Source organism: Diplotaxodon limnothrissa, linkage group LG6 (assembly GCF_057381915.1).
Source record: "Diplotaxodon limnothrissa isolate DT_005_m linkage group LG6, D_limnothrissa_male_GT1.1, whole genome shotgun sequence".
In the NCBI taxonomy this organism is placed as follows: Eukaryota; Metazoa; Chordata; class Actinopteri; order Cichliformes; family Cichlidae; genus Diplotaxodon; species Diplotaxodon limnothrissa.
This window is the reverse complement of record NC_140601.1, coordinates 37064196-37208374: the sequence shown is the minus strand read 5'-3', so window position 1 is coordinate 37208374 and position 144179 is coordinate 37064196. Positions and strand designations below refer to the sequence as shown.

The 144179-nt window shown below is 39.8% G+C and overlaps 4 protein-coding genes across 6 annotated transcripts; 1 reads left to right on the top strand and 3 right to left on the bottom strand.

The window, feature by feature from the left end:
* Positions 1-10603: 10603 nt before the first annotated feature.
* lg6h4orf33 (linkage group 6 C4orf33 homolog) lies at positions 10604-16072 on the bottom strand. 3 transcript variants are annotated; one of them, XM_085356380.1, is made up of 6 exons: positions 15990-16072; positions 15268-15461; positions 12882-12942; positions 12731-12782; positions 12452-12651; positions 10604-11074 (listed from the first exon to the last, which is right to left on the bottom strand). In XM_085356380.1, the coding sequence occupies exons 2-6, from the start codon at positions 15446-15448 to the stop codon at positions 10978-10980; spliced, it is 591 nt and encodes a 196-aa protein (XP_085212506.1). In that variant the 5' UTR covers positions 15449-15461; positions 15990-16072; the 3' UTR covers positions 10604-10977. The 3 variants fall into 3 exon arrangements, with proteins under 3 accessions (XP_085212506.1, XP_085212507.1, XP_085212505.1); XM_085356381.1 differs by lacking the exon at positions 15990-16072 and adding an exon at positions 15795-15855; XM_085356379.1 differs by lacking the exon at positions 15990-16072 and adding an exon at positions 15542-15606.
* A 492-nt stretch (positions 16073-16564) lies between these two features.
* On the top strand, positions 16565-32485 carry sclt1 (sodium channel and clathrin linker 1). Its single transcript, XM_085356378.1, has 21 exons — positions 16565-16660; positions 16893-16960; positions 18141-18193; positions 18342-18414; positions 18680-18735; positions 19138-19273; positions 21542-21664; positions 23243-23308; positions 24038-24108; positions 24579-24669; positions 26030-26121; positions 26328-26505; positions 26658-26756; positions 28487-28558; positions 28695-28769; positions 28908-29050; positions 29164-29356; positions 29786-29982; positions 31505-31583; positions 32161-32256; positions 32426-32485. The coding sequence occupies exons 1-21, from the start codon at positions 16627-16629 to the stop codon at positions 32483-32485; spliced, it is 2055 nt and encodes a 684-aa protein (XP_085212504.1). The 5' UTR covers positions 16565-16626.
* Positions 32486-64259: 31774 nt separating this feature from the next.
* Positions 64260-66808, bottom strand: LOC146631149 (E3 SUMO-protein ligase ZBED1-like). The gene is made up of 4 exons (XM_085356649.1): positions 66699-66808; positions 65890-66485; positions 64917-65266; positions 64260-64661 (listed from the first exon to the last, which is right to left on the bottom strand). Exons 1-4 carry the CDS (start codon positions 66806-66808, stop codon positions 64260-64262), a joined length of 1458 nt encoding a protein of 485 aa, XP_085212775.1.
* A 33047-nt stretch (positions 66809-99855) lies between these two features.
* Positions 99856-143608, bottom strand: LOC146631148 (neuronal acetylcholine receptor subunit alpha-7-like). Its single transcript, XM_085356375.1, has 10 exons — positions 143539-143608; positions 135165-135304; positions 127311-127355; positions 120994-121103; positions 109885-109964; positions 108623-108790; positions 103646-103840; positions 103021-103107; positions 101262-101371; positions 99856-100458 (listed from the first exon to the last, which is right to left on the bottom strand). The coding sequence occupies exons 1-10, from the start codon at positions 143606-143608 to the stop codon at positions 99856-99858; spliced, it is 1608 nt and encodes a 535-aa protein (XP_085212501.1).
* Positions 143609-144179: the final 571 nt, after the last annotated feature.

Below are 144179 nucleotides of genomic sequence, written 5' to 3'. Positions count from 1 at the left end.
TAGACAGAAATCACTTTTGGTATAAATGAAAAAGTGTCTTCTCTTCAGTGTTTAAATAGCAGAGAAGACAGGTTTGTGAAAAAATAGCATGCATGAATATCTGAATAGTTCGTGATCATTAGTCTTCATCTTTTAAGGCCAGAAATGTCATGTTTAAAGAAATAAAAGCAATGCAGTATATTCCCAGCTGTCAAGTATCCATGCAGGCTGCAATACCAAAATGTCTTTTCTCTTTTTTTGGCCTTGAGAGAGAGTGTTGAAATTCTTTTAATTTAAATGTAACCTCTTCAAAATACAGTAGTAATATTACATCGGACTTCTCACTAGGGGTAGTTGAAAAACTCTTATAAGAAACCAGAAATACATGTGAAGAAGTAAGAACATTTTGATCATTATGCACACTTTATTCCATAAACTTTTTTTTCTATATATTTCTAGACAGGCTTGCCTGTTTTAAGGTTTTAAAAGAATGAGAAAGATATGAGAAAGATCACAAAGCTTCCATGGCACACAGATGTTTATCCCAATCTGAGTAAGAACATTTCTGTGCCTCAAACGTCTGCTTATGGTATAAAATACGTGCTGAATAACTGTCAAAACGGACCTGCTTCTTGTGCCTTTTACACAAGAAGCCTAGCACACATTCACATGTGTCATATAATTGTAAGCTATAGAATGAAAATATAAATATATGACACCCAGCTCGCCCCTGCGGGCGGTTTATCCTTCAAGTTCGGGTCCTCTACCAGAGGCCTGGGAGCTTGAGGGTCCTGCGCAGTATCTTAGCTGCTCCCAGGACTGTGCTCTTCTGGACAGCGAGTCACCACACCTAGTGCTCTGATTACTGCATACATATATATATATATATATATATATATATATATATATATATATATATATACTACTCTAATTGTTATAAACAATAATAATTGCCCAATAATGTTCCCAAGTAAATTAGTTGCATTAAAGACTTGTTGACCTTAATCAGAGTCATTGGAAATGGGTAACTGAAAAAAGCACAGCTTATAATTATTTTAACTTATAAAAGTAAAACTTCTTGGTGGTTTTTTGTTTTGTTTTGTTTTGTTTTGTTTTTTTTTTTTGGGGGGGGGGGGGTCAGAACTTACATTGTTATACTTTATTATAAAGTAGAGATGGCACGATACCACTTTTTTATGTCCGATACCGATACCGATATCATAAATTTGGATATCTGCCGATACCGATATGAATCCGATATAGTGTGTTTTAATCAATAAAACTGTTTTTTTAAAAATATCTTGCTGCATTTTGTATAAGTTCATACTCAAGTTTAAAACAACAACTACACTAAAGCTATTCTGTTATACCTATATGCAAAAAAAAAAATATTTATAGTTCAGCAATACTGATCAATCTAATAAACTTAAACCTACACCATCCTCCCTATTCTGGTATTTTAAAGAGTACTTAGCGTAAATATTAAGCAACCTAACTAATAGGGTTCCAACTCCCAGCAACAACAAAAATAAATAAATAAAAAATAGGGAACCACCCCTCACGCTCCACCTCATGATGCTTAATCAACGTAATCAACCTTAATTTGATGCAGTGTGAAAAAAAAATGCACAGAAATCAATTATTTTTCAAGAAATATTAAATAGATTCAACATCTTTCTTCAACAAAATTGCAGACTGTACAGATGGTACCTTCCCAAAGGAAAAAGTACTATAGCTTACTAGGGTATATATATTAGACTTAATAGTCACTATATACAGTAATTGACTTCTATTCATTTTACATCAAATTAAAACTTTCGGTGTAAGATTCGGATAATTATTTATGAAAAGCTAGACATTTTAAATGAGAATAAGAAAGAAAAGTATGTCTTTGTGCCCCCTTTTCCCTGTTAATGCCCTATCGGCCCCCCTGGCTAAACTTTGCTAGATCCGCCCCTGCACAGTTACCAGCGTCAGCTACTTAGAAAAAGATCCTGGAGTAGAAAGTAATATTAAATACATTCTAACAACAGCTGATCAAGCTTAAACGTGCTGCTGTTGTTTAGCCACTGGTTTCCTCTTTCTGGTGCAAAGTGGGCCAAAAACAAACCAGAGAGATGGACTCGCGACAGAAAAGCCGATCAGCTGATCATTAAGCAGTTTCATGATTGAAGTAGCAGCAAGAAGAGGCAGTCGCTCCATATATCGCTTGTTAAGCTTAACGCAGGAATGCTTTACAAACATTCAGAGATGGACTTACACACTTACTTTACTTCTCTCGGGGATAACTTTGTCGGAGATGAAATGCCGGGTAGCTAGCGAAGCTCCACATGCTATCCAGACCACCACAGGTCCTGCATGCCACAGCCGCTCTATCACGTGATGCATACTGCTCCGACGTGCTAACGTTCTGAGGTGAGTTACGGCGTGTTGCAAGTTTTGTGAGGTGCTTTCGTGATATTTAATGGATCGGATTACATTTTTTATTTTTCTCCGATATCCGATCCAGTAATTTAGGTCAGTATCGGACCGATACGTAATATCGGATCGGTCCATCTCTATTATAAAGAGGGGATGAATGCAAAGTCATGCAGAAGAATGGAAGATTTCCATCATCATGTGGAGCATAAAAGGGGATATAAAGCTATTGAAACTGCATCATAATTAATTGCTGGCAAGTTGCTTGCCTAGCTTAATTGTTGGGAGGAGCCGGCCTATCACATTCATTTAGCACACTAGTTTTGGATAGGATTTGGTCCACTGAGAGGCCGCTGCTCAACAGTCCAGTCAGTCACCTTCATAGAGTCTGACACCAGACTGCTTTCCTCTAATTCAAACTTCACATGCAATCACTTTTCATTTTCTCATAAATCCTGTTAGATCCCACCTCCCTCTCTGTACTCCTATTAGGTGATTGTGTTTTAATTTGGAGCAACGAATGAACTATTAGCTGTCATTGACACGTTACCCATGTAATGCTGGAAAGGAGCACAGCAGCTGTGACAGTTTATCCTCGTTCACTCACTCACCTAGCCATATGCACACACACACTCACTAGCAAAATTAAATGCACATACTTTTGGAAATTAGATTAGTTAAGCTGCCTAAGTCTGACTTGAGACAGACAGAAACACCTTAGAAACACAACACCGAGCAGATGAGGGAGGCTGGTTGCTCCTGTTTCTTATAGACATGTGCTAACACTCTGATCACTTATTCATGAGGTGCCTGAGAGTGAGGGAAAAGAGAGAAAAGCAGTGAGTTGTTTTTTTTTTTTTTGTGAGAAAAGACAGTTAATTGCAGTTGCAGGAGATGTCAGAGCATTATCAGTGTCTGCTCTGGCATCAGAGTTGCGTGGCAGCCAGATAGAAGCCTTATCAGCAAGATAAAAAGTGAGAACACAGGAAGAAGTGAGAGACCGCAAGTGATGAAAGGGAAGAAGAAGAAAGAGAAGGAGGAGGAGGAGATGGAGGAGGAGGAGGAAGTAAAAAGTCAAGGGGAAAAGATGGAAATAAAAGAGGGGACAGTGAAGATTGGAAAATAAAAGAAATTCTAATTTTGTCTTATCTGTACAACTGGAAAGGTTTTATCTCTGAATTCACTCGTCAACATGCTGCTTCTGATCACCCCAGAAGTTTGACTGGTTGCCATGAAGCAAACATCAGCGATGATTTAAAATTATTATAATTAAAATACAAATAAAACCTCTTTATTTGCCTCTCCCCTATTCATTTATTTCTCCTTTGCTAAGCTCCAGTCTTCTTCACATTCCCCGTAGAACAAAGCTCAGATTTGACTTTTAGCATTTATATCCTATCTTCAACTCTTTCTCTCTAAGTTTGCCCTCTATTTCTCTCTCCAGCACAATTTCTTTGTCTTAGATGAGTTTTGTGTTCCTTTCATCTCTTTCCGATTTTTTCTTTCTGTGCTGTTTATGCTTTTTCCCTTTCAACTCCCTTACTTTAGGTTATTCTGTACCACCTCTTTGTATATCCTCGCTCCCTCTGCTGCACTTCAGCTTGTAGTACTCCAATCAAATTCTGATCACATCTTTATATCAAAGATGCCAACCCTCCAGGAGGAACTGCTTTCATGTGATGAAACTTGCTTATAATCCTTTCAAAGCTGTAAAGCCGAGGCTGAATATTAACATTCCACATTATTGACCTTCTTCTTACACAACACTTCTTTGTCAGTTTTCCTAGTTGGAATGTACTTACTGTTCTTAGTGTATCAACTACAAGCTTCAGAGCAGAAATAACTAAATTTATCATTTCCATATTAGGTCAACAGTTGAATTTCACATAGTGAGAAGTGCACATTATCAGTCTTGTTTATTAAGATTTCAGCATTTTCCAGCTTCCATGATATAATCCATAGATCCATCCTGCTGTGTCTCTAAATACAAGAGTCAACTTTGATAATGTAATTTCAGTATGAAATGATACCAATAGCTTAGGCCACCTGCCTTCTGATATTGTATTTAAAACTGTCAAGGATGCAGCTCCACAAAGTATGCAAGGTATTGAGTGACTGTATTTTGTTTTTATTCAGTGTGCTTTCTGTGATGCTATAAGATTATGTATTTATTTAGACTTTGCTCTTCTTTTCACTAAGTCTCAACAATCCAAGATAAACCTAACATTATCCTTTGTCCAGATTGTGGATGTTACGTCAGCAGCTCCATCAGTTTGCCCAGGACTAAAGGGAAAATTCCCCACATCACCATTTTGTTGCTGACGCATACTACATAACATTTGATAATATGCACAACTGTCACTTTATGCCACATACTCAGATGTGGCATCAGCATTCATGAACTTTTTTAAAGATCGGCATTGTTGTGAACTGACAGTTGATGGCACAAATTGTTTTGGGAAACTGTCACATATTGACTTTTGTCTTGTGAGCATTAGTGATTCTGAGAGTCAGATGCTGTCATCTTTAATATTCAGTATTTTGGGTTTTTTTGTTTTCTACATAAAATATACCATCCTTGAGGGGGAGGAGCTGACCGATCTGCCCAATGTTTGTGCTGCAGCATGACAACAAACCCAAGCATGTAGCCAGAGTCACAAAAGAACATCTTTAGCCACAATAAAAACAAGGAGCCCTGCAACAGATGGTAGGCCACTCACAGATCCCTGATCTCAACATTATAGAGTCAGTATGGGATAACCAGAAGAGACGCAAGACAGCTTGAGGGTAATTTTCTGGGAACACTGATGTGGGCTGAATGTTGCCTGGATTGTCCTTGCGTAATACATATACTGATTTGAAGCGAGCTAGTAGAATTGTCTTAACTTCTGAAATGTTTTGCATGGCAAAGAGTTGTGGATTTAACATCAGGAATAACAGGCAAGAGATTACAATACATTTTGTATTGTACAGAGCATTACCCAGAACAGTTTGTTTTGGACTTTGCTGTTCCCTCTGAATTTAAATTATGTGTTAGTATTCTCTTATGCTGCAGCTAGTCACTGTTCAAAAGCAGGTCAATGTTCAGCAAAATGTATTACATATTAGTATCTTGGGTTGCAATAAAAAGAATTGCTCCACTTCTTATCTACTGATTGTGTATGTGCATCAGTTTATCTGGTGGATCTTGAAATGTCGCCAATTCCAGTGTAGTAAGAGGCAATTAGGGCATCTTAGTAAAGTTGTCACTAAGAAATCTACTTTCTTCTGTTGACTGATCTGCCTAACGATACTGGAAGAATTAATTGAGTCAGTGGAGATAAATGGCTCTGCACTGACCATGAAGTGACTTTCAAACCATTGATTTGTCGCTTATCTTGGCTAATAAGATGCTGTTGCTGGCAATGGTTGTTCAGACCTAAGCCACTTTGTGTTACCTTTTGTCATGAGAAGTTTCTCTTTTATGGAGCAATGTGACTGTACTGGTGTTTATCAAGTTTGAAGTGATAAAAAATTGTTATAGAGTAGGATTTGATGCCTTACTGGGATACTATTTGATTTCCAAGTAGCCAAATGTCTGCTGTACAAAAGGCCTAAATAATGATTTAAACACCTATATGTTAATTGATCTTTCTTTCTTTCGTGGATAATATTGCTTTTATTTGTGTTTTCCAATTTTATAATCTTTCCTAGGAACACTACGTGGTTGACAAAGGTATAAGTACTATATAAAATGACACATTTAGAAAAGGTAGGTATTTCTAAAGAAGGTTTAAGTGCTCATGAAGGTGAAACATTAAATATAGCACAGTGAGGAGCTTTCAGTGGTTGAAAAGCACTGCAAGAAGTGAAAGTGACATTCAAATACAATAAGTGAAGGTTTCCCTTCTGCACTTTGTGTTCGAAGACACTCATTTAAATTATAAACTTCATTACTTTCCTCTATGGTGCATTTCATTTAAGAGGTGAGGTGCAGGTGCTGAATTGATGGAATGCACTGAAAGACATTTCAGCATTTTATCTTTTCATAATGCAGCAGAGGCAGCCATGACACCTAACCCAGATAAATACTATAATTATCAGTTCTGCCTCTCACCGCTCACCCGTCTGCCGATCGTCTGTCATATCCATCATGCCTACACAAACACATGCATGCACACAGGGTTTTGATGTGTCAAATCTGTATCAATCACGGCAAGTCAAAGTGAGATTTAGTGCAGCATCCTGCTGGGGCAACCACACTGTGGGAGAGTCCATATTAAACTGTCAGCTGAAGTGGGCCAGATTGTGTTAGGCCAGTCTATCCATTCATCTGCGCTAATGGTTTTTTATGCCTCCATCCATTTCATGAATGGAAGGGTGGTGAGGAGAGAGGAGGACAGGTCCCTGGAGACGAACAGAGGTGAGGAGAGTAGGGAATGAAGAAAAATTGAAAAGTTGGAAAAAAGAAAGCAACTAAATGATTATATAAATAATAGAGATGTGAACAAAAGCATAGCAGAGGAAAAAAGCAATCACAGACATGGCGTATATAGAAAAAATATGTGGTAAGCTTTGGCACATAATGAAATTAGGTAATTTTGTTCACTATATACAATTAACTACATTCTTATTTCAACATTTGCCACTGTTTTAAATGAGCAAGCTCACAGCTTCTTTTTTAATAGCAATATGGACAAAACAAGGGCTAATGAAATGAAACTGGATGCCACGTACAACAGCTAGCAGAAGCTCTACTAACAAGGCTGTATGGTAATGAGCTTGAGGAGGTGAAAACACACATGCATGAGTGGACACACCCACCCCTCCTCACACACAGATACACATTACCTCAACAAGCTCTCATTTTGCAATGACCACTTTTAAGAGTTTGTTGCTATGGCAACACCGTGATTTATTTCCCAATTAAGAGTTAGTGAACTTGTTCGCTTACAACCGCTAATATCACTGCACATAAATTACCTTCAATGCAGTCTATTTCCTATTAAAAACAAAGCAACATCACTATCTTGCATCCTCTAAACGAGCAAACTTCTGTACAAAGAGTTTGCTTTCTTGTGAGTTTATTGTACAGAAACAAATATTCTGTAATAATTTTGTGCTACTTCTAATTGGCAATTATTGTGTTTGCAAAAAAAAGGATGAAATTCAGCACGTTTCACATCCAGTAACAACTTTTTTTCATCCATCTAGCTAAAAATGAAGATAAACAATATATGGATGGATGAGAGGTTCAGTAGGCAGGTGGGAATGTAATGGAATCAATTAGGCAAACAGTTGTGATTTATATTCTGTGTTGATAACAAAGAAAGCTTAATTTAGTTTATCTTGCCTCCGTCCTGCTATCATTTATTTTTCATGTTTATGATGATAACATATAAATCCTTCTTCCTTTTCATGAAAAAGTGAACACCGGTGCCTGTGTCTCTGTTTCTCCGTGTCAATGGAGAAACTGCAGGAGTAACTGTTCTTACTATTCTTAATACAGACTGCAAAATGTAAATGCACATATCAGTGTGACTATATAAAAACAAAGACAATGACAATGAATTTCTATGTGTCATCATGTTAGCACGAACAATCTATGGATCTGTAATGGAAAAAAGACCCTTGCTTGCTTAAGATTGCAAATAACATTCTTCTGTAATGAAACCCCTCTGTTCCTCGTTCTGTTTTCTATTTCCCTCATTCTCTCCCACTCTTATCCCTCCTCGCTGCAGTGTTCTTGAGAAGTAGAACTTGTCTGGCCCTCATTAATGTCCTTGGCATTTGCTTGGCTTTGCATCTCTCTCCCCAGCCTCTTACAGCTTCATCCCACATTCTAGCCATGCCATCCTTGTAGCCGCAACACTAGCAGGCTTCAACTGCAATTAGTACTTGTGTCATCACACATTCACAAGCACACACACACACACCGTAGAAGCATTTAGGTCGAGATATTTTTTGTGTGCACTTCCACCCTTTCCATTCTTTAACCCTGCAGCCCTCTCAATAATGATGGACTTGTTGGACAATAATTAGACTGAGTTAATAAGCATTCAGCTGGTCCAGGAAAACAAGGGGATGCTGTGTTCCCTTCCATTAATGCTTTATTATAGGCCTATCTACTTTAAACTCAATGGAAGACTGACAATATGTAGCACCAGTGGGGTATTATCTTATTTTGTGACAGGTTTATCATTGGCTGTTGTTGAAAGAATGCGGAAAGGGTTGCTTGCTGTTTAGGCATAATAGTACTGTGGTGATTAGGTAAGATAAAGTTCCTCATGAACACTGATCAAAGTTTGCTTTTCTTTGTGTGATGTGCTGTACTGGAAGCCAGCCATAAAAGGAATGTGTACTGCACAGTGTTGATAAGTTCTATCGCTCTGTACAATCTGATACTGTTTGTGGCATTAGCTTGCAAAGGCTACAAATTGTCACAGTATCTCATTAGCTGCAGTATGGCTCTTTCTTTTGCAGCCCTATCACAGAATTCGGAAAACTAGGCAAAGTCATTACCGTTTACACTTTTTCAATCTCTTCAATCTTTTCATGTTCTGAGATCACTCCTTTATCCCTCACATTCTATTTTTCATCACAACTTTATCCTCATTCATACCCTCAAACACTCTTTAAACTTGAGGAAATGAGACCCACGTCTTTTGGAGACAAAAAAAAAATGAAGTAGGGTCTGGGGTGATCACCAGAAAGTTTTTGACACGAAAAATCACCCTTAAGCTGGTGTTGAATGTTTTAGAGCGAGCTGGTCTCTTATTCTTAGGGGGATAAGACAGCTCCTGTGTCTGCTTGTCTGCCGGGGCTTTGGAGGTAGAGGAACGGCTGCTACCTCTTTTGCTCTCCCCTCTCATCTCTTCACACTAATTAGAGAGAACTGGTTTTAAATCTTAGTGTGGACACACATCCTCGCCCTGCACACAGGTGGGTGCGCGTAGTCATGTGTATTCATCAAAGCTTTTCTGAAAGAGCATGTTTTTGTCAAAATGCATTAAAAAACATATTTTAGGTCAACATTTTATTTGTGAGACATGTTCATGCATAGTGTGACCATTCTGTGTGTATGTGTGTGCTCGTGAATATTGTTCAGTGTGGTGGCAAATCACCGCAGGCGATGATAAGGATGAGGCTTAAGAGGTGGGCTCTCCAAGCCTAATCACTGCACCCATTTCAAAGACGAGGATGCCAATTAAAACTGATAGGGCTCAATATAGGCTTTTGGGCTGCCACAGTGAAGAGCAACACTGCCAACATGAAAATCAATCCCCCCCCCATCTATGGGTTAGGAGATGAGGTTAGCCAGTCAGTGATCTGAAAGGAGTCTCTGATAAATATGCAGGCTCTATAAGGAGCTGCAGTGGGGGCAAGAGGGACTGACTTGGGGGTCATGGAGAGAACACAGAGATCTGTAAGTCCCCAATCACCGTTTGTGTGTGTCAGTGTATGTCGGAGATCTGAAGGTCTGTGATCTCCACTTCAGAAAGTGGGTGGAAAATTGAGTTAGTGGGTCTTTGATATATATACTCACTGACACTTTTTTAAGTACAGGTACAGATGCATATCTAATGCAACCCTATACAAAGTAAATTCCTCTGTACTTAATAAAGAGATAAAATTTCTTAATATTTCACCCTTTCTTGTGTTTTGATATGGTGAAAAAACATCTTTATAATATTAATGCAAACAGTAGTAGAGTTGACAGTGGTTTCACAGGTATACCTAATAATGTGGCTAGTGAGTGTATATATGAGAGTAATAAATTCATCAGCTATTAATTATGAATATTTATCTGCCACTAAGATCCATATCATACAGCCGTTTTATGTAAGAAGGGAACTGGGTATTCATATTGGTAAAGTTACTGGAGCAGTTTAAAGTTTTGGGAAGAAGTCAGAAATTAAACCATCTAGCCACATAAATGGCATCTATACATGAGGACGACACTGATCTTCATATCTAACCCCCAGGCAAAAGGTGAAAAAGATTATACCACAAAATGTCAGATAATTATTTTACAGACATGGGAATGAAACATAATCAAACATCAGACATAAAATTAAAGTGACATCAATCACAGAAAAAGGACAGCAGCAGTATGTAAAAAGATGTCATTATAAAGGACATTAATCATAGTAATGGAATGACAATAAAGACAAACCCAAAAGAACGCACATTTTCTTTTTTTTCTTTTTTTTTAATATCAGTGTCTCAACATTTAGGGTTTAGAATCACGAGGAATTGCAAGGAATTATCCCACTGAAGTCAAACACTTAAGCTGTGCGCTTTCCTCCACTGTACAAGTGTTGTAGGTCACGCTCTGCTCAGGCAATTTGTGGCGACGTCCAATATCTTGCAGTGCATGTTTGTGTTCTTGCACAGATGTGTGTGAAGACTAACGCAATCTGACAAGCTGATAACATATTTCATGTCATATCGTTTGACATCATTAACTAATAAAGATTGATTGCCCTTTGTTCCCTGTCAGAGAGTGTTTATCCTATTGCCCTGCTGCTGTTTTAGAGGATTTTTGTGGATATGTGTCTGCAAGAATGAAACAGGCAAAGAGGAGTGTTTCTGAGAAGCTTAAGGCTTTCCAAGCCATAGATCAGATGGTGGTTGGACCCAACCCTCTCCCATGATGCTCTGCAGGCGAAAATCTTTGAAATACTCTAGCCGGTGACTAGAAGACAGAAAGACAAATTTAATATATTATGCATAAAGTAGTGAAATACAAATTTATATACATGTAATTTGAAATGACAAAGTTGACTAATGTGACTCTAAAAGGTACAGATTGTGGATTGGACATAAGTACCATTTGATCTACACCTGTTTTACAACTTAAAGGCGCAGTATGCAAAATCTCATCACTAGATGTCAGTAGACTGCAGTTTCCTGTTTCCTTAACCCTCCCAATTCAAGTGCATTATTTATGTTTGCTGTAGGACAAACATGTTTTAATTTGTTTTTGCACGCGCAATATTTTAAAATATTTGGATAATATCAACACGTAGCAATAAATCAGAAAAAAAAAAGAAATTTGCCAAATATTTTTTGCAGTATTTTAGGTTTTTAAAACCCAAGATACCTCAAAAATTCTGGCTGCAGACTACCGTTTAACAAGTTTGAGTGTAGGCTGTCAGTCCGCTGTTTACCTCAGTTTTCAATATGCTGAGTGTCCTAGTCTATTTAACCTGGTGGAGGCTGTAAAACTTTGTGAAAGGAGTGTTATATGAGTCAGTGAACTTTCAGTGAACTTTTCTCTTGGTAAGTGGTGCTGTTGTTGCCAGTTAGCTGCTGTAACCGGCATTAGTGAAACTTGCTTTGAAGTGGATCTAACATTGTTGGACAGATAGCAAATGAACTGTCATACAATATGAGAATGTAATCAACTGGGAAAGCATAATTTTTAGAGCCTACATTAGGTTGATTAATATTAGCTTATAAGGAGAATAACCAGAATAAATAAGCATGTTTATGCATGTTTTGTGTGTTAGAGCACTGATTTCAGTTCGTGAAATGAGACTTCAGTTGAGGACGAAAACAATGAGGTGGAAATGAGGGAGGAGAGAACAGTGGTGAAGAAGGCAGATGAAGAGGAGGAGAAAGCGATAATGAAAATATACATTTGCAAATGTTAAATAGTCCTATGGAGTTTGAAAGAGCTATTTATGACATTTGAATTAATAGTAATACCATGAATATGGACAGTCTCTAGCCACGTATATAACATGTTATTAGGTGGAACGGCGATTTCTATCTTGGCTGCTGTTTTCAAGATGTTGCCATGGCTTCCATAAACTGGCGGCCTCTCCTATTTATTTTGTATGTATTTTCTGAATATTTTAATGAATTAGTGTAAAATTCTTTTTTCTTTTAAATTTCTTACAAAATGACTTACTGTACCTTTAAAAGAATATACAAAAAAAGGTGTGATTTTGCACATGAACCTCTTTTTCTGTCTCAGTGCCTCACGACAGCACCACTATAACATAAAATGTCTGTGCACATGACCTATGGCACATCAAACTTCACTTGTAGAAGTCAGCATACTCACAAGTTAGGCATTTGTCCTTCGGCTATCTCCTCCTTGGGGATGGGATAAAGAGCCTCATATATACGATTCTCTCCTGAGCCATGGATCGCGTAGGAGTTCATCTTGTTGACATTGGGAGGGAAGTATGTCCAAGGGATGAGAGCCTCACCTGTCCATCTGTCTCCAGTGATCTTGGTGTTAAATACCATGGGAAGCTGTTGCTGGAGAGAGAAATCAAAAATGTAAGAAATATCCCATAAACCCAAAAAAACCCTACGAATACCTCCATACGCAGCCTACCAGGAATGCTTGGCCGGCTCCTGACAGTAGTAATATCAGGTGTTGTCCATGTCTAAAGTAAAAACACAGGGAAGACGTGTCATTGTTCCACTGTTTATAAACATATGGCTATATATACATGGGCAGAGCAAGAGCTCAGCTTGGTACTCACGGACAAAACTCGACTTCCAGGTAATTTTCTGTAGTACTATCAAGGAAGAAGGTCTCTACAACTGATGAGATATGGAAAAATGAAGATAAGACTTTTAATCTCACATTAATAAACTGCTTTAACTGTCTTATTAACCTTATCAGCACTTATTTAAAAAAAAAAAAAGACAAAAAAGTAATAATTAAATTATTCAGGTCATTCATTTTTGACTCAGACTTTAACAGTAACATGCAAAAATAACAATTACATAAACTTTTAAATACAATTATGTGAGCAGCACACTCACTAACCTAGAATCATGCTCTTTATCTACCTAGATCATAATGGGGTTGGTTTCCAATCTATTAAGTAACATTAATGAGACCAAATATGTGGGGCTCATTAAACGGAAATCGAACTTACTTGAGGTCAATTAGAACCAATTGTTATTACTCAGCCTCATTGTGAGGTTTAATTGCTGTGTCGCCATAATAATGATAATGCAGTTACTGTAATGATCCCATAAACAGACAGTCTCTAGTCTCTTCAGCCACAGTAGACTTTATTCATATTATTTCAGCTTGCCAAAGGGCCTAAAATTGCATCCTAGGGACTAAATTACATAATCATAACTGATGGTTCCGTAACTACGGCTACAACAAGCATGGGGACCATAAAAGTAACACATGTACAATACTACAATCTATTACAATAAGCCATAAATGTGACCTTTTTAAAGATAATGAATTTCCGTTGGAATCAGCCTTATGAAGTCTGGAGCTTGTCGGTTATATAATTGCTGTTTCTCATTTGTTAATTATAAGCGTTTAAAAGAATTGTGCTACAATTAGGGAAAGGTCTCTGAAATATTACGCTTCAGCTAGCGGCTGGTTAGCTTTTGTATATAGCAGTTTAATATGAGATGGGCCAAATGGGAACAGATTAAACAAATAAAACATAACATGTTAATTTGTGAGTTTTAGAGGCGCTGGTGAGCAGGTTTGTTTTCCAAACTGAGGTTAAAGAAAATAAGATAACAGTTTCATGGGACTAGTTTCATGTTGTATAAGTATATATGAAATTCATCAATATTCTAATTTAATATAATATGAATAATCATACTGTGCATATATATAACAGAATGCATTTTCCTGTCAATAACAAACATTTAAAAACAGTTGAAATTATGAAACCCAATTAAGCGATTAAAAGGGGATTCTATTTTACATTAATAATTTGCAAATGGGGCTACCTTTGATACATAAACAAATTAAGGGCGTAAGGCTAAAGGTATTTTATAACATATATATATTTTATAATAGGGCTGGGTATCGTCACTGATTTCTATAACTGTTTCAATTCCGATTCGATTCAATTTTGACTCAGTCAGAAATATTATAATTCTGATCATTTATCAGTACATATCCATATTTTTATATCTATGTAGGCAATAAAAGCAAAGCTGACACTTGTGAGACTTCATCAGAGGTGTAAGAATCACAGTAAATGCCTTTGTGTCAAAGTAACTGAGGATAAAACACAGAAAAACATGAAGGAGATTTTCATGGGGTGGCTTTTTATAGCAGATAACCACCTTAAAAATATTCTGCAGTAGAACAAAAATGGAAGAAAACCACAAATCAGCATATAAACATTACCTGATGCTATTGAGGTGAAGCAGAGCAAAGTTACAGAGGTTTTATTAGAGACAGAGCTAAGCGTTTTGTAATGTATTGACAGCAGGTCTTGTCAGAGGTCTTTTTGGAAGAAAAAAAACAAACAGTGGCCGATAGCACTGTAAACAACGATAGACTGATGTGTAATAAGCAAGCGAATAATTCAGAAAATAGAGATTTGTGATGGTAAACTGTTCTTAATGTACACTGAGAGAGGGAGCTGTGCAGGAAGTGTAATTTTATTGTGGTGGAAACAAAACAACCAAGGTAAGATATTTTTCAAACATGAAGCATAGTTTTGATCTTCTTTTGCTGCTGGTTCTGTGAATTTCGGTTGGAGTGACGAAACCGACAGCTTCAGAATCTGTGAGATGTCGACTTTCAGCACCCGACGACATGTCTGTGTGGACGACCCGATGGTCGCGCTTTGTGTTTACATCTTTATGCAGAATCTTTTTACTGGCTCTTTTAACCGTTTGCTGTTTTACCTGTTTGGCAGTTGTTGAAATAGTTTTGTGAGCTTTAAGCTGACATTCTGGCATTTCTGATAAAAAAATATTTATATTTAAAAATTCAGGATATCATGAATTCATATCACATTATTTGAACTAAAATCGATTTGGTTTTTCTTGTTTGTTTGTTTTTTTGCACGGACTAAACCCCTAAAAGCTTGTGTCTTGTGTTAAAAGAAAGGTTGCATGGCTATGGAAGCAACAGACCAATCTACCCACCTTCATAATTCCACAGTCCAGGGAAGGCCTGGCTTGGGGGCCCTGCAGGAGCAGCCGGGTCATTGAAGAATGGACCAGACACCTCCACCTTCAGGCCTCCTAACCCAGGAGAGAAGGTGATTTTGAGGGGGTCATGATTTACAGGGTTGCTGTCCCAAGTGTGTTCGATGTCAAACTGCATTTGCGTGCGAGGACTGAAAGAAAGAAAATCACTCAGTCTTAAAATCTGCTGTGTGAGCAGCGACACAGGGAACAAAAAAGCTACAAAACTTACAGAGATTCACAGCATAGCAGAATGTGGAAAAGTGTTATAAACTGCAGTCCACGAGTCACCCCCATGTTTGTTTTCACTGGCTACAGGACAAGAGTGCTCCGAGTGCGCGTGTAATTTCTTTAAATACTCTGCGTTTCACCCTTTGATTCACCCGCAGTTTGTTATCAAATTGTGTAAAACAGAATAATGTTATCAGTAACAAGACAGTAAAATCATTTTCCTGGTAAAGCAAACGTCCGAGGATTACACTTACTTGATAAGATCTGAGAGTAAAACGATAAGCAGAGGACGATATTTTCCAACTCTATGCTGTTTACGTTTTCATGCAATATGTGGTTACATCTGTATGGAAATGTCTATCCAGCAATTTTTTAACCACTATTTGTGACACATTCTGACGAACTAGAAACCATAATCTCTTTTCACGTGATGACGTTATATATCATACCTTAACAAACAACTGAATTCAAACTGTTATATATGCAGAGTTGGCATTATTGACTTCCAAATGTATTCTACATCTGCTTCCTGATTTTTATTTTTTTTAAAGGAACATCCTTTCGCGTTTCTTGTACAGACGGAATGACTTTACGGTTGCACAGCTTCTTTTCCATTGGTCCCCGTTTGTTTACTTCAAAACAAGAGGCGGAAACGAGGATTGAAGTAAAAACATCTATTATGAATTAAAAATTTCAATGCGATGCATTTGCGTATTTTTTTAAGCGCATCCTGTCTCGGAAAATGTGTTTGGTGTTTTGTTGAAGAGATCAAAACACTGAGTTGTTTTGATTAGCTTAGCCGAGATTGATTAGCTGCTTTAGCTAACACGAGCTGCACAAATTTACTACAGGTAGCTAGCTAGTTTGTAGTGAACGTTTCTAGCGGCTTTGTGTCATCTTTACCTGAATTAGTACATTCTTAAACGACAGTTTTCTCTCCGTGTTCCGAAACGTTAACTTGAAAAGAACCCCTAGATTAGTGGTGCCAGGTTTGACAGGCTTTAAGTGTTCGTCTTTAGTTTTGGTAGTGGTGGTCGTTTTTGCCAGTGCAAATTCTTTTGCTTCTCTTTAGACGACATCGTAAGCATGGAGGCAGAACTGGAGTTTTTGCGTGATCAAGGTGAGACGAAACTTGGAAACGACATGCATATTTTTCTGTTACGCCGTTTAATCCATCAGTTTTTGACACTGTTCTATGTTAATTTCTTTTTTAAGCCATAGGTGGTCCCTGTATAAAGATCAATCAATTATATGGCGTGCATTTTTTGGATGTTTACAGTCTTCTGCTTGTGATGATCACTAGAACATCTATGCTTTTTTGTGTAAGTGTCCTCGTTTTTGTGTCATTTCAGTCCGCAGGCTAAATTCTGCTCTCAGCCAGTATCAATATGGGCACGGTGCTCTGTCCACATCTTCTCAGGTACGAAGACATAAGATAAAATGGGTTATGATAACTCTTTATTGTCATTGCACAGTCATACTTGGTACTATAGTACAATGAAATTAGAAACCGTCCCATTTCGGCACTAAGCACAACACAACACAGTAGATTTTTAAAAAGTGCAAAAAAAGTATGACTTAATAAATTAAAGAATGAATGTTTATTGCACATTATTGCCCCCCCCCCCCCCCCCCCCCCCCCCAAAAAAAAAAAAAAAAAAAAGTAAAGAGAGATGACCAATCAGGTCAGATGTTAGCATTGACTGGGGCTATTGCCCTGTTGTAAAAGCTGTCCTTGAGTCTGTTTTTTCCGTGGCCTCAGCAACCTGAATCTCCTCCCAGATGGGAGGCAGATTAAACACCCGGTGTCCTGGGTGTGTGCAATTCTGTAGGATGCTGCATACCCTCTTGAGGCAGCAAGTGCTAAACTTCAGGAATGTAAGAGGATGTCCAGTGATTTTTGGGGCCATATTTAATGACCCTTTGAAGTGCCTTTTTGTGTGCCATTGTGCAGCTAGAGAACCATACAGAGATGCAGTAGGTCACCACACTTTGAATGGAGCAACTGTAGAAGATGATCAGCAGCTCCCACTTAAGGTCCATTTTTCTGAGGGTTCTCAGAAAATGGAGATGCTGTTGGGTCTGCTTTATAACCTCCGAGGTGTTTGAGGTCCATTGGAGTACTGTGTCTATGTGGACACCCAGGACCTTGAAGCTGGATACCATTTCCACGCACTCCCCATTGATGCTGATGGGCTGCAGCTCAGACTTCTTTCTTCTAAAGTTGACTATAGCTGTTTTGTTTTGGTGGTATTGAGGCCCATATTGTTGTCCGCACACCTGTCTGACAGCCTCTCAAACTCAGCTCTGTATGCTGTCTCATTGCCCCCAGAGATGTGCCCCACCACAGTGGTATCATCTATGAACTTATTTACTGCATTGTCTGGGTGGGTACTGACATAGTCATGTGTGTACAGTAGAATGATCTTCAACTTAAAAACTTATGCTAGTTTAGCTCATCTAAAATTAATCAAGTATTTGGCATCTTCAATAAAAAAAAATTGTGATTGTTTTTTTTTTTTTTTGAACTGAGAAAAGTAAGTTTTTGATACAATTAACTACTGCTAGCCCTCACCCCTTACATGCCTTATGTTTGTTAGGTTGAGGAGGAAAGACGCACTGAGTCTCCTGTGCCCTGGATCTCAGATAGAGGGTCAGTTCATCAGTTTCATACCACTTTGTAGACACGTTAGAGACACAGCATTCACTAGAGATTCAGCAAGACAGAGTTATGGTGAATACAAAATTTAAAAAAAAATTTTTCCCCCCCAGTACTGAAACATCATTTGTCTGTGTTGCAGTATAATGGCTCCTCTGATAGCTGAGTATGATCGGCACATGGAAGAAATGACTGAACAGCTGCAGAGATATCAGGTAAATCAACAAAACAACATCCTGAAATAATAAAACATCCTTCATCTGAAATGTTTGAATACACAGGCGTGTGGTGGTGGGTGCTTGATGAAGTGATGTGATTTATAGATTTAAGTCCTTGAAATCTATTAAACTGATAATTCAGAAGTCAAAGACTTTGATAGAGGTAGCTGGGAAATAAATATCTTAATCCTGAGATTTCTTGGTCATCTGATGCATTAAATATGTCGGGATGTTATCAATGACTCTCAGTGTTCACGTACAGACACAGATGACAGACGTCAAATTGAAGTTGGAGAGGGTTGTCAAGGAAAATGAAAGGTAAAAAAATATATAAATCCACTCATGTTAATATGTAATAAGTTGGTTGCACAACAGAACATGACAAATGTACTAATATTTTCAATAAGTTAAACCTGTCATAAGATATGGCATTATTCAGTATTGTGTGTGAATTTGTTACTTGAATTATTTTACATTCAGTGGCTGATTGATTTTCTATGACCTACCACAAATCAGGTTGCTGTAATTAGTGCGCTCATTTGTCTAGTAATTAGAGCTTTGATTAGAATTCTGGCATCTTGACCATTTGCATTCCAGCTAAATAATTAACCTTATGAAGGTTGTTCTATTTTATTTAGCACTTAAAACTATGCATGCTGTTAATGTATTTATTTATTTATTTTTGTGACATAACCTCTTAAGTCTGAATACTTTTTCCAGGCTTCATGCAGAGCTAAGAGAGTCTGTTGAGAAGCAGCTTCATGCCCTGCCCACAGCTTCAGGAGTAGAGGGCAGCACGTTGGAAGAAGATGCGGTCATCAAAAATCTCCAAGAACAGGTCCAGCTGTCTGAACAGGTCTGCATAAATGTCCGTTTGATATGTCTAAACATTTGTAGATTAAGACACACTTTTTTTCTTCTTTTTTTTTTTATATAAGAAACACATCGTGTGTGGGGCCTTTCTAGCCTGTGTGTATATCCATCAGCCTGGAGTTTGAAGTCACACATCCATAGGTCTTTTCTGCACTCTTCTGTTCTTAAACACCAGGAATTAGAAGCTGACAAAGTTTTTCAGTACGCTGAAATTTCTACATGTGTTTTCCAAAACTTGAAAGCAAGCACATGGTGTCAAGAAATGCCAATATTTTAAGGAAGGAATTCTTATTTAACGTTAGAAAAGGGAATCATCTTAAACTGTAAAGTGTATTAATCTAAATTTGCAACTCGCTCAACCCTGAACATTTGTAGAATTCTTGCTATAAAAAGGAAAGAATTTAGAAAATTCATCCTAACTGTGTTACAGAAGTTTATTCAGTTGCGTCGTGTTGCTGTTTCTTCTATTTTTCAGTCCATTTCAGCTTGATGTGGCTTAAGTCTGTACAGACCTTGTGTCATTAGAAAGACTCCTTGTAGGTCTTTGCTTCAAAGGTTATCTTGCTATAAACTGAATCTGTGACTATCCAACCTGTCTTCCTTTAATACCTGGCTTTTTCTCTTTATCCTGATAAGATTTGACAGTACTGCTTATCAGAGTAGGGTGTAGTCTTAATCATGTATCCAAGGTTGTAGTAACAGTTTGGTCCAGTAAGGTTAATTGTGATCATTTAAGTTCTTTTCTGCATAAAAGCTGTAAGTTAACAAATTCCTTAATTCCTGAAATTTGTTTGTGACCAGCACGGTGGCACAGTGGTTAGCACTGTTGCTGCACAGCAAGAAGGTCCTGAGTTCAATTCCACCATCAGGCCGGGGTCTTTCTGTGAGGAGTTTGCATGTTCTCCCCGTGTTTGCGTGGGTTCTCTCCGGGTACTCCGGCTTCCTCCCACCGTCCAAAGACATGCACTTAGTGGGGATAGGTTAATTGGTTAATCCAAATTGCCCATAGGTGTGAATGTGAGTGCGAATGGTTGTCTGTCTCTGTGTGTTGGCCCTGCGACAGACTGGCGACCTATCCAGGGTGTACCCCGCCTCTCGCCCTATGACAGCTGGGATAGGCTCCAGCGCCCCCCGCGACCCTGAACAGGATAAGCGGACGCGAATGGATGGATGGATGTTTGTGACCATCCCCCCGGGTCCAAGTGTAGCCTAATTCGCAGTGTGGTTGTAAGCAATCTAAGATCAAAAGAAACTACATTTTTAGAGCTACAGTGTTTAGTTGATTGTTTGATTAAATGCTAAATGGGAAGTTAATCGGCACCAATTTGCAGGTATCCGTAAAAAACTCTTACTTCTTAGCTGATGCTTTTTCAGCGTCAGGGTATGCCAGTTGTTTTTTTTTTTGCCTACTGTATGAGAGCTACAAAGATGTATTAGGGTTTTGTCTGTTCATTCACTGACCAACTAAAAGCCATATTCGCCTCGAATACAGGTTAAACTAAATATTCAGGTGATCGACTTAAAAATGTAATATTATAACAATAATAAAGCTTTCTCTCTTTTTGTTAAGTAGCACTCAGAATAAATGTTTGTGAAGCTGAAATGTATTAATGGGTATGTTTATTTTGTATGGACACTAAAACCGCAACAGGGCCTTGGCTGAGCTGAAGTGCAGCTGGAATTTAGCTGGATGCTGTGAACATTCATCGTGACTGGAAGTTAGATCAGACGATCAATATTATTTTGATCTCTGTGGATTCAGTGGAGAGCACAAGGAAACAGCCACTCTGGCTTTGTCAGAATTGCTTTCTGACAGTTAAACATTTGTACCGTCTGTGTATTCTTTTTTTTTTTTTTTTTTTTACATATGCAACATTGGGAAATGATACATAATTCTTTTTGAGTAGTGAGTTCACACGTTTGCACTAATAACTGAAGACAGCAAAGCCTTTCCCAGCGGCTCCACACACTCTTTTAATGAAGCTGTCATTTTTGCACTTTTTAATAATTCTGAACAAAACCCAGGTCATTTTTTGGATTCAGTGGTGATTTGTTATCCCGCTAACAAGATGCAACACACGTTATTTAGAAACCATTAGTCGTCTTTGAGGGAGAAGAGTTGTTTTTTGTGTCTGGAGTAATGATCTCTTGTGAATGCAGAAAGATGTTTGGTATTCTTCTTCCAACTCCTAGTAAGAAAGTTAACTCTGTGTCAAAATGTGGGTGGATATTGTTTGCTGTACGTGTTCAGGAGCGGATGCAGGCCATGGAACTGTGGCAGACCACAGCCCAGGAGCTGGATCGCCTCCAGCAGGTCTACCAGAAGACAATCTCTGAAGGACAAATCCATGACTCCCAGAGACAGCAGCTCAAGGTTAGAGATGGACCGATCCGATATTACGTATCGGTATCGGTCCGATACTGACCTAAATTACTGGATCGGATATCGGAGAAAAATAAAAAATGTAATCCGATCCATTAAATATCACGAAAGCACCTCACAAAACTTGCAACACGCCGTAACTCACCTCAGAACGTTAGCACTCGGAGCAGTATGCATCACGTGATAGAGCAGCTGTGGCATGCGGGACCTGTCGGTGGTCTGGATAGCATGTGGAGCTTCGCTAGCTACCCGGCATTTCATCTCCGACAAAGTTATCCCCGAGAGAAGTAAAGCAAGTGTGTAAGTCCATCTCTGAATGTTTGTAAAGCATTCCTGCGTTAAGCTTAACAAGCGATATATGGAGCGACTGCCTCTTCTTGCTGCTACTTCAATCATGAAACTGATCAATGATCAGCTGATCGGCTTTTCTGTCGCGAGTCCGTGTCTCTTGTTTGCTTTTGGCCCACTTTGCACCAGAAAGAGGAAACCAGCAGCTGAACAACAGCAGCACATTTAAGCTTGATCAGCTGTTGTTAGAATGTATTTAATATTACTTTCTACTCGAGGATCTTTTTCTACGTAGCTGACACTGGTAGCTGTGCAGGGGCGGATCTAGCAAAGTTTAGCCAGGGGGGCCGATAGGGCATTAACAGGGAAAAGGGGGCACAAAGACATACTTTTCTTTCTTATTCTCATTTAAAATGTCTTGTTTTTAATAATTAATTATCTGACACCCAAAGTTTTAATTTGATGTAAAATGAATAGAAGTCAATTACTGTATATAGTAACTATTAAGTCTAATATACCCTAGTAAGCTATAGTACTTTTTCCTTTGGGAAGGTACCATCTGTGCAGTCTGCAATTTTGTTGAAGAAAGCTGTTGAATCTATTTAATATTTCTTGAAAAATAATTGATTTCTGTGCATTTTTTTTCACACTGCATCAAATTAAGGTTGATTACGTCGATTAAGCATCATGAGGTGGAGCGTGAGGGGTGGTTCCCTATTTTTTATTTATTTATTTTTGTTGTTGCTGGGAGTTGGAACCCTATTAGTTAGGTTGCTTAATATTTATGCTAAGTACTCTTTAAAATACCAGAATAGGGAGGATGGTGTAGGTTTAAGTTTATTAGATTGATCAGTATTGCTGAACTATGAAATATTCTCTTTTGCATACAGGTATAACAGAATAGCTTTAGTGTACTTGTTGTTTTAAACTTGAGTATGAACTTATACAAAATGCAGCAAGATATTTAAAAAACAGTTTTGTTGATTAAAAAACACTATATCGGATTCATATCGGTATCGGCAGATATCCAAATTTATGATATCGGTATCGGTATCGGACATAAAAAAGTGGTATCGTGCCATCTCTACTCAAGGTTCAGTATTCTGAAATGGAAATGCAAAGCCAGAACTTGATTAGAACAATAACCTCTCACCGCTAGATGGCGCTATTATCATTGTAATCAAGTTAATTAGAGCACTTTGGCCTTAGTTAATGTGGGATATAAGGATGAGGTAATTACTGTTAGTTAACTTGACATGAATGCCCCTTTTTTCATCACAGGATCAGCTTGTTCACTTTCAGCAGCACACATACAAACTCCAAGCGGCCAATCAGAAACTGGAATCGGTAAGTGATGGTTAATTAAAAGTGTGTTAAATTGCTGCCTCCCAATTAGCCACGGTATTGAAATGTTATGCACTTCTCTGAAATTGACCTTGCTCTAATAATTAATCTTTTAACTAAGCGAATTGGTTTTCTAAATCACTCCTGTAGTCACCCAGAACTGTCAGGCTGTATAATTGACTGTCAGCTCACCTGGTAATCCTCTAACTAGATTCTTTTTAAGTCGTACTCTCTGCTCTCCCTCTGCCGCTCTCTCTCTATCCTACAGTCACAGATAATTCAGCACTAGAGATTATTTATTTATTTAGAGACACGACTGACCTGTATTTGGGCTTAACCTTGCTCGGAGATTAAGGAGTACAAAATATTGTGGATTTTTTTTATTCACACAAAAACTTGTGAACGCACATACACACACGCCAGGTGCTTGGTCACAATACACTGTATAAAGAGATTGTATAGTAATACTATATCCCTCTAATGCATTTTTAATGGGAAGGCAAGCTTTAGGCTCTCCCCCCTCTGACTGTTCATGCAAGCAGCCTGTTTCTTTCACAGCATGGAGAGTGACTGGCTTTGTAGTAATCACTGACAGAGACACCTCGGGGTTTAATGTAAAAGGACACTGAAAAATGTATTAGAGACAAGGTTGATTTGGATGTTGTTAATGTTGGAGCTGTGTTTGCAATAATGCCACACAAATGGCAGTCGTGTCTCTCTTGCCACACACAGACAAACCAGCAGTTCCTGAAGACAGTGACAGAGCAGAGCACGGAGATGGAGGAGCTACACAGCCAGCTCAGGTAACAGGCTACTGGCTGCCATCAAAGGTCATGTTCTGTTAGTGTGTAACTACTACACAACATGCTACACTGGACTGAAAATCACCTTCTCCCATGTCCTGTAACTTTGTGTAAATTGAAGTTGTTTCATAAATGGAGGTTATATTTGAGGAAGAGCAGTGTGAAGTAAAAGTCTCAAAGTGTCCAATAACACGACATCTCTACCCCTGAGTTCTTTTAAGTCTTAAAGTTTAAATGTATGTTTTAAGCTGTGAGCTTGATATTTGCCAAAAAGACATCTTTTCAACTGACATTTAGCAAAAATGAAGAAAATGAGGTTTTTTTTGTTTTGTTTTCTCTTGTTTTTTTTTTTAATTGTCCAAATATATTTTTCAGTAACCCAGACAGGCTGCTATAAATTCTAGCTGACAGTTAATTTGCTATTTAATTTGTGTGGGTTTTTTTTTTCTCCTTTCTCTGTCCTTATGTAGGCAAGCCAAAGCTGAATTGAGGACAGCCACAGCCAAAGTGGATGAAATGACCAAGCTGTTGCAGAATCTCCAGGAACAGATGCAGAGACGGGTTAGAAAAAAAGAAAATATAAATACATATATTTGCCTAATTCATGAATATTCATGAAAAAAGACCAATACTTTACTTGTTTCAGGAGCATGAAAGGACTCTTGATTTGATCAGTTATAGTTGAGATGCTGAAAATATTGCACTCTGCATAGTTTTTTTTTTTTTTTCTTAATCCCTCAAACTAAAGCTGGAATTCTGCATTTTGTACTTTTTTCCCTTTTTTTTCAACATAAGTTGTGTGTGACAAGTTAAAAAATGTCAGCCTATCTGTTTTAATAATCTGAAATTAGATTCCTGCATACTTACAACTCTATTTTGAAAGACAGATACAGTTATGGCCCTACGTTTAGACAGTGTGTCTTTGCTTTGATTTTAAATTTTAAATCAAACGCTGCAGACTTTCAGCTTTAATTCAAGGCTTTTAAAAAAAGTACTGCAATAACTGTTTGAACTGAATTACTGACAATTTTATATATAGTTGCACAAATGTCTAATGCCTGATTATTACATGAAAAGTTAAGTTAATTCCAACTGTTGAACTTGAAGAATAGCATCTAACCAAGTCAAGAGGATTCTCAAACAGGTACATAGGCATGTCACTGTCAAAGTCTATGATCAAGAGGAAGACGGTAAATACAGAGGGTTTACAATAAGCTGCAGACAACTGGTTACACTAAAGTATAGGAAGCCCACATTAGTCTAAGAAAACATTTAAAAGAGCCTGCTAGGTTCTGAAAATAATGTTTAGACAGATGAAACTAAGATTAACTTGCGCCAGAATGATGAAAGGGTAAAGTATGACGGAGGGAAAAAAAACGCCTCATGAGCAGAAGCATCTCTCAAACACCGTGGAAACTTGATCACAAGTGAGTTAGGGATGTTGTTATTGCTGATACAGTGTTGAATGAACAGAGAAATCCTCTTTCTGGATCGTGCTTCACTGTGCTAATGGATAATGATACAAAGCCCACTGCGAAAGTAACAAAAATTGAGTGTTCTTTAATGGCCTAGTCAGTCACTTGATCTCAACCCAACAAAGTTACTGATGAAAAAACAGAAAATGACATAAACTGAAGGCAGCTGCAGCAAGGGCCTAGCAGAGCATCTCAAGGGAGGAAATGCAGCATTTGATAATGTCCATGAATATTGACTTCAGATGGTCATTAACTCCAAATGATTTTCATTCAAGTACAAAAAAACCCTCCATTTTTTTTAAATTTAAAATTGTTAGTTTATCCAATGACTTTACTAAAGTGTAATTCAGTCACATCTTGATCTTTTTGGATGGAGGCAAAATTTAAAAAAAAAAATGGTGTCCTTGTCCCAAACTCTGGACCTAACTGTATGCATATGTGTTTAGGAAGAGGACATGGGTGAAGCACGGGGCCGTGAACACGCAGCAGACAGACGACTGCAGCAGCTTCAGGCAGCCCTGAGCCAGCTGGAGACCAGGTCAGCCCATGTTAAACTGTTGGCTTTCACTTGCTGGCTGTCAGCTAAGATGGAACAGTGGTTGAGATTAGGAAAGCACTGCCAGCGTATTGATCTAATAGAAAGTCATGGAATTTTACATCAGTGCTTCAGTGTTTATGGGGTCAAGCAATAGTTTTCTGACTTTCTTTCTGCTGCTGGGTATCCTTTCTTTTCTGCAATCCCAGGCTAAAAGCTGCATCACAGGAGGCAGAGGCAGTTCGCAGAGAACAAACTGTGTGGGAGCGAAAGGTGGGGGAACTCCAGGCACGTTGCACCACTCTCGAAGAGGAGAAGTATGAAGCCCTGTCTAAAGTTCGAGAGAGCGTTCAAGTGGCCGAAGAAGCCACATTGCACAAAGACCAGGTAAATGCAGTTACTTTGGACCTTTCAGTGTTTTATCGCGTTTGTTTTAAATGGCAGAGTCGTCTTTTTGACATATTCGACTGCATCTTCTAAATAGTTTTCAGATCTCTCCTCAATTGCCTATTTGTATCTGCCTTTACTTTTCACTTCAGGCCCTGTTAAGAGAGAAGCAGAAAACAGAAGAGCTGGAAAAGACAAAGGAAGCAATCAAGCAGTTGATCTATGATGCTGCAGTCCGCACCAAGAAGGAGGTACACGGTTACTAAATAGCTAGATGAATGCTTCTCCTAAAAATACACTCATGTAATTTGATTCGTGTGTGACTAAAGTCTACTTTGAAGCAAGTCGCATCATTACTTAAAAGCAATAGATGACATCAGGGTATTTGCTGCCAAATCTGTATGCTTTCTTTCGAAAATGGCAATTCTGAAAATGAAAGAAAACCAAAGTTTTTGATTCATAATTAGTTTTACAAGGAGAAGTGCAACCTCCAACTGTACCTTGTGCTTAGCCATACTTTTTTTTTTTGTAACATATGAGGCACTAAGCTGAAAGCAAAGCCCTGCTCTTTACCCTGTGTAACCCTGGAGACATGGTGATTAATGCTCTGTTAATGGATCTTTTTCATCAAGGCCTTCAACTGTTTAATCCTATTAATGTAAAATGGTATGACTGAAGCACTAGCTGTCATCTTAGTCTCTTGCTGGCCCTCAACATGGGATGATATTCTAGAGATTAAATGGTGATGCTTTTAGACTTTTTCCAAATCATGGGGCTTTGCCTTTAACATGCCTTTGCTTACCTAGCTTACAGGTAATTTTGTCATTGAAGACAGTTTAAGTTTAAATATTTTAGTCAAAGTGGGTCAATGTTTTTGTTTTTTTTTTACCTTAATCTACTCTGTCCCTCATTCTCATTTAAGGCAGTTCAGTCTTAAGATAAGGTCATGTAATGAAGAATTACTTACAGTTGAGAGTCAGACCTCAGACTTACCTGAAGGCATGAGAGCCACTCGAACTGATAAGTGTGAGGGAAGAAATTTTCAAAAATGGAGGCCAGAGATTACAATTAAACTGTATTCACAGTCAGCTTGCATGTAATCTGTTTTTTGACAGTTTGCAGTATTGTTTTTATGTGTCTTTAATATGCAAGTGCATTATATACTTGCATCAGGAAGGATGTATATGCAGGTGACACAAAGAAATGTCCATAGTTTAAGGCTATTGTTCTTGATTATGTAGTGAAGAATATCAGTTTAACAAAAGCAAGCAGGTAACACAAATGTAAACAATGGCCTGATGGTCCTTTAAATGTCTGTGAAGAAGAAAATGCTTTTGATAATTTTCACTTTAACTTTCTCACTTGAGATTTTGATGGGGATGGCATTTGTATTCAATACTTTTAGTGACTTGTCAGGAAGTAAGGCTGTGATGACTTAGCAAGATTTAGCATATTCACTGAATTACAAGGAAAGCACATAATATCATAGTAGCGGCAACACTATAAAGTGTAATTAAGAATTTGCAGCGATTGCTTCTTTTTTGGTTGCTATAGTTATTGTTTTTTCTGTTTGTTTTATGACCTTTGTCTCATTATTATCTGTTGTTTCATATATACATAAATCAAGTCAGTAAATACATCACTATGTTGCTGCTTGATGTTTATTTTCATCTTGACTTTTTATGGTTTCAATCTTCAGCAAATCTAGTTTGATTTCAGTGTACTAATGTATATGACTATATTGTTCACGCATTGACACTTCTTCCTTAAGTTACCAAGTGTGCTATTGAAAAGTTAAAATAGGAGTAGTCAAAGCAAAAGTCTAAACACAGACTGCTTTTCCTTATATCTGCACTTAACTCAGATGGTTAAGTTCAGGAGTTAAGCCTTTTTGTGACCATTAAAAGTCAGTCTAAGGGGAAGGAAAAGCAAAGGAGCTAAACTCCCCATATTTGAGCTTTATGACTTTATCTTTTAACAGGTGGGAAATGTTCGCAAACAGTGCAATGTTCAAATCCACCGTATGGCAGAGGAGCTGTCTGCACTGCAGCTGGTAAGAAATTGTCCAACTAAGAGGGCAAACTCATTTCAAAATCACCATAAATCCTTTTATAGCGTCTACCTGTCCACTCATTTCTGTCTCCTACCAACATTTTTTCCTGTCTCCTCTTCTTTCCGACTCTGTCTAGGAGTGTTCAGATAAAGAGTCTCAGATTGAAAGGTCCCTACGAGAGAGAAAAGCTGTAGAGGAGGAGCTGGAGAAGGTATCTGAATTTATCAGGGGAAATGCAGGAAAGACACTGCAAAAAGTTGTTCCAGTGTTTTGATGATGTTTGATGTGGTTTTGTGAATGTGCTGAGGCACTGCTGATCATTTTAATAGTCTGCTGTGTTTCGTGTCAGGTATATAAGGAAGGCAGGGCAGAGCCAGAGTTCAGGAAGATTGATGCCCTTCATCAGAGGTGTCTAGATGCTGAGAGGCAGAGGGAAGACATAAGTCTCACTCTGCAAAGCACGCAGAACAAACTTAAAACGATGGAGATGGAGTAAGTGCACTATAGATTTGCTCTTCGTTATTTGATCCGTAAGTATTCTGCGCATCAGGTTTAGTGCTCTGCTTTTACTTTGCTCATTATTTCTTCCAATCTTTTACCCGTAGGTATAGTGAGGAGCTGTCACGATGCCAGGAAGAAGTGCGACGCCTGCAGAGCTCTCTGGCTTCAGCCCGCAATGACTGCATCGATGTCAGCGAAGAGCGGCTGCAACTGCAGCAGGAGAACTTTCAGCTCCGCAAGGAGATGGATGAGTTGCGCAAAGCCACCCTGCAAGTCCAGAATAAGGCCAAGCAACAGGTAAATGGGAAGGATGGGAATCGATAATGATTAATAATCCAAATTTGGGAAATTTGGGCTTCCTATGTGTCTTGGAGTTCCCATAATGCATTCTAATAATAACGATAACAAATTGCAACCCTGCCTAATAAATTACCGCATTTAAGAAAAAAAAATCAAGGGTTAATTAATTAAAAGTTTTTCTAGCCTCATGACATTGTCTGGGATAATTTCTGAGGTATGTGTAAAATCTGTGAAATGGTCCTTTAAATAAAGTGGAATAATAAAGTGTTATATTTTTGATTAACTGCTGAAAAGCCATTGTCAGTAGTAGGATAGCTAGATATATAGCATAAAACAGGGTTTACACACAAGTGATAATGTACCATTACATAATTTATTTGACCATTTAAAAAGAGTTTGAAACTTTATATAACCTCATCCCTTCAGGTATCTAAGTTGGAGCAAGAGTACAGCTTGAAGGAGCAAGAACTGGATGCACGAGTGAGGGAGCTGGAGGAAAGCAGTCGAAGTTCTAGCGCTGATCTCACTCGACTTCTTACAGCTCAGCAGAAAAGTACACAGCGATGGAAGGAAGAGGCCAAGAACCTGGTCCACGCATTTGAGACTAAAATCACGACCCTTAAGTAAGACTTTTGAAATTGTATTTTTAAGATTACTAATGCAAGGACAGAAGGGCACAAAAAGAGATGTGCTTTTAAACTAAAGGGTTACAACTTCACAACTTAAATGCCAGATGACTTACAAGAAAACATGACTTTGTACAGGACTCTGTCCAGTCCTGTACAAAACAAAGTACACTCTTATTGATTCAATAGGAAATAAAAGGGAAATAGCAGCCACGTGCTGGTTGTCAAGTACACTTGATTAACTGATCAGCAAGTGTGACCACCTATATAAAAGCAGACGTTTGCTCAGGTTGGTGGTCAGGTGTGCCTTAACATAATATAACAGTCTTCCAAGGAGTGGATGCCTTGGCAAGTTCACCTGAGCTCAAACCATCAGAAAAATTGGAATTTAAAAAAAAAAGAAGAAATAAAAAGTAACACAAGAGCTACAACTCAAACTCTGCAGGCCCTAGTTAGCATGGCACATGTTAAAGTTCATGAGAATATAATTAGAAATAGAATGAAAAAGTAGTGCTTGTTTGTTAAGGTTTCCTGAAGAAAGCCTCTTCCGTGGACACTTCTAGGACTGTGTATTCCTGTGAAACCTTTTTTCACATGACTAACTTACAAACTCTTCTACACTGACAACTGTGAGTGTGACTTGACTGGGTAATTACTATGTGCTTGTGCACCTCAGGAGTTGTTGCCTGACACTCTTTCATTCCTCACACAAAACTAAAGCGATTAGTTCCCATAATGCTTTAGGGTGTTGAGGTATATTACCTATATTTGTTTACATTTTAGCATGGTTCAATGAAAATTAGGTATTCTTCCACTTTTATATAGATGTACTGACATCTGTTACAGAATTCCTGTGTCACTAACATTTTAAAAGATATTTGCAAGCAACTATTTGATAAATAGCAATAAATCTGCTTAAAATGTGAGAGAAACAAACACAGGTGTAACATCCTGTGAGGCATAGGTCATGCTGAATTTAAAACTGTGCATTCTTTGTGTTCAGCATTGGCAGAGTTATGACTCAGATGGGAGCTTGAGTACCTTAATTGCTTCCATGAACTGTAGGTCATTGCTGGTGCCGCTATTGACCACGCTGATAAATGGGCCAAATGGGCAGGTCGAAACTCAATAACTGAGCTAAAGTTGGTTTCGAAACATCGGTGTGCAGCTGACCCTTTCACCTTACACAGCATACTTTGCCTGTATCTCTGGCTGCTTTCATTCTTTTTCATTTTTTAAAACAACCCACTGTAGAAAAATTTGAAACAGTGGGTTGTTTTAAAAAATGAAAAAGAATGAAATTGGAAAAAGAAATATTTAATACAGCAGTCTACAAAATGAAATAAAAAGTTTTAATTAAATGTAAAGAAATATTCTCAGTCTGACACTTTACAGTTTTATCTGTAACAGTGAAACAAAGTTTAAGTAACAGATACATTTCAACAGCAGCTGAAACAAAAGTTGACTTGGCCCTCACTGACAGATGGTTGGACTCGTCTTTTTAAAATGTTCATTTCAGGGCTGAGCTGAATCGACAGAAGCAGCGTTCACGTGAGCTGGAGGCGCAGCTTCAAACTGACCATGACACAATTTCTGAGGTTTGAGCGACACACAAACACACACTAGAGATTATTGTAAGAGAAAAGTGAAACTGGTCATTTCTCAAATAATTCTTGTATTATATGTGAATGACTTTGTCTTTTTCTTTAAGCCTGTTAATAGGTGTTAGCCTCTGCAGATGTCAGGCCTTCGCAGCAGCTAAGAAAAATGTCAGCGCTCTTTAACAACTCAGTGATTCTAGAAGTTCTAGGAGTTTATGTTGTAGAATTTGCTTTCATCTTATGAGCTCAAACCTGATGTTTGAGAGCAGTTTTTCTCACATAATGCACAGATGCAGCAAGAATAATTTAAAGAATGTACCATGAACTGAAACAGCTTGGGTTTGTTCAGAAACAAATGAATTGCACTGATGTTGTCAAGATTTTGCATATTTTTAAAATGCAAAGCTTGCATCTGTGAACAGCAGCCTGAAAACAAGTGTGTCTGCGGTAATGGAAAATGATAATTCCACCATATGTTCCTTGGTACTTTAGTACTTAAAAAAAGCAAAAGGTTTAACACTGAGACATTTGTGTTTTACTCCATGTGTAACTAATTGATACATGTTTTGTGCAGTATGAGAAGCAGCTAGCGGAGTATCAAGAGAAGACTAGTCGTCTCCAGAGACGGCTGACGCAAGCGGAACAAAGGGCAACTACTGCTTCACAGCAGGTATGGGTAACTAATCTAGTGTGCTGGTCCCTGTGATGGGCTGCCATCGTGAGAGTCGTGCTAGGAGAAATATGTGTTTTTACTATCCCTTTGTTGTCTGATTGAAAACTGATATTATTTGTGGTTGTGCTCGTTTCATTTTACTTTTTGTTTTGTTTTTTTCTAATAGCTGAATAGGTTGCAATCTCAGCGAAGAAAAACAGCCTCGGTGGATCTAGAGCATGTCTAATGTGGTACAAGAAAGCACTGCTTTCATGTTTTCCATTCTTTTTGTGTACCAATGCTATATGAAAAATGAATTTTTCATTTTGTTATAAAAAATAAAACTAATTTAAAATAATCTTTTTTGTGTGGGTGTGGCGGATTTATTAATACTTACATTTTTGTGTCTTAAAATGGCTGTGGTCATGTGTTAAAGTGTTGATACTTTAATATTGAGGCTTTTTTTTCCCTCAGATTTGACTCGTTTTTTTAATGCATATTGTTTTTATGTTCCACTAACTATTTAAATAAAAAGTGAAGCGCTTTCTTCAAAATAACTTCCTGGATGTGTTTCAAGATGGGTACCGTGAGAAATTAGCTGTGAGAAATTAATATACCGACAAAGATTACTGATTGATTGAATGAAATGTCCAGTCCCAAATTGTCTTCATGGGCTCACAAGTCACTATTATAATTGCATCTGCAGATATTAAATGACAACTCCTTAGGGCAATTTTACAGATGAAATACAAATTCTAATTCCTTCTCAGCAACATATAGATGAGGGGGAAAAGATAACCTAATACATTATCTCAAAAGTGTGTGGACTTCATATCAGTAATTATACAAATATTATATAAACTGTAGTAGAAGTTGCATTTACATTTATCTGTTAAATATTCTGTTTTGCACCCACATATGAATCAAAGCCACTCAAATGTTTCTTGATCTCAGAAACCTTTGGTGTAAAACACAGCAAGGGCACAGTTAACATAACCAATAAAACAAACAAGACGCACTCTGAGAGAGGAAACTTCTGCCAAGTCAGCTCACTCTGGGCAGTATTTACTTTTAAGGGATTAGTATTAAAAATTTTATATATTCATTTTGTTTTCTTTGTTCTTTTTAAAAATACTTTAACATTTTTGTAGTGCATTAAAAATCGGATAAGAGTAGCCTGACAGATAGACATGTACAAGTAGGTCATGGATAATAGTTATTAATTTGTAAGTAACTGGACATAAATAAGTTAAACTTATTATAATATATAAAGTAAATTTCTAAGTAACTAGATATCTCGTTCTCTTGAAAATACTTTTTTTTAAAAGATCTAACACATTTTGGGGTCAACTTGGAAGAAGGGCAGATATGAAATGTTAAAGTGAGATCAGAGGTCTGGATGCAAACTATAATGTGATATTTAGAATCCACATATACCAATCATCATTTTGTAAATGTTGCAATACAAATTTTTAATTTTAAGGATAGTTTTAAGTGGTCATTACATTACAAATCATTTTCTTTATGTTGACAATACACAACACAGAATCGTAGTTTCAGAATCAGAATACTTTATTGATCCCTGGGGGAAATTATTTTTTGTTACAGTGCTCCATTATAAACCAACATTAAGACAAGACAGACAATACACTAACTAAGAATAGTACAATATATACATATATATAAATACATACATAAGTCACTCATAAATAAATAGCTGAAAAAGAAACATGCGTAGCTGTTCTAGGTTATACAGCTTTTTGTCAATTTCCAATGAGTAACTCAATGAATTAACCTTGAAGACCTTGGTGGTTGAATCAGAAACAAAATACTTTATTAATCCCAGATGAAATTTTGTAAGCCAAATTTTAATGGACTGTTAACATGACTACACTATGCCCCTGCAAGGTTTTATCAGAATTCACTAAAATGCTACCAGAAACATAACCTACTTGGCAGATAGGTTCATGGTAATAACTTTAGTGGTGCATACATAGGCAGGTTGGCTATTTCTTCCTGCATTCTACTAAACAGAGCTGTTTTGGCTGCGGAGTCACATTTAGCACTCTATCAGACACGCCAGCTTTCTTTCAGAAAATTAATGTTTATAGGAGAATATACATGGATACAAAAAGGTATTCAAGAAATGCCCTATAGTTACCCCATGTTGATGAAGCACTTCTAATGAGTAACACACGTGTTTACTATGCTGTCTCATGGTACCTCCAAAGATATCCTTATCTTGGGAAGCACAGAGGATGTCCAGGTTGTAATGCGTAGCACTCTTATGCAGGCTATTGTAAAACAGCAGCATTGTTTCAGATTTGTAATTGCGTATCCTTCGTGCCTCTGTGTTTGTTTTTGTGTGAAAGTACTCCTGGATGACAGCATTATCTGTGCGTGTGCAGTAGCATCTTCATGCTTTGTAGTTCGCATCAAGCAGAGGGTGGACAAATTGCTAAGACAGCTGATCCTCTTTAACCAAACATTGGTAAAGGCTATAAAAAAAAGAATAGATTGATCTTTAATTTGGCTCTAAGTGATTCTTGTCTTAGTAGTAAAGGCTTGTATACTTTTTAAATGCAGATGTGCTTTGATTCACATTGACTCTACCCTTAAATGCTAAACAGCAGCTCTCCCTAGTGGCTACAGAAAAAAAACAAAATTGCAAAATATATCCATTTTCAAAGTTCACTGAGTTCAGTAGTTGATGTAATGGAACAGTTCTGTGGTAACAGTGTTCTGTCTTTTTATTAATTTCCAATACATTCTTAATTTTCTGTCTGCTCACATTGTCCCCACTGTCTTCTGTTCCAATCTATTTCTTATCTATTTCTTATTTTCCATCCTTTATTACCTTCTCTCCAGGATGATTGGCTCACATGCCAAAGAAACTGGTTATACCTAGGTATCTTTTTGGCTGAAGACATCAAGAGGCAACTGCCTGCTGAGTCAAATATGTTTCTCAAGGTTGGGAAGTCCTGGAAAGAGATTGTGGCTAAAGTTAATAAGATACCCAATGACCTTAAAGCAGCCACACAGTGTGGTATTTTACCAAACAGAATGCATAGAAATTAGGCATAGGCATGTTAATGCTGAAAGAGAAAGAAACATGAAAACATATGCATTTATGCAAGTGAATATATTGAGACAGCACACATGCCTTGTTGATATCCCAAACAGATCTGTTGGCGACTGTTTAGTGGAAAATGCTCTTTTAATGAGCTACAGAAGTGTCTAGAAGCTTACCTGGAGTCCAAGAGCATCATCTTTCCCAGGATATTCTGCACACATTTGTTTGTTACACACGACAACAGCAGACCTTTACAAAGTACTCTTTTTATATTATTGAAACATTTTCAAACAGCATCTTTTTTGTTTTAACAATCCCATTTCCAAAAGTATCAAAGTGCAAAATGCAAATAAAAACCGATCTTTGTTTATCCTGAGAATTTTTTCTATTTTTATGAGAAAATTAGCACATTTTGAATTTTATTGCAGGAACATGGCTCCAAAAAGTTGAGACCAGGGTAACAGAAAGCTGGGAAAGTAAGTAGTACTAAAATAATATAAAGTATAAAAAATAGCATCTTTAGTTTCTCAGAAGTAAAGAAGTAAATGGAGGAGTCAGCTGAACAGCAAGAACAAGATCCAGGCTATCAACACCTACGCCCTGCCTGTGATCAGGTACCCTGCTGGGATAATAAGCTTGCCAAAGGAGGAGATAAAAGCCACTGACATATTCAATTCAATTTTATTTATATAGCGCCAAATCACAACAAAAGTCGCCTCAAGGAAACACAAGGAAGCTCCTGACCATGCATGGATGGTTTCACCCCAGGTCCAGCACTCTGAGGCTGTATGCTAAGTGGAAGGAAGGAGGCTGGGGACTAGTGAGTTTCAGGACCACAGTCCAGGATGAGGCAACATCCACAAATGCATCAGGAAGATGGCTCCAACCAACTGCGTGCTCAGTGAATATCCCAGGCAGCAGAAATCCAAGAAAGAGGAGGAACCATCATGGAAGGACATGGTATGTATCGCCGGCAGATAGAGGAGGTGGCTGATATCCAGACATCCTTCCGGTAGCTGGATGAAGCTGGACTGAAAGACAGCACAGAGGTACTAATCATGACAGTACATTAGCAAGCTCTGAGCCCAAGATCCATCTACCACACCAGGCAAGACCTCAGGTGCAGCCTGTGTAAAGATGCCCCTGAGACAATCCAGCACATAACAGCAGGGTGCAAGATGATAGCAGGCAAGCCATACATGGAACGCCATATCCAAGTGGCCGGCATAGTATACAGGAACATCTCTGACAAGTATGGACTGGAAGTCCCAAGGTCAAAATGGGAGATGCCTCCAAAGGTGGTGGAGAATGACCAAACTAAGATCCTGTGGGACTTCCAGATACAAATGGACAAAATGGTGGTGGCTAACCAACCAGATATAGTGGTGGTAGACAAGCGGAAGATGAAAGCCGTAGTGACTGATGTAGCGATACTAAATGACAGCAACATCAGGAAGAAGGAACACGAGAAGCTGGAGAAGTACCAAGGGCTCAGAGAAGAGCTTGAGAGGATGTGGAGGGTGAAGGTAATGGTGGTCCAAGTGGTAATTGGAGCACTCGGTGCAGTGACTCCCAACCTAGGCGAGAGCCTCCAGCAGATCCCAGAAACAACATCGGAGATCTCTGTCCAGAAGAGCGCAGTCCTGGGAACAGCTAAGATACCGCCCAGGACCCTCAAACTTCCAGGCCTCTGGTAGAGGACCCAAGCTTGAAGGTAGACTGAACAATCAGCCGAGACTGCAAGACCAGACTGACCAACCTGTGCATTGCCTGGATTTATTACAAGAAGGCCTATGACTCAATGCCCCACATATGGATCCTGGAATGCCTAGAACTATAAAAGATCAACAGGACCCTAAAAGAGCCTTCATCAGGAACTCAATGGGGATGTGGCGCACGACACTAGATGCCAACTTCAAAGCCCATAGCACATGTCACCATCAGGTGTGGGATCTACCAAGGAGATGCTCTGTCCCCATGTATGTATGTATGTATGTATAGATAGATAGATAGATATTAATATACTGAAATTTACAATTTGAAAGCTGCAGCCCTTTTCAAAAAATGGGTCAGTGGTATTTCTTTCACTGCATTGCATCACATCACTTACATTACTCTTCCTTTGAGACCACTAAGGCCAATTGTTGTAGTTTTAAAATCAGTCTTTTGCTGGATTGTAGCTTATCTTTTTCGAAAACCTCCCTGCTTCATTAAGAAATTATGGTGCTTAACAGATATAAACATTACTCTTGCCATGTGTGTGATTGCAACCCCATATCATCATGTTACCTCTTGCACTTATCATGAGCCTCTCCTGTTGTCCGGAGGATATGACGGTCATGATTTCCTGATATAATTTCAAATTTTGAATGGACAATTTTCAACTTCATCTTTCTCCATCTTAAATGATCTCAGGCCCTGAAAACACAGCAGCTTTTTCAAATTTTAGATCTTTTTTTCTATTTATTCCTTTAATGATGTCAACTTTTAAATAGCATTTGTGCTATATGCTGTAATTTTCACTTCGTATTTGTAGTTATGTTTAATCTATTGACACCTGACTACTTGAAGATCATGGCCAATTATCATCATTTTTTTTCTTTAATTCAGTTATGTACTACAGAAATCTGTAATTCTTTACATTTTACATTTTGCGTTTAAAGAAAATAGAAGAAGATTATTATTAAATTCTAACTATTTGCACACTCTGCTTGTATTTATGCTTTTTCTCAGACGTATAGATTTTGCTTCTTATCCAGTTATTAGCTGCTAAAGATTCTGGCTCAGACATATAACCTTCAAGCAGTGCAGGCTCACCTCAGGAAGTGTTTTGATGCCATTACACGACTAGAGTTTGCTTTATTGGCCGAAGAACCTTCTGGTGCTCCAGAAATGGTGGGTGCTGGAGAACAGAGGACCATATATAGCAAAGACATCCTGAATATGGCCTTCCCTGAGGGAGAAAAGGTCAGGTTTGAGTAACCTTCACACTTGTGATCATTATTCTCTGACTGTGTTTTATTCAGCCTGTTATTTTCTTGTTCCAGTCCTTACTAAAAGGGTAGATAGAAATTGAAAAAAAAAACAAAACAAACCCTTATATCTCATAAAATCGCTTATACTCATCTATCTGGCAGATTAGAATCCTTAGATTGGACCACCGATTGTAATTTGAAAGCAAGAAAAAGCCTGCGTGCACATCTTTCAAGTGAACAGTTTTGCATAACAGTATTATTAATTTGAATAATAGTCATTCTAATCATAAAGTTTATGTAATTTTTAATTGCAGTTGCAGAATTTTAAATTTCAGCTCTCTCACTGTGGTGAGAATTATTTTGCATTATGCAAGAACTCCTACAGACAGCATTTAAAGCAAAAAACGGACATTCCCAGTTTTAATTTGTACCCAAAATTAAAACATTTGAAAATGAAAAGCGGTATTGTCACGAAAACTTTGTTGGCAAGAGTGTTATAATTGACAGCTGTATTCAGATGAAGTCCACTCTCTGCTCCTCTGGAAATTACAGTATATCATAACAAGACACAACAGATGTAATCAAATCCTCATCCCCAAGTGATTCTGCTGCTCTGTGCATGAGGGAACGTCGAAGATTGGCTTTGCAGTGTGGAGGATGCTAGATTTTCCTCACAGCAACAGCTTAGCAAGGAGGCCATTACAGCCTACCAGGTGAAGTCTACGGAGGAATAAGTGGTGGCTGGATACCCATCGCAGATACACACATAGAACACACACACACATATACACAAAATTTGTGAGAGTGTGTGTGTACATTAATCTATGTATCTGTGATTAGTGGGATGGGTGTCCAGTGTGTGTGTGTGTGTGTGTGTGTGTGCGTGTGTGCTTGCTTACTCTTTCTTTATACGAGATTTTAATTTCACTTTGTTTTTGCGTCCACCAGGTGGTGCTGACCATATCACAGATGATGTAGGGCAGGGACGTGGAAACACACTTGGAGAGAGACCATGACCGTTTGGCAGTACAAATTCTCACTGTGCCTTCTTTATTGTGTGATTAAATTTTAACCTGACCAAACAAGCCTGCACATTTTAATGACATCACCACTGACACAAATGCCATGTCGTCACCATCGATATCCATGCCAGGGACATTGTCACCTATCTAGTTTGGGAAAAGGTACAATAGACCAGCGTCAGTTGACCATTGATAAACGTCTGTTCTTGGCTTAATATAATACGTATAATACGTACAAGATTTAACTGGAGATTTTTCCTGTGATCAGTGTAACTTAGGTTTAAAACTTGACTTGACTCGAGGCTTTCTTTTGATTGATATCAGGTACAACTTGGACTTGAATGGCAGAGACAACTATCCTTCAAGTGGGACATGAACTTAAACAACTGTGTAGCAACAATTGAGCTGTCCACATGCATTTACGGCTATGAATATCTGGGATACCTTCCTAGAATGGTTATCACACCACTCGCAGTAATAGAGAGCCAGTCGTCCACAAGCCAAAAGGTTGGTGGTTATATCCCAGTTCCTCCCAGTGCATCTATCTGAATGTAGAGTTTTAGGTTAAAGTGGTTAGGCATAGAAAAAAGCACTTGTGTGAATGTGTGAATGAGGCTTGTAGTAAGAAAATGCTTTGAGTGCTCAAATAGAGTAGAAAAGAGTAGAGTTCCAGTTCTAAGTATCTAAACAGTTTTCCATTTTTTTTTTGTTTGGTGCTCTGCTTAAAAATGTGAGAGATTAAACAGAGTCAAATATAACAGAGCACAAAACAACTAACAAAATCATCATATATTATTAGTAATAGTTAATCAACATATTCAATAGAGATATTTATACAGCACATTAAAATGCAGAGTTTACAAATTAGTTTGACAAACAAGCTCAATCAGAATGATGGTGAATTCAATTAGACAGACTCTTTGAAGTCTTTATTGCATCTGATTGTAACAACTTTCAACTCATATTTTAGGATTATTGTTCTGCTGAATGTACCAATGAGAGTTTGTTAATACATATATTTGCTCTGCTTACATTCTGTTGTTTTGCTCAACAGTTAAATCATCTGTACATGTTATTGTACACCTTCCATCGGCAGACACACATACCAAAGCTATAACAGATGCAGTTTTGACAGTTGCGATAGGTTGCTTTGTCAAAATTTAACACATATTAAAAGTGCTGAAATACAGGGCCTGGAGAAATAAAAAGGTGCAACTGTTCAGCTTCTAATAATGTGGACTATATCTATTGATACCTGCCTTACACTGACTGAGCCTTGGTTTAAAATGACACATACACTTGTAAATAAAGTATTATTGATGTAAAACTGGTTGCATAAATTACACTTACATTGTGGCACATTTTTGTAAATGGTGTGTTGTTTCATTTCGACTTCTCTTGAATCCCATACAGGTTAGGGTTTCGAGTAAGTTTTTTTCTGTCTTTTTCAGTTTCATAGAAACATGCATCCATTCTTTTTCTGTTATCTCTTTTTGTCAATACAGGAATATTTTTTGTGTCTTTTTTAAATAACTTTGAATGTACTACATTGCAAACATATGTTTTTAACAGAGTGCTGCCTGTGACAATCTGACTGAATCTACTACCATGTACCATTAGATGGCACTATTGCTTTGTGGCAGTTAAACTATATGGTCGTGTGCAACTATGCAGCATTAATCTTTCTTATTTAATGTAACTGTTCTCTATTGTCTGTTTACCTCTTGATTAGTAGCTGTTTAAGTTACGGAAATCAGTGGTAGGAATTCAACTGTAGCTATAATAGATAACATGTATTATTAAGACGATAAATATTTTGTTTTTTTAAATTTGCATTAATTAGAGTATAAATTTAGTACAGGACCCAAACAATGACTCTGTCTTACAAAATAGAAAATTCAAAACTTAAGATTCAAGCATACTTGATAAATATATTTAAACTGTTTTCTCTTTGTTTGTTTGTTTATTTGTTTCATCATTTTTTTCCCATCAATTACGATCCGTTAACAATAACACAACTTGTTAATATTAATCCATATGTAATAACCTTTTGACTGAATATTTGAATATATCTTTATTCTAAAACCCCACAAACTTCTAAATGCCCCACCGAATTTTAATTTGAAACCTACTGTGCTTTTCATTTAAGGTGCTATTCAATTATTTCTCTTGCAGTTCAGATAGGTTGGAGTCAGTATTGCTGAAAGCCCATACTGACAAGACAGCTGGGAAAGCATTCTCTCTGTCTTCTGTAGTTTGTTATTGTTAAACAACACCTGAAGTAGATTAAAGCTGGACAGGTGTTTGGATTTATCGAGGCTGGAATCCCATTTTTCGTCCAGATCTTCCTGTGTGGCTTACCAACATATAGGGCGATCTGTAATACTTTATTCCACTGTCTGTGAGACAAGTGGAAATTACTGATGCCTCACACACACACACGCACGCACGCACGCACACGCACACACACAAAGCTGTGCAATAGCTTCTTTGAAATATTAAAATTAGCAATTGAATTGCAGGTATTTGTATTCAGCGTGAGTGTCTTGCAGGTTTTCTAGTCTCAGTTTTCCACAGACAGATCTGTTTTTAATCAATCACAATATTGTACAGATAATGGGGCGGTTCTTCGGTGGGCTGGCTCTGTCAGGAGCTTGGTGTTGTTTTGACAAATTTAACCGAATGAATATTGAAGTGTTCTCTGTCATTGCTCAGCAACTCATAAACATGCAAAATGCCAAAGCTGCAAAGGTACACACAAAACAAACGCACACCTGATTCTGACTTATGGCTTATAAATCAGCATTTCAAATGATTAGCAATTATTATTTAATGTTAAGTTTGTGTAAACTACTCAGTAGGTAGAATGGTGGCCCCATGATTGGAAGGTCGGGGGTTCGATTCCCTGAACAGCTACCCCGAGGTACCCCTGAGCAAGGTACCGTCCCTACACACTGCGCCCAATGGCTGCTCACTGCTTCACTGAGTGAATGGGTTAAATGCAGAGAGGAATTTCCCCATGGGGATCAATAAAGTACACTTTCTTTCTTCTTTTCATATTGCAGAAGTAACTGGCAGTTTTAGTGTTATCCTAATTTCTCATATATACTGTGTCTCTATAAAATGATTCATCAATTCTTTTTTCTTTGATCTGTTTTATTGACTTAAGCTCAGCTGCATCTATAATCACTATAACTGTTTTTCTGTTCTCCATCCAGGTGATTTTTTACCCAGAGGGATTTGGGTCCAGTATCCTAGCAAGGAAAATGACCCACATGTACAAGCTGTGCTCAGAGCAACTGTCCCAGCAGGACCACTCTGACTTTGGGATGAGAGCTGTCCAAATCTGTTGTGGTCAAGGCAGGGTCAGAGCATCACAATGACACATGTGCATTCAATTATCTAGGCAGACAGACATCCGCCTTTTCAGCAATTTCCAGTGTGATTGCTGTGATTTTAACACACACACATACACATGGATATGTTGACTATATTTAGCTTTTGTGTACCCTGAAGCTAGATGTACAGAATGTTTACAGTGAAACCTTTTTTATTATAAGTAGATAACTTGTTTTTTTGGGACAACATGCTATAGTCCACAGCAAGAACAGTGAAACTATATTGATGATGACGCAGATGAGCAGCTAAGACCTTAAGATCTTCCAACCCCTTTTACATTAAGCTCTAGTTTCTCAGCGTCATTTTCACTTTGGAAATTCATTTACATAGTTCAATGCATGTCATGGTTGAATAGTGTGACATAAAAGGAGATAAAGAAAATTTTAGAAATGGGAAAAAATGCTGTTATTTATATGTCTGGGTTCTGTATAGGACTGAATGCCTGCTGTGTGGCATAAAATATTTTTTTTTCTCATGAACATCAGCTCCACATAGATTTTACAATGTGCACTTCACATTACCTTACTCCTCAACCATTTTGCGCCAGAGAGAAAAATCAAATAGTTCCTGAAAAATTAATTATTATTAATTATAAATTAATTTTACAGCCAAAATTACAAAATAAGTCCTTTAGGAGTGTATGAATTTTGGTTGTTAAAGAGTTAAGAGCCATTGTCTGTCTTTGATTTGCCATTACCTTTCCGAGTCTGCTTGTCCCACAATCAGTAAACATTCATTATCTCGCACTTCAATTTTTTTACATTTCAGTTAAGCAAACTTTTTGTAAATAGCGGAATTTTATTGATTATCATCTTTATTACATCTATAATGAGGGTTTTTCACTGATTTATTTTAACACTATAACATTAAGTTAAACATATTTAAATGAATTCACCAGCTACTTTGGAAAAGAGGCTCATACAGGCTCTTTTGCAATGATGTTCTTTTTTTTTTTTCAAGCAGATTGGCTTTAAGATTTAATTCCATTTTGGTGATTATGGTTATCAAATTGATGCAGTTATGAAGTAAAAAGCATGTGAACTGAAAATTATGGATTGTAACTCAGTATGACTAATATGAAGCAAAAATATATCAAAACAAAAAAACAGTTTTTTAAAACAATTTCCACTGTATATCAGTTATTTGGAAACTTTTTATTTTTTTAAGGAATAGTAGACATTTAGATATGGTAATGACACAAAGAAATACATATAATTTATAATGTTTGTTCTTAGGACGTGACACGCTGGCAGTCTGTCCAGGCTGTACCCTCCCTCTCGCCCTATGGTAGCTGGGAAGCGGAAGAGAATGGATGGATGAATGATGATAATGTTCACTGAAGGTCACTGAAGAGAGATAACCCTCAACATTAGTAAGAATGTGGTTATTATTAGAGCACAGAGACTCAACCTGACAAAGGTCTTCACTGATTATGCTGTGCTGTTTGTTGTTTAAAAGGAAACATCATGGAAAGACAGGTATGGCAGACAGAAAAAATGGCTGATACTAAAAATCTTCTACCAATAGTTGGATGAAGCTGGACTGAAAGCCAGCACAGATGCACTAATCAGCACTGGAATGAGCTATAAGCACAAGAGCAGTATAGGCTGGGGTCTACCACACCAGGCAAGACCCCAGGTTCAGGCAGTGCAAAGATGTCCCTGAGACAATCCAGCACATAACTGCAGGATGCAAGACGCTATCAGGCAAGGCATACATTAACGCCATAACCTGCCAGAGTATACATAAACAACTGAGTCAAGTATGGCCTGGAAGTCCTGACATCAAAATGGGATAATCTCCTAAGGATGGTTGAGAATCATCTAAAATCCTGTGGAACTTTCAGATACAGACAGAGAAACAGGTGATGGCTAACCAGCCGAACAGAGTAGTGGTGGGCAGGCAGAGGAAGAAGTCCATAGTGATAGAAGTTGCTATACCAGTTGATGGCAACATCAGGAAGAAGAAACTTGAGAAGTTTTAAAAGTACAAGGACAAAAACTAAGAACCGAGAAATACCAAAGGGTAAAACTAAGTACAGCCCCTTTTCCTGGTTTTATGGTCATTTGGCCTTTAAATCTAGATTTAAAAAGCCACTTTGCTCTTGACATTTGGGAGAAACTATGTTTGATGTTTGACGCACTATCTAATATCTTCAATTTTTTTTAATTGTTTTATTCCATAGGTTAGTTTTTACAGTGTAGCCAAATTGTTGTTGGTTGTAGCTGTTTTTCTTTCAGAGCATAGTTCTGCACCCTTGATTATAGTCCAAGCTCAGGGTATTATTTACACATCAAGCACCCTTTTCCCATTTATATCATGGCAGTATTCAGTGTGTGTGGAGCTGTGAATGTGTTGTCCTCTATGTGTATTTACTGGTACATGTCTTCCAAGCATCGCAAGACACAGAAATTCAGCATCAGTATAAAGTTTGATGGCAACCCATTGCATCAAAGTTAATGGCAGCAATAGCCCTGAGCCTTTTGTGACTTAACTAGAATGGGTCATCTCTCATATCAATCTTCAACTCTCTCTGTCTCGCTGTTTCTCTCTCCCTGTTTCTTACTGTTTCTAATTTTTGTTTATCTACTCAACCTCTCTATTTCGGTTTCTTTAAACAGTTTTTGACAAACATATTTTAAGAAGTGACTTTTCTTTTTTTTATTTAAGTGTTGCTTTAGTAATGCTCTCTGTGTGGAGGAACTAATTAAACTTTCATCAGTTGTGTGGAGTAGTTGGAGTTCATTAGAGTTTTAAATTCATTTTCTATTGATTTTCTTGTAGCTATTTTTACTGGGAGACTCTCTCTCATTGTCTTGGGAGATAATGGTGTATTTATTCTAATTCTTTGTGTCTTGTCTAACACACTATACCTGATGAAGGAATAGTTCAGCCTTTTAGGAAATTTAGGGTTTTTTGCTTTATTGGGAGAGGTTAGATGTTACAATGTAAGTCATTTTCAAGTTTAACCGTTATCTTAGTTAAGCATTGAGACAAGAAACAGGGGAAAAAGCAGATACCAGGTAGTCTAAGTATGCCAAAACGAACATGTTTAGTTTACAAAATATGTAGATACTGTAAATATAGGTTTATGAATATATTTAATATGCTGTTACATTTAGAGATGGCACGATACCACTTTTTTATGTCCGATACCGATACCGATATCATAAATTTGGATATCTGCCGATACCGATATGAATCCGATATAGTGTTTTTTAATCAACAAAACTGTTTTTTAAATATCTTGCTGCATTTTGTATAAGTTCATACTCAAGTTTAAAACAACAACTACACTAAAGCTATTCTGTTATACCTGTATGCAAAAGAGAATATTTCATAGTTCAGCAATACTGATCAATCTAATAAACTTAAACCTACACCATCCTCCCTATTCTGGTATTTTAAAGAGTACTTAGCATAAATATTAAGCAACCTAACTAATAGGGTTCCAACTCCCAGCAACAACAAAAATAAATAAATAAAAAATAGGGAACCACCCCTCACGCGCCACCTCATGATGCTTAATCGACGTAATCAACCTTAATTTGATGCAGTGTGAAAAAAAATGCACAGAAATCAATTATTTTTCAAGAAATATTAAATAGATTCAACAGCTTTCTTCAACAAAATTGCAGACTGCACAGATGGTACCTTCCCAAAGGAAAAAGTACTATAGCTTACTAGGGTATATTAGACTTAATAGTTACTATATACAGTAATTGACTTCTATTCATTTTACATCAAATTAAAACTTTGGGTGTCAGATAATTAATTATTAAAAACAAGACATTTTAAATGAGAATAAGAAAGAAAAGTATGTCTTTGTGCCCCCTTTTCCCTGTTAATGCCCTATCGGCCCCCCTGGCTAAACTTTGCTAGATCCGCCCCTGCACAGCTACCAGCGTCAGCTACGTAGAAAAAGATCCTCGAGTAGAAAGTAATATTAAATACATTCTAACAACAGCTTATCAAGCTTAAATGTGCTGCTGTTGTTCAGCTGCTGGTTTCCTCTTTCTGGTGCAAAGTGGGCCAAAAGCAAACAAGAGACACGGACTCGCGACAGAAAAGGCGATCAGCTGATCATTGATCAGTTTCATGATTGAAGTAGCAGCAAGAAGAGGCAGTCGCTCCATATATCGCTTGTTAAGCTTAACGCAGGAATGCTTTACAAACATTCAGAGATGGACTTACACACTTGCTTTACTTCTCTCGGGGATAACTTTGTCGGAGATGAAATGCCGGGTAGCTAGCGAAGCTCCACATGCTATCCAGACCACCGACAGGTCCCGCATGCCACAGCCGCTCTATCACGTGATGCATACTGCTCCGAGTGCTAACGTTCTGAGGCGAGTTACGGCGTGTTGCAAGTTTTGTGAGGTGCTTTCGTGATATTTAATGGATCGGATTACATTTTTTATTTTTCTCCGATATCCGATCCAGTAATTTAGGTCAGTATCGGACCGATACCGATACGTAATATCGGATCGGTCCATCTCTAGTTACATTTAACCTCATTTAATTTCATTTAACTTATTGCTGTGGCCCCAGCTTCGACACCCAGCGTGCATATCTGATGGAGGTGTTTAAACAGTATGTGGAGAAAGGTCTGCAGTCTATGTTGAATCATTGCGCTAAGCAATTTATCAGGTGGGCATCAAAAAAGTAACTACTCTGTCTTCTTTGCTGGAGGCTTTGCTGCTGGGTAACAGAGTGCCAGACCTCAATATGGTATATTTAACACAAAATGTAACTGTCATCTTTTCTATGATGCCTCAAAAAATCAGTCATTTGGTCCAAACAACAATTTTGTAAAACAGATTTGACAATCAAATAAAATAGGTTTTAGGTTTAGGTTTTACTTAATTTTTAACCATGTTGTTACTTACTAATTGAGATACTTTATTTTTTGTACCTATTTTTGTTTGGGTGGCAGAACCCCAGGCACCTCAGTAGTGTACTATATCAAACCTTTATATTTTTGCTGCTTTTCACAGTTATCAGAGATCAGTTTGAGGACAACAGCAATGGTAAGGTATGGACCTGTGCTTACATCCACCAATACGTACAGAAATTGTTGAGCTGAAAGGAACTGCAAACTTTGACAACACAAACTAAATTTGAATATTGTGAAAGGTTACCATTTATATTTTGGGAAAGGTCAGTACATCCAACCACAATAATGGAGAAGATTATTGAGTTATGTGAACTTAGAACTTAGAGTTATGTGGATGGCAGAATCCAGATCTTCGGCAAGAATGGGAACGTCATTACTGAAAAGGCTGGCTGTTTAGCACTGTACCAAAGTATATTAATGGAACATTGACCTGAAGGGAAAGTGCAACAGGAACAGTGCAAATGAAACAGGGATGACCTCGGCCTTGGGAGACTTATCAGTTTAAGAAATTGGGAAGAAATATACAAGGACTGGGCTGAAGCTGTTGTCAGTAGATCAAGAGCTACTTCCCTTCAGGAAAGGAACTACAACTGTTACATTCCTAGGAGTTCAGGCATTTGCGAGAGGCTCAGAATAGAGTTGCCACTTCTCTTCGTTGAAAGGAGCCGCTTGAGGTGGTTCAGGCATCTGATTATGAGAGCTGGAAAATTAAAAAAAAAAAAACAAAACAAACAAATTAAAGCTGCAAGCAGCGTTATGAGGGCCCTCGTACCCTGGCGTGTCGAGCCACGCCCAAAACCTAATACCAGCATGTCCGATCTGATGTGACATTGATGGATTTCATGCATTTAACCACCAGCTAACATTTCATCTTATTCAACCAGGATTATAGTCGTCCCACTAGGTGGCGCTCTAACCATTATGTACAAATGGCATAACAAACATATCCGAGCTCGAGTCTAATCATGCCTACGACCTTTGGGAGAGATTGGACATTGTGTTTTCGAGTGACAGCAGATTACTGCTTTTTGGCGAGTGATTGAAACTCCAAATGCCGCCATGACCACCCCGTTTCCCTGAACGTAAAAAGCTTCGCAATTTAACATCACAAAGGTCTTTAGATTCCACACACAGGAAATCGCATCAATCTGATGAAATCCCTTGGAGGAGTTCGTCAAAGAACGGTGCCTGAAAAGAGGGGAAAATGTCGCCAAAATTACACATTCATTTTAAAATGGCTGACTTCCTGTTGGATTTGGGATTTTGCTCCAAGAGACTTTTTTTGTACATCTTGATCTCTCCTATAACCTTCCCTTTTCAGACTCATACATAAAACACAGAGCAGGGGCTGATGATTTGAAAGTTTGTAGGGGGCGCTGTGGAGCCATTTTGCGCTATTCAAGGAAGGTGATCACATAACAACAAAGCCTTCGTCCCATTGGAGGTGTGGGCCAAATTTCAAGACTTTTTAAACTTTCCAAGCCCCTCAAACGCCACTTCATTGTTCAAGGTGAACCGCGTTGCCACCAGGGTGCGCCGTTCAGTTTAAAGTCACAATTTTCACACTGAAGCATCATGAGCAACTGATGGTGATATTCACTGCTTTTGAGGTGGCCACGATGAACCTGTGAAAATCAGTACGACAAAATGAAAGACATGACATTTCCTGTTGCCACTAGGTGGCGCTCTGCGTATTCCTGACAATGGGCACATCAATCTATTCAGGGCGGGTCTGACATCATGCCTGTAAAGTCTGGTACTGATCAGACTGGATTTCATTGAGTTATACTAATTTGTTTCTTCATGGCGAGACATCAAAGTTCGCCATGCTGCAGGGTTCACACCCTTTCGCGAAAAGTCACAGTTTTCACTGTAACCCAAGACCAACTCCTTAAGGCTTACCTGGAGAAATTTCAGGCTGCAGATGTCACCCATCACAATACTGTACCCCAAAGTGTAAAACATGACATTTCCTGTTCCCACTAGGTAGCGCTGTCCTTGATGTCAAATATGGCAGTTGAAATATGTTCAGGGGTGGAGCCTTATCATATGTGTGCTCTTTGGTCCAGATCGGACAATGTATGAGGGAATGAGAGGCAATAAGATTTTCATGGCGAGTCATCGAAATTCGCCGTGGCGCCACCGCCACACCGTATCACGAAAACTCAAAAGCTCCGCAATTTAACATGGCCCAGGTGTGTAGTTGACACTGACCAAACATGAAGCTTATACGACCAAATTCCAAGGAGGAGTTTGAAAAAGTTCGAGGCATGGAAATGGCAAAATTAGAGCCAAAATGTCACCTTCACTTCTAAATTGCGGACTTCCTGTTGGGTTTGCATCAATGGGCCCACAGACTTTTTTGTTTGTCTTGGCATGATACACATGTGTGCCAAATTTCATACATGTAGCTCAAACGATGTGGTCGTAGGGCTGCATTTAACAAGGCATAGGTGGCGCTCTAGAGCCATTTCCCAGTGCTCATATGTAAAACCATTAAAATACAAAATTTTTCACGAGACCTGGCATGTGTGCAAAATTTCATGAGTTTTTGAGGATGTTTAGGCCCTCAAAAAGGCCCTTGTTTTGCCTGAATAATAATAATAAGAAACGGAGCAGATACAATAGGGTCTTCGCACTCTCGGTGCTCGGGCCCTAATAAACGAATACTAGTTTTCATGGCTGCTGTCAGAAAGGCTTAATGGTGGTTCAAACCAAAGATGATACTTTTGGTGTTGGAATCCAGAGTTAAATTTTGTATGCAATTATTCATGAGGGTGTTCTAGAGAATTTTTGGGTGACTTGAAATTTGTGCTAGCTGAGGCTCTCTTTACAGGATTACTGTCTTCCTGTCTTCGTCGACTTCTCTGCTCAGACTTTCTCTGTCTTCAATTTTCCTGGATTCAATGACCAAAACATGGTTTTCCAGAAGGAGATCCAGGGATATAAGTAAGACGAGCTACACTAAAATAAGACCTTTGAAAATATGTATATATGTGTATATATGAGACTCTTGTTGCTTGTAGTTACCACCAGCTGGTTGGTAGTATCTGGTATAACGTCCCCTCTTTCAGAATTCTGCAAACAGTGTAAAGAGTGTAAAGATGTTTTAGATAGACCACAAAAAGGAGCATTCTGAGATTTTGGGAATTAAACAGGTTATATATATATATAGTTCCCCAAACTACTGCCTACAAGTAGACCAGTTTTAGAACTCATAGAAATCTCTCTAGACAGATCTAGTCTGGATGTCTTCCCTCTTTCCAGTTTTTGAGCAAGGCTAAGCTGTTTAGAAACTGTATTTACCTCACAGAGATAAAATGGAAATCAATGTCCTCATCTAACCGTAGAAAAAATGTCAGAGGGCCTTTTTGGCTGAGCACAGCCTTTGGCCTTTCTGCATCTTTAGATTTGTTTAAAATTTGGGTTTTTTTGTTCAGTTAAAAAGTGTAGATATAGCTCTTTTGTTTTTGCTTTTACTCAGTCAGCATGAACCTTATTTGTTTTGTTTGGTGTTTTTAATGAAGACTGCCAATTTATTTAGGAAACCCATTTATCTTGTGTGCTATGTGTGAGGTTTTTGTTGGTTTGTTTTTTTAAGGACGTTTGCTGCCTTAACCTGTGCTACAAACACACGCACATGCACACATGCACCACAACTGATGCTTCCTTAGATTGCTTTCCTAGATTTTTTGAACATTTCTGGTCTGTCCTTAAGTGCTCCATATCAGTTGTACCTCAAATTGAACATCGTTTCATTTTCATTGGTGACATGTTGTCAAGAAAAAGTAAAACACTGTTAGTGTGATGTTGGTAGAAATGTGTATGGTTAGTAGCCTTTCGGTGGAATGTCAGGCTTTAAAGAAACAGCAGTGCTATTGTTGCTAACTACTGGGGAAGTTTTGTGAATTTTCTCATGGGGGAAAACTATTTGATGCTTTTTGTCAGTTTTTCAATAGTCCCTCCATCCTTTCTGTTTCCTCACAGCAGCATGTGGTTCTCCACGAGGAGGACACAGCCCTGTGATGGCCAAATTCACTTGCCACTTCAGCATGTTGTGCCTGCCAACATCCTTGGGAAATAGCCTCAAACAGAGCTTCAAAGTCAGGAGTCCCCCAAAATACTCACACAAATGCACTCACACATGAATATATGCAATTACTTCCTTTAGTGAGTTCTCACGTTGGATTTTTTGACAGTTACAGTTTCTTAGATTTGTCCATTGCAGTATTAATTATCTTATCTTATCATGCGTGTTACAACATCTTTTCATACCCAACCTCCTTTCAAGCTATCCTGAGCGGTTAGTTTTCTCTGGCAGTGAAGGATTGTGCCGGCAGAATCTGGATGCAGCTGTGGAGATTTACAACCATTTAAGTGTGGATCATTTGCCTACTTCAGCCAAGTCCCACTAAGTTTTGTTCTCTGGGACATCTCCAAATGTGTCTAAGGTGAGACATAAGCATGCGTATTGCTGGGACAGATAATCACTGGATCATTGGACACCCAGGTTTCCAGTTGCAGTCACAACTACTATATAACAATAAAGGAACTGCTAAGACGTTGAAATTTATCTTGTCAAATGTACTAAATTGACAAGATAAGGCAAAAGTGAAAACTTACATAAAATAGAGCAAAATTAATCATCACAGGCTACTTATGCCACAATTTACTCATTTAATTATTATCCCCAACAGCACAAATGTAACTTTTGTTTTACTAAAGAGCTTGACACATAAAGATTGTCTTCATGAACAGCAAATCTGCCTCTCTTGTTTTTCTCTCTGTGTGTTTTTTATTCTGTTTGACAATTTTTCTATTAGCAATAGTACTGTGCAAAAGTTTTGAGTCACCTCTTCTTTATATTTTGCTACCAAAGAGCCAGACTTTCGTATAATTTTTGAGTGGTCTTGTTGGTTTTCCAGGATTTCTGAAGGTCTTTCTAATTTTTTCTTTGGTCACCGGCTGCTTTTTAATTAATTTCTTCCATCCCCTACTCAAGGAATAAACCAGTGTTGTGTCAACACATAACACATAACCTAACATAAAACATGTTCATGTCCAAATCCTGAGAAGCATTGTTTTTTTTAATGGGTTATAATTTTTAAGGTAGGAAACCAGTCCTGTAACTGCAGCCTAACATAGCAAGATACCAGTAGTACCTGTCATTGTACTGGGTCTGCCACCCAGTGTTTGTGTTTCAGGTTGAATTAATATCCTTTGATTTATTGTTATTCATGCTCCTGGTTCTCTTGGTTGTTTTTCTGCTTGTGTTTTGCTTCTGCTTTGATAGTTTCTAGCCATTAGTTTTCTGTTACTATGCCTCTCCTGTATTCCACGTTTCTTTCTAGTCTCACTTGTCTTCATATTCATTTGTCTCCCCCAGTCAGCTATGTTCTCATGTCTGCTTATTTCCCCGGTTACAGCCACATCTGTGTCTTAGTGTGTCTCATGTTTCCTGTTTTATTTGGACAGTTCCAAGTCCTGTGTTCAGTGTTTTCAGTTTTGCTTCCTTCCTGTCTCATTATGTTAGATCTGTTCCAGCTTTATATCTTCTGTTTCTTACGCTGCCTGTTGTTGCTTCATCCCATATTGCTGTGTGTTTCCTCCATACTGCTTGTAACTCCTAGTTCTTTGTTCCAATTTTAGTTCTTTGTTTCTGGTTTCTAGTTTTTGGCTTAGTTTTCTTGTATTTAGTGTTTGGGTTTTTGTACAGCGCAATAAAGCTGCCTCTTTTAGTTCACCTCTTTGTGTTTGTAAGGCCTGCTCTGTCTGCCTGCCACAGCACTCACTGTGACAGTATCAAGATCTACAATAAAATCTAATGTTTTATTATATTACTATCTAATATAATAGAACTAAATATGAAGCCTTTATGAGTTGGTTAAAGAAGATAATAAAAACCTTGTAAAACATCTAAGTTTCTTACAATGGGCAGAAAAGAATCTGGGCTAAAGCATTCAGTTACAATCAGTGCCCCCAAATGAATGGAAAAAACACAGCAGATTTCAAGTTATTTGCCTGCTGAGACTAGACCTCCTGAAATTATGTGATCATCTGTGTGTGCTTAGCTTTTTTAATGTGTCTGTAGTGCTGCCTTCAGGTGTTCCAGTATTTCATCTCCCGTGTACAGGCAAAACTACACATTCTGGTATATATGAGCCCTGTGGGTGACTTTGGCTGTGGCTTTCACAACACTTATTCATATTACTACATTTATTTTGTGCATAATTCAAATACTGGTCCTTACTACAGGTACATAAAGCAGATGAGGGGTTGGCCAGTCGAGGCTGAAGACAACCAGGCCATTGCAGATGACACCTAAAGGGAATGGGGTGTGTTTATCAAACCTCCAGAACTAGTCATGACTGTCCTGGAGTCATGCTGGCACCCTGCTTAAGGCTGATTTCCAGAGACTCAAACAGCCAAAACAATTTTTACTTATTTGTTTTAATTAAATTTATTATTCATTAGGTAATCATTACTCCTGTAACACTGGTGTTGGTTTCCAAAACTATACACTGTGAAATTCAGCATCCATGCTTTTCTATAATGAAGTCAGAACAGGAGAACTAATCTGTATACATGATATATTTCATTTGTTCAGCAGTTTATTTTACTCAACAGCAAAGACAGATAATCATCTGTAGAGTCTATTCTGTGAAAAAAAAAATGAATCAGTGAAAACAAAATAGCAAATATAGGAAACAGTAAAATGTATTTACATAATGTTGTTTGTACCAAAAATAATTCATCAGGCTCCCTAAAATCACAATTATCTTTCATTGTAATCATAATTATCCTTTCTGTCTTCATCAAAGATAATTGTTCATAAAGATTATGATGCTATTTGCATAATTCTTATTATCATAATTTCAGCTACCATTATAGTCACAATAATATATATATATATATATATATATATATATATATATATATATATATATTTTTTTTTTATTTTTTATTTTTTTTTTTTTATTTATTTATTTTTTTTTTTACTTAATAACCTGACCATTTCCACAGGACATTTTTTTAATCCTACCTACTTTGAATCAGCATTCAGCAGGGATTACTCTTACATCCCACGACTTGGCACTCATTAATCTGTCAACACTAAAATTTCATTATTCACTAATCTACTGGGTTGCTGATCTAAATTCAATCTTGAACACATCCTATCCACTTTAAGCTTTTGTGAGACACAATTCAAGTGTAAAACTGTAGTATTTTCAGTGAGGGCCAGTACTTGAATAAATGTGAAGGCATCAAGCACTTGATGAGCCACAGCCTTATAACCACTCACCTATGAAGCAAACAATGCTGATTATAACAATGAGCAAGAGCAGTAAGAGCTAACCTCCAAATTAAATGTGGAAGAAGGGCTGGAGTGGAACAATTGTGGAAAGATTTAAAGATGGCTATGTGAGGACTGTGATACAACTTTCAGTTCATTGCACCTTGTTGCATCGACCTGTATCGAGTGGATGTTCAGAGTTTCAGGACTTTCTTGTTGAGTTGCAGGAGTTTCAGTGATGAATATATTATTTTGGCTCTCAAGCCTAATAAGAGAATTTGCCCGGAATGACATTTTGTGTCTTCTAACCAATACAAAGTTGAAGTGTCAAAGTTGAATCCCTAAATTATGCTCGCAATTCAATGTATATATTTTACATCACCACATGGCTTCGTTATCTCAGAGCTGTCCGTTATTACAATTACATGACAGCGTCAGTTAAATTTGTAACGATACATAGCTTATAATAATTTTAACAGATTCATTAACTAACTATAAATTCCACCACACATGCACACATGTAATAAACAATAACAGTTTTTCCCTCCTCGTTTGTTGACAAGCTAACACTTTTCTCTCTTTGTAGACCAGACTGGCCTAGTGCTAAGCAATTATTAAAAATCTGACATAATATGACAAGGAAATTATCAAACCCGAGCTCCTGCTGAAACTGCACAAATACGTCACCAACCCTGATTTCATACCTGGAAAGATCTGTTTGAATTTCTTGCCCAGAACATTTTTTAGCTGGAGTCAGATTAGAATACAAATGTTGTAGTTAAACATTTTGGCAGTTTCGTACAAACACTGTTATTTTCACAAACCAAGTCAGTGAAAATAACACCTCCTTGTTACAGCATTATGACTAAATGTATGGTCACACTGAAGGTTTTCTGATTGCATAACCAAGCAGAAATTATGAAATGTGAGACATTACAGCTCAGTATGTTCCTACTTGGCTGAATTTCTTATTGTGTTGCTTTTATTAAGTGGAGAAGGTATCTAATGCGCATGGGTCAGACCATGATATTTTTAGTTTAGTTTAGTAATTGTAGTAGACTTTAAAGCAGAGAAAAACACCTGCATTTGTAGGACTGTGACTGCTAACACTTAAATCAAACATAGTATTCTTCATAAATACATTGATACACAAGAGTTACTGTGGTCTTTATTAGCTACTTTACATAAGCACAGAGCACCTCACTGTGTTTAGCAGGCATATTGCCAATGCACCGGATATCAGTGGGATGGAATAATGAGGTCCAAAGAGGGAGATGCTCAATTTGGCCCTGTTCATTAGTTAATCTATGAATCAGCTAACATAATGAAAGATTGTAAACTACCCAGTGTAAGATGGGTCACTGCAAATGCCAGCATTTATTTCAGTTCAGGTCATGATGAACAAATTTGGGGATATTTACACCTGACTGAAAACAGGAGATTGATATGTTCTGCACCAGCTCATAAAGGCATCACTAGGTTACTGCAGGCTGTAACAATGGTGTAGTAACTATAGATTCAACAGAAGAAATGGATATATACATTTTTTAAGAACTATACACTGATTAATCAGTGGCATGAATTGTTAAAAAAAAACACACGTTCCAGTCATGATATTTAGTCACTTTGCACCAGCAATCTCTTGTTTGAGAAAATAATCATTAAGCCAACTACAACATAGCAGCAGATTGAGAAGAAACTTTTACCCAGTGCAACATTGTGCATGTTTTCCGCATTAGGGTTAGGAGAACTGCAAACTGTCTGGGAAACCTCTACCCAAGCCATTTTAAGCTAACTGCACAATACTGTATTTTCATGTTAGCGCAGTTCATTATTATAAATGTAAAGGAATTCAATCTGTCTCTGCAAATGTATTCTAGGTTTACAGTTAATATTATAAATAAATAAATATATTATAATAAGTCTCGGCCTCCTCTGTCTGCTTGGGGAAAGTATTTGTCATAGCCAACCAGCAGAGTTATAACTACATATAAACTAAGCCTCCTCAATAGTTAGCTCTTCTGTGTTTGACTATAGCAGAAGTGCCAATTATCAGTGAGATTTGACCACAGAAGCCTGCAGAACTAGAGATAAGGGACAATTTTTCAACAGTGTTAGTTTTTCTAAATTAAAAAAAAAAAAAGGCATAAAAAATTTCAGATTTTTGGCTCCCAGGTATTCTTCTAATTCTAAGAAACTATAGAAATTAGCAACAGTTTGCTGTCTGGTGAAAGCAGATAAACATGATTCTGTTTTATTTTTCACTTAACCCCTCCCTACACACCCACACACCCACACGCACGTACACACACGCGCGCGCGCACACACACACACACACGCGTGCACACACACACTCACACAGGTTGGTCTGTAGTTAATTTGTCTCCCAAGTTCTCGAGGTTGAGTAGATGTGAAGCAAACAGTCCTCGTCTTTCTCTCAACCACAGACAATGACAGAGAGAGACAAAAGGCTAAAGTATGAGGATTTTTTTTTCTCAGAGCAATATGAAATATCTCTGTTTTTCAGCTGTCCCTTCAGCACGCATGCTGAATGCTAATGGTCCTTCAGCAATTACTGAAAAAGTTTTAATATCACAGTCAAACACAGGACACCTTCAGAGGTGGAAGTTAGCTGACATCAGAATATCCCAACTTGCATGCATTTTAATGATTTTTCTTTTTTAATAATCACCCTTCCACTGTCTTTTCTCCTATCTCACTTTATCTGTTTGTATAATTCTTATCTTCTCCACTCAACACTGTGTAAATGCTGGTTAAGACAATTAACAAGTGAAAAAGCAATAAATGACAAGTTTGCACTTGTTTTGAAGAGTTCAGACAATTTTGATACCACAGATTAGTCAGTGTCAACTATAGGTACGTTTATTGTGCTAACCTATCATTTGGTTCACATTTTTTATGGCACCAGACCAGATGTACTTGTTATTAGTGATTACAATCCTCATGCTAGTCCTGTCCTTCCTCCTTCTGCACCTCTTTCCTGGGGTCAGCTGTCTTTTGTCTTAGGATTTATGTACAGAAGCTGATTTTCATCATCTAGGTTTTCTTGACCATGTCTACAAGCCTAAATGCACTGATCTGCTTAGGAACTACTAATTTTTAAAATTTATGACTTTTAAAACATACTTTTAGTTGCATTGCACTCAGATGAATACAAATGACTAACGTGGCATTTCATGCTTTGGTTTTTCAGAGCATTTGTATTACTGAAAAAGTCCTGCAGGGCATTTTTGCAGATATTCTGTAAGTCCTTTTCTTTTTTTTATGGCTGTGAGTAATGTTCCTTCTGTTTCTTTGCAGACACATCAATCCCTGAGAACTTCCATTTCTTTCTCAGTTCCATGCCTACCAAAGTATTTCCTGTTACAGTGCTCCAGAGCTCTGTCAAGGCAGTCTCACTCTCACTCACTCACTCTTACACACACACACACACACACACACACACACACACACACACACACACACACACACACACACACACACACACACACACACAGATTGTGACACGATAATAAAACTATAGTTGAGTTCATTTGATATGAAGATTGTCTGTCTAAGATTGCTTTACAGGATTAATGTTCCCTGTATGAGTGCTTTATGTTTTTTGCATTTCAAAGTGTGGAAAACTAAAAATTCTAACAAATCTGCGTTCTGTGCAGGCAGCAGTATAAGCTACCTTTGCACATTCATCATACTTTTCATAGTGTATTCACACACCACTTAGACTTCTGTGGGTAACTTATAGCTGAAACGGTTGGCTATTCAGTAGATGACATGCCCAAAAAACTCATTAATTACATAGAACTGCTGGTTGTATTCTGGGGCATTAGATAATAATATTATAGTTGGGTTATTGGGATAAGACAGCCTGACTATGAAATATAAGAATAAGGATAAATGGTAATGCACCTCATTTATTGTAAAGTTTTTATGTGTGACATTTTGTATTTGTTGTGATTAACTTAATACAAGGCAGAATCAGTTTCCTCTACATTTTCTGAAGCCAAGCTGTTTGCAATACAATGATTTTAAAGAATTATATGTGCATGTTCCCCAAAGATTATTCTAAGATTCATTTTTAATTCATTGTAATGTCTTTACCTGTCCATTGGCCCATTCTGCTGAAAACACAATGATTAGAGCATAAGTTACAAACACATCTGCTTTGTAACGCTAAAAGATTTCATTATTCTACTATTATTAGTTACTATAGTATTCTAAGAAAATAAATGTGTATACAATTTGCACCCAAAATGAGCCACAGCAGTTGGACTTGCAAAATAAATGAAAAGTGAAAGCACTTTTTTAGACTTTGCATTGTCTGACACATTTATAATTATATGTGATTTTTAACTGCCTGGATTAGCTGATGTTATAAATGATGTTGTCAACAGCAAGGTCACTCTCACGTTCAGTAATAACATTAGGAATTTCCCTGGTCCTTTTTGTAGTGAAAGTTATTCTGAGCAGCTTCGTAAACAAACTTTGATAAGAATCTCAGATATTCAGTAGTAGAAGTTATCTAACCTCCTTTATGTTTGTAAAATGCATTGTGTATTCAGTCCAAGGTGAGGTTTTAATCAAAGCAGTTTCACTGAGGTGTAATCCATCTTAAAGTTTCCACAATATTAAAATACACACATACTGTGAAACAAATATATAGTACCATATGTAGTCTGTAACTGCTCTTGCTGCTGTGTTCTTCACTGGTCTCTTCTTCACGAGTTAACCATCCATTTAAATAATGTTGTGTCCCACAGATGTAGTTAGACAGTCTACCCTTGGCAACAGTGTGTTAGCTTACCTTCATATATATAGTGCTTAAAATTTAATTAGAGAAGCTGTCATAAAAAAGGAAAAACACTTTTTTTAAAATTAATCTGTAAAAAACTTGTTTAAAACTAAGATTTACTGAAGTCACTGAACTGCACTGTCATTTTTGTACCCGCTCTGCACAGGCTTTTCAGAGAATTCAGAAATTAATCAAGCACCACATCACATCAACCACTAAAACATTTAGACACTAAACATTTTTCTTTTCCAACATGCTACATGCAAGCATGTTAATAGATGTAATTTGGCATTTTGTGTAAAACTGTAGACTTCATAATTAATGGATAACTTCATAATTTATATTTTAGCACTTAAAATATAATTTTAATCCAATAGCGTGTGCATAGTGATGGATTAACCATCCAGAAACAAACAAACAAAATTTAGGGGAGCTTTGGCATAAACCTTATTTTGGGTGGCTGTTTAATCAATACTATGCATTGTCTGTATAAATATGAATTTGCAGCTTTGAGATGCATTAAATGTAATTTAACTACTGTAAAATCCTGCCAGTACCTGATTTATCATCCTCTATATAACAGATCATGGTCATCCATATTTTTATTTATACATACTGCAGCACTATAAATGAACTAATACAACAGAAATTAATGGGTTTGTTAGTGTTAGGATTATTTTATTAGCAATGTTGTTTTCAAATGACATAATAATTTGATGTTTAAGTTACACAGTACACTAGTTTCTTGTGAAAACCACTGCAAGGGATCATACCTGCACTCTAAGACTGCCTAAACAACAAGAAGAAACACTGATCCCAAAAAGTGTCCTGGATTTTTCATAGACTTCTCAGTGGGTATCTATGTTGTCATTGCCAGGTGACTAATGACCCTCCTAAAGGCCTGCAAGCCAACATAAAATGAGGCTTCACTGAGATCACCAGCAGTTGCTTTGAAGGCCTCATTTCACTTCACACATAAAGAACCTGGTCATTAGTGCTTTGTTTTCTTGAGTGTTTTACTTGTATATGTGGTTGAATTGTTGTCTGATTATTGTGTGTCTTGTGTTGGAAAAAGAAACATCTGCTATGAGTTCACTGGCAATGACAGAGAATGTGCTCTGATCAACCTCAACTGTACTGCAAAGAGGACAGCATCCCTTGGAATGCTCTGATCTGTGTCACTGGTAGGTAGCAAATATTCACAGAAAAGTTGGCTTATATAATAATTATATAAGTTTAATGTTCAAGCTAATAAATTAGCAGTTGTGTGCACAGCAGGGTTTCTAAAGTATGCTGTCATGTGTGATCATTCCCAGATGTAATGCATGTCTTATTTGTAGTTTTGTATTTTTTTAAATTTTGAATTATATTATTATTATTTTACATTAATAGAAAACCTTTTTAAATTTTCAACCATGGTTGCATTTTGAGGCTACATCCCAAAAATATGTACAAAGTCCTATGTGGGAAGAATGATATGAAACTTTAGATCGTTCAGCTTTAAACAAAAGGAAACAGGCTCTTTTTGATCACTATATTTGCTCCCATCATTGCTGTGTTGTGTGGAACAGACACTACACTGTTGTTTTGTAAATACCACAGATTATGAGCATCACAATACAAAGTGTTTGCTGATTTCACAAAGCAGAACAGTTCTGTAACACAATTTCACTCTGTTCTGCAGCTGTGGTCCCGTGTTTGTTCAGTTCTCACTCAGTGAACTTTTGCTGCTCTCTTCCTCTTGACTGTGTTTATAAAAATAAAATGAAAAAAACAAACAAAAACAGATGCCCCCATACATGCCAAAGCCTGCTTGAAGCTTTTTGCATGAGGACACTCGAACGGGGCTTTGCTCTAAATTCTATATATATATTTGTTTATTTTCTCTTTATATCATTTGTTCAGTTATGAATTTTCAAACTCATTGAAACTCATTAATTGTAGTTTTAATCTTCTAATATCGTCTGAAAACAGACAGAAATTAAGTTTCAGCTGGATTTAGTCATATCATTTTCATATTGTTTGTCCTTAATGATAACAGACACTTTCAAAGTTATTATAAAAAAGAAGTTGGCATCCCTTTCATTAACAGTTCTAATCATATTTTTGATGTTCATTTGCTTCCCTAATCTGGTTTTCAATTACACCTCCAAATAATTATGTGGTTCAGTCTCAGTAGAGCGCACCACATCAAATTGATGTCTCTCATTGTTATTACACTCCTGTTTTATTGGTTTAATCTTTAATTCTAACAATCATTGCCAGAGCCATGCATCCTTTGAGGGGAAGAATTTAGGCTCAAACAAAGCATGGTGTATTGCCTTTCCTCCTTTTGAAGGAGCAGTGCAAAGGAAAAAAAGACACTGCCAGCTTCAACATGCCTGCAGCTTGCTGCAGAGATTAGTCTGATCATTCATTCCATTTCTCACTGCCTTACATAACTGAGTGTTTTTACAAAAACTGTGGACTTTAAGTGTTTGAATCTTAAATATAATATAAAATTGTTTTCTTTTGATCTTTTTTGTAATATAGCCAATTCTGTTTTGAGTATTCCATCTTCTTTTCTTTGTACACGGAGATTGAGTTGGTTTTTTGTCTCTTTGGTTTGGTTTTTTGTTTCCAGATTTCAATCAGAAGGAATCTTTTTTTCAATTCCGTTAAGTTCAGTTGCAATTAAGTGTACGTAGTGCAATTAAAATGATTTAAAACATTTTAGCATAAATAAAAAATCAGATCATGGTTTGCAAGAGACATGGTAGAAGTAGAAGATTAATTACTTTACTTTTGCTAATAAATGTAATTAGAATTGTGATTGGCACACATGCAGCCACAAAACTCTGAAATTGGTAACATGTCTTAGACACACAAATATAATGGCACACAGTCCTTTTTTATGTATTTTACATTCAATATAGTTACATTCATTTTTTTAATTTCTTTCTTTTACTGGTGCTTGAGGGTCCATGTGGCTGCTGAGGGTTGCTGGTGCTATGAAGAGCAAAAATTGTGTTCTGGAATGCCGTGCAGTTATATACAGGAAGTGTTGATCGCTGATTGCTGACTCATCTTAAATTTTCTTTGACTTGTGAGATGCATTTTTTGCTTAGTCTTGTGTTTAGTTTTACTTATTTGAAGTAACTATGAGACTAACTGTTGTTTTTGTTTCTTCACTGTTAAATAGTTTGTTAGTATTACTCTTATGCATCAACCTGGTCTCATCAGCCAGTATTCAAATCCCCTTAATTTCTTGTGTGTTAGATCAGATTTATTTTGTACAGCAGTTAGCTTCAAGTTATGTGAAGTTTTTATTTTGACTGTAGTTTAGTTCTGTTCATTTGACTTTTTTTAAGTGCCCAGTGTTAATTCATTTTGTATATTTCTTTTTCATTTTTAGGGTAAATAAAACCCATTTTTTTCAACATACCCACCATGTCCTCCTATCTAACACACTTCGTTCTTTACACAAATTCTAAAGTACCTATTTAGGTTTACTTCTCTCCTGATTTCAGACATTCATTTGAATTTTAAGATATTGAAAGGCTTGGCAATATAGAGCATCTTTTAGAGCATCTTGTTGCTCAAAGGGACCAAAGACAGAATATATATGTAGCTTAGTAAAAAAAGAAAGAAAGAAAAAAGAAAGAAAGAGGAAACTGTTATAAATACGCAGTTCATAAAAGATAAATATTGCAAAGTTAAAAAGAGTTAAATGTATGCTTTGTTGTGTGATGCAATCCATGATTAAAATGATAAGAATGTAAAGGTTATATTTATTTTGTTTAAAAAAACGTGTTACTTTGATAATTCAGTTTTGTCCCAGTGGAGGTGAACTAGACACAAGTGCAGACGTGTGGCGTCTCGGAGCAGGCAAAGTGAGACGACTAGAGGAGCTAACGCAGAAGCGAGAGGCATCCTGTGGTGATTTAAAGCTACAGTTTATGACTGCAAACTAGAGCTGGGTGATATAAGATTTTTTCATATCACGATATGTTTTTTTCATTTCAGGCGATAACGATATATATCATGATATAAGCCAAATAACTAAATTTGTAAGATTTAAATGTGCCATTGCTCACAAGTAAAATGTGAAATAATCAGCAGCTTGTTTTGATTTAAATATTTATTTCCCATAATAAGTTAAACAGGGCAGATGTACTTAAGGAAAATGAAACTTCAGTTTCAGATAAATAGAGGCAAATATTGCAAACTACACAAAAGGCAGCCGCTAAAGCGTTTAAGTTTGAAAATAGAACAAACAAAACAGACTACTAAATTGTCAATTCCACTTAGAAACAAAATATTAATTCTAAAAATAAATCTTAGTTTGTTTTACAGAAGAACAGACAAAATTGACTAACTAACTTTTGTCAATATCAAATGAACTGAGAACTAAATGGAAATTCTCACTCTCCTTGTTGTATAGCTTAGCTTTTCAAACAGTTTTAAAATAAAGATGCTAACAGAACATTCTTTAAATCCTAGGTACACATCCAAGGTGCAACATATATATATATATATATAAAAATAAAACTTTAGTCTGACAAAAGCCTACAGGTTGTGGGACAGGAAGACAAGTCTATCCACTGCTTCAGGCTTTAAAGCGGCCCTGTGGCAAGTCACAATATTAGCCCCTGTACTAAATACCCTCTCAGAGGGGCTGCTGGTTGCGGGGATGCACAGGTAGCGCTTTGCCAGGCAGCTAACTCTTGGGAAGCTTCTGTCGTTGATTTTCCACCACTCAAGTGGGTCCATTTCACTGTCTGCATCAGGTGCCAGCAAGTACTTTTCAAGCTCCTTTTCAACTGTCTCCTTCTCAGTGAGCCCTGTGCTGGTGGGGTGGGATTTCTTAAAGAAGCTGCCCAGTGACTTTCTCTGTTTCTTCTGGGTTGGTAGTACTGCAGCAGCTCCACCATCTTCTGTTTCCTCCGTTCCAGCTGAAGTGGACGGGTGCTCAATTTGCCCCAACATCTCAGACACTGCTCTCATTTTGATGGCATCAACGTGTTCTGCATTAATGTATTGTACTACATCTACCAGGGTTGCAACATCAAGCAGTTCATTTGTAATCTGGTGATTGTACTTTTCATCAAGGTATGTCATGACTGTCATCTTAAGGTCTTTTGTAAGTTGTGTTTCATCCTCAGATGGTTTCAGAATCTGTGTTCTGAAAAGGTGAAGCATCGGCTTGAGGTAGGACACACTCACGTAACACTCTCCAGAAAGTGAATCTGTGAATTCCAGTAGTGGGTTCAGGGCCACATGCACAGACTCCAGAACATCTAGATCTTGCCAGGAGGGAACCAAGTGCCTGGTCTTCTTATCTGCACTGAGGACCTGAGAGATAGCTTTATGTTGCTCCAGAACCCTCCCAACCATTTTTTGGCGTGAGCCCCACCTGGTGGGTGACTCTGTCACTAACTTGTGCTGGGGGAGGTGAAGCTCCTCCTGAGCAGCAGCCAATTCCCTTTTCTTCTTACAAGAGAAACTGAAGGCGGCCACCACTCTCTTACACACGGCCACAGCTCGCTCCACCCTCTTGTCTTTGCCGGCTTTTTCTGTGGATAAAAAGGTAAATAATAGCACATATTAACCTCAGAAATTAATTTAAGATTTTTGATTTTTTTTTCAGTCACAAATAAAATTCACTGCCCTGAAAACCCACTTACTTGCTATGATTGTACTTTTTTTTATTGTACTTTTACTTTTTTAAATTTTTCTGACAGACTGTCCAAATTTTTTTTTCTTATATTTAAAAAGGTGACAGAGGCTGGTGTTATCAACATCATTGTTATATTTGACGTTTTCATCACTTGTTCTTTTTGTCTTGAATTGCCCTATTTGGTGGAATCATAATTTAATGTTCTTTATAGGAAAAAGAGCTGAGGTTCTGTATTAGCCAATTGGGATCCTGATAGAATCCCAAAATTCTAAATTTTATTTGGCACATTTTCTCAACTTGATTTACACTGAAGAGTGACTGAATATTTGCCTATTATGCATGCCAACAGCAACTATTACTTCAAATAAATAGGCTGACATGAAGAATATTCTTTCTGATGTTTATTTTTTAACAATAATCATGGAAGTGATTTAGATCTCTAGCTTTTAATATATTTACATGGGCTCAAAAACACAATTAAAAAAGGCATTTTTAATTTTATTCTGCTTCCCAACTTACCGATAGCTGAGTGAAGTCGATGTCCGAAGCACTGCAGCCGGGTCCAGTTATTCAGGGATGTGGCCTTCACTATATTTGTCCCACTATCGGTTGTGATGCAGACTTGTTTGTCTTCACTCAGTCCCCAGGATGCAAGCGCTTCTGACAGTCCTAATGCAATTACTTCACCCGTGTGGTCGTCGGGAAGGTAGGCAGTTTGAAGACATTTGCTTTTCAGATTCCAGTCTTGGTCGATATAGTGGGCAGTAAGGCTAAGGTAAGGTTCTGACGTGCGACTTGACCACATGTCAGATGTAGTAGCGAAGAACGATACAGTTTGTAGCTCCTTCTCAACAGCCTCACGGCGCTCTCTATATAGCTTTGGAAGCGCTGTCTGAGAGAAATGTTTAAGTCCAGGGAGTTGGTAACGAGGATCCAGTACCTTAATTAGCTGCTTGAATCCTTCATTTTCGACCGTGTTTATTGGTAGCATGTCTTTAGCAGGACAGTAGGCTATGGCATTCGTTATGTCGCTATGTCTCTTAGCTTTTTTGTCATATGGTAAGACGCTGGAGAAAGCCGACTCAATTGACTGTTGCTGCTTCGCAGGGATTCCCCTGGTTGTTTTCGATGACAAATTAGCACTTTCAGTCAGAGATTGAGCGTGCTCTAGTGGGTGGCACTGCTTCAGGTGATGAAAAAGGTTTGTTGTATTTCCAGACTTGGTGGGAACATGCTTTCGGCACAACTTACAGTGCGTGCTACTCTGTTTTTTGTCAGACTTCAAATAGCCGAAATATCTCCACACTACGGAACTTTTCTGGCCCTACTTTTCGACAATCTCTTCGGCATTCGAACCGCCATCCGTGTTCTCTTCGGTAACGTGGTCACCCGAGCTCTCGGTCGATTTTTCTCTACTTGGTACACTCATTTTCTCCATTACCCGGTCGACACGGTGGTTAGCTGCTTCGCAAACAAATACGCACGTGCGGCTTGGCACTTGTGCTGTACGTAACAAGGCACGTGACGTGGATCGGCTCTGCGCTACTTAATTTGGATTGGCTGTTCCTTTTTTTTTTTTTTTTAAAGAGGAAGAGAGAGAGATGAGGTCTATCGCGATAGTTGTATTTTCCTATCGAGAAGAAGTTATATCGCAATACATATCATACAGCTCTACTGCAAACGTTTTGGGTTGTCGGTTAGATAACCCAGGAACTATTTGGCATTGCAAAGCAGCGAATGTCGACCTGAAGTCTGCTGCATGGAAGTTTACTGTTTATTGATAAAGTGGTGGCTAACTGGCAGAACATCCAGACTGTGAGCAGCTAGTTGCCCTGTTTGGACATTTTGGTGGCCTGAAAGTGGACAGCAAACACGCAGTGCCCAAAGTGGCCCAGACACACCCCATATATTCTGCAGCTGTTCTTGAGAGCTTCTGCGCTGCTTCGGAGTTGAGGCCTGCTTGCCAGAGTCTTCTCTGCTGGACACGAGACTTTCCAAAGCTACTACCCCGTTTGTTTACTTCAGATGGAGCGAAGCGACCATTAAGTTTGGGGTCACAACGATCCCCAGCTACGATTCAGTCCTGCGACTTTTACTTTCCCTTATGTTGTTTTAACGGCTTAAAATAAGATAGTTATTGTTAATTGATGAAATTACTCTGAAATTTCAGTTGAACAACTAAACAAAAGTGGACTTTATTTTTTTTAATTAGAATCAGTGAACAGACACTTTTACGTTTAAGTACTCAGTAGGTTCATTTTGTTTATGGTGAAAAATATTTGCGCATTGCTATGAGATGTAAGTCATTCAAGCATATGATCCTAGTGCATTATTAATTTGTATTTATTTTCTGGGGGTAATTTAAGTTACATAATCTTGAGTTTCAATTCATACTGTAATAAGAGAAAAGAACCCAGGGCCCCAATCTACGTCATTATAAATATATGGTAGATGGGCCACACACACTTATGGAGTTATAGCATGGAAACAAAGCAAAATTACCAAGCATACACTGCAGGCAGACCGATATAACTTGCAAAGCATGCACAAATTGAAAAACAAAAAGCTTTCCAAAGGTGATAAAATAAAGATGATTTGAAGAAAAAGAGTGATGTAATAAGTCCTTGAAGAGGGGAAAAAAAAACTTAGAAGTCAGAAGAGCTTTAATTGAATGACCTGCATCCAACTTCTTTCAAAAGTCTGGGTTTCATAAAAATGGATATTGCATATGTCTGAGTAAATATATCTATATTTGCTTGACATTTTTATTTAATGTGTTATTTAATTTTTTTTGTTTAATGCCACGAATAACCTTTTTTTCTGTCGTGTTGATTCTGAATAAGATTATGAGTGACTCGGGCTGACACTGTAGCAGGGGTTGTCATTAAAGCAACTATCATTTTCATCCATAAACGCGACAAGACCGTTGTGCATTATGTGCCCTTTGTTCTCACCAGGTGACATCACATGTGGAGCACAAGTGCCTGGAACCAACGCTACCTCAGGGCAATCCCCAAAGGCCTTTTGTTTTTTTTAACCTCCAGAAACTCTCCTGCTTGGCCTGACCTACTCCCCCTCAGGTATTATTCATTTTCCTTCCCCCTTTTCCCCCCTCTTTCATATATATAGGCATGTGTATGTACACATAGGGTTTCTATACAGGAACACTTAATACTTGATATACTATATGACTGCATCTAAATATATCTGTCACGGTTTGCCGTACCCCCCCCCCCCTCAAAGGCTGGCCCCAGACAGCCCAACAAGAAACAAAACAGCCAGAAAAAACAGAAAACAACCCGACCAGGGCGGGCGGCGGGGGCCCAGGAAGGAGGGCTCGAGCAAAACAAAACCGGAGCACCAGAAGGCCAAAAGACAAAAACAAAAAACGAGTCCAAAACCAAAAGAAACGAAGCACACCAGAACACAGGAAAAAACAGAGTCCAAAACAGAAGAGTTCAGGGGGCCGACAGCACAGGAGTCCAAAACAGTTCAGGGGGCCGGCCAGGGGGCCGACAGCACAGGAGTCCAAACAGTTCAGGGGGCCGACTGTGCGGACGGCAACGGCGGCGACGTGGACACAGTTCGGGGGGCCGACCGTGCGGACGGCAACGGCGGCGACGTGGACACAGTTCGGGGGGCCGACCGTGCGGACGGCAACGGCGGCCACTCAGGCGATGGCGGTCCAGGGGCCGGCCGTGCGGAAGGCAACGTGCGGAAGGCAACGTGCGGAAGGCAACGGCCGGACCAGGCGAAGCACAGGCAGAGGCCGGACCAGGCGAAGCACAGGCAGAGGCCGGGCCAGGCGAGGCTGAAGACACGGAGGCCGGGCCAGGCGAGGCTGAAGACACGGAGGCCGGACCAGGCGAGGCTGAAGACACGGAGGCCGGACCAGGCGAGGCTGAAGGCCCTGGAGCTGCAGCAGGCGAGGATGATGATGGAGCTACAGCAGGCGGCTGGATGGGCTGAACGGGCCCCTCGGACCCTCCAGCGGAGGCAGGAGGCTGAACGGGCCCCTCGGACCCTCCAGCGGAGGCAGGAGGCTGAACGGGCCCCTCAGACCCTCCAGCGGAGACAGGAGATGAAGGCCGGAGCGGTCCCTCGGACCCTCCAGCGGAGACAGGAGACGAAGGCCGGAGCGGTCTCTCGGACCCCCCAGCGGAGACTAGAGACGAAGGCCGGAGCGGTCCTACGGACCCTCCAGCAGAAGTCACCACTAAGCCAGCAGTCATGGAGTCCTCTGGCAAACACGAAGGCAACTGGCGATGCACTGAGCACTGGCTCTGCCCAGGCAACGCTGACATGGTGCAGTTCTCAGGTGGCTGCATAAACTTCAGGGGTCCAGAATCAGCCGGGGACTGAGACCTAGCCTCTGGGGAAGCCCTGGAGCGGCAAACTGTGCCAATGGCGGCTGAACCATGAAAAGCACCTTGAGGTGAAATTAGACTTTCTCCCTGCATGGAGTGAATGAGTGAAACCGGTGATACTGGAGCCAGAGCTACGGGTAGCGGGGGCACTGGAGCTACTGGGGCCTGCGCTACAGGCGGCACTGGAGCTACTGGGGCCTGCGCTACAGGCGGCACTGGAGCTACTGGGGCCTGCGCTGCAGGCGGCACTGGAGACTGAACTGAGGGTGGCACTGGAGACTGAACTGAGGGTGGCACTGGAGACTGAACTGAGGGTGGCACTGGAGACTGAACTGAGGGGGACACTGGAGACTGAACTGAGGGGGACACTGGAGACTGAACTGAAGGGGACACTGGAGACTGAACTGAAGGAGGCACAGGAGACTGAACTGAAGGAGGCACAGGAGACTGAACTGAAGGAGGCACAGGAGACTGAACTGAGAGGAGCACTGGCTGCGGGGGAGCGAGTCGGGCAGCGAGGCAGGAGTGGCTGAGAGAAGGTGCGGTGTGAGCCGGAGAAAAGCCTGCATGGTCGGAGGAAGCGACTGCAGAAGCCATGGCAGGCCAGAAAAGAGCTGTTGTAGCCGACTTTCCACGGCACGACGAAGCTCCTCTGGAGGGTTCTCCAGCCATAGCCCGAGGAGAATCTCCACATTGTACGCAATGTCGTCCTGGAGCTCCTCGGACGGATTCACTGCCGCTGGGTCCATGGTGGCTGGTTCGTACTGTCACGGTTTGCCGGGGCAAGCCGTGTGGAATATGAAATAGGACCCAAAATGCGGCAGCTCTGGTGCAGATGAGTGTTTATTTACAGGGGTGTGAGTACAAACAGCGGTGGCAACAAAACATGAAACCGGAAACCTAAACTGGGTAAACTAATAAGACAAACCAGAAACGAGGATGCAGGGAGGTCCGGAGAAATACATACGGGGAGACGCAGGGAGACCGAGGGGAAACAACACAGACGAACCAGCGATTACCAAGACAGAAAATACAACTTAAATACACTCAGAGAACACAGGGAGATTACACACAGGTGGGAGACACAGCTGGGAGTGATTAACATGACGAGACCAGGGAGGCAAACTGAAAACACTCACATAAGACGCAGACCTTCACAATAAAACAGGAACACACGGGGGGGAACAGGGTAAACACCAATTAGAGAACAGAACCAAAATCGCGAAGAGAAAACACAAAACGCTGGGTCAAAAGGACCCAGGATCATGACAATATCACTGTGCGTGCTGTCATTTTTATAGTTCATGATAGAATCATATGGGTAAATGTTTTACGTAGTTTGTTGTTTGTTTTGATATGGGGAATGTGTTGAATGTTTCACTTTACAAGGATTACAAGAAATTATTTATGGTCCTTTTTATAATTTAATGTAGAGTGGCTCACCAAGTTTATGGATTGTTATAAACGCATTTTTATTAAGACAGTAAGAGATTGCTACTGTAAAATATCAATACATCAGTATGTGCATGTGTGTGTTTGCCTCTACAATCCCAAGAAACTATAACTCTCATTAGTACCATAGTGGATATTATTCCTCATTCTGCAGCATAACATGGAACTAAAACTAACGAGGTTGCCGAACGGATGCTAGCCAAAGTGCAGTACCCATTTACATTGACACTCACACAGATACACCTCCACATACGTCTTAGTTATTGTTGACTTTGTATTGTGCTAAAGACAATTTCAAAATGTTTTTTCCCATGTTTTCAATGCACCATGCTGTGTTTTGTCTCTTTGTGCTTGACTTGTGCAGAGTGTCTGGACATGAATGAAGCCATTGAAACACTGTTTATCCGAGACAATAATCATCATCATCATCATCATCATCGTTTATTTGTATAGCACTTTAAGAACACACCAGGCAGACCAAAGTGCTGAACAACACAGATCAAAACAACAACCAAATTAAAAATACCATAAAATCATTACAAACAATAAAATAAATAAGAAGGTGTCAGTTTCCTACAGAGTTAAAAGCCAGGGAATAAAAATAGGTTTTCAATCTGGACTTAAAGACCTGCACTGATGACGCTTGTCTAATTTGGAGGGGAAGGTTATTCCAGAGCATCGGAGCCGCAATTGAAAAGGCACGGTCTCCTCTGCATTTCAGCCGCGACTTAGGGACCGACAGCAGCAGCTGCTCAGCTGAACGGAGCGAGCGAGGAGGAACATGTGACTTCAGCAAGTCAGTTAAGTACACAGGAGCCAGACCATTTAAAGATTTAAAAACCAATAAAAGGACCTTAAAACGAACCCTAAAATCAATGGGAAGCCAATGCAAGGAAGCCAGAACCGGAGTGATGTGATCGAATTTCCTACTACCGGTTAAAAATCGCGCTGCCGCGTTTTGCACTAACTGCAGGCGTGACAAGGTGCCCGACCCGACCCCTATTAAAAGGGAATTACAATAGTCCAGACGTGAGGTGATAAAAGCATGAATAAGAGTTTCCAAATTGGGTTTGGAAAGGAAAGGCTTAACCTTCGACAGGCGTCTGAGGTGATAAAAAGCTGATTTTACCACCCCACTTACATGACCTTCAAAAGTAAGCGCAGAATCAAGTTTAACACCAAGATTAGTGACTGAACTTTTCAGATGAGAGGTCAAATCACCAAAATCAACATCTGGAGAATCAGTAGAACGATGCGGGCCATATAAAATTGCTTCCGTTTTGCGACCATTAAAATTCAAAAAATTATTTGCCATCCATAATTTAATATCGCTAAGACAGTCAAGCAGTGATTGACATGGGGAGGTATCCAAATGACTAAAAGGTAAGTAAAGCTGACAGTCATCGGCATACAAATGAAATGACACTCCGTGTTTACGAAAAATCGCACCAAGGGGGAGTAAATACAGCGAGAAAAGTAATGGCCCAAGGATAGATCCCTGGGGCACACCCCAAAGCAGAGGGGCCACAGAGGAAGCGGCCAACCCCAGCTTGACACAAAAACTCCTTTCGGAAAGATATGATTTTATCCATGACAATGCCAGATCAGAAATTCCCACACAGTGATGTAAGCGGGAGATCAGCAGGTCGTGGTCCACTGTGTCAAATGCAGCTGTCATATCCAATAAGACAAGCACAGCATATTTACCACGATCAGTAGCAACAAGAATGTCATTCATAACTTTAACAAGAGCTGTCTCCGTACTGTGAAAGGGCTTAAAACCAGATTGGAAAATTTCAGACAATTGCGAGTCGCTCAAATAATCCAACAGTTGGCCACCTTAACTCCCACACAACTGCTTCGGGACAGGAAGCACCCCAGTTCAAGAGTTCTCAGCATGAGAGTCAAATCCCATGTAAATACAGACATTTAATTGGTGCAGATCGCCTCAGAAGTTGTCTGAATGTGAGGGCACATATTTACGACCCTTAGAAAACGGTCACGGGGTTTTTACAGCCTGAAGCAGCCAAGAGGAAGTGACGTAGCGTGAAGAGGACGGGCATGCGCAGTGAGAGAGAAGACGAGCGGAGCAAAAAAAAAAACCACACGTGTCCGGACGAGGGAGGACGCTAGGAAAGACCCGAACAAAGTGTAAACGAGGGGTTAGCGAGACAGTGTACGGTACCGCAGCGAGTCTAGGCTGGGTTTCCGTCCGTGTATGAACTCTGATTCCGGCTACAGCGGCCTTACGGGTGCAGCGCCGGGGCGAAGCGTCGGCGGAGATAGCGCTAGCCGAGGGGCTAATCGAGAGCTAAGGGCTAGCGGCCGCTCCCCTCCAATCTGCCTCAGTTTCCCGGCGTTACCGGTAGAGTTTGACGGTGAAGAACGTTTAGAAAGCGAGACAGCACGGCCGGCTGTCTGGCGAAGGACCAGCGAGTTTCCGAGAGAGGAGTTGGGCGGCTTCGCTTCGCCCGGCCTGGGGACTGCCGTAGCTCCGATAGCCCGCGGGACCGCCATTTTGGGCCTCAACGTCGGCGGTGTTTGGAGTACCCTGCCACCCAGAGGACGCTCCGGATGTTCACCCTGCTTCAGCGGGCTGTATGTAAAAGCTTCGCCTACCCGTGAGTTCATCACACCCCATTTCAGGAGGGGCAAAGGTACTGTTTCTGTGTTTTTTCTTTGTTTTGTGTGGACCGGAGAATGGACATTCTATTCCGGCTGTGGAAGTTCTGGACAGCCTAACAGACTGTAACTCCGGTTAACGACACCTACCCCTAGAACTATCTGTCCGTCCCACCCCAGAGACAATTTACTGGATTAATCTGTAAAGACTGAAATGTTCTTTTGGTGTGTCAGCCATTTTAGACTGGATAATTGCTGTGTTAACTTTTACTGTTCTTCTGTATTGTGAGTGCTTTCTCTGTGACTAGGGTGGGTTGTGCGGAGTCGAGGACTCCTAACACTGGGTCCCACCAGTCTGTTTTGATTTATTTTACCTCATTTTATTTCTTTCATTTCTTTGGTCCTGGGGAGGCTCCTTGCTGTTTTCCCTTTGCTCTCCAGGGCCCTGTGGACATTGTTAACCAAGTTTGTTTTTTTTTTAGGGCTCTCCAGATAAATAAAAAAAGAGCCACGTGGTTTAAAAAGTCGTTGTTGAATGCTTTTGTCCGACCCAGGTTGCCTTGGAGTAGGGGCACCCGAGTTATTTGGTTAGGCACAGGACGACGGAGTTAAGTGGGACCGTGCTAGTATTCCGTGTGCAGGCGCTGCTATCATTGCAGGTCCGGGCCTGGAGTCCTCCTTTTGTGCCTACTGTTGCCAGGTAACTAACCCCATTCTTACTGAAGTAAGTGTCCGGGTCAATCGCGCTAGAGGGGGTTACGGACTTAGATCCCACCACCCGCTAGTCGTTCAAGGAAGCCTGTGCGCCCTTCTACCCCTACATAGCAGGGCTAGTAGCCCCTCACAATTGGTGTCACGAACAGGATTCACCCATTGGCTCGGGGTCGTTATAGAGGAGGAATAGATTTAAGGCAAACATGTCTGAACTAGAAGATTTGAAAAGGAGCTTTGATGAACTACAAGGGAGGCTTGCGGAGCAGGCGGGTGCCTTACAGCAGGCACGAGAAGAACAGAGAGAAGCTCTTTCTCTCGCAAGGGCAGTGATTGATCAACAGGCCCAAGCTTTAAAAGCCCCGGCGGCAATCTATGTCCACCGAGACCGCAAACTGGCAGATTTTAGTGGTTGCCCTGGAAAGAGTGGAGATGATTGTGTGGAAGAGTGGATCGCGGCAATGCGGTCTGCGTTCCAAGTCATGAAGGTGCCAGAGGCGGACCGTGTAGAGCTGGTCAAACAACACATAAAAGATGAGGCCAGGGCAACTGTTAAGTTCATGTTGGATGGGGCAGGAGAGTCTGTCGAGGGCATATTTGAGGTTCTCCTTCAAACCTATGGAGACAAGGTCCCCATAGGTACCAGGTTGAAGGAGTTCTATGAGAGAAGGCAGATGTCCAGCGAGACAGTCAGAACTTATGCCTATGACCTACAGGAGAAGCTGGCTTTGATTAAGAGGTGAGAACCCAACCGCGTTCCCGACTCAGAGACAGTGTTGAAGGAACAGCTAGTGCTGGGCTTGCGGGATGACCTTTTGAGGCGAGAGATGAAAAGGAGGGTCAAGGAGGAGAAAGGCCTAACCTTCATCGGGCTGCTGCAAGCCGCAGTTGACTGGTCGGAGGAAGAAGAAGCCCAGTCCCCTCTCGCCTCCCAAAGTAGGCTCAGAACTAGAGGTGCGGTGAACGCTGCAGTACCGGCCGAAGATAAACCATCCCCCCTCACCCTGGAGATGCTCCACGAAGAGGTTAGGAAACTAGCTGCTCGTCAAGCTGTACTTAGCACTACAGAGCAGGGAAAGAGGGAGCAGCCAGCAGAGTGCACAGCGCAGGCGAACACCCCTGAGGGACGGTGAAGGGCGATATATTTGCTACAGCTGTGGGGAGCCTGGCCACACTAGCCGGCATTGTACCAAAAAGCTAGACGCCGGGGCTCTGGCCCCTATTCCCATAGACCCGGCGCAGGTGGCATTTTCTGGCAATCCAAACGCCAAGGGTGTGGCCAAGAAACACCCCACCACACCGGCCATAGGGCGCCAAGCAGCCGAGTGTCTTCTGACAGAGGTGGAGGAGAGCCTCCAAAGGAGTGCTCTTGGGAGGTGTCGCACAGTCCACCTTAAGATAGGGGGGGTGGACACCACCTGCCTCTGGGACACGGGGTCAAATGTGACGGCTATTACGGAGTCCCATTTCCGTAGGTGTTTTGGGCCACAGGAGTTGAAGTCAGCAGACTGGATTGAGCTCACAGCCGCAAACGGGCTCGATATTCCTGTCTTGGGCTGCTTGGAGGCGGAGGTTGAATGCGCCGGGAGAGTGGTTGGTAAGAAGTGCATTTTTGTACTCACCGACACTCACCCTCAGGTAGACAAAGCTAATGGGCTCCCAGGGATTGTGGGGATGAATGTTATAGAAGACCTCGAAGCGCTCTTTATCGCAGATGGGGGTCGCGTCCACATGGATCCCCACGCTCCAGACGAGACAGAGGCCACCATCCGTCGGTTGATAGCCCGAGCGAGGAAGGAGTTCCCGCGCACAGGTCCGGGTGGCAAAATCGGGTTCGTCAAGGTGGCTGGCAGGGAACCCGTTATCATCCCCCCGAGGAGCGAGAAAGTGGTGGAGGGCCGTTGCGGGGTCTCACCTAGGGTTGAGTGCCAAGTGCTGGCAGAGGCGGCAAAAGAGATAGAGCTGCCGCGGGGACTGTTAGTTGCCAACACTATTGCGACAACCAGTGGTGGAAGAATCCCTCTCAGAGTGATGAACACAAGCGAGAGGGCTGTCAAGCTGATGCCAAGAGCCAGGCTTGCCGTTGTAAGCAAACCATGAGCTGTGCTCCCCAAAGAGGTTGTACGGGTAGAGGAGAGAGGGGGGGCACTCGTGGTTAAGCCGCTGGGTCAGGGTGAGAGTATAGCGACAGGTGGCGAGGCTGGGCAGTTGCCGGTCCCTGTACAGGCTAACACCCGGGACCTCACGGAGCTACAGCGTCAAAAGCTTTGTCGGCTGTTAGCCCAACACCAAGACGTATTCTCGGCAAGCGAAGTCGATTACGGCTACACCACCACGGTGACACACAGTATCCCCACCGAGGCACCCCCAATCAAACAGAGGCACCGAAGGGTCCCACCCCATGTCTTTCAAGAGTTTAAGAGGCATGTTCAGGAGCTCGTTAGCCAGGGGATCCTTAAAGAGAGCTCCAGTCCATGGGCCTCGCCTGCGGTGGTGGTTATTAAGAAAGATGGAAGTGTTCGATTCTGCTGCGATTACAGGCGGCTGAACGAAGTGACGTGCAAAGATGCCTACCCACTTCCCCGCATCGAAGAGTCGTTGGATGCGCTTGGCAATGCGCTGTTATTCTCGACCCTGCACCTGACCGCAGGCTACTTCCAAGTGGCCATGAGCGAAAGGGACAGGGGAAAAACGGCGGTTACAACACCATTTGGCTTGTTTGAATGGACTCGGATGCCATTTGGCTTGTGCAACGCCCCAGCCACTTTTCAGCGGCTGATGGGTATGGTACTGGGGGACCTCAGTTTTGATATACTCCTTGTCTACCTGGATGACATTATAGTCTTCTCCCGGGACTTTGACAGTCACTGCGAGAGGCTCGAGACAGTGTTCGAACGTTTGAAGCAGCACGGGTTGAAGTTGAAGCCGACCAAATGCTTCCTTCTGCGGCCGGAGGTTAAATTCCTTGGCCACGTGATTTCTGCTAAAGGCGTCCAGGTAGATCAAGAAAAGGTCAAGGCCCTGGAGGCATGGCCGGCTCCAAGGAGCGTGCGAGAGGTGAGGCAGGTGCTTGGATTCATGAGCTACTACAGGCGGTTTGTGCCAAGGTTTGCACAGTTGGCCAAGCCTCTGCATGCCCTGGTTGGGAAAGGGTTGAAAAACACGTCGAGGGGCACCCAGACGTTTGTTTGGACCGGTGAGTGCCAGGAGGCACTGGATGAGCTGAAACGGTGCCTGGTGTCCCCTCCAATCCTGGCCTATCCCAACTTCGGCCTACCCTTCATATTGACCACAGATGGGAGTCTGCACGGACTCGGGGCTGTGCTCAGTCAAAAACAGGAGGGCGTAGAGCGTGTGGTAGCCTACGCGAGTCGGGGGCTGAGAGGCTCCGAGAAGAATGACAAGAATTACAGCGCATTTAAACTGGAACTTCTGGCGCTTAAATGGGCTGTTACCGAGAAATTCAGGGACTACCTGATGTACGCCAGGTTCACGGTAGTCACGGACCATAACCCGCTGCGCTACCTGGCAACGGCTAACCTGGGGGCTGTTGAACAGCGGTGGGTAGCACAACTCGCTGAGTATGACTTTGAGGTGTGTTACAAGCCCGGGCGGCAAAACACGAATGCAGACGTCCTCTCCAGAATCCCTAACCAAGAGGAACCCGAGCAGGAGGACACGGGCAAGGACTTTATCAAAGTGGGCCCAGAAGAAGTGCGTGCGTGTCTGTGGCCTGCTAGGTTGGAGGAGGATGGTAGGGCTGATCTGAAAGCCAGAGTGCAAGCGACTGCTGGGAAAGCTCTTGGTGGGCACAGCTGGGAGGAGGTCGAAGTGGCTCAGAAAAACGACCCGGTCGTCGGGCCCGTGTATCGGGTGGTGGAGAGGGGCACGGGGATGAGCCATGCCGATCTCCACGCGTTAACACCTGACGCGAGGCGGCTTCACCAACAGCTTGACCGCCTTAGGCTTTATAAGGGTGTGCTGTATAGGCATGTCAGCGACCCTCGTGATGGGGAGGAGATCAGGCAGCTCATTGTCCCAGGGGCCTTACAACGTAGGGTATATGAGAACCAGCATGAGCATGGGGGGCATTTCAGTGCAAAGAGCACCCTCGCGGTAATGAGAAGGAGCTATTACTGGCCTACCATGAGTAGAGATGTTCAAGATTGGGTTCAGCAATGCAGGCGGTGTGCATTGGCAAAGGATGTCTTTCCCAACCACAGGGCCCCCATGACCTGCAGCAATGTCACCGCACCCCTGGAGGTCCTTGCTATGGACTATACGGTGCTAGAAAAGTCTTGTGGGGGATACGAAAATGTCCTTGTCCTTACAGACATGTTCACCAGGTTCACCGTTGCCGTCCCCACCAGAAACCAAACTGCTGAGACGACAGCAAATGCTTTGCTGAAACATTGGTTTACCTATTACGGGTGCCCGGCCCGGTTGCACTCCGATCAGGGGAGGAGCTTCGAGGCTAGTGTTATAAAAGAGCTGTGCAGGGCCTATGGGATTGCCAAGAGTCGCACCAGCCCTTACCATCCGCGGGGGAACGCGCAGTGTGAGAGGTTTAATAGGACCATGCACGACATGCTCAGGACACTGCCACCAGAGAAGAAGCGGGATTGGAAAACGTACTTGCCAGAGTTGGTTATGGCCTATAACTCTCGTGAGCACTCTTCCACGGGTTATGCGCCCTTCTATCTCCTGTTCGGGAGGGACGCCAGAATGCCCTTGGACCTCCTGGGAGGGAAAGACATGAGGGAACCAGAGGCGGACAATCTGGACGACTGGGTCCGGGACCACCATGAGAGGCTTAGGACCGCGGTGGAGGTAGCAAGCTCGGCTACTCAGGAGGCTTCTAGGAAGAGGAAGAGGATCTACGACCGGAAGTCCCGCGGCGCCCTGCTTCAGTCCGGTGATCGGGTGCTGTTGCGCAACCACAAACCCAGAGGCAGGAATAAGATCCAGGACAAATGGGAACCCAACCCTTATTTGGTGGTGAAACAAAACCACCCTGACATTCCTGTGTTCACGGTCAAGCCAGAGAAGGGTGGCTCGACGAGGGTCGTGCATAGGGATCAGCTCAAATTGTGCACCTTCCAAGAGCCGACATGGCGGCCGAAGCAGGCCAATAGGTTGCCAGCCGAAGTGGAGTCCGATACAGACTTCACGGAGGTTGTTTGCTTTCCACCACTCCCCTGTGGGTCGAACCCGAGCGCTCTCGGTGCCCCAGGGGCGGAGGAGGTTGGTGACTGTGTCGCCCAGGGGTTGGAGCCGGATTTAGTGGGGGAGGTACAACCAGTTATGGCCCTAAGTGAGCCAGAGGAGAGCGATGAGGCCTCAGAGGCGAGCGATGAGGTGCACGAGGGGCGAGGGGAGGTTTTGCAGTTTGAACGCCCTTTGAGGCGAACCCGAGGGGTACCCCCTGCGAGGTATAGAGATTATGTTACGAAATGAAGCCATGGATTACTGTTATGCTCATTTGCAATGTAATGTGAGTCATATGTGAATGGTATAGAGTGTTACTGAACATGTGGGTTAATATGTGTTATTCTGTGTTTGTTACAGGGATGAACTGCTTGAGTCATCGCTGGTGTGGCAGGGTTTAGCTGGGGGGAAATGTGAGGGCACATATTTACGACCCTTAGAAAACGGTCACAGGGTTTTTACAGCCTGAAGCAGCGAAGAGGAAGTGACGTAGCGTGAAGAGGACGGGCATGCGCAGTGAGAGAGAAGACGAGCGGAGCAAAAAAAAAAACACGTGTCCGGACGAGGGAGGACGCTAGGAAAGACCCGAACAAAGTGTAAACGAGGGGTTAGCGAGACAGTGTACGGTACCGCAGCGAGTCTAGGCTGGGTTTCCGTCCGTGTATGAACTCTGATTCCGGCTACAGCGGCCTTACGGGTGCAGCGCCGGGGCGAAGCGTCGGCGGAGATAGCGCTAGCCGAGGGGCTAATCGAGAGCTAAGGGCTAGCGGCCGCTCCCCTCCAATCTGCCTCAGTTTCCCGGCGTTACCGGTAGAGTTTGACGGTGAAGAACGTTTAGAAAGCGAGACAGCACGGCCGGCTGTCTGGCGAAGGACCAGCGAGTTTCCGAGAGAGGAGTTGGGCGGCTTCGCTTCGCCCGGCCTGGGGACTGCCGTAGCTCCGATAGCCCGCGGGACCGCCATTTTGGGCCTCAACGTCGGCGGTGTTTGGAGTACCCTGCCACCCAGAGGACGCTCCGGATGTTCACCCTGCTTCAGCGGGCTGTATGTAAAAGCTTCGCCTACCCGTGAGTTCATCACACCCCATTTCAGGAGGGGCAAAGGTACTGTTTCTGTGTTTTTTCTTTGTTTTGTGTGGACCGGAGAATGGACATTCTATTCCGGCTGTGGAAGTTCTGGACAGCCTAACAGACTGTAACTCCGGTTAACGACACCTACCCCTAGAACTATCTGTCCGTCCCACCCCAGAGACAATTTACTGGATTAAACTGTAAAGACTGAAATGTTCTTTTGGTGTGTCAGCCATTTTAGACTGGATAATTGCTGTGTTAACTTTTACTGTTCTTCTGTATTGTGAGTGCTTTCTCTGTGACTAGGGTGGGTTGTGCGGAGTCGAGGACTCCTAACACTGGGTCCCACCAGTCTGTTTTGATTTATTTTACCTCATTTTATTTCTTTCATTTCTTTGGTCCTGGGGAGGCTCCTTGCTGTTTTCCCTTTGCTCTCCAGGGCCCTGTGGACATTGTTAACCAAGTTTGGTTTTTTTTGAGGGCTCTCCAGATAAATAAAAAAAGAGCCACGTGGTTTAAAAAGTCGTTGTTGAATGCTTTTGTCCGACCCAGGTTGCCTTGGAGTAGGGGCACCCGAGTTATTTGGTTAGGCACAGGACGACGGAGTTAAGTGGGACCGTGCTAGTATTCCGTGTGCAGGCGCTGCTATCATTGCAGGTCCGGGCCTGGAGTCCTCCTTTTGTGCCTACTGTTGCCAGGTAACTAACCCCATTCTTACTGAAGTAAGTGTCCGGGTCAATCGCGCTAGAGGGGGTTACGGACTTAGATCCCACCACCCGCTAGTCGTTCAAGGCAGCCTGTGCGCCCTTCTACCCCTACATAGCAGGGCTAGTAGCCCCTCACATGAACAACCAGGTTCCCACCCACCGTGCAAACCCCTGTTTTCTACAGTTAGAGAAATGGTCCCCAGAACTCCTTTTATCCACATTTGAAAGAGATACACATATTTACACCCAAACACACAAGTTTACAAGTTTAGTGAGTATTTTGTGAGGTTGTATGAAGCCAACTGAAAAGTCTTCTTTGAGCTCAGGCTTCTCTTTGTCAGTGACTCACAGACACTGATATGATAGAGAAAATCTTGGCTGTGCGTATTAGTCTGATTGTGTATGTGTGTGCATGCATGCAAACGTGCATTTGTGTATGTTTGATATGTGTGTTATCTCATTAGGTTGAAAAATGGTAGTAACACATACACACGCTTAGTTCATCCCTGAGGCACAGCACATCTCTCTGTCTCCTACTCTTCTCTCTTGCTCTCTTTCCATCTCCATATACACCCTATTTCAGCATGTGGTTCATCTCCCCTGACTTAAGCTGCTCTTCCGTAAGACTGGTCTGAACATGTGTATTGCACATTCCCTAAAATTTACTTAAACACACACAAACGGACACACGAGAAAAACAGAGAAAAGTCGCATTAGCTCATAAGGCAATGGGTAACCGCTGAGCTAGACAGCACATGTTGACTACCTTAGAAGAGAAAATCTACTTAACTTTGCCAATGCAAATTGAGTCAGAGTCAGGATGCCTGTAATGCAACATACAGCATAAAACATTACTTAAAGGTGCACACATTTATTTACATCTCTCCTTGCAAGACTTCAAGATTCCTTCCTCAGGCCTTAAAATATTAATATTTTAAGCATTATTTTCTTGCTAATAACAACAGAGGTACTGAAATGCAGAATAAAAGATCCAGAATTAAAGAAAAATGCTAAAATATTAATTTTACAACTTCAATTAGACTTCTCTGCAGAACTTGGTTAAAGTTTGTTGCTCCTTGTATTAGTTTAGCTTAACTTAGCTAGATAAAATGTCTGCAATTAATTTTCTTGTATGCCACATTTTTACACTAAAAACAGAATCATGTTTCAAATTGTCTGAGTTACACTATAGTATGATTCCAATTAGAGTCATTGCAACCAAAATACCTACCAGCCTGCACAAGATTGCCAATTCTGGTTTGAGGATAAAAGTGTTATATACCATTAGCCATAATGAGCCCTCAATCAGCTTCCTTTCTTTCTTTCTTGTTTCTTTTTTTCAGAAAAAAGAAAGAGGCAAGCATTTCAATTAGTCAGAGAAAAATGTTAATGCGAAAGCTGTAAGAACCTGATATATTGTGTTTGTATTATATATGTATGTTTATCTTGTTTGGTTATTTATTATTTATTTAATTATGGAAGTACCTTTATCCTGAATCCCTAAATCTGATGTGTGGCGACTGCACCATGCATAGAACCTATTGTCAGATTAAATCTGTTATCCACTATCGTTGACTAGACTACATATGGTTGTAGTTAGTGTGTGTTATTTCTGGCTCAAGAAAAAGAAAACAATTTTGTTTGTAGAAAAACATTACTTTCTGTAAATACCAGCTATTTCTCCAAATGAACTTGAACTAAGATGAATCATGCAGCACTGGTACAAAAATGATCACAGTTATTTATTCATCTATTCATGTTTAGATATACACAGTTAATTTCTTTGCTGGATCACAGATTCATTTGGCATGTCCTCTAAAGTCCCATAAATAGTGGACATCAAACCCAGCCAAACAGGATATGACCTGACTAATTTGAATAACATTTCAAATTATCAGCCATCCTGCCAACTTTAAACTGTAAATCTCTATTCATGAAAATAAATTGCATAAAAGATAAAAAACAGTTTTAGATTTATTTCACATTTTCTTTTTTATTATACAGCTTCTGTAATCCCTAACTAATTAATTTTGTGTTTACTTTTTTTTTTTACCAGTAAATAAATTAAAAAAATATATAATTCCCTTCAGTATGGTTATCTGTTAAAACAGTTACCAGAGCTACAGGATGGTGTACTTGTTCTCAGTATGTTCATGGATGCCTGTCGCTGGGATCATGTTAACATGATGATTGATGATGCTTTGCATCGGTTATGAACGCCATGCTGCCAGTGGTGCACTTTGCCCCATAGTAGAACTAAGTGCCAGAGCATGACCTCTACCACATGCTTGCTGTAGAGGACCTCAGCCAAAGCTGGCATTCTGTCCACCACGGGTACATGTTAGATCCATTAACTTTCCCAAACAAGCAAGAAAACCCAACTAACTCTCTTACATACACACACATATTTTTGGCAAAGCGAAAGTATTTTGCACAGCAGTGCATTCTGACTGATTCTGCTTGGGGAAAAAAAGCTTTTTATACTACAAGAAATGCATAAAATCATTTCTGGGCAGCCATTGTTGGGAATTTTAGCGGGTTACAGTGAAGGTCCCTCTTACAAAGATACAACGTAAAAAGCTGGCTCAATTTTTTTTCTCAACCTTCATTGCTTTTCAGATATAATATACTGTATGCTGGAAGTGAATTGCATACAGTGTAATAAAAATGCATTCGCTCACCCTGACTGGTTTATCAGCTTCCTTCATCTCGTACGTACAGTGGGGCAAAAAAGTATTTAGTCAGCCACCGATTGTGCAAGTTCCCCCACTTAAAATGATGACAGAGGTCAGTAATTTGCACCAGAGGTACACTTCAACTGTGAGAGACAGAATGTGAAAAAAAATCCATGAATTCACATGGTAGGATTTGTAAAGAATTTATTCGTAAATTAGGGTGGAAAATAAGTATTTGGTCACCTCAAACAAGGAAAATCTCTGGCTCTCACAGACCTGTAACGTCTTCTGTAAGAAGCTTTTCTGTCCCCCACTCGTTACCTGTATGAATGGCACCTGTTTGAACTCATCATCTGTATAAAAGACACCTGTCCACAGCCTCAAACAGTCAGACTCCAAACTCCGCCATGGCCAAGACCAAAGAGCTTTCGAAGGACACCAGGAAAAGTATTGTAGACCTGCACCAGACTGGGAAGAGTGAATCTACAATAGGCAAGCAGCTTGGTGTGAAAAAATCAACTGTGGGAGCAATCATCAGAAAATGGAAGACATACAAGACCACTGATAATCTCCCTCGATCTGGGGCTCCACGCAAGATCTCATCCCGTGGGGTCAAAATGATCATGAGAACGGTGAGCAAAGATCCCAGAACCACACGGGGGGACCTGGTGAATGACCTGCAGAGAGCTGGGACCAAAGTAACAAAGGTCACCATCAGTAACACACTACAACGGCAGGGAATCAAATCCCGCAGTGCCAGACGTGTTCCGCTGCTGAAGCCAGTGCATGTCCAGGCCCATCTGAAGTTTGCCAGAGAGCACATGGATGATACAGCAGAGGATTGGGAGAATGTCATGTGGTCAGATGAAACCAAAGTAGAACTTTTTGGTATAAACTCAACTCGTCGTGTTTGGAGGAAGAAGAATAGTGAGTTGCATCCCAAGAACACCATACCTACTGTGAAGCATGGGGGTGGAAACATCATGCTATGGGGCTGTTTTTCTGCCAAGGGGACAGGACGACTGATCCGTGTTAAGGACAGAATGAATGGGGCCATGTATCGTGAGATTTTGAGCCAAAACCTCCTTCCATCAGTGAGAACTTTGAAGATGAAACGAGGCTGGGTCTTCCAACATGACAATGATCCAAAACACACCGCCCGGGCAACAAAGGAGTGGCTCCATAAGAAGCATTTGAAAGTCCTGGAGTGGCCTAGCCAGTCTCCAGACCTCAACTCCATAGAAAATCTGTGGCGGGAGTTGAAAGTCCGTGTTGCTCGGCGACAGCCCCAAAACATCACTGCTCTCGAGAAGATCTGCATGGAGGAATGGGCCAAAATACCAGCTACTGTGTGTGCAAACCTGGTAAAGACCTATAGTAAACGTTTGACCTCTGTTATTGCCAACAAAGGTTATGTTACAAAGTATTGAGTTGTATTTTTGTTATTGACCAAATACTTATTTTCCACCCTGATTTACGAATAAATTCTTTACAAATCCTACCATGTGGATTCATGGATTTTTTTTTCACATTCTGTCTCTCACAGTTGAAGTGTACCTCTGGTGCAAATTACTGACCTCTGTCATCATTTTAAGTGGGGAAACTTGCACAATCGGTGGCTGACTAAATACTTTTTTGCCCCACTGTATGTTTCACTAAATTCATTTATGTCATATACAACAAAATATTCCGAAAAGAGACATTTCACCTTCACATTGGAAGCACAGCACTACTTAATTACTGTAACTTACTGGTTAACGTGTTTACTTAATTTTATAATACAAATGTAATCAGAGGTGGAGAAAAGAGATGTGTAAAAGAGATATAAGAGGTGTGTGAACAGGGATGAGTAGACATGCACATATAGTAACTGGTAATGTTTCACAAATGCAAAAGGAGGAAAAAAAACAAGGTAGATGGTATGTGTTCAGACAGGAGGAGAAATGATGATCATCAAATGATGAAATGTTTCCGCCATGGCTCCCACACACATCAGCAGCCTATTTGTATCACTTAGGGCACGAAGCGCAAAAACAGAAAATACGCCTCTTCAAACACATTAAGTTAACTCACTGCAGCACTGGGGCAGGGGCCAGACACAGGCTGTGTCTGTCACACACACTGCCTCTCCACACCTTACTGATCTGATAACAGCAAGCAGAGACATTATATTCAACATAATATACTGCAACAAAACATCTGCAATAAAAAGCAGCAGTGCAAATGGTAACTGTCACCATTCACCCCTGACTGCTTTAAGGGGAAAATAGTGATTTAAACCTGAGAGAACTTTAACTGCCAGTTTATGAGGTTCTGCCTGACTTCTCATGTGCTATTGCAGTTAGGGTTAGGGTTTTCTTGCTTTGCGGTGCCATTTAAATATACTTTATCAGAACATGTCTGATCAGAAGTGAAATATTGCCATTAAGTAAAATCACTTTCTCATGGTTGTAATTACAGAAACTCCTGAACAGAAGTTTAAGTTAAATGTTTATTTTTTCTTCATTTAGAAACCGCAGTCTTTCAATTTAGTTTTAATCATGTGTAATTCCCTCCAACTACGACATGCGATACATGGTTTTCTCATGTATCGCCAACAGCAACATGTGACCTCCTAACCTCCTTTAATAACCTCTTTTCTCCCAATCAGTTCTGTTATGAGCCAAGATTATGCACTAAGAATAACTGTGAATATGCACTGTACTCGTAGTGTTACTATGAGAGCATTTGTTAAGAATAGAATGGAAAAGGATTGAAGGAGTAAATGAGATTATATACCCCATTCACCCTGAAATCAGATTAAGAGCATTTTATTTATATGTTTTATTTTTTTACACACTACACACATATACATGCATTTCCATACTTCTGGATTAAGTTGGAGAGAAGAGAAAGTGGTTGATACGTGAAATAAATGAACATGGATGTAATTATTATTATTTCTATTTTTATTATTCCTTGGTTATAGACAAGGTGAAGTGTAGATTTTAACATAAAAACATCCATGGTTGATTGCCACATCTGTAAGACAATGAGGACGGCTGGTAACACATTTGTGTTACCAGCCATTGTCAGCAATGATGGACAGCACAGCTTGATGTCGGGTAAGCCTTGTGTTCTCACTGGGTTCAATTTGTTTTAATACTGCTGAGAACTGCCATTTGAATGGAAAATGCGTGATTACAGAGATCAGATTAGACTTACTAGGTCATGCAGGTTATTCAAAAGCAAACTACTTCATGAAACATCCACGACAGCAGTGACTTTCAGATCATTGGCTAGAGGCTGGCTTTCCTCATATTCAGGATGCAGTAAGTACTTTTGACTTTTTGCATTCTAAATAATAGAGATGCATTAAGACATTATATTGCATTGCATTTTATTATTGTAAGAAACAATAGTTATTCAAAATACTCAGGTTAGCTTGTATTTATTTAGCTGCAAGTTGCAAAACATTTTATCATAGAACTGTTTAGGACCATATACATACACCTCACTGGAGATGTTAGGTGTGTGGTCTTTATATTGAACTACACTATTAAGCCCACAGAGGTGTGTTCCAGATTACCTGAGACCAACAGTGCCACCAAACAGAGAAAACATTACTCACCAAAACTGTGCAAGCATCCAGTACAACCAAAGTGGCCTGTTCCAGGACAATTTCAGGTAAAGGTTATGGCACTGTGTCTGTCACCTTGGTCTGCTGGCAAATGGAAGGTTGGGGTCCATGTGTTTGTGGTGTGATACAGTGGGGTGCAATTCCAGCCACCTACAGCTGTCTGTATGTGTGCAGTGAAGCCTGAGATTAGATTTGACCAATTTGAACATGTTATCACACTGCTGAGCAGCATTTGGTGTCTGTGTGTTTGTGTGTGTGCTAAGCTGCTGAAAGTCCTGACTAATATCATAGGCAGTAAGGAGATTGGATACTGTCTGACTTTGTTTATTTCCTCCATTCCTTCCTCTTGGGAAATGAGGAAGGCTGCTGAACCATACTGTCTGATGAATGTTTGTTACATGTTCACATATCTGAGTTTAGTTTAACTTATCAGCTCAGGGTGCAGAGAAGGTTCTGGCTCAATTTTGTGTAGTAATCTGAAGCCTGAGCCTAGAAATACTATTCCTAAAACAGGGAATCTTTGAATTTTGCATTGCATCGAACATGAGTTTTGAAATGTCAAAAAATGTCATTTCTTATCTTAAAAAAAAATCTATCAATACTGGCATATGTAAATCAACATGTGGTTCTGGATGTCTCTATTGAAGCTAGGAGCTTGACACAGCAGCAAGTTAATTACTGTATTTTCCGCATTATGAGGCATACTTAAAATCCTTTAATTTTCTCAAAAATCAATAGTGTGCCTTATAACACTGTGCGCCTTTGTGTATGAATTCTGGTTGTGCTTACTGACCTCAAGCCGATTTTATGTGGTCACGGCGCTCAAAAATCTGTCAAAAAATGTTTTAGTACGACTTTGGTAAGCTATGTAGCTGCACTGCTTGATGGATTGTCAGAGCATTACGGCTACCATAGTCAGGAGCGGAGTAATCTGGGTCCAAAACTCTTTCCACTTCAGGTCCCAAAATTAAAACGAACACTGCGGCATCAATGAGAGGTAAAAACTGTCTAAATTCTTTCATCTTTAACAAAATTAGCAAGATTTGAAGTTAGAAGTTAGAAGTTAGCAGGAAGTTAGCTCCCTAGTTTCCACCTAAACTTGATATGGTATGTTCTAAATGAGAGATTTCTGAAAAAAAATAAAACTTACAGCTCTGCTATCACTTCCAACATACATGAAGACAGAAAACTAAACAACAGTGACTTTTGTAAGGTTACTGAAGTTGGACTAGCTGGTATTTAATGATGTGCTATGTCAGTGGTTCCCAAACTTTTTTCGCTGCGCACCCCTTTGTTTTACAGAAAAATGTTCGCGCACCCCCCCCCTCGCGCGCGCACACACACACGCACGCTCTAACACATCCTCCAACCACACACACCCATATTTTGCTCAATTGTGGTTTATTTCACACCTCAAACATTTAGTAAACAATTAAGCAAATACAAGTAATCTGCAGGTAGTAAGAAAATAAACTACTAACTCTTTACGCTACACGGGTATTTTTTGAAAACGCAGCTGTTTCGTCCACACGTAAACGGCGTTTCGAATCACCGAAAACGGAGATTTTTTAAAACTAATTTTTTGCGTTTAGGTGTGGATGAGGAATACAGTTCGTCTCGCACCGTCAAAGGTATGTGCCTTTTTTCACGTCAGCTGTGCACCACGTTATTGCTTACATGAGTGGAATTGCAGAATGCAAGATAGTCAGATTAACAGTATTTTGTTTCTATCTTCAGGTTTTACATGCTTACATATAAACACGCAGTTACTGTCCCTCAATTTAGAAAGGCAGAGGCATCACGGTGTAATTATTTTACATGTAGTTGTTTTTTTCCTGTGTAATAATATTCAACATTGCTATCAATACATTTTTCAAAAAAAAATGCCTCTCTGTGCAAAATGGGTTTAAAAACATAAACAGCTGTGGGATACTGTTTGTCCATGATTTAGACAGGGGGAACAAATCGTGGCAGGATCAGCCTGATATTATTTGTACCCCACTGTAACTTTACTGTATAAAGAGCTAACATCTCCAAAATGTCAGGAGTAGTTTAGTCATTACAAGAAGTGTTTGTGAACTAAAAATCACGAATGTGGGATGCTGTTTGTCCGTGATTTGGAGAGCCCAGCTTGTGCTCCCAATGAAGGGAAAACCAATTCTGCAGGGGAGACCTACCTTGGCACTTGTGCAGGTGAAACCAAAGGGAAGATATGCTTCACCATATTTTCTAGTCTTTGGCTTAGAATGAAGTTGGTTTGGAAACATATTCAGCGATGCTTCATCTCCTGCTTTGCGTTTGTGTGGGCGCCCAATGGTTGTTTTGTTTTTTTCCCCTTTTCATGCTGCGCCCCCCCCTGCAATGGCTCTGCGCCCCCCATAGGGGGCGGGCCCCACACTTTCGGAAGGTCTGTGCTATGTGATCGCTAATGACACAGCTAGGATAATGTAATGTTAGCATAACATAAACACAGTGAAGCTGGAGGATGAATGCTAACTTTTTTCGACTCGATAAAAGTTAACATGAGGGTTCCCAATGGTTAGGAACAAATGCAATCACATGGCAGGATGCTGTAAACGAACCAAACTTCAGTTAGGAGAACAACTGAGATAACCCATCCACAATACGAGGTTAGTCATTAATATACTGCAACAACATGGGAATAGAGCAGCTGCAAGAGAATTCAACATTAATGAATTAATGGTAAGGAAATGGAGGAAGTAAGAAGAATGAGTTGAGTAAAATTTGACTTATCTGACTGTTTTGTTTCCCTTAATGCGTCTTATAATCTGCATTATATGTATGAAAACAGACCCGTTAATCTATAGTGCGCCTTATAATCCAAAAAATATGGTACATTTAGATTTGTTCACAGCTTAACCTTTATGCTATGCTGAATGACTCTTGACTTCATGGATCTTACTGCACATGTGAAGCTTCATGATCTCACTGTCATGAAGAAGACATATGCAGTTAGGGTCATACATATTTGGACAATAATAGAATTATTGCAATATTGTCTGTATGACATCACGGTCCAGCAATCAAGCAATTCAAGTCATGCAGTCAAGATGATTGTAAATTGATTAAATTTAAATGATTTAACGAAGATATTAATTGTTTACATTAACTGTTTACAGACATTTTTAAAGAAATTCTCCTATTTTCAGAGGCTAAAAATAATTATAAAATTAACAAAGTTTTTTAGTTTTGATAATTGTGTTTAATGCTAGACTAGGGCTGCCACAAACGATTATTTTGATAGTCGACTAGTCACAGATTATTTTTGCGATTAGTCGACTAATCAGAGCATGCATCTGCTCTTATATAACTATCATTAGCTTACAGCTTTAAGTGTTTAAGGTATGTGCTAATTAAAAATAAAGGCAAGATGATAGTTTATTAAATTTTAATGAAATTTGCAGATTGTTTCGGTGAAGTTTAATAAACTCCTTGCTATCTAAAATATAACAGGACACCGGAGTATATTCTCGAGCATTTCACACTTCTGATAATCAGTTGTCTGCTTGACGTTTATTCAGCTGTGTAAAAACTATAACTTTAATCTCAGCCAAACCGATTTACTCAGGAATAAATAAAATACTAAAAAAAAAGCCAAACAATAACATTTTAAGTTATAACATATGTAGTGACTTACATATCATGTTTAACCCGAGTAGCGAAAGACGGCCGTGGGTTTGAAAACGATTTGCCCGGAGTCCGGGGTTCTCACCGGCTCTAGTCAGCTTTGCCCCCGGCTAGCTATCGAGCTAGTGGGTAACAGACGTTTGAGTGCTTTTCAAAATATGTGGTGTCTTGATAAACTGAGCAGATATTTGAGGTTTGCACAGCTACATTCTCGCTTGAAAATATGTTAAACGTTTATTTTGTGACCCAGAAAGAATAATAAGAGTAATATTAAAACTAACTAGCTACCGCCATTGTTGGAAACTGAGCTGGGCTGCGCTATGAATTCTGGGACAGAGCTACTTCTTTTTCTTCTTCGGGGTTTAACGGCAGCTGGCATCCTTATACATGCAGTGCTGCCATCTTCTGTTTCAGTACGTTATTACACTCTTAAATCCTACTACTTATTCCTGCGTCTTTTGTGATCTTACAAAAGCTTCAAACGACGCGTCGACTATTAAATTAGTCGTCGACGATTTTGATAGTCGACGTAATCATGACTAGTCGACTAATCGTGGCAGCCCTATACTAGACAATGAAGCCTGGAAAATCATCCATTGCTGTGTTACCTTCCTTGTTGGCCTCTGCTAGGCCTTTACTGTAGTTGGCTTCAGTTGCTATTTGTTTGTGGGTCACTCTGCTTCATCATGATTGACTGATATTGTTGTATGCTTTCGATCATGAGGTGTTCTTTCCCTTCTCCATACTTCCCCCAGTCTCAATACTTAGATGTTTGTCTTCTGTGGTCTTTCTTGCCCTTGGCTGTTAATGAGCTACCCAGTGCATGGCTTTTTAAGAATATACCCAGTTTTGCTGTTTTGTCTGATAGATAAGATTTATTTTTCAGGGTAATGATAGCCTTTTTCAGTTGCATCAGCATCTGTCTGGACCTTATTTTAAAAGCACCAACGAAGGGCTACAAAAGTTTAGTATTTGGAATTACCACCTGATTTAAATCTCTGCTTAAATTAAAGCTGAAAGTCTGCACATTAATCACATCTTGGTTTTCTGTTTTTTTAAATCGACTGTTATGGTATACAGAACCCATTATTGGTTGCATTGTTCAAATACTTATGAACCTGATTGTGTGTATATTTTTCTAAATTTTGAACTCTTTTGTTAGAGCTTATTGTGAGAAAAAAAATAATATATTATTCTGTCAGTGAAATATGACATTTTATAAAACTGTGTGAACAATACCATAGAAGTCACTTGTGATTAGGCAGGCATATTAGATGACAAGCTGTCATTTCACTGACTCTTCAGATTGCAAAAAACAACCTAGTAATGACCACTTCCAGTCGGTTCCAGAATTCATCATGACTGATTGAAAATTCTGGTGGTAACATTTTAATCAAACTATATAATTTCATGAATTGTAGCATGTCAGCAAGTGAAATGCCAATAATTATTAGTCACTCCTTTATTTTTCTCAAAATAGTGATGTACACTGAGCATTTATGTACATTATTCAACGTAGAATGACTCTGAATGATACTGAGGCACAGACTACAAAGAATAAGACACTCAAGTTGACCAAAATACAACATTGTCAGTTTAAAAACCATTAAAAGCAACAGACAAATTCAAAAGCATTGCAAAAAGTAAACTGCCACATCCTCATTTTTAGCTATACTTGTCAAAATCATTCAGCAGAATTAAACCTTTAAAAAACTGCAATTCGAGCCTTTAGTGTGTGGGTGAACTTCAATATATTGAATTGTAAATTGCATTGTCTTTTACATTAAACAATTCTTGACATGGTTTTATTTCTTCTAATGCAACCTTTCAATTCATGCCTCATATGAACTATTGCATCTGTATGTTCCAACACGTTGGTAGGTGAGATGGAGCACATTTGTGATACCTTCCCACTTCTATCTGCATGGACATTTGCAGGCATTTCCAATAAATCCCAATAAATGTTTTGTTATCAGATCATCTATGATTGGATTCATATTTAAGCAAATACTGTACAATTTGGAATATGCTAGGACCGTGCACAATTAGAACACTGACCAATATTTAATGGAATTGTTCAACTTGGTAAAAAATGGATTTGTTTCTCTGAGTTAGAAATATGTCAGTCAAGTAAGTTACCATCAGCATGTAGGTAGCTTAAGATAACTCCAGAGCACTGACTATAGCTCCTTTATTACACAGATGTGAAAGTGGTATTCATCTTTTGATCTGTTTGAAACAAATGTCTGCCTGTTCATTTAAAGATTATAAGACTACTCTGTGTTATTTTTAAAAGCATATTTGTGACATTTAAAGCAAGTAAAAACATCAAATCCCTGGTCACAGAAAAGTAGATTTTTGAATGCAGCTTAAGTTCGCACAAAAGAATTGGCAATAAAGCAACACTGTACATTTCATTGGCTTCACCTTTTGCTTCATGTCTATTATGACTGGACATAACAAACTGTTTACAGTGCTTTAGTGGCATAAAAGGTCGACAGCAGTTGGAAGCTGTTTGTCTGTACGTAGTGCATTGATTAACTGTAACAGCATGAATTCCATTTCAGTGAGTATTTCTGCAATCGCTGTGTGGTATACTGTATGGTGTTGCTTCATTCTTCTTTAGTTTCCCCACTTAACACCATTTAAAATATCCAATAGCTTGGTGGAAAAAGGCTGTGAATTTATGTGGGTTTTTAAAATGGGAATTCACTCATGTCTTTTGCCCCCTGGAATCAGAGGACAGTCAGGGGGCGAAAAGAGACAAAGTTGAACAAAAATCTGTTCTATCAAGTCACCCAGTAATTCTTGTTACATGTTGTCACTAGAGATTAGGGAAGAAAAGTGTTTGCCTTTCACTGAGCATTAGAGAGTAAAATACAAAGCACTCACCACTACAAAAGAGTACTAAATGCACATCTCAGAATAGATTTCAAAATATTCTCTTTCTGTATTGTGAGTTTCTGTGTGAGAATACAAAAACATGTCTAGCTCACACAAATAAACAAAGATGAATTTACTACCCAAGGAAAAATTGCACTGTAAGTGAGTGTGAGTGATTTACAAATAGTGCATCATATGCTAACAAAACTATACTGTATTAACACAAGGGATGGATGTAATGAAGTGACACTTTAATAAACTGCCCTGAAAAGTTAAGTTTTCAGTCACAGAAAAGTTCCGGTAGTATTAATTTGTCGCTTTAATGTCATTTCAAAACAGTAATGTTGACTGAGTATTTTTTCCAGTGTCTGGTAAATCATTCCTATAGTTTAAATGAACTGCCACTGACAGACTGGGTTGCTGTGGAGAAGCAGAGATTGGTAAGATTTGGCCTGTAAGGCAGGGTTAGCAGAGGTATATTAACAATTTGGTGCCTACGTATTCTGTGTTCTTCTGTCTGCAGTAAATAAACCTTATAAAGGGCAGGCGATGTATTGCAGGTTTTCTTGATTGCTTAAACACTATAACCAATCTTTTGAACTAAAATTTCAAAACCATAATGCTATTTTTCAAAAAGCACACCCATTTCCTTGAACTATAAACACTATTCCCCTGCTTTAACACATGAGTCAGATGTGGGGAACTGTTACTGCAAAACTCTACACACAAATCCCTACATTTTTCAGTGCTTATACCATGTGGCCATTTAGAAAGCGCTTGCATTCAATAATGTTAACTTAAGTCAGCACAGCTTGAGCTCAATTAGCACACAATTAACCAAGTGGAAACACTACGAGTCAAAATTTATCACACACCAATCGGAAACTCATTCAGGTTTGAAACAATGGATTCAAAGAGATGCAAAGGAAGAGGTTGAGGAGGAAAAGGAGGTCTAGGACACCAAGGAGGAGGTGGAGGAACATAATTGGCCATTGGGCTATTGTAAATGTACCTGGTCAGCGTGGAGGGAATGTCACTCTGTGCGCAGCCATCAGCCAACGAGGGGTACTCCACCGCCATGCCATTCTAGGACCCTATAACACTATGCTTCTCCTTGCTTTTCTTGATGGTCTAAGACAACATATGTTCCAGCGGGACTACAGTGAACCAGCACAGCCAGAGCAGCCTCACTATGCTGTTGTTTGGTGTAATGTCAGCTTCCATCACACTGCTCTGGTTCATGACTGGTTTACCAATAACCCAAGGTTTTCTAACATCTTTCTGCCTGCATACTCTCCCTTTCTAAACCCGATGGAGGAGTTATTTTCGGCGTGGCGGTAGAAAGTGTATGACAGAGAACCTTATGTCCGTGTTCACCTCCTCCGGGTCGTGGAAGAAGCCTGCCTATACATATCAGTAGATGCATGCCAGCGGTGGATCAGGCATGTGAGAGGATTTTACCCCTGCTGCCTGGCCAGGGTCAATATAGCCTGTGATGTGGATGAGATTCCCGGACCTGACCCAGATCACAGACAGGATGCTGCAGGTGGAATAATGTTTTTGCTGTGTGTTGTACTGTATGGTACATGAATAAAAATGTGCCACTGTATTAGGGCTGGGCGATATGACCCAAAATTCATATCTCGATATTTTTTAGCTGGATGGCGATATAAGATATATATCTCAATATTTTTTTTAAAGTTTTAAGTTTTAAGTTAAGAACAAAAAGAGAGTTCTAGTCACACTGTGTCCCAGATGTCACACGGGCACTTTTATTTACATACAGCGTAGATGTACATGAAGAAATTACTCAAAAATAAATTATCAGCATTTATTAAATAATCATGGTCCATAAATAAAAGAAAACAATGTTGTTTTTGTGCATAACAAAAAGCTCACAATTGTGCAGTCAAAATGTAAACTAATAGACGCTGAGCGTAATAACAAAGAGACAGATTTCACAGCTGCACCACGTCTCTGAACAGGTGCCATTTGTGGTCCTTATACACACACAGTACGTATCACTCCGCGAGGCTCCTCCTCGGTAGCCGTAATCCTCCGACAATCCATCAAGTGGTGCAGCTCCGTAGCTTAGCAAAGTCATATTACAGTTTTTCTCGATTGCTAAAACACATTTCTTGAAACTACGCCTCATATCCTCACAACAGTAAACACAAATCCATAACATCTCACTCAATTTCCCAAACATCCTATTTCCAGGTCAAAATGAAGCTCTACACCCAAAACTATTCACTCCTGCTGAAAAACCAAACTTTGCCCTCAGACATCAAACACAAGCCCTCAAAAACACACACACTACAACAGAGTTTTGCACACTGGTACAATTAATTCAAAACAATAGTTCCAAAACAAATAGGTTGCTTATGGTTCTCCCCTTCAAAACCCTTGTCACATGATAAACACAAAAGACGCAACCAATGTATGTACAGTGGCACATTGTCATTCATGTACTATACAGTACAACACACACCAGAAACATTATCCCACCTCAGCATCTTGTCTTTGGTCTGGGTCAGGCCAGAGAATCTCATCCACATCACAGGCTATATTGGCCCCAGCCAGGCAGTGGGGGTAAAATCCTCTTGCATGCCTGATCCACCCCTGGCATGCATCTACTGATATGTCTAGGCAGGCCTCTTCCATGGCCTGAAGGAGGTGAACACGGACATAAGGTTCTCGGTCATACACTTTCCACCGCCATGCCGAAAATAACTCCTCTATCGGGTTTAGAAAGGGAGAGTATGCAGGCAGAAAGATATTAGAAAACCTTGGGTTATTGGTAAACCAGTCACGAACCAGAGCAGCGCGATGGAAGCTGACGTTATCCCACACAACAACGTAGTGAGGCTGCTCTGGCTGTGCTGGTTCCCTGTAGTGCAGCTGGAACATATGTTGTCTTAAACCATCAAGAATGACCAGGGACATTTACAATAGCCCGATGGCCAATTATGTTCCTCCCCCTTTTCCTTCTTTTGGTCAGGTTAAAACTTGCCTCATCCACAAAGATTATTTCATGGGGAACAGGCCGTCCTTCAATCTCAAAGATCCTCTGCAAAACACATAACACAGTAGAGTCAATCGGTACCCTGAACCACAGTTCAAGAGTGCTGAAATGGCAGCATAAACTGCCATGCTGTGATGGTACACAATACTTTATACAGTATCAAAACTCATACCTGAACATATTCCACACGTTGGTTTTTCACTCTGTCAGAGTTTCGTTCGAAAGGGACTCGGTATGCCTGTTTCATCCGGAATTGATTCTTTCGGAGGATGCGGTCAATTGTGGAGAGGCTGATGGCATTTATGCCTCGAAAAAGATGATCATCCTCAATCACTCTCCTTTGCATCTCTTTGGATCCATTGTTTCAAACCTGAATGAGCTGACTTTGGCCCTTTTATCTATCCATCGCAGGTTCTGATTGGTGTGTGCTAAATTTTGACTCCTAGTGTTTCCACCTGGTTAATTGTGTGCTAATTGAGCTCAAGCTATGCTGACTTAAGTTAACATTATTGCATGCTAGTGCTTTCTAAATGACTACATGGTGTACGCACTGTAAAATGTAGGGATTTGTGTGTAGAGTTTTGCAGTAACAGTTCACCAAATTTGAGTCATGTGTCAAAGCAGGGAATAGTGTTTATAGTTCAGGGAAATGGGTGAGCTTTTTGAACAGTAGCGTTACGGTTTTGAAATTTTAATTTAGAGGCCTGGTTATAGTGTTTAAGCAATCGAGAAAAACTGTAAAACATTTTTTGACAGATTGCTGAGCGCTGTGTACCACATAAAATCGGTTCGCGTCAGTAAGCACAACCAGAATTCATACATAAGGCGCACTGTCGGTTTTTGAGAAAATGAAAGGATTTTAGGCCGTGCAGCTCCTCCGGGCTGCATGTCGTTAGCGCGGTTAGCTCGTTAGCGTGGTTAGCTCGCTAACACGTTGACACCGTCCAGCCCCACGCACGGGGCGATCCGAGGTAACTCGCTAACGGAGATTTTCCGCTTTCATCTTGTCATTGCCTGCAGGTGAAGCTCTGGGGGAGGGGGAGTTGTGTTCAGTGAAGGAGAGGCGAGGCCGAGTGACGTTGCGTAGAGACAAAAGTGGACGAAAGAGAGGCAAACCTGCGGCTCCATAAGTATAATTATAACGTAACATAGACTATATGATATAAACGATATTGTCACATCTTATATCTCGTATGAAAATATATCGATATTTTTCAAAAACTCGATATATCGCCCAGCCCTACACTGTATGTACATTGGATCTTTTGTTTTCATGATGTGAAAAGGTTTTTGAGGGGAAGAACCACAAGCAACATAACTTGACAGTTTTTGAAATATTGTTTTCAATTTATTGCACCAATGTGTAAGACTATGTTGTAGTGTGTGTGTTTTTGAGGCCTTGTGTCTGATGTCTGTGGACAAAGTTTGGTTTTTCAGCAAGAGTGAATGGTTTTGAGTGTAGAGCTTAATTTTGACCTGAAAATACAATTTTCGGGAAATTGAGTGAGACGTTATGGATTTGTGTTTACTGTTTTGAGAATACGAGCCATAGTTTCAAGAAAAGTGTTTAAGCAATCGAGAAAAACTGTAATATATATTAGACTAATAGCTCCATTTGTAAAAGGAAGAGTAATAATGAAGGTATAAAGAAATTATTTGGCTTTCTTTGTTGTAATGAATCAGATACAGTTGTAAGTCAGGCTGTGGGAAATTATAATGGGCATTTTCACCTTGAGGGGACAACTATATAAATAAAATTGAGTTGAATTGAAATTTTAAATCAAATTTCAGTTAGCGAGGGAAAATGGTATATTTATCTAAAATGAAAATACTCAGTTTCACACCTCAGATTAGTGAAATGTATAATTTCAGTAGATCTCAGTGAATTTGCTAACTCATTAAAAAATCAATTTCAGCTTAACCAGATTGCACTGTAAAATGTGGATTTATTTATAAAATACAAAGAACAAATGCATTACAAGAATACACCTGTAAAACCCTGTACTATATATGTAACTGCTGAAGTTGTTTAGGTAAGACATCTCTAGAAAACGGAGTGAAGACAGGATGTGTAAATTCTAAAATTAAGAGAAAAGAAAAGCTGTAAGGGAAAGAGTGAATTCTGATGAGACGTGACGCTCAAATGGTGGCAAGTAAATGATGTGGTGCAGCAGGGATACAGAAGAAAAGTGCATCAGTCTGACTTTCTACATCATTAACTACTACATGTTGCTTCAACTTCCTATGTACCTGTATGTATGTTGTAAGCTAAAGAGGAACCTTCACAGGGAAAAAACACATTACCCCAGCTATATACCAACAAACGTGTAATGAGAGGGGTAAAGGCTGGGTACTGATCTATGGTGATATCAATTCTAAATTAACTTGAGCTTGTGTGTCTTCACATAAAAGTACAAGAGAGGCTTGTGTGGTGCAGGTCTAATTGTGTCAGAATTTCTACTGTTAGTTTTTATCTGTCAGTGATGATAGAGAGCAGCCTTACGTAAAGTCTTTTGACACGGCTTCAATGAAATTGGGAGCTGACATGAGAATAGTGAAGGTGCAGATGATGGAGAACAGCGAGAAGGCCACCAGGCATAACCGGTCCACGACTGCAGCTGCAAATTTCCACTCGCTGCAGATTGCCTCCCCCTCGTCCTGCTCTCTGAAGCGATTCGCAATGTACTGCACTTCTTCCAAAATCCGGCAAATTTCGGGAATCTGCTCCAAAAGCAAAGTCCGTGTCTGGTCTGAGTGGATGTCAAGCTGGGAGGTACCGTTATGATGATTCCCTCCACCTCCATTTCCACCACCGCACACAATCACACCTGAATCAACACTAGGTGGAAACACAGGGTTGTCTGTGCCCATTGAGTGGTAGCTAAAGTATAGGTTCATGTTTCCATTGGTTGTTGTTGCCTGAGTGGATGGCTGCCCTGGTATGGTGCTCATCTGAATGCTGGTGGTGCTAGTGTGGTGAGCAGGAGAATGGGAGTACTTATAAGTTGGAGGACTGCTTGAGCTCACTGGAGTTTTGCTTTCCTCTCCAGGCTTCTTCATACGGAGGAACCAAGCGCACCAGTTGAGAAGAAAGACTCGGACCTGAAAGAAAGAAATAAGAAAGATAAAGATTTAGCTGGAGGAAAGAAGGTGGAAAGATTGGATTGATATGTTAATTTACACTGGAAAGTGTTCCTTAGACTACCATGACCTGGATGACAGAGAATCTACATAGACAGTTTAATTGACACTTACCAAAAAAATAGTCTAAAATCTTCTAAAATGACTAAAGCTAGCAACAGAATTGAAACAACAGTTGGTATGATTTCATCCTGAAAATTTCTATTTCTTGCATTTATTTGGTGGCCTACCAAAAAGGCAAAGCTTCTTAAGAGAATGAGAGCAGGACTAAAAGGAAAAAATCAAAAGATAATAGAAGGATACATCAGAAATGACTTGTTCACAGCCACTCTTAAAATGTTGCCTCAAGTGGTAAAGGGTTTAAGAAAAGTTTTGCAGAGTATAGTTTTAAAAAGTACCTTTAATCATTGTGTAAGATCTTGGTGTCATGTCCTTACACAAACAAACTCGAAAATAAAATGGACTTATACTGGCTCAGCGGCTGTACCTCTATGCATTATGTTAGAGCAGTGGTTGTCAGGTGAAAAATATGATGTGAAACTAAGGAGAGTCAATTTTTTTTTTATGGTTTTTTTTTTTTTACTAAACAAAGAAGGATCTGTTATTGTTATTGTGCTAATGATGCGTACCCTTTTTGTTGCAAGAACTAACCTTTTTCAACTTCTAAAGAGGGGCACATCAAAGCTTGGAAACAGTTTTAGAGAGGTGGTTATTGAAATAATACTGTAATTAAATTGTCTCTTTTTTCCCCTTATTGAACTCACCCATTTAGGCATTTTTCCTCCGTGGGGGTCATGGTGGTGGAATTGCAGAACCAGAACAGTTACCACCACCGACAATCCCACAATCATCATGGTGCTAGCAAAATACTGAGCTGAAGAAGAATACGAACAAATCAGTATATTGCAATTTCAATAAAGGACACATGGCTTGTTAGTAGATATTGTAGTCTGTTACTGAATGATTTATTTATTTAAATATATAAGTGAAATGGTCATTTTAAAATTATTAGATTAGAAAGCATCATCACTGTCACCAAGTAAGGTAGCTGGTTGATTATTCAGTGAAGAAATGATCCCTGTCAACAAATCTAAGGTCATAACACCCCAGGGGCGGTTAAGAGGATGACTAACATCTTTTTTGTTAATGTAAAATGTAGCCAAAAGACATAACAGCCTTGGAGGCACTGGAAGACACACAGGGACATAAAAATGCATATCCTTTCCATGTAGGAAAGCATGTTTTTCAAACACATTCTGATGCAGCTGTGATGTCAGCGATTAAGTAGAAAGGCGGGCTAATGAAATTATACGTTTCCGTGTCACAATATAATTGGAATTGTATGATAACCTCTGATAGTAAATGTCAAAGACATTTTTGTCTTTTATCTATTATCTCTGATATACAGTATCTGTAGTGTGTTAAACATCTACTCTAAAAGGCGTGTTTTCTCTTGGCTTTGTTTTACATCACTGAGCTGCCAGATGATGCAGGGCAGCAGCCCTATCTGCAGCTTCTCCTCCCTTCTTAAAGTCTGCTGCCTTGTCTTCCCCTGTCTGCATCAGTATGGTCTTATGCAACACAACTGTTTATCTCCTACGCTGAATATAATCTTCACATACTGCATCAGCAAGCAAACACCCACCCCACACTCTTTAGAACCCGCCCACAGCCACAACATATCAGTCCATCTGTGCAAAGAATGTTTTCTGCTACAGACTGCCCTGTGATGTGAGTATGAGGCATAACGATCTATTTTGACACTCTAACCTATTGTAGCCAACTGTCTCCTGGGTAAATTATTCTTTTCATCCAGCAACTTTCCATGGTTTTCTCTCTGAACAGTAAATTGAGAAAATAAAATCTCCATACTGACCCACTACCCTCACTGTGGCACTTTATACCTTTTCCACCTTTTGGGCAAGTCATGATATATTATAATTTTCTTACCTATTTATTGTAAAAACAATTCCATCAATTAAAAATAAACTAAAAATAGCACACATTTTAGCTCTTGGATGTTTGAAAATGGAAATATTAGATTGTGATTTAAATAACATTTTCTAGTGTTGGCATCCATAACCAATTTAGAATCACCAATTAACATCCATGTCTTTAGGTGGACACCAGAGTACAGTCTCTATGCACTACTGTGTAAATGGACTTGGTTAACTGATTATCAACAATTGCAATTGCTTCTATTAAAGCAGAAGTTTTAGCAGTTGACTCAGCAAATGAAGTGGTATGATAAGACCCTAAAAGAACTCCCCATAAACCTTGCAAAGAAGATTTCTTCACAATTATTTTAGAGACTAGTGAAGTCATATAGAAAACCAATCAGTGCTTCAAGTTATTGCTGCTAAATGTTGTTCTACAAGCCACTGAATCGAGGGATGTGCATACTCAGACTGCATAGGTTCCTGTGAAAACCTTCACAATTCACAATTGCTTTAATGTTGTTTTTAAACCAACAATTAAATAATTACCAATAAAAGCATTACGAGGAGCTGAATATTGTCTTACCAATTAGAGGAACTGAGTCTGAAGTGGCAGGCATGATCTCTGCTACCAGTAACATGAACACTGTCAGAGACAGCAGTACCGTTATGCCTAAAAAGGGCAGACACACATTAGATACATTATTTCATCAAACATCTCTATTGCTGTTAAATTGTGACTTGAGAGAACTCAAAATAAATGCAGCTGGTTGTCTTCAAAACAGGTGACAAAAGCTATGAATTTATTTTTGGAATATTTACTATCTTATCCACCGTCAAAGGAGCACTGTCTCATTTCTATTTAGTGCAGCCCTGTCTCACGGAATGGCATTTTGAAACAAGCTGGCATTTTCAGGTCCACATGATTATCTTTGCTGCGTTAACAGTGGTGCTTTTGTTCATCTGCTAAGGAACAGAATTCAAAGCAAATGCTTATTCAAAGCAATAATGTCAGCGCTAGCATAAAGCAAAGACAAATAAATGGGTAAGCAATTGCAGTCTGGTGGGCAGAGATGACCAAAGTAGGGGAGAAAGGCACATTTTTGTCTACATGTATGAATATAATCATGAATCATTGTCCCTCTGCGTGAAACTGTGTATCTGTGTCTTTGTGTGCAAGGATGGCCTGATGTGTATGTGATCCTCTGTACCCAGTGAGATCTTTTCTCCAGAGTCAGCAGGGAGCAGAAAGACCAACAGTGCCAGACCAGAGATGAGCACACAGGGGATGAGCAGGTTTAAGCCATAATAAAGAGTCCTGCGGCGCATAGTGACTGTGAACGTCACATCGGGGTAGGGCTCCTTGCAGCAGTCATAATACAGCTCATTACGCTTTGCTGGTACACCTGGGAGACATATTAAGGGGTAAAAAGGTGTCAGTTTAGAGGTCAAAAACAAAGAATTATGAAATAATGGTCCAGTTCTTTCTTCTGCTTGACTGAATATTTTTTTATAAACAGTAAAATAAGCCAATAATGCACATTTCTTCATACTTCATGTATGGCCTTGTTAACAAAAAGGCATTAGTTAAAATGTAAATAAATACAGGCAAAATACTTGTAGAAGTATAATGTTTTACATTTTATGGAAAGCCAACTTGTACTTTTTATAGAAGATGTTGGAAACTTATGAATATGATAATAGTACTTTTTTCTTCTTCTTTCAATTTCTGTATTTCATAAATTTGTAGACTTTAACCAATCAGATTAATATTATTTTGTCCAGACTGGAATTTAGTTAATCATGTTGGGAAGCAGCTTGCTTTGAAAAAAACAAAAACAAAAGAAAATCAACTTGTGCCTAATAATCTCAAATCCATTCCACCTGTTTGTTTAGCAGGAAGTTATAATCAGTATAAAGAATTGCTCATACAGTAGAGACTGAAATAGAAGTTGCAAGTTCATGGCTTTAAAATGACAGCCATTTGTTGAGAGCAGTAATTGGCTTTTGAATCTGTTTAAGATAAGATAAGATAAGATAACTCTTTATTGTCATTGCACAGTCATACATAGTACAGTAGTACAATGAAATTGGAAAAACTGTCCTACGTCGGCACTACATATAACACAACACGACACGATATGACACATCACAACGTAACAAACAACACAACACAGTATATTAACTTAGTATAAAAAAGAAGAATAAGTGTATGTGTATTGCACACTGTTATTATTGCACATTAATTATTATTGCACCTTGTTATAAATATAAATATTATTGTTATCGTTTTAAACATTGTTACCTCCCCCTAAAAAGTCCAGGGAGGTATCCAGTCAGGTCAGCTATTTACATTGATCAGGGCTATTGCCCTGTTGTAAAAGCTGTCCTTGAGTCTATTTGTTCGGGACCTCAGCAGCCTGAACCTCCTGCCAGACGGCAGCAGCTTAAACACCCGGTGTCCTGGGTGTGTGCAGTCCCGTAGGATGCTGCGTGCCCTCTTGAGACAGCGAGTGCTGTACAGGTCCTTCAGGGAGGGAAGAGGATGTCCAATGATTTTTTGGGCCATGTTGATGACCCTCTGGAGTGCCTTTCTGTGTGCTGTGGTGCAGCTGGAGAACCACACACCGATGCAATATGTCAGCACACTTTCAATGGAGCAGCGGTAGAAGACGGTCAGCAGCTCCTTCTTCAGGTCCATTTTTCTGAGGATTCTCAGAAAGTGGAGACGCTGTTGGGCCTTCTTTAAGACCGCAGAGGTGTTAGAGCTCCATTGGAGGTCTGTGTCTATGTGCACACCCAGAAACTTGAAACTGGAGACCCTTTCCACGCACTCCCCGTTGATGCTGACAGGCTGCAGCTCGGACTTCCTCCTTCTGAAGTCAACTACCAGTTCTTTTGTTTTGGTGGTATTGAGGTCCAGGTTGTTGTCTGCACACCAATCTGACAGCCTCTGAACTTCAGCTCTGTATGCAGTCTCATCTCCCCCTGAGATGAGCCCCACCACAGTGGTATCATCTGCAAACTTGATGACTGTGTTGTCTGGGTGGGAACTAACACAGTCATGTGTGTACAGAGTGTACAGTAGGGGACTCAGTACACAGCCTTGTGGAGAGCCGGTGTTGAGGCTGAGGGCTGAGGAAAGATGAGGCCCCACTCTAACTCTCTGTACACGGTCTGAGAGGAAGTCTCTGATCCAGCGGCAGGTTTGCTGACCAGCTGGCCATCTTTTCATCCTGTTATTGGAATTTGTTTGATCAAAACCAGCTTGATAACTTTCAAATATAAACTATTAAAATTTATGAATACTTCCACATCTATTTTACAGACAAACAACAGTTCCTGTTCCTTACAGCATATTTGAAAGGCACCTTTTGTACACAGTACTAGTTCAACGTATCAAAACAAGTAAGGGTAGACAAAAAATTAAATGAAAACAGTAAAATGACATTAAAAAGCAGTCACTAAAGTTTATTTTATGTTCAAGTTCATTTCATGGTGACTAAAAAGTGAAAATATAGAATATATATCTGAACAGTAACTCTGTTTTTGTAAAAAACAAATAAACAAAAACTAAAAGGAGCGTGTATTTATCTTTAGCTGTAATTTAAATAGTTTCAAATAAAATTATCTTTGGAGATTGTGGAAAGTTAGCTGTAGCTGCAATGCATTGTGCCATGATCATTGGTTGTATTATATGCCGAGCAAGAGTAAAGGACTGCCACAAAATGTTAAAACCTGCAAATGTTAGTAAATGCTTCAGATTACCCAGCTACATCTCCAAAAAGCAGTCATCTGCCATGTTCAACACTATAGTTTTATCTTTGTTGTTGGCATAGATATATTTTGATTTTTAAAAGGTCAGTAACAGAAATCAACATCACATTGGCCTGGCCATAGTCAGAAAAACTACAAGTACAAGAACAATTGTATAGCTAAATGATCAGTAACAATAGCAGATCTATTTCATATGTATAATCATTTTAAGGTGGAATGCAGACAATGTTAGCTTGTCCTCTGGATTAATATCATCAATCAAGGACCTCTGTGTGAGTATGTGTGACTGCCAGGCAGTCATGTGTAGCTTACAATCAACAATCAGTGATGAATAAAAGTCAACCCACAAGAGTGCTGCCTGTGTATGGTTTACCCAGCATTATACACCTCTAATAGCAATTAATTGATTGTGAAAATGACACAATCAACAATACAGTCAAAATGCACAACTTTTTTCAAGTCAGTAACAGAAAACACTTGATATTATCACTGCGTGTGTGAGCCTTACTTCCTATAGGAATTCAGTTTAAATTGATTGCTCGGATTCAATTTCATTTCATTTAAAACTCTTGTCACCCGCTTGCCGAAGAGAAATAGCCTTTGTTAGTTTCTATTAATTTGATGGATTGTAGACCTGCAGATGCATTTACCAGATCTTGTGTGTGTGTGTGTGTGTGTGTGTGTGTGTGTGTGTGTGTGTGTGTGTGTGTGTGTGCGCGTGTGCGTGCGCTCACTTGTATGGGGTCATGTCCTCCATTCCCTTTAGGGACTTTAACCTGACAGAACACTAACCCATGGGAACGTGTGTCACCCTAGAGACTTAAAAGTGCAGTCCCGAAGGGTCCAGACTGCTTTTTGGGGATAAGAGTTGGTTTTAGGGTAAAGGTTATAAATAGATGAAGGGTGGGGGTGAGGCATTCAGTTGTGATAGTTCAGATTAGGTTAATGGGCTCAGGAATGGCTTAATTTAATGAGTTACCCCCTGAGACAGTGAAACAATGCGTGTCTGCTTGCTTTTGAGTGTGTGTTTGCACTCTTGCATGAACATGGGCATGTTCTAAGGCACCAGGACAGTGTGTGTTCTTGGCCAGCTAGCTGCCTGGCTGTGCCTGAATTAAGTGAACCATCCCTAGGCCAGCTGTCACCACACACACTCACAACCCCCCATCTATTCCCCCAGCCAGCTGGGTGCACCAACTCTGTGTGTTAGTCAGTTTGTGTCTGGAAATTATTCCATTGGCCTCCGATTAACACCCAAACCTGGATGAGTTCTTTATTTCCATATGGAGACACAAGCAGTGGAATATATACAGTAAAAATATTGATAGGATGAGGGATAAAGTTAGGAGGATGATTTTAAACGGCACTTTGATGGGCAACTTTCCATGTTTTTTGATATGCTTTATCCATTTGAGTCATCAACCCTAACCCTAACTGTAGGCAAAATGCTGGAGTCATTTCCTAGATGCTTCTGAAAGGCTTGAAGGTATGAACTGAGAGAGTTCTTTTTAACTACTTCTGATGGATTTTATTTTTAGATTTGCTAGCCTACCTGTTGTGATCAGTATTTGAAATTAGCATCACCTGTATTGTACAGAAATGCTGTCAGAAACAGAATTTGTTGAAGATTTATTTAGTACTATAGTAAATAGAAGCTGCATTATTCACACCATCTAAAGACCCCTTCGTTGTGGACTGATTGACTAAGAGAGTGGCATCTTACAAAGAAAGAAACACAGCTGAAACACCTGCTGTGTGTGACACTGATTGGATGTTTCACATAGTTAATACTGTCACGGCCAGGCGGATCAGCTGCACGCTGATCAGCCCTCTCTGTTTCTCTTCCTCTTCTCTCTCGCCGGGGCGGAACTCACTGTGGGTTCATGCCCTTGGTCCACGCCCTCGGGAGATGAGACCCAGGTGTCTCATTAAGGGGAGCAGCATTTAAGCCAGGAGGTGACTGCTGTTCGTCGCTGGATCGTTGTCTACCACGCGTTAGTAAAGTCAAAGCTACAGCAAGTTTAGTGAAGAGTGTTTTCCTCTGTGCATCGTCCTTAACCCTGTCTCCCTGTCTACAGAACCTCTTGGATTTTTCCCCGTGTGTTTCCCGTGTGGCAGTGTTGGAGTGTGAACCTGTGATCGTGTGAGTGGATATTCTGAAGAACGTATGCTTTCCCTTGGACTTCCCTGGAGACCCCTTCTTCCCCCACTCAGCTGTATATAACACCCCCCTGCACATTCTTGTATATACACCTGGTGACTTGTAAATAAACTCTTCTTGTAAGCATCAGTACCGGAGTCCTGCGCTTGAGTCCTCCTTCCAACCATAACAAATGCTGAATCTCAGTGAGAGTCTTATCAGGGTCTTTCTTATTCAGCATCTATGCATGACATTTTGTTTTCGTTCTTACCAACAAGGTCCCACTCCCCATTGGGTATATATGTAGAGACATCGACTTCCATCATCTGGAGATCCAGCAACCAACCATTGTGGGTCCAGGAACCAAATTTCAGGTCACACTTCTGAATATCAAACGGGAACCACCGAACGTCGATGTAGCAGGTACTCTTCAAGATACCTGCAGATAAATTACTTTTAGAAACCAATCAGTTTTTTTATGTAAATATTTATTTTTAAAATAATAAAAAGTTACTTCTACATGACAATTTTTATTTAAACATACTTTAAATAAATGCTTCTCTGATACTAAAATCTAGTATATTCCAAGCCATTTATTATAGGCACTGATATCCTTTTAGAATACAAATAAACATCAGCTTTGCGATTCAAAAAATACTGATCTAGAAACAGATCAAGAGCTTTAGTTAGTGTTATATCAAACATTAGATGGGGTGGGGGGGGAGTATTTGAGTTCAGTGGCCATGGCATCTTTGCTGATGCCAGGCAGGGTAGTTTGAGTGAGTCTGAAATTGCTGATCTCCTGAGATTTTCACCAGAACAATCTCCAGAGTTTACAAAAATTGCTCAGTGAGCAGCAGTTCTGCAAACAGAAAAGTGCATGTAAAAGACTAAAAGAGAATGGTGACACTAGTTAAAGCTGACAGAAAGATGATGGTAAGCCCTTTAGAAAGCATAATAAGTGGAAGACCATGACGCGCTCTTCTCCTGTCAGCCAAGAAGACAATGCTGAGGCTAGAGCTAGCTTGTGTTAATAATCCAAGTTGGTTGTAGTGGTATAACAGTTTTCTCTGCAAACTTGAACTTGTATGTCTGCATGCTATAGTCTGAATATTTTTGCTGACCATATATTTCTTATACCCATAATTTACCATCTTCCAATGGCTGTTGCAGTAAAACAATGCAAGACAGCAATCCAATTCTGTCTTTGTGAACAAGAAAGTGAGTTCAGTGATCTTCCATGGCCCCCCGAGTCACTAGATCTATATCAAATGGAACAACTTTGGTATGTGGAGGAAGTGGAAACAGTCTCTAATGTTCAGTGATTGTAAAATGACATTGTCTTGGGAATCTGAATAGAGATTGTTCACCAGAACAGTGAGGTGAGAATGAGAAGGGTGTTGATGGCAGTGATAACAGTAATGATGATGTTGAGATAATGATGTCCCTAAGATGATGACAATTTGGATTTAGCATGTTGGGAGTAGTGTGGGACGGTAGTGTAAGAATATAGAAATATCTGGGATGTCTCACCTGGTGGAATGTACTGACAAGCTCCTGAAGCATTGACCAGCACATTTGTATGGAACGTGGCATCAAACCTCTCATCAGCACTATAGGGGGACAAGAGTAGTTAAATGGGGCATTTTATCATAACAATTAAATGGAAGAGAAAAACACACAGAAAGAAGAGAATAGAAGTTATTAAGCTGAGTCAGAGTCAACTACAAAAGTAAAGATAGACAAAAAAACATCAAGTGGTAAATGAAGGTGACAGAAGGCAGAGACAAGGGGGATTAGTGAAGATCCAGACAGAGTGTGTTTAATTTTGCTCATCATGTTAAATAAACACGGTCGTCTGTTACCAAGACGTCCTTCAAGCAGACCAGGGATTATCTATTTCGCATGCTCAAAATCTCTGGAACACAAAAACTGATTAATGTTTCTTTCAGAGAGTAAAAATAACCAGAAGAGTATCTGAGAAGTCAGTTGAAGAATACTTTTGCTTTGTTAGGCTGATTTGATTGTGTCATGCTGAAATTGTATCTATTGAGCTTCTGACAACACACATGCTAATAATAAAGTCTTCTACACTGACAGTTTAATATACCAACAACTAATTAACATCTAACAGTCAAATTAAACCATGCCACTGTTAGATAGTGAGCTACCACTGACTCATATTATGTTGAGATTAGTATGTGACATTAACTTCATTCATTGTAGGTGTCTTAACAATTATGGTTGCAATGTGGGATAAAATTAACAATGCCCCAGTCATACAGCTCTACAGACTGGTCAGGACCCATCTGGGAACTGGCAGGTTGCAAGTGGATGATGGAGGTTGATGGAGGGTGTCACTAGGAAAACAGTTGCAGGTGCAGAGACTGGTCAATGACCAGTGGAATAACCATGGAAGTGACAGACTTGTGCAGCTAATCTCTCAGTTGTAGTAAAACTCAAGTGTTACTGTCCCTCAGCTAGTAGTTACCAAGTATTTGAGGTCAAACATGCAAAATCACAGGCAACTGTGAGTAATCAAAGCAATCACTATGACTTTTTGGTGAAGCATGTTCTTTGAAGCCAATTTCACTGTGCGAGCAACAGTGACCTCTATTCATTGTTGTAAAAGTAAGCATGTGAAAAATATAAAAAAGTGTAGCTTTTAATAAATTCTAGACTGAATCTGTGAGTGAATGTGAGTGCGAATGGTTGTCTGTGTCTCTATGTGTTAGCCCTGCGACAGACTGGCGACCTGTCCAGGGTGTACCCCGCCTCTCGCCCTATGACAGCTGGGATATGCTCCAGCGCCCCCCTCGACCCTGGAAAGGATAAGTGGAAGTGAATGGATGGGTAGGGATTAGCTTGAAAAAATCTGTTGACTCATTAAAACACATCTTGATTGAAATATACTTGTCAGATGTCAAAACTTGTCAATGAGGTCATCAAATGGAAAGAACTAAACTAAATTGCCAAGCATCTGAGTATGTTAGCACGGTCATCATGAGTAATTAGCATATAATTTTATCATTTAGCTCAAAGCCTCCTGTGTATAAGTATACCCTATCACGGTTGTAAACACTTTTGAGTTTTGTTTATGCTGGATAATGAGATGGAAAAGAAGGGGAAAAACTACCAAATGGACAAAGCATATGGACTGAAAACAGCCTCCTTGCAAAAGTAATGAACCGGTAAATGGCATACAATTATACCTATTTATCCATGTATTCATAACAAGTATAATATTTAATTCACATATTTCAGTATGCTGTGACCTCTTAAAAAGGAAAACTGAATGAGGTGCACTGGCAACTCAATATATCTCATTTTAAAGGATGAATGAATGTTAATGCAACTCAGACAACAGTTCAAACCGCACTGTTATTTTCCATTAGTAAATATTTACTGCTTGTAGCATGAGACTATATGCAACTGGAGAGTGAGGAACATTTAAACAACATTTCAAATTCTTCTGACAAGCTTTTTGCTTTGTGGGTGGAGTATAGATTTTAGTAAAGTTTTTGGGACTGAATCCAGAAGACGTGTAACAGGACAAAGCTTTAATGGATGCAGATTTATAATGCTACATCCATAATTTATATCTAATCATTTATTTCACTTAAAGGGTGGAAGACAGAGACTGTGAGAATATTTCAGAGTAGCTCTCATCCATTGCCTAGAATAAATGATCTTAGCATTTAGCCTTGTAATGGTATCTGGAATACATCTACCTCACATGGACAAATTAAAGCATTAAAAATTGAAATAAAAACATTTCATTTTTCATTTACTAAACCCTCTCTCAAAATGCCAATATAAATGTTTAATATGAAAGACAATGACTTGAATAATGTACAGCACACAGAGACCCAGGCATTAATGATTCCTTGATGTATAACTTTAACCGCATTTAATTAGATCACATATTAATAAAAGATCACATGAAAACTACAATATGTCTTAAATCCCAATTGACTTTTTATTGAGTTTTTTCTTAATGGGATTCTTCAAAAACTTTACTTTATAGCAATAAATAATTCCAAAAGTGTAATATCCCAGTATTAAAAGTGAAAAAGAAAATGTATAAATCATAAATGGAAGTAAAGTATTACTTAAATTAAATTGGTCATTACTGCACTGTAACTTTAAATATGTTTCTCACATAGCAGTATAGAATATGAAGTCTGGTTTCAATAGTCAGTGGAGAAATGCAATGACACGGTCTGGACTGACATATCATTCTTGTCAAACACTGTTGTAGTGTGTGTCAGCAATTTATCTTTTAGATAACTAGCTATAATATAAAAAAGTAATGCTTCTTTACAGATAAATGGTCTATACTATTTACATGGGAAAAGTAGAAAGCTTAGTCTTTTTGTATTCAAGCTTTCCAGATATCTATAAATGATGAAATATTCAAATCCATGTCTTTGACAGAGAGGAATTGTCATTGTATTCATATTTTATTCATGTGAGGAGATTATTGATTTGTTTATGTGCTGACACAAGCAGATACAAAATTACAACTGTCCCTACTTTCTGGACCTAGTGTTCAAAAATTCTTGACTAAGTCAAAGTCACTAACTTTCTTTAGAAAAAAGAAACAGAAAAAGACTATCCAGGATACAAAAAGTGGTACATTAAAATGCACATTCTCTGAAATAATATCAAAGTCAATCCACTGATCTTTGTCCTAAGGTGTTGTTGTATGAACTACCTTATGATCAAACAGTATCTGATACAAGTCCTGAGCCAGGAATCCTTAATGTCCCACTCAGAGACTCCAATAAGATGAAATTCTTTGAACTGGTTTTTGCTTCATAAGCATAAAAAAATAATCACCCTTTTTGAGAAGTGCAGCTGCATAGGGTTTACCTTTTTTGTTCTCTCAGATAAAAGTCCAACTAAACACCTCTACACCAGTAGAAGGAATATGATCATTGGTATCTTTTCACTTCCTATACTGTCTGCTGCGTCTTCCCCACCAGAGAGGAGACATTCTACATTGCCAGTCAGACTTCATAGTCCCAGACTTACCTTGAGGGTTGAACATGAGCATGGTTGACCTGGGCTTAGACTTTGTAAATCTTAGGGGCTGATGTGAGGCTGATGGGACCAAAGCAAAGATGCTTGATCCAGGTTTTACTCTGACCAGGGTCAGATGAAAGAAAGGTCAAGTGAAGTGTCAACCATGGCTAAAGACTTGGAACTTGTAGCATTTCTGAATATCCACAATCCAGAATATAATCTACTAGAAATGTGCACTTGCATTAGAGTCCACCACTTGGGAAGGAGCGCACTTTACGCTGCCATCATCATCATGCTGTCTGTGATAAAATAAATAAATAAGAATTTATTTTTTGCACAAAGGGCTGAATGGTCTGAAGATTGACTTAAGGTCTATGTATACCATCCATCCATCCATCTTCATCTGCTTTATCCAAGGCCGGGTCGCGGGGGCAGCAGCCTAAGCAGAGAGGCCCAGACCTCCCTCTCCCCAGCCATCTCCTCCAGCTTATCCGGGGGAACACCAAGGCGTTCCCAGGCCAGCTGAGAGATATAATCTCTCCAGCGTGTCCTGGGTCTGCCCCGGGGCCTTCTCCCGGCGGGACATGCCCGGAACACCTCACCCAGGAGGCATCCTTGTCAGATGCCCGAACCACCTCAGCTGGCTCCAGTGTATACCATTGTAGCTTATTGTCAGCTGGCCCAACAGTCCTGATTCCCATGGCTTTCATGTTGTGTTTAAGGGGCATAGTAGTAAAGACAGTAAACATTTGTGACACAAAGTGGGCAGATCCTGACCTAAAAGTATCTTAATTTTGAAAAGATCATTTGATGTGATTCCTTCTGGGAGTGAAGGATACCAATAATTGACATCTGACAAGTTGGTAAATACATTAGATTGTTCCCTATGCAACCAAAACCTGCAATGCCCATTACCTACTAACCCTTAGCAGTGAAGTGGTAAATCTCTCTGACATGGGGGATAGAGGTTTAATGTCGAGATTTGGTGTGGGTGGAATGAGGGTGGTCCTGTCACTTTGAATTTAAAAAAAAATGTGTGTGCTAAAGCCTTGCCACTGCACTGACCTAGTTTCCCATTAGGGATTTGTAAAACTACATCTTCTCATAATTTTAATCTCCTCTCATGCTTGCTTTCTTGATTCATAAAAATAAGAGTAAATGATTTTACTCCAGATTTATGTTGAATCCATGAAGAATGTCATTTACAATCTAGGTCTCTGTCAGGAGCATATTGATCATTATCAGTTATCCCTACTGTAAGCCGCTTAATGTTCTGTATCATCCCTTGTAGACACCCAGAGCTCTTGCTTCCATCCCTCTTTCTCACTCATTCTCTCTCACTCTGTCAGGGTTCCTGGGTCGGTGACCCAGTGTTTTCAGTTCACACTCACTGTTTATCTACTGCCTGTTCCACTTCCTGTTTTATTGTGTTAGCCTTGGTCTGTGTGTATTATGTTCAATCCTCTTCCCATTATCATTAGTTCATTATGTTCAGCTGTGTACTCACCGGTCCCTCATTATCATCATTATCACCAGTCTGTATTTAAGCCCTCTGTTCTACCCATTCAGTGTCGGGTCATTGATGATGTTGTTTCTGTCGTGTGTTCCGTCCAGTCAGTCAGTTAGCCAGCCAGCCAGCCAGCCAGCCAGCCAGCCAGCCAGTCCGCTAAGTCCAGCCAGCCAGCCATCCATCCATCCTATCATCTGTTGTCTACATATTCAATAAACCTCGTTCTGCACCACGAGTCCTGCATGTGGGTCATCCCTTCCTCACCTCCGCACACGAGCCCTGACAGAATGACCCGACCCGTGCCAAGAAGACACGCTTTTGACCCAGCGGACTCGGACCTCTACGAGCGGCAGGAGGTAGCGCTCTCCTTGTGGGCTGAAAAACTCAAGGAGAGACAGCGGCTCTTCGCGGAGCGAGAGCACGTCTTCGAGGGCACTCGCTTGGCTCTGGGCGGGCCTCGGAGACGCCGCGTTCCCCCACCTGCTGCCTCACCTGCACCGGAGCATCTGCCGCAGAGAGTGGACGTTTCACGCCGCGCTTCGGCCGCTCCCTCTCTCGCCACTCCGCTCCACGCTCACACATCACCTGCCTCATTCACCGGACCTTCAACCTCGCCACGGCACAGCGGCTCCGTCTTCCACCTCGGCTCAACAGAGGCTCCCGTGCCAGAGGCTCGGACGTGTACCCCGCCCGCTTCCTCCTCCCGGAGAAATCGGCGCACACGCCGCCATAAAACGGACCACTTTCAGCCACTCCCGATGGTGAGCTCCAGTGACTGTTTTTCGCACTCACCATCTGATTATTCACTCAAAACGCACAATAACCCCATCTCTGATTCGTGGGATGTTTCCCTCCTGGAAGATTCTGTGGACTGGGAAGATTTGTTCTGCTCTGCTCTCCCAAAGACTGTAAATAGTGGTGGCAGGAAAACCAGAACAATCCCCAATAAACCTGCTAACATCACACACCCAGTCATTATCTCCACTCCCGTCAGTCAGTCTACCCCCACACCAGTGCCAGCTCCCAGGAGGAGGGCAGCTGCGACCCAGTCTACCGCCACACCCTCTTCGGTTTCTCGAGTGGGGGTGACTGGTGTCCAGCCACCTCCCGTGCCTGTCCCAGCACCTAGGCTGAGGACGGCCAGGATCCAGTCTGACCCCCCTAGAGACTCAGCTGAGGCTCTCCAGCCAGTGCCCTCACGCTCTGGAGGCACGGAAGAGCTAATCAGTCCACCACTTCATCCACCTCCTGACCCAGCCTTTCACGCACTAGCTTTATCCCTGGTTAGGCTGGCTGAAGTGTCCCCTGCTCAGGCACCGGCCTTACTAGCTCAGGCTGTAGCTTTATCTCCCTCATTAGCTCAGTCTGTAGCCCAGCCATTAGCCACACCAACCTCAGCTCCGTCGTCAGCCTCACCTGCTGTTCAGCTTCCAGCCCCGTCAGTTCACTCACCTGCTCTCCAGTCCGCTCCTGTCCAGTCACCCGTAGCTCAGTCTCCTGTCCAGTCACCCGTAGCCCAGTCGCCTCCTGTCCAGTCACCCGTAGCCCAGTCGCCTCCTGTCCAGTCACCCGTAGCCCAGTCGCCTCCTGTCCAGTCACCCGTAGCCCAGTCGCCTCCTGTCCAGTCACCAGTAGTCCAGTCGCCCGTCCACCAACCTGTTCAGTACCCAGAGCCTGCTGTGAGCTACCCTGCTGCCCAGCCAGGGGTTTCCGCACCCGCTGGCCCGGCCGCTCCTCAGCCAGGGGTTTCCGCACCCGCTGGCCCGGCCGCTCCTCAGCCAGGGGTTTCCGCACCCGCTGGCCCGGCCGCTCCTCAGCCAGGGGTTTCCGCACCCGCTGGCCCGGCCGTTCCTCAGCCAGGGGTTTCCGCACCCGCTGGCCCTGTCCTGTGTGTGCCAGGGGCTCCAGTGCCCACTGGTTCTGAGACCGTTTTCGCTGGAGGGCCCGAGGAGCCCGTCCGGCAACCTTCCTCGTCAGCTGGGGGTTCAGGAGAACCGCACCAGCCTCATGCCTCGTCGGCTGGAGGGCCCGAGGAGCCCGTCCGGCAACCTTCTTCGTCAACTGGGGGTTCAGGGGAACCGCACCAGCCTCATGCCTCGCTGTCACCTAGCTCTGCTTCGTCCTCGTCTGGCCCGGCCTCGGAGCCTTCGTCCTCGTCTGGCCCGGCCTCGGAGCCTTCGTCCTCGTCTGGCCCGGCCTCGGAGCCTTCGTCCTCGTCTGGCCCGGCCTCGACTTTGGCTTTTATTTCGCCTGCTGCAGCTCCGGCCTGTGCTTCGCCTGATCCTGCCTCGTCTGGTCCTGTGCCCACCGGGCCATGGCCAGCACGCCTAAAACTGGAGAGCCGCCGCTGCCTTCCGCGCGGCCGGCCCCCTGAACTGCTCCGTCTCCTTCGCCGCCGCCGTTGCCTTCCGCGCGGCCGGCCTCCGGACCGCCTTCGCCTGAGTGGCCGCCGTTGCCTTCCGCACGGCCGGCCTCCGGACCGCCTTCGCCTGACTGGCCGCCGTTGCCTTCCGCACTGCCGACCTCCCGAACTGTGTCCACGTCACCGCCGTTGCCTTCCGCACGGTCGGTCCACCGGAACAGTCTCGCCTCGGGCCACGTGGCCGCCCACCCGAACTGTCTCTGTGTGGCCTCCGTCCCTCTGTCCTGGGCCCCCTCCGCCCGCCCTGTTCTGGTTCTTTTTCGTTTGGCCGTCGGGTGCCGGCCTTTGAAGGGGGGGTCCTGTCAGGGTTCCTGGGTCGGTGACCCAGTGTTTTCAGTTCACACTCACTGTTTATCTACTGCCTGTTCCACTTCCTGTTTTATTGTGTTAGCCTTGGTCTGTGTGTATTATGTTCAATCCTCTTCCCATTATCATTAGTTCATTATGTTCAGCTGTGTACTCACCGGTCCCTCATTATTATTATTATCATCATTATCACCAGTCTGTGTATTTAAGCCCTCTGTTCTACCCATTCAGTGTCGGGTCATTGATGATGTTGTTTCTGTCGTGTGTTCCGTCCAGTCAGTCAGTTAGCCAGCCAGTCTACCAGTCTGCTAAGTCCAGCCAGCCAGCCATCCATCCTATCATCTGTTGTCTACATATTCAATAAACCTCGTTCTGCACCACGAGTCCTGCATGTGGGTCATCCCTTCCTCGCCTCCGCACACGAGCCCTGACACACTCAGTCATAGGTAAGCTGTAAATCTGTCACTATCTCTCCCTTATGAAAGAATATTTAATCAACTTAAAGAAGCTGAAACAGAAACATCAGGAGTCAAATCTACCTCTATCTTGTGTCCTGTTGTCTTTTTCCCATCGAGTTAAGTGAAGCGCTGATGCCCTGTTTAATATCATCTGTTTTGACAGGTTAATAATGATCCACAATTACATAGCTGTCTGTTTTAGTCACATAAACTGGAGCACTATATAAATACCACTTCAGCGTTTCCTCAAGTGGCCTTGCCTTGCACATTTCTTTGATTAATGTTTAGCAAGTGGACATCCTTAAGTAAGAACTAGAACTGTCTTCCACTTTGCAGTTTAAACTGTAACGATTACTTACTATGGCCAATAAAATAAAAAAATTAAAAAAAAAACCTTCCTAAAATTGTCTATGTTGTTGCAACTCCTAAGATATTTTACTGCAATTTTCAAAGGAATTTTAAGTGTTTCAAGACACCTACCAAATTCTTCTCTGAAGTGAATATTATTTCACTATTTATTGACTTTATTTATTTATCTATTTTTCTCAGCAAATGCTTGTAGACAAAATCATGATTGATGTGCCCCACAGAGGCACACTGGGTGTTGCTGTTGCTGTTGATTTTTATTATGTCACAGCTGTTTTGCAAAAGGGTAAATGTTCTGTGTTATTTGTTTACTGTGTAGGCAGCTGTCAGTATATGTTATAAAAGTCTAAAATCAGGTTATGTTTGAGGACAACACTGGTGCCACAGAAAAGGTCAAAATGCAAAGGACTCTGGAAAATGATCAAGTCAGTCACTGGCAGTAATGTGAGGTGCTTGAATTCTTCTTAAATCTGACCAGATCTAGACGACATTGTGAAAGCAGCCCAAGCGCTTTGTATTTCTTCAATCTAGCCAAGCAGGACAATGAGCACAGGAGCCTCATGTCCAGCCAAATATGCTGAAAGAAAAGAGGTTCTGTTCTATTGACCTCTGTATCAGAGAAGCCAGTGAGCCAGTGTTCAAGAGACAGATTATTTCCCCTTTGTGCTATTAAAGCCCAATTCTTTGATAAAGGAAGAAATGAGCTTGTTCAGATGGATGTTTCCAAGAGCCTGTGGTTCATTATTGAATTGAACCTCATCTACAACCACGGTGACAGGGCCTAAAACATGGAATTAAGAGAAGAGAAGAATTCTCCAAATAAATAAAGGTAGTACAGAATATAGCTTAAATTCTCTCTATTCTTCTGAAGCTTGAATCGTTATTAGTTTTCAAACTAGCCAAAGCACTGGCAATTTTACCCACTTGGCACAGTGCTTTCAGTAGTCAGAGTCCTATGCTGTTACTGGAAACAGATGCAAAGCCTAAAAGGAGTTATGGTTTATTCCCCAAAGAGGGAATTGGCTCGATCATTTAATTAAATGATACTGTAAGCAGAGTGATATTTCATCTATAGAATCTTTCATTCTGCTGTGTTTTTGGATACACAGATACATGGCAGTGTAGTGTTGTGTCCATTCACAAAAGAAAGCATATTTTTCTACATAGAAGAAGAATGGCGAAAGAGAGAAAATGTAAAAACCAAAATATATAATGAAATCTAATGAAAAATTAAATGGTAAAAATCAATTTGAGGAAACAGTGTTGATTATTCTAGTGGGCAGTATGATGTAATTAACAGCAAAGTGGAGGTTTTGTAATGTGGGTTGCCTGTCCTTATCATTTGCTTAAAGTCAGTACACTTTATTAAATACCCACTCTAATTCACTACACTTTACCATGTGAACAATTTTAAATACAAAATGGTGAAATACCAAGAACTGTGTAAGTTGTCATGCCCATGGACTGCAAATTATATAATGGGTAAATTTAGCAACTATTGCCTGAGAAACTACGTTTGAAAAGACATTATGAAATGTTTTACTTAATTTGGTCTGAAATAGTTTGTAAGCTTTTTATATTACTGTTGTAGCCAATTAATTGATGAATAAGTATTTTAACATGGTAAAATAAATTGCTAATTACCAAAATTGGACTAACAAATTCTAGTCATGATTATTGATTTGCTGTCATTTCAAAATTGTGTTTTTTACCCTTCACATTGACATTTTAGCCAGAAGATGGCTTTCAAGTTTTGGCTTCTGCAAGCTCCAAAACAACCCGTTCTCACTCCCAAAGCGTAACATTTTACGCTAGGTGACAAATCGTCACCATATTACGTTTTCGGCTACCCACCACGTTCCTAAATGACGACCTCGGAAAAAGAGGAAATATGAGAACCGTCTGGACTGAACCTACACATGTTCGCTCTTATTCTTCAAATCGCTTAGAAACACGCTATTTAACATCATTAAAGTCCTGGTTAAGGTCAGGAATAAGGTTATGGTCAGGGCCAGGGATAAGGTTAGGTTTAGGGCTGGAATACAGGGCTGGAACGTCTACTCCCGCGGGAGCGTCATTGCACTGGATTCCAGCCATAACCCGCCGCGTACCATAAGAACGCCGAAGGTCTCCTTTCGCGTTCCTCAGGAACGCCGCGGGACGTGACAAAACGTCGACATGTTACGCCTCGGGAGTGAGAACGCTCTGTCCAAAAACACAATTTTCTTTTCTCAGTCCTTTATGACTGATAATGGAAAAAGTATATATCAAATTGTATTCAGTTTTAAGTTGTCAAAAGTCAGAATAGTTTTTTGTTTGTTTGTTAAAGAAGATTTTTTTTCTGTTTCCGGTTGAAAGAGTTAAAAGCCATTTGAGCAAGGCATGTTCTTCTAATGGTATTAGAAGATCTATATATTAACTTATAGTTGGATCTGCTAGATGAGCATGGTTCTAATCAGTAAAATAAATGAACAAATGTTACTGGAAAGCAATGAAGTGACCCAATCACTAGCCTGATAAGACCAACTCAAAAAGATGAGAATGTAACATACCTGTTGTACAGAAGAATATCTGGGACCCACACTAGATTTGAAGGGAAACGGAGATTCTGAACCCCAGGGTAGCTGTCTGGGTTCCATGAGAGGTAAATGTCTGTCCAATGCTGAAAACAAAGTGTCAAATTAGAAAAAATTATGTAAGGCAATGGAAAAGTGGAGGGTCAACAAAAGTGACATGTGAAGGAAACTTTTTCCCACCCTATATATTCGTGGTACAGTTGCATATATATCACATCACTGGTATTTCATAGCATTTTTTACTGAAACTATATCCATGCATATTATTGCTTTACCCTTGAATGACCAAAAGTATCAGAAACTGCAGTAGGAAGAAATCCACTGATAAGCTGGAATTTCCATCTGTTTTATGTGCATTGATATTAATTTATGTTTCACATGGTATTTGAATCCTCATCTCAACTGATCTGAAAAGTTTGGTGATTAACCAAGAATAGTTATTGTAGATAGATTTTCTATAGCAGATCCTAGAGGATGAGGGTGTACAGGATGTTGGAGCCAAGTCCAGGCCAATATTTTACTCAGTTACATCATGCCATATTTAAGTATTTGTCATGATCTTTAAGTTTTTATTATAATCTTGATCATTTTAGGTTATAATGTAATATGCTGTGCTCCATAAATTAATCCTGCTTTGTTAGTCTGTTGTTGTTGTAAAGTGCTGGTAGATGTCGTAAAGGGGGTGTGTATTTGGCCCGCATGCGGAGGGGTGTGGGTAAAAGGTTAGGTAAGCAAGCAGGACGTGGAGCAACAGTTTTCTGATCGTCGCCGTTTTAATGTTATCTTTTGTTGTAACACAAAGGGAATATAAACGGAGCTCCCACCAGAGGCATTTGTTTTGTACCTTTCGATTTGTAAGGAAAATAAATGTTTTGCACCTTCTTTCCTTCGCCTCGTTTTTTGCTATCGGAAGGCATCCAAGAGACTTAACAAGAGCACGAGTCAGAAACTTTACGTTCTGCAGAAGCGGCAAAGAAGGACCGAAGGTTGTCGCTATAATACAGAATTCTACTTTCCACTCAAACATTTTGAATATGATATTCAAAATGTTTGCTATGGATTTTTTTTTCTTTGTCAAATCACTGTAAAACTACCACAAGATTTTTAAGTACTTCTAGTAAAGTGTTGCTGTATTAGATACTCCTCTGTTTGCAGATAAGAAGCTTTTTAAGTCCTTAACAAGAGGACAGCTTCAACCCATTAGAAGTCAAATATTTCCTCTTCACACAGACTAATACAGCTGTTGGCTCTTCTACTTTGTCTCTAACTCTGATAATGAAGCTTGGCACAGAAACGTTGCCAGGCCAGCAGTTGTTGGCACTAACCATGTGCAGTCCCATTTGAGCCTGCCAGTATTCAGCTAACTGAACACAGCATCAAAGGGTTCAAAAACACAAAGAGTGAGTGTGATATGTGTTGCTTCTGTGCTTATTTTCATTACTTGTAATGCACAGCATGATGATATATGATCCACAGTGGTATAAATACTGGCATTCATCCTGGCATCTAAACGTATGCTAGTATTATGCTTTTTTTCTAAATCTGTGTGCAAGCACACGTGTTACCCAGATTAACCACAATATTGAGCATGTCTTTACAATACAATTCACTGTTTGGAAATCTAGTTGTCAGGGTATTCATGTGGACAGACCATTCACCCAAACATTACATGGCAAGCACATTTACTCACGGCGAAGGTGGTTACAGGATAAAGTGCTTCGCCATTATAAAAAAATCGGCTTAGGAGTGGCTTGACCAAGTGTATTCAGACTTAAAATCCATAAATTAGTCTGTCACACCCAGTCCATTGAGGTCTTGTCCCACTACTTGCAGCAATCAAAGAATCTGCTGCTAACATCCGAGTGACAGACACTACAAGACAGTTTTTCCATGCTCCAATGAGTTGGATGTGTTTTTGCTGCATGAAAGCTATATGGTGTGTATATAAATATATGGTGGAGGCATTCAATTGCTGAAAGCACAGGGCAAATTCCTCATGTACCAACAAAAATCCCCAGAGCTAAAGTAGCAACAGTATATTTGGGATCATCTGTTTGTGTGTATGTATGTGTGCATGCATGTATTTTTATAGTGTTTTTTTTCTTCCACTTAAAAGGTTTAGTCCTTGTGACTGTCAGCATGTTTCCACACCATCTGTCAGTTAAATATACAATAGAAAATGATTTCAAAGATATTCCATCCATCTCAAATGGGCCTGCTGCATATGTCTGCACTCACGCAGCTAATGACTTAATCACTACACTTGTCATCTGTGGGCCTTGGCGGTTTGGTGCTTCTTTTCATGTTCATTGGCTGGAAACACACAACTAACAGCCAACAGAACTAATCACAGCTCACTAACTTTGTAGTCTGTCAGGAACAGATGAGGACTGAAAGCTATGTAAGGTAACAGCTGTCTAAGAATAGGTATGGAGTTGCATAACATAAATTCAAGACAGCATCTGTCACGGCGAGTGAGGTGAGCCGTGTGGAGGCAATGAAGGAGGATCCAAACGCAGGCAGTCGTGAAGGTGTGAAGGTGGTTTATTGAGCATGAAAGTAAATACAAACGGCAAAGGGAGCTATGACTAACTAGACTGGGAACAAACTAACTACAGAACACGAACCTGAACATGAGCAGAAACACTTAGCGGTTGACAGCAGGGAAACACACAGATGACGCAGGGTGGAATACACAGACGGACCAGCAACTACAATGACGGCAGACATGACTTAAATACACGGAGAATCACAGGGGAATTACACACAGGTGGTGGACACAGCTGGGAATGATCACAAGACGAGACAAAGGTAAAACTGAACACACTCACATGAGACGCAGACCATCACAATAAAACAGGAACAAGAAACCATCACACTAAGACACAAACTCGACAGAGAGACAGACAGACAATGGCACATGGAGCTAGACAAATACTAAGCAGACACAACCGAAGAACAAATCCTAAACACCACAGAAACATGAAACTCAAATAATAAACATCATCATCATCAACACTACAAGAGAACAAGAAAACAATCCCTGATGCAAACTAAAACATAATAAAACTCAAACTACTGGGTCCAACGGACCCAGAACCGTGACAGCATCACTAATTTGAGAGTATGAAAGGCTGATTTTTTTTCTTCAAATTCATATATGACACATGTGAGTCAACTGCAAATCCAAAGAGGTAACAGAGGTAATTGAAAATGTAGCACTAATCTGATTTTCGTTATTTGCAAGGGTGAATTGATTTTATTTGCACTGCAATGGCCATATTACTATATAAATATTCTACAAAATGTTGGTTTCATAATCAATGGATTGTTAACAATAACACAATTTCAGATACACTATTTTTATTTGTTTATTTGTTTTTTATTTTCAGTGCTGAGTATTTCAGTCACATCTGAATGTAGAACAATCATTGACTGATAAACCTGTAATCCCAAACTTGTCCTTTCTTTGACTGTCTGGCTGACTTTGTATGAGCTGGTTAATGTAAATCTTAGGTCTCTCTCAAAAATTGCAATGTCTGCAAAGCCCCCTTGAGCCACTGAACCATAGTAGATGCCAGTATTAAAGAGGAGGCTTCCTGAATAATTGATTTATTCAACTTGTAAGGTAGGCAGCAGCCAACTCAACGTGACGGCTGTGACATACTTAATGGGATCTTCTGAGTGTGGCTGTTCTTATAATGAGACTGTTGTACCTACCTGGTTTGATGTAACACTTTTCCTAGAGCTACTAAACGCTGCAATCCATATTTTTTATGCTATTTACTTCTTTGCCAGTTTCTATTCTGATATAGAAATTCTATTTAAGTGGATAAGAGATAGGAATTTGTCTGACAACAGCATAGCAACCACACACAGGTTTTGGTGGACTGTGTTGAAGCAATGCAAAGTTTTTAAAGAAATTATGAAAGTAGTGCTTGGAAATATATGCAAACAAAATTACCACAGATAGTGTGGCATTTGCTGCAACCTGCAACCTAAGTCAACAGTCTAATCCATGTTTCCCTTCACACATACAGTCATGCAATGTTTTGACTGGACTGCATAGAGTAATGTGAAAACAAAGTACACCCTTACTGCTTACATGGGAATTAAAAGATAGGTGCTACTTATCAAATAGATTTGAACAGTTTTAGCAGTTTGCTGGTTTAGAGCATTCAGGCATATTCTAACACATGCAGCCTCCCCAGGAATGGATGTGCCTGTAAATTTACCGCAAGGTCAGATCAAGAAATGCTCAGAGAAATTGCAAAAAAACCTAAGAGCTGCATCTCAGATGCTACCGGCCTCAGTTAACATATTAAATGTTAAGGACTTGTAAAAAGCATGTCTTGTTTGGAATGTTTGCCAAGATAAAGCTCTCCTCTCTAAAAAGAACACAGCAGCAGCTTAAGTTTGTGGTTTAAGCCAAATGGCCTTTGTAACAATGTTTTTAGGAAACTTGAGATCAAAGTGGAGATGTGTGACCATAAAGTTCCTAATCCACATTTGGCAAAAAAACCAACACAACATACAGTACAAACACCTCATGCCAGCTGTCAAGCACAGTAGTGGAGGGATACTGATTTGGACTTGTTTTGAAACCAAAGGACTTGGACAACTTGCAGTCATGAAATCCACAATGGGCAATGGCTCAGTCAAAGTCCAGACAACAATCTAAAATGTGGCAGTGCTTAGGATAGATAAGTGGAGTTGTTCTTATGTAGTACCTTTCTAGCCTGTTTGAACACTCAAAGCTCTGTATACAGCATGTCTCATTCAAACGCACATTCATACAACCATTTTTTTCTACATCTTAGTGTTTTCTGTCTTACATTCATATTCCGATGAACTCATCAAGAGCAACTCAGTGTTCAGTAACTCATTCAAGTATACTCTAGCAGACTGGTGCAACCAGGGATCAAACCTACCAACCTTCTTTTTAGTATATGACCTGTCCTACCTCCTGACTAACAGCCACCATGGAGGGTTCAGCATTAACGAATATCTGCAAACCTCAATTAACTAAAAAAAAAAATAGAATATATCAACAATATCACATGACATGAGAGACTAATGAAGTCATACAGGAAACAATTACTTCAACTTAGTGCAAGTTATTTTCAGTAAAGGTGAGTCTCACAGATGGACTTTTAACAGGAATCTACATATTTTGTATTAAATACCTCTACACCACAACAAAGTAAAAACCTGAACTGTTGACTCTCTACAATGAAGATATTGTGTAGCAGTTATGCTTTGGGCAGTATTTAGTTAGCATGGATTGGTCCACTTACCTCCTTAGGGAACACGATAAATACAGATCAATACAAAGTTGTTCTGAGTGGTCAAATTTATGATGACATTTTTCTGTGCTGACGGCAGTGATCCTGGACAAGCTGACAACGAACCTATCCACAAGACACTAAGGGTTTATGGTTCAGTGGTTTGATGTGTATGAAATGGATGTGAGTCACTTCACAGTCACTAGAACTCAACCCAGCTGAACACCTATGGGAGATTTTGGATTGATGTGTTAGACAGACGCCGCCTACCATTATCAAAATATAAAGTGGGAGAATATCTTTGGGAATATGGGAATGCTGATAAGTCCAGGAATATCCCAGAGACTGGCATGTAGTGGCCTAAAAACTTTAAAAGTAATGTCTTTCTTTGTCACCTGTCTGTAGGAACGGCACTATTTTTTGTATTTTAGTGTGTGACTGTATTAGTTGAGGAGGATGTTGATTTTTCTGTGGCTTTAGGAACCAAGATTTAAAATTTGTATTTTAAATGTTGAGAATGTCAAATCAGATATAATTTTTAAGAGTAAAACAAAGGTAAAATAGAAAAGCTTAAACAGCAAAATAAAGTAACCCAGTGTTTTAAATCTTGAGTCCTGAAAGAATATCTTTGAAAATATATTTCTATCACCTTCCCCTGCTATATTGCTGACAATAAATAGCCTTATGATACCATGCTATTATTAAATATTATATAATATCATATTATCCTTTGTGATCCATCTTAACATAATTTTTCCTTTATACTTGGCAGTTAAAGATGTCTGCCATAAAACTGCATCGTGCTGTTTCTTGTTTGTTCCCAGAAATTGTTTTTGTTAAAAACAAAAGGTTATTGGTTGTAGCTTGTGCTATGCCTTCAAGAGCAGTCAGATGTGTACACTTATTGAAAATATGAATGACACAGCCCACATATGGCTTCCAAAAATATACTAAACGACAATTATTGTGCAGTGATCACACAAAAAAGGACTTAAAAGTGAGACGTACCAGCTGCAGCCAGGCATTTGTTATCAACACTTGGTTCTTTTCATCCTGGAGGGGAACAAAAGGAGACGGAGAGAATAATCAGCAGTGAGTTGACATGGGTGCAGGCAGATAGTAAATGACAATATTCTACAGGGCAAGAGTAAAAAAAAAAGAAAGAAAGAAATTATTCAATTCTGGTAAACATAAGGCACAATAATGAGACAGATCGGCAATGAAGTCAAACAGCATCTCATACGAGTCTGAGCTGCCGGCTAACTGAATGACAATGATGTACTTTTTCAGCATTCTCTTATTTACAAGGTTTTTCCATTGCCACGTCAAAGAAGTAACATATATCAATATTTTAAACAGAAGTAAAAATAATAAAGAAACAGGGTCAAGCAACAATTTCCATTGACAATAGACAGGGTGAGTGCTTTTCAAGAAAGAGATGAGCATACAGCCATTTCTATCCATATTGTGAAAGTATAAATACACAGAAGCTCCTAAAGTCCAACTCATGGTCAAATGTTCAGATGGAGAAAAACAGAGAGGATGGCTGTTGATTCTTTTATGATTCTAGAAGTAGTGAGATGAGAGTGAGAGCAATAAATGCAAAAAATATTCAGAGAAAACTGATTTCAGAGATGCTTCAACAAAGCAAGTCATAGAAGAAATAGTAGTAGTAGTATTGGATAAAGAGAGACAGGAACAATGCAGGGGGGAAACTGAGATGTGAATGAACTAGAGTCTGTTTTGTGAAATCCTACATGACAGCAGCACATTTTGCTCCTTGTGTTATTACTGATACATTGGGTTCATGTTTTATCACTGCCTTGGATCTGAAACACTTGCAAGCTGCTTGTGGGTAACTGGATGATCTCGTGCTGTGTTTCTTCATTGAATAGCCCCTTTTTAACATTCATGGATTCATTGAAGTGACTTATCACATTATCTTCTACCCATGACTGAAGCTGGAATAATACAGTTATTTCAACCCTTTCAAAACTTTCCCTTTAAAGTTACTGAGATAAAATCATGAAATCAATTTACTGTACTCTCTATTTTTCTCTGTTTGTCAGAACTAAGCTTCTGAACAGTTTTCTGTCTTATCAGACTCTTTCACGCTGTTACTTTTATTTTTCTCCCTCTGGATGTTCAGGATTTCTTATTTTGTGAAACAGTCCAAGTGGTGAAGTATGGTTAGATATGACCTTACAGGTCACCTTCAGATGTTTTTAAGACTATCTTTAAACATTAGTTGGGAGACCACGTGTACACTGAAATATTTGCTTGGAATGATTCTTGATTTTCATTGAGATGTTAGGAAAACCCTTCTTTAAGATGTATACAGTAGCTTGTAAACTTTGATTCTATATTTTACTGCTAAATAGATTTGAAATACTAGAAATGAATCACTGTCACATATATCCCCTCTGTTGAATATTGCTTGCCTAATAGTATAATCTAAAAACGGTAGTCAAACAGTAAATAGTACTTTGATAATGTTTCCATTAAATTGTTTTAGAGAGGCGTTGACATATTCTTCACAATAATTTTGGAGGATGTTTGAGGGTATTTTAAGTCCTTTATTTGAGCAAAACTGTCCTTTGTCACTGATCCTGTTCACAACTTTTGTGTACAGACTTTCTATTTGCAGGCAAGTAGAGCAAGGTTTCTGGTTTGGTGGCCTCAGGATCTCCTCTCTGTAGGATTAAAATATAACAAAAACAAGTCTGAGGCCATGGTTCTCAGCCAGAAATGGGTAATGCACCTAGAAGGATGAGTTGTTACCCCAAGAGTGGAGTCAGAGACTGACAGACTGATTGTTGTAGTGTCAGCACTGACGTGGCTGCTGTACAGATCTGTTTGTTGTGAAGAGTGACTTGAGCGTGAAAGGAAAGCTGCCAGCTTACCAGACAATCTATGTTCCTACTCTCACCTATGGCCATGAGTTTCCTCTGGGCTCAGACTATGAGATTGGTTGAGGAGCTCAGCCAGAAAGGGGTCATAGTAGAGCAGCTACTTCTCAGTATCCAAAGGATCCAGCTAAAGTGGTTCAGGGATCTGACTAGGATGCCTACTGGGCACCTACTAGGTGAAGTGTTTCAGGCATATCCTAACAGAGAGACACCCCAGGGCAATCACAGGACGTGTTGAAAATTATACCTGTCACTTGGCCCTCCAAAATCTAACTCAAAATTTTAAAGCTACTGCCAGTGCACTTAATATTGGCAACCATGATTTTCTATTTTCAATAAAAAGGCACAATAAATGTATTAACAAAGCATTTACAGATGCTCATTTACACTAGAACTAAAGTAAATTAAAGTAAATATACCATATAAAATAGGCAACTGACAAAGAAGAGAATCGTGTCTTTGTGTTTACCAATATAAATCAATTAAAACATATTTTGCATATAAAGAATCCTGCAAGGAGCAAGCAAATGCATGCAGTGATTCACCTATTCTCATATGCAGTACAATCATATATTACACAGACTTTCTACTAAGGGGCTGATGGCAAAACTGTCTAATATCTGATCTGATAAGGTTGGACACTTGCTTTTTTACACGCAGCTACATTCTGTAATATCTTGAAAAAGGTCAGGGCACAAGTGCATTTGTGAAAATGCACTTACATAGGAATTCATGAGAAGAGATTTTAACAAAAACTATAACTAAACCTAAGTCATACGCAAAAAAAGGAAGTTATAATGTGCAGGATACTGGTCTTGACAAAATACAATTCTGTAGACTATGCTACCCTGTCTCTACATGTTTTTTTTTCAGTCTTTCACTAAAAAGAGGATTTTTTTTCACATAGGTATATAATGGAAATTCTGAACATACTTACTATACATAGACACACACACTCAGGATTGTGGTCACCTCAATTAAAAAAAAACAATGTAAGTAAATGAGATTTTTTTTTACAGTTACCAGTTTTATTCTTATTCTAAATTGTAAATGTAGCAGCACACACCATACAACATCGAATTTCATCAGCGACAAGCCAAGCAAAGCACTGCTTTTACTTCTCTTTGTAGTGAAAATCGATTCTCACAGTTTACATCCCCCTATCCCTCTGCCTCCTCAATTCCTCCCTAACTCCCCCCAAACTACAATCTTATCTCCACCTGTCCTTTCTAATCTCTGCTTCTTTTAAACAGGCTTCCTTCTCCACAGTTGAAATGGAACAGCCTTCTATTGTATACATTACAAAGAAACATTTTATGTCCCTCTGGTGTGCAACCTAATGTACAGTTTTGGAGACCTGGCTTTGCTTTAAGGTTGCTGTGTTTTTGCTCTATTTTGTGGCTGACCTCTCTTTTTTTGGTGTTTTGTGAGATTTCACTGAGCTGCAATATCAGCTCTGTGACACCCGCTATAAACACTCTAATCTTTTCATAAATCTACTGTGATTGGTTTTTGTAGGCTGTGCTTGATGGACACTTGCATTTAATAACAGCTCTTTATCTGTATTTCACTGCAAGCGATATAGCATTCAAGGCTGAAAAATGTAATACACATATGAAATAGTTCTTTGTTTGAAATCTTCATGTGCATTTTCCCCCAGAAAGAGGATTTCATCTGTGGAATTCATTCAGTTATATCCCCAGCTTGGAACAATAGGATAACTTCCTACCTCTTTTTCTTCCAATCCAGATGAAAGGATCAATATTTCAAAGATAGAGAATCACCAAACAGGGAAGACAACAAATTCTAAAATCTGAAATAAATAATATCTTCTTAGAAAACTCTATTGTGCTTCATGTACTTGCATTGACTTTATATTTCCCATCAGTTTCTTTGAATAATAGAGCTTCATCGGGACAAAGAATAGTGAAAATTCGTTCTTTTATATACAGGTCAATGGATACGGTCATGCTTCTGCTGCAATGCATCAGTTTATCTGAAAGAGGAGCATTTCTCTGCAGATACTTTATATCTCAGGGTTGATTGAATCAAACATGAGCAGAAGCAAAGAAGTGCCTGCTCTTGTGCAAAGAAACATCTGTTACAAGCATTTTTTCTGACTATTTTAATCTTCCTCAAGAGTCAAGAATCTTTCTGTCACGGTCCTGGGTCTTATGACCCAGTGTTTTGAGTTTTAGTTCATTTTGATGTTTTAGTTTATGTAAGCCCTTCAGGTTCCTAAGTTCATTTGTTATCATGCTTAAGTGTTTCTAGTTCTTATTATTTCCCCCTCGTGTTTCCAACTATGGTAAATCTCCCCTGCTTTTCATGTGTTTCATGTCTGTGTCTTACATTGTGAAGTTTGGGTTGTCATGTCTACGTCTCATTATGTTTCCTGTTTTATTGTGAAGAGGTCTGGTGTTTCTGTGTTCATCGTGTTCAGTTTTACTCTTCCCCTGTGGCGTTGTTATGTTCATGTTGATCTACTGTGCCTTTCTGTTCCATGTTTCAGATCCCTATGTTCTGTCTCCCCCAGTCTGTTAAGTCCACATGTCTTGAGTTCCGTCAGTGTGTTTCCTGTTTTACTTTCACAGTCTGTTCTATGTTAATGTTTCTAGTTTTGCTTCCCTTGCCTCGTCCTGCTCAATTACTCTCAGCTGTGCTCTCCTCCTGTGGCTCATTCCCCCTCGTTATCCCTCAGTGTATTTAAGCCCCATGTTTCTCTTTGTCAGTGTTGCGTCCTCCCTCATAGCTGTGTGATTTTTCCCCGTGCTTTAGTCTCCCCAGTTTAAGTTCAGTACTGTTTTTTGTGTTTCACTTTATGCCAGCATTAAAGCTGTGTTTTTGAGTTTACGTTTCGTCTCCGTGAGTTTGCGTTTGGGTCCTACTTTTGCCTGCACACAGCCGTACTGTGACACTTCCTCCAGAGTTGTTAAGTAATACTATTATCCCAAAGCAAACAGACTTCCATCTTACTTTGAATGTAGCATGAGCATACTTGGCAACTGAAGAAGTAGTATTCAAAATGGTTTACTTAAGCATTTATGACTAGTATTAATATTTTTTTAAATTATCACCACAGCAAATTCTCATTGTGTGAAAGTATGTTTTTATAACAAAAACTTGTTGAGAATGTGTCTTCAATGAAGCGTTTTTGGCAAAAATCCTGCAGATGAGTTTTTAACAGTGGAATTGGCCATGGTACATCAAAATTGTGACTGTTATATTTTATCACTGAATCATCTTCATTGAGGCAATACGATGATTGTGCAAATTTAATGTTGATAGCCGGATTAGAGCTCATTATTTATTTGATTTCATATTTAAATTTATAATAATGTCATAGTACATGTTTTTTTTTTAATTAATTTTATTTATTTTTTAATGTAAAACCCTAATCAGTTAAGAACGCAACACCTATAGTATTCAAGTATAAATGTGCGGTAAAGTAAAATTGCAAATATTTATTTCTCATTCATAGTTGTTCACTCAGAGGTAAAAGAGAAACTCAAAAGAATGACAGGGTATATATGTGTTGTCCTCAATTAAATATACTTTGTTACATATCTGCAATGAACTTTACTGGTTTCCTAATAAGGTGCATGAGACACATGGTGGCACTTTAAACTATATGGTTACCAGTTGTCCATCAGTCTGTCTGTGTATGGCATTATTCATGGCAGTGGACCCAGTGGGCATCAACCTGCCCTATTTCCATGGTTAGAGAGTTACCCAGGAGCAGATGGAGGAATCAAAGGCCATATTACACACACATTGCAATTATACTCACATACATATACACAGACACAGCAAGGTTTACATTATTTACAGATGCCCAGTAAGCATTAATTCATCTGGTTTTGCCAGCTTATTCATTATTTATCAAGCCATCTAACAGCACAACAATACATAAACAACCAACACACAAACACACATACATGCACATACATGCACACTATACATATTTACATAACATAAACTACAATAACTATAAAATAGTTTTAAAAGAAAAGAAATTTGTAGTCATGTAACTATGTGACGAGTTCTTCAGAGATTCCATGTGGAAGCTGCTTGGTTCTGATTCTCCATATGGAAGCTCAAGATCTAAAATGCATTAAAATGTTTTTAGTGTGCGCTGTTTGAGACTTCATATTAACAATAGAATTAGAATAGGAGTCTAGTGTATGAGATTTACTGTACCACCATGTAGTTATCATGAGGAAACCTCATGTCTTGTCACAGGGCTGACTCTGGGAAGTGACAGGGTGTCGGCTTGGCTTTTTTGGTTGAGTGCCCTGGCTGTGTGGTAGGGCCAGAAGGCAGGAGGTTTGTGTGTTTTTGTGCAAGAGTAGGTGTATAAGATGGGGAACAGGAGGAAACACTTGACTGAGTGTAGAGCAAACACTGAAGGAGCAAAATATGAGATGTGACAGAAAATCTACTCAAACCACAGAAGTGTCAATTTAAGAGTTGTGGGTTTAACATTAAAAAGAGTGAAGAATGTCAGAGAAAGGGAGGATTGTGCCTTGTTGAGCTAAATGGTGTGTGTATGGGTGTGTGTTTGTGGGTATAAAATGTAGGACACAAAAATAAGAATGGATGCTTTAAGTCAAGCTTTTCTCTCAGGGTACCACTTCAAATGATATCCATAAAATGAAGAAGACAAACACAGGTATTGTATTGTGTTGTGCAGGAAGTGTTTAAAGGAGTGGCAACCAGCTAATGTTAGGTGGCTAATTAAGTATTCAGGCTGGCAAATGTTGTCTGGGATCGAAATATGCAGTCAAAAATAACTAAATCTGTCTGTTGAGCACTCGAATTATATTTTTCCATATGCCTTAGCTTGTTGACTAGTTAGGAAGACATGATGACATTGTTAATCAGCTCTAATTTAATATAATGATGCTTTGGGGTAATAAGTGTTTGAGGTGACAAAACAATTTTAAAAATTATGAAACCTTCTAACCTCTGTTTTAGAGGTTATTTCTCCTATTTCTGGTGACAAATATAAGCAGCAATTTAGCATAGCATAGAAGAGCAGAGTTCTTTAAAGAGAAAATAGCTGAAGACGAAATTAAAATATCTTACAATATTTGATCTTTATTGTTGTTTTCAAAAACAACAAACTGAAAACTGACAGTGTTTGACACTGTAGATAAGTTTTACCTTGAAAACCTTCTACAGGAATTTCTAGAGAGGCACTCTATACTGCCTTTGGTTAGGATATGGTTAGCATTTTCAGCATGTCAATCTTTAATTTTTCCCCCTTGACTGAGTTTGACACTGTGGGAATAATAGTTTGAAATTCAACTTCACAGTTTTAAAGAAGTACAAAAGATGCATAAAGAAAGATGAAATACCTTCAATATAAAAAAGCCTAAAAGACATGCCTCAAGTTTCACAAAGTAAGACAGCATTATAAGCCCAAAACACATATAACGCTGGGCAAGGGAGGTATGGAAAGAAAGTGACAAATAGATGAGAAAACGTTTTTATTTAATCAAGGAATGCTATTGCTTCATTTTCAAGTATAAGTTGGAAAAGATTCACGTAATCAATCTTTTGGGATAAATATTTAGCACATTTGCACCGACCTGCATGCAGCCTGTTGCTATTACCCCTGTTTTTTTCCCCATTCTGTTATTTTTCATTATTTTGGATTGGGATTAATGAAGTATTCTGATTCTAATAAGAGATAAGAACCATTATTAGAAGACCAACACCTTTTTGTAATCCTGTTATTAGGGTAGGCAATAAACCTCAAGCTTGTTTTCAGTAAAAGTAATCATCCTCTCAAACTGAACTAACAGCAGTGGCTTCTATGTGCCACTGGCTGCGAGATGAGTGTTTGTTGCAGGCAGTGTGCTGCTGTACAACTTGTCTTAAAAAAACCCTCATCCTCTTTCAACTGTCTTCAGATATTCTCGGCACTTCACAACACACACAGACTCACCACATCAATAATCTGTAGCAAAGTGAGGCCGAGTTCGACCACAATGGGTGCAGAGTCGTTTTGGACTGGTCTCTCAAGTCGATTGTAGTTTACCATCAGATCACGATACAGCTTTCTCTGGTACACTCCACCATGACAAACTGCAGGGAATAAATTGAGAATTATAACCAAAATGAAGCAAGATAGTCACTCACTTTTTAACTTGTACAGATTTGCCCTATGGTAAAAGAGGAAAATGAACTAGCAAAGGAAACCAAAGGAACAATGGTACAAGGAACTGATCAATTTAAATTCTGCTGTGCACATCCTTTTTCTTTTTCACTCAATCCAGTAACTTTATAAAACAATCAAACAGTTACTCCACCCATATTAAATCTAATCAGCACTGTTATTGCAGTTACAACCAACATTGTTCATGCAGTGTCAAATTCTGCAATAAATACTGATTAAGTCGCACTAAGGTGAATGTGATGAGCACATTAAATCATTGAACTTTAATTGTGTTGACTGTGTTTCCCTTTTTTCTCTCCTGTATTCATTATGCCTCATCAAGAGGTTTACACTGAACAATTACAAGTATTACAGCACAGTCCCTCAAGCAAAAGCAAGCCCAGGCAGCCACGAGGGTATCGCACATCCACAATGCTAAAATTCTTTTTTATCAGTGCTGCTGTCGTAATTTGAAATATAATTACTTTGAGTGGCGGTCAAAGCAGTGACTTTAACCAAGTTGCTGTTAAGGCCCTTTCACAGCAGGCAGGGTGAGCAGGGTAAGCAGAGTGATGATGGATGGTCAAATCGATGGAGCTGTCATGTCACACAGCTGTTGAGTCCACATTTCAAACAGTTTTTGTGTTCAAGTGTGACTCTGGTGGTTGCAGCTCTAAGTGTGTATCTGTTAGTGTAACCAGACAAAAACAAAAAACCCACTATTGTTATCAAACTAGTCTTTACAGTCAAAGCTTAAACTGAAGTAAACCTGTGTTGAACATTATTATATACTTGTTAGAATTTTTAATCTGAATCTCACAGTTCAGCTGTATTATTTAGAATATGTGAATATTTTGTGCTATAATGCCTTGCAGTGTTGCTTTTGAAAAAGACAGCAACTGATATAAATATAGAACAAGGGGGGATTTACACAATCAAGGCTCTGGTAAAACGAATGGAAGAGAGCCATAACTTTAGGTTCAGTGAACACCAAGACATAAAAATCTGATGAAAAAACTTTAATAATGTTTGGTGACTTTGGATTATGTCACAATGACATAAATTATACAGAGTACCAATATAATTACTGTTTCGGGCTCCTACCATAGCATTTGAATAAATGCCATGCAACATACAATGAAAATCCTGACTGTGTTCTTCCTATATTAACATGTAGAAATGTGTGCGCAACACAGATGTGAACATCAAGTGTATACTTTCTTCTCCAGAACAACAACACTGGCTTCCCATTTCAGCTGTTTTAAAGCTTCTGATTGGCTCTTTTGAGTTATTGGTGGAAGAATATATGGACTTCATATATTTTATTTTAGGATTCCTGGTTGGTTGCATATCTCTCACAGTCTCTCTGAGTTCCCCAAAACCTTAGAGCAGCAGCTTCTCTCATTAAAGGATGACATTAGATAATTTTCTAAACTTCTCTACTTCAGTGTCATTTTCAGTCACAGTTGAAAAGGTCTCAGTCTGCCTCTCCCCAGTGATCCATGTCCAAATTAGATGTTGTCTTAACATATTCCAGCAATTACCAAGTGACAGCCAAGACGTGAGTGCACCGACAATGACTGAGTGAATGACTAATTAGCTAATGAGGCAAAAATAAACAAAGGCATCTAGCTGTTCATTTGTGAGTGAGGGTGTTGGCGAGTGATAGGCCACTCCTAAATCTTGGGGTGACAGGAAATCTGCATAATGGCTGAAAGTGGCAGCCAGCAAAAGTGTTGAGAGTCAGTAAAATGAAGTGAGCCAAGAAAAAAACAAGCTGAACAGTAAAGAGACCTGTCAAAGAGCCACTACAAATAATATACATCTCTAAATGGGTGTCAACATGGCAATTAATGAAATCTGTCTTGCTATAAACCTTCACAATAAGACAGAAATATCATGCGTATGTGTATGTGTGTACTTGCGATGTGTTATTGTACAGCAAACTTAAGAAAGCAGACTTCAGAAAAATAATGAAATGGTAATAGCTGCATGCCATCTACAAATTTAGAACATTTAGGACTGTTGCTTCTCCTTCAAGGAATGGGCATCCTGCAAACATGAAATCTCCACAACAAAACTATAGGTTCATATTTACATTATAAGAAAAACCCTGAAAAATGTTGTGTTAAAAAGCAACAAAGATCCTGAACATAGCACGAGCTAAATTGTGTGTTATAATTGGCTATAGTTTATTTAGCTGTAGCTGTTTGTAATTGTTTCTGTTTCCTGCACAACTGTAGTGAGAGCTTAGTTTGCACTAGCAGCAAAAAATCTTGTTCTCAGTGCCTGTTGGTCTGCCGTTTACCACCAATTCTGTTCATAATATTTATGGACAGAATTTCTAGGAACAGCTAAGGGTGGAGAGTTTGGTAGAGCTGCTACTCCTCCACATCAAAAGGAGCCATTTAAGGTGGTTTGAGCATCGGACCAAGATGCCTCCTAGGCACTTTCTAGGTAAAGTGTTTCAGTCATGTAATGGAGATCTAATCTCTCCAGAACACACTAGAGAGATTACTAGGCTGACTGGTTGACTAAAATACAAATAATGCTCACTTTAAGTTATGAAATGCCTCTTTGTTGTCCTTCTTTTTCTTCAAATACACAACTGCACATACAGTAAAACCTATAGTAAGATCTTAGAAATGCTTGATGTTGTACATGTGTTAATTATTGTAATCTAATAATGTTTACACTCTTTCTAGTGTTGCTGCAGCATACAAATCTAATTAATTATGTTAATTCTTAACATAGGGAGAATTAAAAGGCAGCAGTTTTCAAGGAGCGTAAAACATCTATGTTGTATATTAACCTCCCTGAACTGCTACAAAGCTTTAGCTGAAGATTCAAAAAAGTCATGTTGTTCATTTTTCTCTATGGTAACTTCATAATTCCTTAAATATGTTTTTTTTAGTATCTTTACAGAATTACATTTTTAGATCTGATGTTTACTTCTATTATCACGATAAATCCAAAAATACAGTCCAAAAAAGTCGATCATTACCCACTGAGAGAACAATGCCAAAAAACACTTTGGAAAGAATATTAACTTAAAATAAGAAATATTTTAGGTTAGTTTTGCTTTTAAAAGCAAAAGCTAGGGAAATATTTTCTCATGCTCTGTGGGTGGTCTTATCCTCAATTTTTTTTTTTACACAAATAGCTACATCCTCAAAATATTCATCTTACCCTCAGGTCCTGCCACTGACATACAGGATTCTGCCCCAGTTTTCCATCGTCAAGTCATACTTCCATCACCCAGATTGCAACTGTAGCTCTTTTTCAGTTTTAATTAATTAATTCTGAACTGAATGATACAGATGCACAGGACATACCAGTACAGTGTAGTTAACGGCAATGAAAATATTTTTTTTCTTTTTTATTGTCTGGATTCTACAGCAGTAGACAGAAAGACAATTTAGTTTATAAGTGGTTCACCCTTGAAGTTGTATGCTGCCTTTAAAATACTACACATACTGGCATCTGTACTGTTGTCATTCTTCTTGGCAAAGAAAACAAATCATAATCTCTCAGTTACACACAAACCTGATGCATGTTGGACATTATTCATTTTCATGTACTTAAAATTAGGCTTAAAGTAACACAGCTGACAGTAGAACTGCTGGATCTACCTTATGAATGTAATATCTACATATTACATTCATAAGGTGGAAATCCAGCAATTAAGTACAGCATGTCATTTCCTAAAGTTTGCCCCAAAATCTATTCCTGTCATTGTGTCCAAAATCTTGTAATTGCCATAGCTGAACTGAAAACCACATATTCTTCGCTCCTTAAACGACACTAAAAACTTTGTTTTACAAACTGAAAATATATTGGGGGAAAAATGAAACTATACTTCCTGAAGCAAATTCTTATCTGGGTTTCTCATCTTACTGTACACCATATTGCTTTTGCCAGCCAAAGGGAAACCCTAACAGCTTTTGGCTTCCAGCAATAAAAGGGACACTTGAGGACAGCAGGCCAAAGACGGGCTTGAGCAGAGGAGAGTCAATCTTTAATGCCTGCAAAAGGTAGGTTGGTTTACACAGAGTAGTAAAAAGTGAAATTCACAGGACAATGAATAAAAGACCATTGTACCACTTTAAGTGTGACCGTCAGCGAGATTGCAATGAAAACAATCTGTTGTCAGTGTTTACAACAACCGACAGGGAAAATTGAACCTTGTTTAAAAAGCTGATAGCTGGTGGAATAAAGGCCCTCATACCAACTATCAGTGGTCCTTCTTGTGAGGTATGAGCTCTGCCCAGAAAATTGTCACTCGCATTTTGAGCCCTGACTTCTAAAACTTGTGCTCCCAAACTGCATTTCCATGTTATCAGACATTACATTTGTTTTTGGCATTGTACAAATAGGTTTGTATTCAATATATCTTTGTTCAAGTGGTTGCCTTTCTTCTGTCAGTTCTTGTCAGGCGACCAGTCACATATTAAATAGGGTGTTACTTGTCACTTCTGTGTAACCCAGAAAATAGACAATTAAATGTGGTTACTTTGTGAAAGTAAAAGGGTTTTCCTGCACCGAACAGTAAGTAAATACAAAACTAAGCAGTGAATAAAAAACAAAACCTAAAACTCATTAAAGTGAAAAATTATGCTTCCACATATTACTCTCCTACATCAAAGTTTTTTTTCCCTTTGAGTGGAATTTGTGGACCTTTGGAATTCTGTTGTAGTGATATTACACTTCCCTGCTAATGTATCTGAGCACTTACTTTAGTGGTATTGGGTCAATGTTGCCTCACAACAAGAAGGTCTTGGGTTCAAATCCACAGACTGGCTAGGGCCTTTCTGTGTGGACTTATGTGTTCCTCTGCAGCTTCCTCCAACAGTCCAAAGACATGTTTGGAGTTAGGCTAATTGGTGATTCTGAATTGGCTGTAGATGCAAGTATGAATATTTTCTGTTTTACTGTGTTAGCTACCTGATGAGGGTGTATCCTTCCTCTTGTACTTAACCATGAACTGGGTAAGTAGAAAATTTATGGAAGGATTTTATTATTTCCCAGAAGCATATTTTTGGTATAACTAAATATCTACATATCTAGCATATAACACATATGTAGATCAAACACAAACAGTTTTTCCTTGTTGGGTGTTTTATTTAATTTTACTTCAGTGTTTATTGTAGAAATACACATTAATATTGTACATTTTGCTGTGTGTGTTATTATAGTTTTCCTCTTAAATACTCCTACAGAGTTAGGATCACAACTGCAAGCACATGAAGGAATGTACATGAAAGCAGATACCATTCAACTAAAGAACAGATATCATGACAATTACCACACCACAAAGACAGATTAAATATTGATTAGTCTTGGCGAGTCTGAACATCGAGGAAGGCTGGCCAAGTTTAAAATCGAATCACATTAAAGCAGATGGTTTGCAAACATCTGCAAAAGATCAATACATATCCAGAATTTGAAAAGCAAGAAAGACAGCCCAACTGTGTCTGAGTGTTACAAGTAAGTTTCCTTGAGAATATGAAGTCACTTTGCTGGGAAGTGGAAATATGTTTTTAAGGAGGTTTTGCCATTGCTCTAGTCAATACAAAAACATGATTTAATAATTCCAAAAAAAAGTTGTCTCATACTTTTTTTTTTGTAAGCAACATTGATTTGTGCATTGGATCTGCATTATTTATTATAAGAAATGTTCTTTAACCTCCTAAGACCCGAACTCTTCCATGGCATGCATTTTTAATTTCTCTTTGATATTTGGGCTGATGACCCGATGAATGTAAAAACAAAGAATTAGAAGATTTTTTCTTTTTACCTAATTTTTCTTTCTAAGAAAAATGAGAGCCACATATGAGGATATTCGTTTAAAATTTCGATAGAACGGTAGCAGTATAATGTCCTCGTAAGTGGATATCAGGCGCTTGTAGAGCAAAATTGAGTATTTTGGTCTAAATAACCCAAAATGTGATGTTCACATATGTGGACGCCAGGTCCTAGGAGGTCAAAGCTGCATCAATTTTTTTCTAGCCACTTGGTGATGGTGTAACAACCTGTAAATAAAACAGACAAACTTTCAAAATAAAACTAATGAGGGATTTAAATGTTATCATCCAGGACCAACATTTTTCATTTGGCGTGGTGTGTGACCACCAACAGTTTACTTTGTATTCTGATCCCCAGTAAGTCCAGAGGGAAATGTCTCATGGCCTGCTAACTATTCCACTATGGTCAGCATCTAGGTACCACTCTTTTTTTTTTTTTTTAATTTAACAGCGCTAATCAACCTAGAAACAGGTTTGATGCTGCTGCTGTATACTGTAGATATACTAGAATTGAAATGAAGTAGTATTTTTTTCTTTTATTTATTTTTTTTTACTTTTTAATAGTTTTTTATATCTTATGTATGTTTATTGTTTAATTCTAATGTACAGCACTTTGTGTAAGCTGTGGTTATTTTAAAGTATTTCATAAATAAAGATGGTATGGTATGGTAGTTAAACCCAACTCAAAAAGGAAAGATGTGGGCTGAAGAATAAACTGAAAATTGCAAAATTCAGACAAATACTCAGTTTTCAGCAGCCATTAACATTTGTCTGAGTCACTCTGAACACAGGCCCATGAGTCATCCCAGTTTTGTTTTCAGTCTTAATCATTTATATCTAACTATTCAAAGAGAAATTGTCCTTTGAACTGTTTTCATCATGGCCGACTCTGAATCAGCTGCATACGCCTAAATGTTGTCAAACACAACAACAAAAATGGCTACCCATTTAGGGTGTATACATAGATTTTTCAGAATAATAAGCAATCATGCTACACTGTCTCATTAGCAGCCTTAATTTTATGGTAAGTCCACTGCAAATAATCATGTTCAGTGAGCTATGAAAGGACTAGATCCTGGCCATATTTTACAGACTATACTGAGAGTAACTACTGTATGATCTGAAAGGACTTGTGTGACTCAGTGTTGCTGGTAGAAATGCACATTATTAAGAAAAAAAACAACAACAACTCAATGATGCTCATTCATTGGGAATAAGTGCCAGTATCAATGAATAAGCATCTTTTCATTTCAGGACAGCTTAAATCCCCCTTCAAAAGGTCTTATGAATTATGACCAACGTTTTGTGCAGCATTGTAGAGCTCAGAAGACAAATCCCTTAATTCATTGAGTAATGAAAAGGGTTTGATGCACTACACTCGAGACAATTTCCTTGAAGATTCACAGACTCATCTCGTGAACAACATTTAACTTCACACTTGTCTCTTAGAAACTGCTCTTGAACATTCTCCAGGAAATGCCCCTCCTCCAGCCACTTTATTATACAGAATGTATGTTTGCCTGCTTTTGTAATAGCAATGTGGCTTCTTAGAGCTGCAAGCAACCTGTTGGGAGAAGCTGAGAGGACACATAAGCATACAGCACCCTCCTTACTTGAAGTCCTACCATGTTGGGATATTAATCTTAAATTAAAACGTAAAGAAATCATTTTTTGAAACTGGCTGTTCAACACCCCCCTCCACCTCCGCACCCTCTCAACAGCATCAAAATAAAAAAAAGACTACTGCACAAAGACAGAATAAAACGAGGGATTCAGACATAGACTTTTAACCTCGTCTGAGGGTTCTCTTGCTCAGTTCCACTGTCGCGCATTTAACAATCCTTTAATTGCAGATTACACTGAAGGGATGAATGGCCCCATGAAATTCGTGCATCACCGCCGGGACGCCCTCCTTATTGTGGGCCAGCTGTCGCCACTCTATTAAAGAAGGTTCACTCACTATCGTGTACGCGCAGACACATGCAGCCACTGAGCCATGCGCTGCAAGCATGGAAATCCAGTAATACAGCACTTTTAACCGTGGCAATCTTTAGGGATTCACTCTTTGCGCATATAATAATATACCGCAAATATATAGCCACACGACTGATATTACCACGCTGACTTAACATTATAATCAAGCATTATTATTATTATTTTTATAAAAGTCTCTACAGTATGTACAACTCATGTGCTTGGCTTTTTTAAACACACTGGATACAAATCTCATGACCGATAAACATCCGAAGTAATCCGAAGTCTGTCTTAAAACATGTCAATCCATTGCTCCTCTCTCGGTCTTTTTGGCCATCTTTTCACGCACGCATACAGAATACAGACTGAAGGCTCCGGTGACCCACCTTGACAGCAGAATGTTGCCCACAGGTAAACTCCAACCAGTACAAAACCAGTGCGTTTCCGAGGCTCCATGGTCGCGGCGGAGCACAACTCTTTCTGTAGCCGCTGGAGATGTCAAACTTTGAGGGAGTGCAGCTTTGTCAGACTGCTGGTGCTGCTCTCTCTCGCTCTGTTTCTCTCTCGCTCTCTCTCTTTCCCCTTGCCGGATGCTGGAGGAGACGCGCGGGCACGCACGCACACACCCAACGTGTCTTTTTGCGTTTGGGTCTGTTCAAAAGTCACATCGAATTCAGCTCTCTTGTACTCTTTCTGCTGCTCTCACGCGTATTTTTATATCAAACGTCTCGAGCCTGACCCTCGCGCGTTTCCGGTCGATTGCGCGTGCGGTGACGATGACAGCCACCTGTCCGCTAGCTGCTGCTGCGCAATACTTCGTCAAGGTTTGTCCCCTCCAGTCATTTCAGGCTCATCCTCATCTTCTTTATGGATGATGACTAAGGAACCGATGAACGCATAATCTCAACATGCACACATTTCCAAAAGAGGACAGCACGCCCCCACCCAACTTTTAAAAAAAACTTTTTACACACTTTTTTTTTTGTAATTGATTGACTAAGCGGCTTAGCGTGATTTCACACCCAGT

What these genes read in the sequence shown, in the direction of transcription:
- lg6h4orf33 (XM_085356379.1), bottom strand. Translation starts at nt 15,606, where the DNA reads ATGGGGGTGACTCGTGGACTGCAGTTTATAACACTTTTCCACATTCTG. An exon ending in TGGACTGTGGAATTATGAAG is followed by an intron (nt 12,943 to 15,267) that starts GTGGGTAGATTG and finishes ATATCTCATCAG; the next exon opens with TTGTAGAGACCTTCTTCCTT. An exon ending in GAAGGACAAATGCCTAACTT is followed by an intron (nt 11,075 to 12,451) that starts GTGAGTATGCTG and finishes TCTGTCTTCTAG; the next exon opens with TCACCGGCTAGAGTATTTCA.
- sclt1 (XM_085356378.1), top strand. Translation starts at nt 16,627, where the DNA reads ATGGAGGCAGAACTGGAGTTTTTGCGTGATCAAG. An exon ending in CTCTGTCCACATCTTCTCAG is followed by an intron (nt 16,961 to 18,140) that starts GTACGAAGACAT and finishes TATGTTTGTTAG; the next exon opens with GTTGAGGAGGAAAGACGCAC. An exon ending in CTGAGCCAGCTGGAGACCAG is followed by an intron (nt 26,122 to 26,327) that starts GTCAGCCCATGT and finishes CTGCAATCCCAG; the next exon opens with GCTAAAAGCTGCATCACAGG.
- LOC146631149 (XM_085356649.1), bottom strand. Translation starts at nt 66,808, where the DNA reads ATGGAGAAAATGAGTGTACCAAGTAGAGAAAAATCGACCGAGAGCTCG. An exon ending in GCCGAAGAGATTGTCGAAAA is followed by an intron (nt 66,486 to 66,698) that starts GTAGGGCCAGAA and finishes GAAAACAACCAG; the next exon opens with GGGAATCCCTGCGAAGCAGC. An exon ending in CACTTTCTGGAGAGTGTTAC is followed by an intron (nt 64,662 to 64,916) that starts GTGAGTGTGTCC and finishes GGGCAAATTGAG; the next exon opens with CACCCGTCCACTTCAGCTGG.
- LOC146631148 (XM_085356375.1), bottom strand. Translation starts at nt 143,608, where the DNA reads ATGGAGCCTCGGAAACGCACTGGTTTTGTACTGGTTGGAGTTTACCTG. An exon ending in GGCAACATTCTGCTGTCAAG is followed by an intron (nt 135,305 to 143,538) that starts GTGGGTCACCGG and finishes TATTCCCTGCAG; the next exon opens with TTTGTCATGGTGGAGTGTAC. An exon ending in TGCTACAGATTATTGATGTG is followed by an intron (nt 127,356 to 135,164) that starts GTGAGTCTGTGT and finishes GTTCCCCTCCAG; the next exon opens with GATGAAAAGAACCAAGTGTT.